We start from the raw sequence: 129,851 nt of genomic DNA, 5'->3' as shown, positions 1-129,851 counted from the left end.
GAGAATTTGTAACAAGCAATAAAAATTTTCCCACATTGCATTTTTTTTTAAAGATTTATTTATTTATTTATTTATTTATACAAGCACTGGGTACAGTCAGAAGCGCGGGAGGGTGAGAGAATTCACCAGAGCCAGAGCGGGGAGCAGAGCAGGCAGAAGGACCGAAGCACACTGCTGAGGGGAGCAGCGGGCCACAGAAGAGGTCTGCACGCCATGTGGGACCCTCCTCTGGTTGCTGGGGAGCAGCCAGGGATCGAACCTGCGCTGCAGAGGCTGCGGGCAGCTTCGCAACCCAGCGCTCAAAGGCTGCGCCACCGGGGATGCCCCCACATTGCATTCTTTTTTTTTTTTTTTTTTTTTAAAGATTTATTTATTTATTTATACATACAAGCACTGGGTACAGTCAGAAGCGCGGGAGGGTGAGCGAATTCACCAGAGCCAGAGCGGGGAGCAGAGCAGGCAGAAGGACGGAAGGACACTGCTGAGGGGAGCAGCGGGCGGCAGGAGAGGTCTGCGCGCCATGCAGGACCCTCCTCCGGTGGCCGGGGAGCAGCCGGGGATCGAACCGGTGCTGCAGAGGGTGCAGGCAGCTTCGCAACCCAGTGCTCAACCGCTGCGCCACTGGGGAGTCCCCACATTGCATTCTTAATGCCTTTTCCTTATGTGAACTCTGGTGGTAAAGGCAGGCAGAAGGACCAGTAGACTAGTTTGCACACTCACTGCATTCCTAAGATTTTTCTCTATTATGTATTCTCTGGTGTTTCAAGAGGTAAGAATTTTGCATAAAGCCTTTCCCACATTCACTGCACTCATAAGACCTTTCTCCAGTGAACTCCCTGATAACATCGAAGTTGGGTACCAAAGCAAAAAGACTTCCCACAACATTGCACTCATGAGGCCTATCTCCTTTGTGAGTTCTCTGATGATAATAGACACTGGAACTACCAGATAAAGATTTGCCACATTCTCTGCATTCATAAGAATTATCCTTATGAAATCTCTGGTGGGTTGAAAGATTTGATTTTTGTGTAAAAGATTTCCCACAATCCCTGCACTGGCATGGTCTTTCTCCAGTGTGAACTTTCTGGTGTTTAATTACGTGGCATCTCTTCTTAAAGGATTTCGCACATTCACTGCAATCGTAAGGTCTATCTCCTTTATGAACTGGCTGATGTAAACAGAAGCTAGAACTGGAAGAAAAAGGTATCCCACACTCACTGCACTCATAAGACCTTTTCCCTGTGTGAACTCTATGATGGTACCGGAGGCTGGAACTAGAAGTAAAGGATTTCCCACACACAGGGCACCCGTAAGGCCTTTCGCCAGTGGGCAACCTCTGATGATAACGGAGGCTGGACTTACAGATAAAATATTTCCCACACTGACTGCACATGGAAGGCTGCTCTCCTGTGTGAACTCGCTGATGTACAATTAGTTTATGTCCTCAGATAAAGGATTTCCCACATTCACTGCACTTAAAAGGCCATTCACTGGAGTGAACACTCTGATGTAATATGAGAGTATTTCTTTGGATATAAGACTTCCCACATTCACACACTCCAAGGGCCTTTCTCCAGAATGAACTTTCTTTTTTTTTTTTTTTATGTTTTATTTATTTATTTATTTATTTGTTTGTTTGTTTTGTTTATACAAGCACTGGGTACAGTCAGAAGCACGGGAGGGTGAGAGAATTTACCAGAGCCAGAGCGGGGAGCAGCGCAGGCAGAAGGACCGAAGGACACTGCTGAAGGGAGCAGCGGGCGGCAGGAGAGGTCTGTGCGCCATGTGGGCTCCTCCGGTGGCCGGGGAGCAGCAGGGGATCGAACCGGCGCTGCAGAGGCTGCGGGCAGCTTCGCAACCCAGCGCTCAACCGCTGCGCCACCAGGGAGGCCCCAGAATGAACTTTCTTATGGTAATTGAGGGCCACCCAGAGAGGAAGGACTTCCCACAGTCACAGCGCTCATAAGGCTTCTCTCCGGAGTGGGTGCTCTGATGGTAGTGACGACTGGACCTGGAGGCAACGCTTTCCTACACTCACAGCACACATAGGGCCTTTCTCCCGTGTGAACTATTTGGTGTCGAATGAGGGTCCCGTTATTATTAAAAGATTTCCCACAGGGCCTCCCCAGTGGCACAGTGGGTTGAGTGCCACGCTGTGAAGCTGTCTGCAGCCTCTGCACTGTGGGTTAGATTCCAGGCCAGCGAGGGAGCAACCCACATGGCGCGGCAGACCTCTCCTGTCTCACCTGCTGCTCCCTTCAACAGTGTCTTTGTCCGTCTGCCTGTTCTGTTCCCTGCTGTTGCTGGTGGATCCTCTCACCTTCCTGCACATCTGGCTTATACCCCAGTTCTTGTATAAATAAAAAAAATCTTAAAAGATTTCCCACATACAGTGCACTCGTAAGGCTTTTCTCCTGTGTGGCACTTCTGATGATAACGTAGTGCTGACCTAGAATTAAAAGATTTTCCACACTGGGCCTCCCTGGTGGCGCAAGGGGTTAAGACGCAACCTATGAAGCTGTTCTGCAGCCTCTGCAGCACGAGTTCGATCCCCGGCCAGGGAGCTACCCACATGGCTCAGTAGACCTCTCCTGTCTCCCCACTGCTCCCCTCAGCAGTGTATTTCAGTAGATCTGCCTGTTCTGCTCCCCACTCTGTCTCTGGTGAATCCTCTCACACACACACCTCCCCCCACCTCTGGCCTATACCCCAGCTCTTGTGTGCATAAATAAATAAATCTCTAAAAATAAAAAAAGATTTTCCATAGTCGCTACATTTACAGGGCCTTTTTTGAGTTTGAGCTCTTCTAGCCTGAGTGCTTTTTGAGCTAAGGGTTAAAGATTTTGCACACTCATTGCACACACAGTTGTTTTCTCCACTGTGACTCGTGACTAAGGGATTTCCCACGTTTGCTACACTCGTGCTGTCTTTCTTTTTTTTTTTTTTTTTTAAAAGATTTATTTATTTATTTATTTATACAAGCACTGGGTACAGTCAGAAGTGCGGGAGGGTGAGAGAATTCACCAGAGCCGGAGCAGGGAGCAGAATAGGCAGAAAGACCGAAGTACACTGCTGAGGGGAGCAGCGGGCGGCAGGAGAGGTCTGCGCGCCATGTGGGACCCTCGCACTGCAGCCGGGGATCGAACCGGCGCCGCAGAGGCCGCGGGCAGCTTCGCAACCCAGCGCTCAACTGCTGCGCCACCGGGGAGGCCCTCGTGCTGTCTTTCTTGACTGTGAATTTTTTTATGTTTCCTGAGGGTAGAGTTTTGCCTGAAGGATTTTCCACTTTCGTGAGAGTCACGAAGGTTTTTTCCAGCGTGGACTCTCTGGTGCAAAACAAAGGAGGATTTGTACCTGAACGTTTTCCCACATTCACTGCACACAAAAGTCTGTCTTCCAACGTGGACACCCTGGTCCTGAACAAGAGTGTTGTTTGGGTTGAAGGCTTTTGTGTGCGCTCTCCTGGTGCTGGAACTTTTACGGCTTTCTAACGTAGCATACTGGATGGTCTTCCTTGGCTTCTGTCCCAGGTGGGTGGCCTGTTGCTGGAGGTGTAACTTGCCAGCTGGAAAGTCTTTCTCAACCACCCTACTGGTAATGGCGTTTTCTGACTTACAGAATCTGTAGCTCTTCACAAACGAGGACCAGTCCACGCTGCTCCTGCAGGCTTTCTCCTCCGTGTGCTGCTCCTGGTCATGATTCACGTTCATGCCGAAAGAAAACTGCTTGGCACATGCCCCCCACCTCAACAGGAGCTGCCCATGCTGTGTTCCCAGGAGCTCAGTCACGAGGAAAATGTCTCTCAAGTCCAGAGCACACAGTTCACAGGGGTGAGTCTTCTGAGAGGAGCTGCCTTGGGAGCGCTGGGCTGGGACTCGCCTACAGACACGCTCTGCTCAAAGGGAGTCTCCACAGCAGCAACCTGAGCACAAGAAAGTCTGGTAAAGTAAACCTTGACAAAAGCTGTCATCTCCACCATAAATGCGCATCTGTCACACCGAGGAGCAAGTCTGGGATTGAACAATATCTGATATGATGTGAGCCATACCCCTCTGACCACACCCAGCCAGAGCTGCAGTCACCGGTTTCCTCTGCTGCACAAACAAGTCTTCCTTCTAAGACTCTAACTGCGCAACTACATGAGACATGGGGGTGAGGAGCTAACATTTTCTCAGAGTAACTCAGTACACAGCAGACCATGGGGGAGAACTAGGAGAATGAATTCTGCAGGAGAGTAGTCCAGGCATTACCACTCTTCATGCTTCAGAGAGCACACAATCCATGAATGAAACTAGCACTGGGGGGCTCAGAAGTCCCCACCCCTCACCTAGGCTTCTTTCCCTTCTGGCTGTTGGCCTGTGACTTCCTCATCCGCGACCTTACTGACCTAGTGAGGGAAGGGACTGCCTGAGTTCTGTGAGCTGCTCCAGGAGATTAACTGAACCTGAGGTGGGCGTCCTGGGAATTTTTGATAGTCAGGTGGTTGGAAGCACAAACAATCACCTGGGGTTTGGAGCCATCTGAAATCAAAGGAAAGGGTGTGGGGATGTTATAGGGCTGCCCTGATACAAAACAGGGTGCCTGACTGTGGGTCCTCACCCGCGCACTTAAAAGGACTTATCAATGCTCTACTGCAGGCACACGGGAAAGGTTCATAAAAGGTTTATTTACAAGGGATGGGGAAATGAGGAAATGTGCAGCTCAGGGAGAAAAGTGGGAGACAAAGTTTTAAATGACTCCTACCCGATCCGCCGATCAGGAATCCCAAAATGGCACTCTGAGAGCTGGCCGCGAGCCAGGAGCAGTGAAGCCAGGAGGCGAGTGACAGCCAGCCCCCCAAGGCCCACGTGTTTGGTTTTTATACCCAACCTGGCTGCTTAACTCCACCCTCAGGTCCCAGCCACCTTCCCTTTGGTGGTAACGGGATTTGTCTTTCCCAATGTCTTGATGGCTTTGGTCTGGAGTGGGGGTGGGGTCCACAAAGCCTGTATGGGATTAGCGCAGGACATCCTTTCCCCCTAACAGGGACGTCTGATCTGTAGTCACTTGGTCAGAGGGACTGGCTGTGACCAGTGTGTCACACACTGCAGCACAAGTTCGATTCCCGGCCGGCCGGGCATCAAACCACATGGCACAGCAGACCTCTCCTGACTGACTCGCTGCTCCCCTTGTTAGGGGGAAATGATGTCCTGAGTTAATCTACAACACCCTCAGCAGCGTACTTCAGTCAATCTGCCTGTTCTGTTCCCCACTCTGTCTGTGGTGAGTCCTCTCACACGGCACGCCCCCCCCATCCCAGCTCTTGTATGCATAAATAAATAAATCTTAAAAAAAATAAATAAAGCACTACTCAGAGGTGTGATAAGGTCACGAATATGCTACTAGTGAGAGTGTAAGTTGGACTCACATTAGCAGAGGACAACTGGTCAGTATTAAGGTCCTTACTTATATGTATGATTTAAGGTTTGGGCATGTGCACGCGCACCAGGGGGCCTCGGTGCAGAGACCTTGCAGGTAAGCACGAGCCCTTCAGCGCAGGAGTCACAGTTTCAGAAACATGCAATGTCCTCGAAATGCAGCCACGTCACCCGGACAGAGCGTTCAGCACAGACTCCGGGGTCCGACCTGAAGACTGAGGATGTGCCTGGCCCCGAGCCCCGGGTGACACCCACGTAAGGCCCAAGGAAGAACCAAACTATGAAAACGAGAGGCCTGTGACCTGGCCGCCCCATGGCCGTCGAGGCCCCGAGCGGGGAGTGGGGGGCGCCTTCTCTCAGCAGCTGGGCCCCTGGACCTGCTGGGGCGCCCCCCCCTGCGCGCACCGGCCTCCCCTCCGGCAGTCTTTGCACCTGTGACAAGAGATTATCAGAATTGGTCTTGGCCCCGCCGTTTCCAGCTTAGCGCCCCTGAACCTTCGGCATCTCCGAGGCACAGGCGCAGCTACGGCGTCTCTACTCCCCCAACAGCGCCTTCCCGCTCCCCTTGGCGCACCTCAACGCGGAGGCTTCTCCCGCTTCCGCGTCCCGTGCAGCGCAGGAAACTACACTACCCAGAAGCCCGTGCGCGGAGCGACGCGGCCAGCAGCCAGTGACAGGCCAGCAGGGGGCGTCGCCCCGCGAAATCGGGGCGTGGGGGCGGGACTTCTGCCCACCGCCTGGCGGCCATTTTTCCGCTCCGGGTCTTTTCCGCCGCCCGCCGTGGGTCCCGCCGCGGAGAAACGGGCCCGGCAGGCGTAGGGGCGGCGCCCGCAAGGAGGCGGCCGACGGTTCGCGAGGCCGTCGGGGCCGCGCCAGCCCGGGCCCCCGCCCGCCCCCACCCCGGCCGCCGGCCCGCGCCCCACACGGCCCGATGGCGGCGGCCGCGCCGAGGGCCCCGGCTGAGGTACAGGCGCGCCCGCTCCCGCCGCGGCGTCGGGGCCGTTGCACGGGCGCCCGCGGGGTCCCCGAGCCGGGGTGGGCGCGCGAGTCGCCGTCCCGTCCCAGCGGCGAGAGCGGAGGGCAGGGCTCGCGGCGGCCGTCGGCGAGGAGAGACCGGCGCTCGCCGGGGAGCGGCCCGCCCCGGCTGTGGGGTCCTGGCGGGGCCGGGGACCCCAGGACTCCGCTGCCAGAATCGTGGGGATCGGCGGCCGGGGCGGGGGGCGAGAGCGGGGCGTTTTCCTGGCAGCTGGGGGGCGGGGTCCCGAGGCTGGAAATCTGCAGCTCCAAGGTCGGACGGAGGCGCGTGCAGGTGGGCGCGGCGCTCACGGGCGAGCTCTGGGTGGCATTTGGGTCGCCCTGGTGTGGCGGGGCACGACCCGGGCCGTCTCCCCTTTCTCTGGGTTCTTCTCGGTTGGCAAATAATGAAGGGAACACCAGGCAGGTTGACGAGAGAAAAATTAAACAAACAAAAAAAAGGTTTAGTCACACGTGCCCCGCCTGTGTGCCAGGGAGGCGCCAGTGCAAGGCCAGCGTTATGTAAGTCACTTTTCTTCCACGGGGGCATCTTGCCCCCACCTTTCAGAGCCCCTCGTGCGGAATAATCGTTATCCCAGAGAGACGGTTTGGGGGTAACAAGTTGCGTTGTTTCCCTACACCAGCAGTTACTGGCAGGTCAGAAGGAAGCCGGTGCCGGAGGAGCAGTGGTTTCCTTGCCCTGCGTCTGTGGGCATCACAAACGGGTGCAGGTGAGGGGTGATCTTGGGAAGAGTGTGCCCTGGCAGATGACTAAGACTTCCCCTGCCGTCAGAGAAATTGAGGCAAGATGCCACTGAGAGCTCCTGGTATCACTAGTGTGTGCCTGACAGAATTCCATGCTGGGCTTTGGTGGGGCTTGGGGTGTTGGTGCTTCTGGGAAACGGATCTGAATCAATGGGGCATTTGTGAGAGTTGCTGTGTCTGGCAGAGTGACGGTCAAAGCCGAGCTGATATACACTGTTAAGTGGGGAGGGAATTACACCTGCCGAGGGATCAGGAAGCACAGAAGTGGAGCAGGGTGCCGGGAGTCTTCAGTGCACATGTTTCTGGTAGGGTAGTTCGGAGGTAAGAATCAGATGTTTGGGCCTTTCTGCACACGTGTAGCTGTGGAGTGCAGCTGTGAGGACGAAAGGTCTGAGATCTGAGGAATGTGTGCAGCAAGACTATGGGCCCCCATTTGGCCATCTGAGAGTCACCATCTAGGGAAACTGGCAGGATCCACTGGCCTCTGCAGGCCAACCAGACAGCAGATGGCTCTGCGTGCTCCCTTACGTTTGCAAGGCCTGTGTGTAGTGACCGGAGGCGTCCTGAGATGAGACTGGGCATCAGCAGCACCATGGATTGGTCATCCTCTGAGGTGGGGAGTTCTGGCAGAGGATGAGCCTGGGGTCGATTTGGGGAAAGATGGATTGTGGGCCCCGGGGCCTTGTTCATGGTTTCGTCTGTCCCTCCCGTAACAGGACAGGGTGACCTTTGAGGACATTGCTGTGTACTTCTCCTGGGAGGAGTGGCGGCTGCTTGATGACACTCAGAGGCGCTTGTATCTTGATGTGATGCTGGAGAACTTCGCACTCATCTCCTCCCTGGGTAAGACTCGCAGCCTCCCCGTGACCTGGGCTCTGTGTCTCACGATTTCTTCCTGTTATTCTAGTCTCACATGTGAATCATGGAGTCTGCTTGTTCCCCCGGTTTTGGGGGGAATTTTCTGTTGCTAGCGATGGTCTGCTTGTTCTGCCTTCTGTTCTCCCTGCAACCTCAACCCTGCTGAACTAAGCCTTTTTTTTAAGTTTTTTTTAAATATTTATTTATTTATACAAGAACTGGGGTACAAGTCAGAGGGTACAGGTGAGAGGCATGGGAGGGTGAGAAGATTCACCAGACACGGAATGGGGAGCAGAACAGGCAGACTGACCTAAACACACCACTGAGGGGAGCAGAGGGTGAGGCAGGAAAGGTCTGCTGCACCATGTGGGAATCTGGCCAGCCGGGGATCGAATCCGTGCTGCAGAGGCTCGAACCCATGCTGCAGAGGCTGCGGACAGCTTCACAGCGCGGTGCTCAACCTGCTGTGCCACCGGGGAGGCCCTAAACCTTTTTAGAAAAGGATTCAGAGTGAAGTGTTGGGATGAGCTTAATGCTCTCTACCATGCCCTCTCTCCCACTGTGTTGTGTATACACGTCCACATTGTCTCACTCCTGTATGGTAAGGTTTTTTTTTTAATGGACAGTAAGTTATTATTTAGGGGCTGTCAGGTGTTGTAATGCCCTCAGTGTTCTTGGTTCTTCTAAAGTTTGAACCTTAATCTTCAAAGTATTCCTTTCATAAGAGCTTTTGCACTTGTCTGTCCATAATACTCATTTCTGTTGGGATTCTTGATTCCACTTGAATTAACACATGCTGATGACACTTCACGAATTTCCCACCTACAATTGTTTGGGTCCAGTGTCTTCAAGCAGATTGCCTTAGGGTCACTCTCAGAGTCAGTAGAGGGATTTCCCTGCTTCTCAGGTTCATATGCCCTCAGAGCGTGAGTAAGAGTTTAGTCCCTCCTAAAGCATCCCAGCCTGTAGCAGCGCAGACCCTCGCTGTGTCAACCAACACCTTCCTGTCCAGACACCATTTGGGAGATGTAAGCGTAAAAATCAGCCATCTTTGTTTCATGTTTGCATCCAAGTTAAATGCAAATCAATACATCTGAGATTCCTGCACGCTTCTTCAGGGATCAGTTCTGCCGTGCTGCAGCCAGCCTTTACTGTTACCAGGTATCATGTTCCTTCTTACTGTATCAAAACTTATACTAGGAGAGTTTTGGTTTGCAGGAGAGAATTCATTCTTTGCACTTGTCTCAAAGTCTTTATCCACCACTGGTCCCTTCTTTTCCCTGACATTTCCTTCTGTCTGCCTGCGCCAGGAATTCTGGCGCTGTGCTTCTCAATGATGACCTTTTCAACATTCTCCTGCACAATTCCAAGTGTTTAGAGATTTTTTTTTTTTAAATCCCAGTATGGTTGATTTTTATGTTTTGTCTAATTATTTTTACATTTTATAAGGACTTTTCTATTAGGAAAAAGAAAAGAGATGATAATGCTTGCCCAGACACAAGCAGGTAGAAAGAGCTGCCCACGTTACATGGAAATGTATAATGTGATGACTATAAATATGTCTCCTTTGTGAAATAATTACAGTGATGTTAATTTTAACATCCATCACCTCAAAAGTTTCGCTAAGAATGTGTATGATCTATCTATTCTGAGTAAATTTCAAGTATGTAATACTTGAAATAGAATCACCAGGCTGTGTATTACATCATTTTTTTTTTTTTTTTATAGAGGCATGTTTATTTATTTATTTGTTTGTTTGTTTGTTTTTTGTTTATACATGCACTGGGTACAGTCAGAAGCGCGGGAGGGTGAGAGAATTCACCAGAGCCAGAGCGGGGAGCAGAGCAGGCAGAAGGACCGAAGTACACTGCTGAGGGGAGCAGCGGGCCGCAGGAGAGGTCTGCGCGCCATGTGGGACCCTCCTCCTGTGGCCGGGGAGCAGCCGGGGATTGAACCGGCGTCGCAGAGGCTGCGGGCAGCTTCGCAACCCAGCGCTCAACCGCTGCGCCACCAGGGAGGCCCTGTGTATTACATCTTAAGAACTTGTTCATCTTAGAACTGATTGATTGTACTGTTTCCTGTTTTTCATATTCCAGTCACAGTGTGCAAGGGCTCCCTTGTCTCCACACGCTCACCAATACTGTCTTCTCTGTACTTTGTGATGGTAGCCATCTTCCCAGGTGTGAGGTAGGGATCTCATTGTGGATTTTGATTTGCATTTTCCTGATGATTCGTGAGTTACAGCATATTTTTCATAACATTTCTTGGCCCTGTTTAGATGTCCTTGGGAAAAAGTCAAAATTCAGGTCTTTTGCCCATTTTTCAATCAGATTGTCCTTTTGTTGTTGAGCTATATGAAGACTTTGTACAGTTGCGATATTAACTCCGATGAGATATAGGTTAGCATTTTCCCCCCTTTCATTTTGTTGTTTGCTTCCTTTACTATGCAAAATCTCTTTAGTTTGACTGAGCCACTTGTGTTTATGTCTCTGTTTCTTGTGCTTTTGCTGTCTAATCCAGAATATTGCTAAAACCAATGTTAAAAAACTTTCTTCTTTTTTTCCTAAGGAGTTTTTATGCTTTCATGTCTTACATTTATGTCTTTAATTCAATTCTAGTTTATTTTTTAAGTGGTATTGGGTAGGTTAGCGTCCTTATTTCCTTTCTTTTTTTAGGCAAATGCATATCCAGTTTTCCCAACACCATTTGTCGAGGAAACTATCCCTTCTCCTTTATTAGTTCTTGGTGTCTGTGTCAAAGCATTTTTGACCATATATGCATGGGTTCAGTTGTGGACTCTAGTGTATTTCATGAACATGTTTGTGTGTGTGTATCCCATTACCATACTGTTCTAGTTACAATTGTTTTTGTAATGTGGTTTGAAATCAAGAAGTGTGATGCCTCTAACTTTGACTTTCCAGCTCAAGATTGCTGTGGCCATTGGAAGTCTTTGGTGGTTGAAATTTTAGGATTCTTCTATTTTTGATAAAAATGCTATTGGATTTTGCATTAAATCTGTAGGTTGCTGTGGGTAATAGAGATATGTTAATAGTAATGTTTCCATTCAAAGAACAAAGATTATCTTATTTTTGTGTGTCTTTACTTTCTTTCATCCGAGTCTTACAGTTTTCAGTGTACAGGTCTTTAACTTCCTGGTAGCAAGCATATGCCTAATTATTTTACTATTTTTTTTTTTATTTTTATTATTATTTATTTATTTATTTATTATTTGTTTGTTTGTTTTATACATGCACTGGGTACAGTCAGAAGCGTGGGAGGGTGAGAGAATTCAACAGAGCCAGAGCGGGGAGCAGAGCAGGCAGAAGGACCGAAGTACACTGCTGAGGGGAGCAGCGGGCGGCAGGAGAGGTCTGCTCACCATGTGGGACCCTCCTCCGGTGGCCGGGGAGCAGCCGGGGATCGAACCGGCTGCAGAGGCTGCAGGCAGCTTCGCAACCCAGCGCTCAACCGCTGCGCCACCGGGGAGGCCCCTATTTTACTATTTTTAATGCTGTTGCAGATGGGATTGAATTTAATTTCCTACTGAGATACTTCACTGTTATTATTTAGATACAGCTGATTAGCTGAACCTTGGTTTGTATCCTACGGCGTTACTGATTTCACTTGTTCATTCTGACAGATTTTTGGTAGAGTTCATAGGGATGTTTTACATGTTATTCCTAAACAATTCTACTTTATTCTAATTAAGTTTTTTTTTTTTTTCCTTATACTCTGGCTAGGGTTTAATGTATTGAATAGAAATGGGGAGAGAGGGCATTCTTGCTTTGTTCCTGATCTTAGAGGAAAAACTTTTACCTTTTCATTGTGGAATATGCTCGTAGTTTACGTGTGACCTTTTTGGTAATGAGGTATGTTTCTTCTATGTCTCCTTTTTTGAGAGTTTTTATCGGGAAAGTGTTTTGAATCTTGCCAAGTGCTTTTTCTATCTCTATTGAGATAATCAAGACTTATTGGTCACAAGTCTGAGAACATCGTGTATCCCATTTACAGTCATGTGTTACAGAGAGCAACAGTTTGTTCTGGGAATGTGTCGGGCAGGTTGCTTATGGAGTGAACACACCTTGTGCGGCTACACAAACCTAGCTCATTGCTCGTCCAGGCTGTGTGGGGTGAAGTGCAGTCCCAGATGGACCGGAAGGTCCTGCAGCCATTTGCCTTTGATGAACCTCCTTGCATCCCAGACCAGTCCCACTTGGCCCCAGTTGATGGTTTCTGACATGAGCTGCTGGATTTGATTGGCTAGTGCTTTGTTGGTTTCCTTTACGTCCGTGTTCATCAGGGATGTTGACCAGTCATTTTCTTGTTGTGTCTTTGTGTCGTTTTGGTACCAGGTTAATGCTGCTTCTGAAAATGTGTTTAAATGTTTCCTTCCTCTATAAGTTTTTCTAAGAGAATCAGTGTTGATCCTTCTTAAGTGTTGGTAGAATTCAGTGGTATAGCTGTCTGATCGTGGCGTTTTCTTTGTGGGATACTCGTTCATAAAGCATTAAAAACTAAGTTCTGGAAGTGGTCTGGCACCTCTTCAGGCACCTGTGGAACAGGTGTGGATCTGTGTTCTGCGAATCGATGCAGAGCACAGCAGTGCTGGGACACAGGACCCTAAATGACCTGCAGTGGCACTGATTTTGTGGAATGGATTTCACCATGATGCCCATGCTGAGTGGTGATGTAGCTGGTGTCCAAGCACAGGAAGAATGTGTCCCCGGGTCTGAGGAGTTGGCTGCTCCCATGACAGCTGTGGAGATAGGAGCAGCAGTGTGGCACACACATAGTTGCAGATCTGGGGCCCAGGTTGTGTGCCCTATTATGGGTGTGGCCACCCTGTTCTATAAACAGTAAAAGTTCCTTCTTTGGGGGAGGTGACTTAGTGTGTTACCCCAATGATTGATGGTTACCTAGTGTAGAAGTTGCCAGTGTCTTCTGCGGAGTACAAGGCTGGAGTCCACGCCTGTAAAAATTCTGTCTCCTCTGCTGGGCAGACTCTGGGTGTCTGCGCCTATCACGGGGCCTGATGAGGTTTCCCAGGCAACGGCAGTGGGGGTCCTCCGTTCAGCTGTCTGCCCTTGACTGATAAGTGTGGTGTCCTATCCATCCGTACTCTCTGCGTGTCTTCACTGAGCTGATGTCCCCTGTGATGCTTTTCTGAGTTATTTTGTTTTGTTTTTTTTTTTAAAGATTTATTTTTAGTTATTTATGCATACAAGAACTGGGGTGCAGGCCAGAGGTGCGGGGGAGGGGGTGAGAGGATTTACCAGAGACAGAGTAGAGAGCAGACCAGGCAGCTCCACTGAAATCCACTGCTGAGGGGAGCAGTGGGGAAACAGGAGAGGTCTGCTGCGCCCTGTGGGTCAGTTCCCTGGCTGGGGATCAAACTGAGGCCACAGTGGTTATAGCGCTGAGACTTAACCCCTTGCTCCACCAGGGAGACCTAAGCTTATTCTTATTTTGTCTTCCACTCTGTTCCTGTAGCATCTTTATTGGAGTCCTTTGCAAACCGTCCCCCCTCCCCCCAACATAGGCCAGATCTGTTGGTGGCCAGCTGTAATGCTCCTTGTCTCCATCACTGTGCTGACATCGCTCACCTAGATCTCTTCTCTTGTGTGCTGAGTTGCTCTGGGTCGCTACCAGCCGATCACTTTTCTGTTTTTCCCTTAGTGCTTATATCTCCCAGGACCAGTGTCGTTGCTGAATTAGGGCTGAGTTGGGAGAGTCCTCTGTGTATCAGAAGATGCGTGCCCCTCCAGCAGTGGCGAGGGGACAGAGGCCCTGGGCCTGGAGGGTGGCAGCGGGGTGGTGTGAAGGGCTGCGTCTTAGTCATGTCTGGAACCTGCCTTGGTTTAGCCGTTGTTTCGTTGCCATGAGCCACACTTAGTTTCTGCCTTTTCTCCCTACGGTTTTGTTTTGCAAACTTTTCAGTTCTGCTACTCATTTCTGCTGTGGCTACCAGCCCAGGGGTCATTCCCACCTGTCTGGACTGCACCCCTCACCCATTCTTCTCACTGCCCTGTCTGTCCTGCACACACTCGCACACATCACATGAGCTGTTACACGTGAATATTAATAGCCTTGGGCGCACACTTCTACACACCCTCACCGGAACAGTAAGAAAGATTTTGCAAAAAGCCATTGGCAGAAGTAAGTTGCAGACCTCATCTTGCTGTCCTTCCCCTGGTGAAGTTGGCACCATTCTGTGACCTTCAGAACCCGGTAATGGGCCTTCCTGGTGGCGCAGCGGTGGAGCGCTGGGTTGCGAAGCTGCCCGCAGCCTCTGCAGCGCCGGTTTGATCCCCGGCTCCTCCCCGGCCACCAAGCAAGGGTCCTACATGGCGCGCAGACCTCTCCTGCCGCCCGCTGCTCCCCTCAGCAGTGTCCTTCGGTCCTTCTGCCTGCTCTGCTCCCCGCTCTGGCTCTAGTGGATTCTCTCACCCTCCCGCGCTTTTGACTGTACCCAGTGCTTGTATAAATAAATAAATAAATCTTTAAATAAATAAATAAATAAATGGGGGGGGGAGCCGGTAATGCACAGCAGAGGGCCCCTCCTGCAGTTTCCCTACTCTTGAACATCATCCCAAGGACTCGTGTCTAGATGAGACGGATGCACCTTCATGACGCGTCTGTTCTCTTTTTAGTAAACTTGTACTTTACTGGTGTTTCTTTGTCCAGGTTGCTGCTGCGGAGCAGAGGCTGCAGAGGCACATTTGAAACCAGACATTTCTGTACGTGAGTCACGGGCCAGGACTCCCCAGCCAGCTCTGTCTCCCCAGAAGACCCACCCCTGTGAGATGTGTAGTCCAGTTTTGAAAGACGTTTTCCACTTGGCTGAGCACCAGGGAGCACAGCTCAGCCAGAGGCTGTTGAGGTGTGGGGCGTGTGCAACAAGCTTTTATTTCAGTGCAAACCTTCAGCAGCAGCAGAAGCCGCACATGGAAGAGAGACCTTTCAGAGGCAGCGAGGGCACAGCCTCGTTTGCCAGGAGCTTCACTCTCCATGTGTCAGGAAAGCCCGGCACTGGACCGGAAGCGGGGAGGGGCTTGCTGGTGCCCACAGGACACCTCCAGCAGAAGAGTGCTGTGACCGGGGACCTGCCCAGCAGGGCCTCCCTGTGCCGGACAGCATTACAGAGCAGGAAGGGTCACGACACCTGGGGGGCACACACCAAAGGCTCTCGTCCCAAACACACTCTTGTTCAGGCCCAGGACGTCCACGCAGGAAGGCAGAGTTTCGTGTGCAGTGAATGTGGGAAAACATTCAGGTACAAATCCTCCTTTGTCGCGCACCAGCGGCTCCACACTGGAAAAAGTCTCCAAGAGTGTCCTGAGTGCGGCAAGTCCTTTAAGCGGAGCTCCACCCTCAGTAAACATCAAAGAATGCACGCGGGGGAAAGGCAGCACACGTGCAGCCGCTGTGGGAGAGCCCTGAGCTGGCGGTCTGTGCTCTTTTGCTCCCCGCGATGGCACAGTGGGGTGAACAGCTTGGTGTGCGGGGACTGTGCAGAGTCTCTCCCCTGTAACTCAGTGTGCATTCGCTACAGGAGAGTACAAGCCAGAGAAAAACCTTACCAGTGCAGTGTCTGTGTAAAGTCTTTCACCTCTATTTCTGCCCTGGCGTATCATCAGAGATCTCACACGGGAGAGCGGCCTTACGAGTGCAGCGAGTGTGGGAAGGCGTTCATCTCCAAGCCTGACCTCCGTTACCATCAGAGAGTCCATGCTGGGGAGCGGCCTTTTGCGTGCAGCGAGTGTGGCAAGTCTTTCATCACTCGCACTGCTCTCCGCTACCATCACCGAGTGCACACCGGGGAGAGGCCGTACAAGTGTGCCGAGTGCGGGAAGTCCTTCACCCGGAGAAATAACCTCATCATCCACGTGAGAGTCCATTCAGGAGAACGGCCTTTTGAGTGCAGCGAATGTGGGAAGTCTTTCACTTTCAGTTCCAGCCTCCGTTATCATCAGAGAGTCCACACGGGGGAGAGGCCGTATGAGTGCAGTGAGTGCGGGAAGTCTTTCAACAACAGGTGGACCCTCATTCGACACCGGAGAATCCACACTGGAGAGAAGCCTTACGTGTGCAATAAATGTGGCAAGTCCTTCACCTGCAGCTCCACCCTCCAGTACCATCAGCGAGGGCACCTGGGGGAAAGGCCTTACGAGTGCGGTGAATGTGGCAGATCTTTTACGACGAGCTCTGCCCTCCGTTACCATCAGAGCGTCCACTCCGGAGAAAGGCCTCATGAGTGCAGCGAATGTGGGAAGTCCTTTATCTCGAGGTCTGACCTCCGCTACCATCAGAAAGTTCATTCTGGAGAAAGGCCTTACGAATGCAGCGAATGTGGGAAATCCTTTATCCGAAGAAATAACCTTATTCTACATCAGAGGGTTCACACAGGAGAAAGACCTTACAAGTGTAGTGAATGTGGGAAGTCTTTTAACAATAAGTGGACGCTCATTCAACACCAGAGGGTTCACACAGGAGAGAAGCCTTATGTGTGCGGCGAGTGCGGGAAATCTTTCACCTGCAGCTCTACCCTCTGCTACCATCAGAGAGTTCATGAAGGAAAGAGGCCGTACGAGTGCAGCGAATGTGGGAAATCATTCACTTCTAGTTCCACCCTTCGTTACCATCAGAGAGCTCACACAGGAGAAAGGCCTTACGAATGCGGTGTGTGCGGGAAGTCTTTCACCTTCAGTGCCAGCCTCCGATACCATCACAGAGTTCACACCGGAGAAAGGCCTTATGAATGCAGTGAGTGTGGGAAAACCTTTAAGGATAAATCCCAGTTCAATAAGCACCGGCGCGGTCACACTGGAGAAAGGCCTTACGAGTGTAGCGAATGCGGGAAGTCGTTTATTCACAAATCTTCCCTCTCGATACACCAGAAAATTCACAACAGAGACAGGTCTTACGAATGTAGGGCCTGTGGGAAATGCTTTACCTCTCTCTCCGGTCTTGGTTATCATCAGCGGGTTCACAAAGGAATAAAGCCTTATCAGTGCAGTGAGTGTGGGAAATCTTTTACCAATAGTTCAATACTGATCCGACACCAGAGAGTTCACACGGGAGAAAGGCCTTATGTGTGTAGTGAGTGTGGGAAGTCTTTCACCAGCAGTGCGACCCTGTCTTACCATCAGAGAGTTCATGCGGGAAAAAGGCCTTACGAGTGCAGTGAATGTGGGAAATCTTTTACCTCTAGTTCCACCCTCCGTTACCATCAAAGAGTTCACTCGGGAGACAGGCCTTTTGAGTGCAGTGAGTGTGGAAAATCTTTCATCACTAGCTCCAAACTCCGTTACCATCAGAGGGTTCACACAGGAGAAAGGCCTTACGCGTGCAGCGAATGTGGGAAGTCTTTTAGGGATAGTTCCCAATTCAGTCAGCACCGGAGAGGTCACACTGGAGTAAGGCCTTATGAGTGCAGTGACTGTGGAAAGTTTTTCATGCGAAAATCTACCCTCTCTCAACACCAGAGAGTTCACACTAGAGAAAAATCTTAGGCGTACGGTTTCATTGGTGCTGGCGCGAACTGAGGAGCCACCTGTCGGGATGCAGTCACGTACATCTGGATGTGCTCCGGGCATCAGTGCCCATGTTTGAGTGACATGGTAAGCACATGTGTGACTGCTGGAATTTTTAATGTGCCAGGGCTGTATGAGAATTTTGCCACTGATTCCGATGGTCAGAGCCACTGCAGCCCTGTCACCTGGGAGGGCCACACAGCCAGTCACTACCCAGGGCGCTCAGGGAAGCTGGCTTTTCCCCCATGTGTTGGCGGTGAGTAACCTGAGTGCTGGGAGGGCCAGCTGTCCCTCCTGCTGCTTCGGACATGGACCTGAGTCGACGTTGACCCACAGAATCCTGCATTCAGCTGGCAGCATGCAGCGCGTGACTCCCTCTTTTAGTGACGTGCTGTTCTCGTGGCGTACTTGCGACCAATTTTCCCAGCTTCCCAATCACCAAGTTGAGCACTGCCTGCACACATTGCTGTGGTGTGTACAATAATTGGGTTTCTGAATCAGCCTTGGGTTTCTGTTTATTCTGTAGTTTTTAAGCAGATTTGGGTCACAAAAGCATGAAAATATGACTTTTTAGGGGTCTCAGGTGTACCCGAGAAGGAACAGTATGATGGCAGAAAATGACCTGTGAGCTTTGACCACATTCACATTGTTGCCCACGGGCTCCTAGAAAACACAGCGGGGTTTTCTCATCCTTACGTGAAGCCTGGGTGCTTCCTATTTTAGGAGTCACAAATGACGCTCTGAAGGGGCAGGCGTGAGAACTTTAGGTGCTTTTTTTTTTTTTTTTTTTTAAAGATTTATTTATTTATTTATACAAGCACTAGGTACAGTCAGAAGTGCGGGAGGGAGACAGAATTCACCAGAGCCAGAGCGGGGAGCAGAGCAGGCAGAAGGACCGAAGTACACTGCTGAGGGGAGCAGCGGGCGGCAGGAGAGGTCTGCGGGCCATGCGGGACCCTCCTCCAGTGGCTGGGGAGCAGCCGGGGATCGAACCAGCACTGCAGAGGCTGTGGGCAGCTTCGCAACCCAGCGCTCAACCGCTGCACCACCGGGGAGGCCCTTAGGTGCTTTTGAAAGCTGCATGCTTCCTGCCCTATTCCCCCACCTATTCTTGAGGAGATGGCACATTACAACACGCTGCTGAGGTGGTGGGAGCACAGGATTCCATATACTTTGAACCCCCGTGGGCCCTGGTACCTAAGATGCCTAGTTTAGGAACACTGGTTTTAAGACTGAGTGGTTGGCAGAAAAGCATCTTGTCCGGAAACACTGGATTACAGGGAGTAGTGCGGCTCGTGGCCAACTTGATCGAATATGCATCTTCTAAAAAGTGCATCCAGAAATGTTCTGGGACTGTGCAGTATCTGTTTGTACCAAAAACTCAGGATCTCCAGGCCAGTTTTTCTTGTGTACTGAAGTCATTGCCAGAAAACAGTAAAAATAACCAAAAGATTTTGAAGGCAACCATTGCTTCTCAGTGTGGTTCACCTCAAGGCCGCCCCTGCGCAGGCAGGAGAGAATGGAGGCCACAGGTGAGGCTTTTGTGACTCAGGCCTGCTCACCTTACTGGTCCCCATCACAGAATACCCCCACCCCCAAAAAAAGTCTTAAAGGAGATGGAGTCCATGTAGATTGCCAGCCCAGTTTTCTGAAAAGTGGTACACAGATCTTTTTAAAATCTTGAGCCATTCTTTAAAGCTGTTAAGGTAAAATTGACATGTAATAAATCGCACAATTAAATATGTGCTAAGTTTTGACTTGGGTATAAACCTCTGAATCTATTCGTGATGAAGACTATCTTTTATGATCTATTTATGTCATGTCCTACTACTATCTGCTATTCTCACCTCTTCATGTAAGCACTGATTTGCTTAAATTAGCTGCATTCTCTTGGATGCATATGATTGGAATCATAAGCTGTGTACTGTCATTTTTTCCATGTACGTGTCATATTTTTAAGCTATGTCAATTATGAGTAGCTGCTTTTTTTTTTTTTTGGTGGGACCCTCACTGGCAGCGGTGTTGTAGAGGCTGCGGGCAGCCTCATAGCCCAGCGCTCAACCGCTGCACCACCAGGGGAGGCCCTTCAGCAGCTTCTTTGGGAAGGAGCACTGAGTAATTTTTTCGATAAATCACAATTCATCCATTTATCTGTTTATGGGTGTTTATTTCTTGGTTTTTAGTACTGAGATTAAAGCTGGTGTAACGTTAGTGTTATTTACATGAATCCTTTCTCAATAATAGAGTGTAATGTCTGAATCAGTGTAGGAGAGTGTTTATTTTGAAGAAAATTAACAAATTGTGGTCTAAAATTGTACTTTGTGCATCTTTACCAGCAGTGTATGAGAGTTCCATTTCCTCCACATTTAAGTACGTGGTTTAGTCAGTTGTTTACAATAAGTTTTAATGTTACCTCAGTTTAATTGCTTTCCTGTAAGAATTCATGGTGAGCATTTGTTTAGATGTTCATTTGCTTTCATTTCTTTGCTGAAATATCTACTCATCTTTTTCCTGTTTGTTGAACTTTGGCTGTTTTCCTTCAAGAAATGGAAAAACACAGGTTGGAATTTCATTCTTCGAAACATGACTGACTGCATTATGCTATTACTTTTTGTGCTGAAAGAATTTTCTATTTTTTGTGTAATATGCATGGTGGAATGAACACTTAATGCCATACCCTAACTTTATTATTTTTTAAAGATTTATTTTATTTATGCATGCAAGAGCTGGGGTACAGGCCAGAGATGCAGGGGGTGAGAGGAGTCACTAAAGACAGAGTGGGGAACAGAACAGGCAGACTGACTAAAACACTGCTGAGGGGAGCATCGGGGAGACAGGAGAGGTCTGCTGCGCCATGTGGGTTGCTCCCTTGCCGGAAGCCAGCTCCGGCAAAATGTCGTGTCAGGGTCCCTGCAGGACTAGACGTCGTAGACGAATCTGAGGGGGTGAGGGAATGAGGAGACACTTGATCAGGGTGCAAGTATCCTGCCAAGGGTCTCAGCAGCTCTTTCTTTTTTTTTTTTCTTTTTAATAGAGGCATGTTTTATTTATTTATTTGTTTGTTTTTGTTTATACATGCACTGGGTACAGTCAGAAGCGCAGGAGGGTGAGAGAATCCACCAGAGCCAGAGCGGGGAGCAGAGCAGGCAGAAGGACCGAAGCACACTGCTGAGGGGAGCAGCGGGCGGCAGGAGAGGTCTGCGCGCCTTGTGGGACCCTCCTCCGGTGGCCGGGGAGCAGCCGGGGATCGAACCGGCGCCACAGAGGCTGCGGGCAGCTTCGCAACCCAGCGCTCAACCGCTGCGCCACCGGGGAGGCCCTCAGCAGCTCTTTGTTTATACATCTGGAGCAAGCCGTGGGAGAACATAAGTGAGTGCTTTCAAGTATAAAAAAAACCTAACAATCATGACACCTTTTCAAAACCAGCCTGGGGACCTCTGACCCCTGCTGAGGTAATAACAGCTATTTCACTTGGTTCTCAAGGTAAATACAGTTACCACACGAAATGTCCCCTAACACTCATTTTTTTCACTGCCCAGTCATCATTCTGATAATGCTAAAAACAGCAAAACAACAAAAAACTTACATGACTAAAACTTAACTCCTTTATAACTGCTAAATTACTAATAAATCAAAATTTATAAAATGCCTAAATCTTAAACATTTAAAAACATAATTACCTTATATATTGGTAATCAAATCCAATTACTGCTAAAATCAGAAACTTTTTATTCCTATAACTAATCTAATTTAATAAAAGTAGTCAAGAATCAAAAAACCCAAGGAATCCCAGGGCCGCATAAGTTGCACTGACCTTTTTCTAACCCCAAGCTTCAAAAGAAAAAAGAAAACTCCTTTTGCTTTTTCTCAAGGCCATATTTTTACCTATTCTTTAATTATCTTTTGTCAACTAACTGCTATCTCTAACTTTACAGCTTCTCTCCAGATGGTCTCTGCTTTAAAATACGACAAATCTATAACAAAGGCTTGGCGGGGAATGTTCACAGCCTTTAGTTCCCAGAAGTTTTTAGGTGTGATATATCACTTGTTTTTGTAAAACCAAATGTTGAATCACTGCCTTTAAAGCAGAGAATTATTAATCCTTTCAAAATGTATTATTTGTATCTCGCAGTGCCATTGCTGTCAAATTAGTTATTTAGTAACTGATCACTCAACATTTGCAGTTTTGCTATTAAATGCGTATTTTAACAATTGCCATATATGGTAGAAGCCAGCCATAAACAAATGAGAAGAATCTAGTAGGAGTCCTGACTTTTCAGGAATCTGCCCCATGCCCAGGCCTTTGTCAGAAGACAAGAGTAGCATGGCTCCTCGTGTCACTGCTGCAGAGGTTGCTATTGCTTCATGGAGCGCTGCTTAACCCCTTGCGCCACCAGAGAGGCCCTGCCTTACCCTCACTTTAATCTGCATTATTAACATTCTGTATCACATTCTTCTGTACAGTGGTGCCTTGTTTTGTAGTAGCATCTTCCTGGTGTTTCACCGTGACAGTTGGTGGGTTAGAACAGATTGGGGACAAGACTGCATCAGAATGGGATGAGCCACCTGACTCCTGGCGGGCAGGGGGTAAAGAAGTCATTGGTCAGACATCCTAAGTCCTGATCTAGGTTCCTGAGTTTAAATCCCAAATCCCTGACAAATGCAAGAATCCACAAGCAAATTACCTTCCACCAACCCCTTCACCTTACTTTCCAGCATAAAATGGGGATAAAGAAGGGCCTTGTTCCTGGTTCGCTGGAAGATGTGAAGTGCTGAGGTGTCTCTACCTGTGAGCCACAATTTGCAGGGGACATCCAGGAGATGGGCACCTTTACTCCCCCTGATATTCTTAATTCCTGTGTCCCCCAGTGTGTGTCCCAAAATTGAGGCTTTTCAGAATCTTGTGATCTGCGTTGCTACCCACAGACCAAGTCCCCAAGGAGCAAAGGGCTGCAAGGTACTAAAGTTTATGTGTTAGTTACCCGCTGTGGAATATCTAGGCACCTTGGTCACATTTGCTGCCTCTGATGTGGAGATGATGGTGGTATGTACCACAGTCCCTGGGAAAACTGATGAACAGAACACTGAGCACCTACCCAAGTCAGGATTTTATTTTAGTTTGCATGTGAAATCAAAATTTTTATATGAAATACTTCCATAACTCCAGTTTTCATTTGTCTTCCCAGCTTAACTCAAATTTACTGCTATTTTTGTTACTATCTTATTTGCTATTGCAACATTATATTTTTAAGGATTTTATTTATTTATGCACACAAGAACTGGGGTGTAGACCAGAGATGTGGGGTGGTGAGAGGATTCACCAGAGTGGGGAGCAGAACAGGCAGGTGTACTGAAATTCACTGTTGAGGGGAGAGGCGGGGAGACAGGAGAGGTCTGCTGAGCCATGTGGGTAGCTCCCTGGCCAAGATCAAGCTAGTGCTGCAGTGGTTTGTTAACTGAGACTGACCCCCTGCGCCACCAGAGAGGCCCAAAGCAACATTCTAACATGAAATATTACTAAATTCATGTTTTTTGATGTTACAGCTTGTTTTCTCCTCTGAATGCCTATCACTGAAACTGAGAGCACACTCATCAATTGGTGGGTTATCTCAAAAGTATTAATGATTCCTTTTCAAATGTACTGAGATAACTTTTTACTTACACGTAACTACTGAATTAATTTTCTTCAAAACCACTGTAATGCATTTCTATTCATGATGCTGAAAGACAATGACCAAAACTGTTAGGGTATGGTATATTATGATACCAGATGCTCTTCATATAATATTTTGATTCAGTAAGACATTCCCACACTTCCCAAAATCCAATGTGATTTACTTATTTCAAAATTAACTTAAAATAAAGAAAAAAATTTAACTTATTTACTATGATGTATACAGCAGAAAAGTAATTGGAATAACAAGTAGCATGTGCATTTCAGTGAATGCAGTGGGGAGCTTTCTAACTTTAGGTTTGTTAAAAATTCCAGTTCAGTGAAACATGGTGGATCAATGTACAATTGATTAAGTAGTAAATATTATATAGTTATATGTGTTCTATACTATGTTTTTGAAATATTTCAAGAGGGACCTCCTTGGTGGTGCAAGGGGTTAAGACGCAACCTGTGAAGCTGTCCGCAGCCACGGCAGCACGAGTTCGCTCCCCGCCAGGGAGCTTCCCACATGGCGCAGCAGACCTCTCCTAATGTGCCCGCTGCTCCCCTCAGCAGTGGATTTCAGTCAATCTCTGTCTCAGGTGAATCCTCTCATTCCCCACACCTCTGGCCTGTACCCCAGTTCTTGGATGTATAAATAAATCTTTTTTAAAAAAGGTATTTAAAGATTCTCAGTACACTCACTGGTTAGAGGCGAAATTTTAAATAATGAAGTTATCACTGATATTTATATTGGAGTTAAAACTACTAAAAATTTCCCCAATATGTAATGGCTCATATGAATACAGAAAATAATATACATCATTCCTTTGTACATTATGCATTTTTATTTTTGTGCTTATTTAATTTAAAAAATTGTCATATTTTGCTGATATATTTAAAAAAAAGCCAAAAGAATATTTTGTGGCTTTAGGGTCTTGTAATGACTTGCACACCTAAGTTTATTAAATTTTTTTTTATAAACTGATATTTAGATGAGGTTGAGGAGGGGCTTGCTTGAATTTTCTATTGGACATGAAATATAAATTGAGATTTTTTTATCTAAATTGCAATTCATCTTAATATTTTATTGCAATAAGTATAAAATTTATTATCTGTACAAACTGGTACGTTTAGTACATAGTCATGTAGATGTCAGCTGTGTTCCCAGGCAGTCTACTGTGCACAATAAATCCAATATTGTTTTTTATCTTCCAGAATAAACTGCTGGATAAATGTTTAATAAACTTACATTTATTACCCTTTAAAGTACATTTCATATTAACGTTTTGTTTTAAATACATGAAGTGGATTGTTATGTATCTTATATTGAAAAAAAGTTTTGTTTTGAACTAATCTTTGCAATTTCTGAAGCTTTTAGATTTCATTCAAGTATGTCACTTGATTTCCAAGTTTCAAGACATTTTGTAGTGATTTTCAAAGAGGAGGTTTCTTACAAAATCATTATTTTTAACTTTCATTGCGAAACCGAAGGTTTCCAGCTCGATCTCCCCTCATCTCTGCTCTCCTCGGTACCGATTCCTGGAAGCTCCTCCGCGGGCGTGGAGTAGCCTCGGCGGGGGGTCTCCGGGGCTCCCCATGCCAGAGCTTGGGGACAGTCAGTGAGGGAGCGCGACGCCCGCCGCTTACTTGGGGGTGCGGCGTGCGCCTCTGCCCTCGGAAAGAGCGGCCGCGGCCTCGAGGCTCATGGCCGGGGCGCGCAGAGCCCTGGGCTCCGCCCCGCCAGGGCTAGCGCTCAGGAGTTAAAACCCCAGTGTGGGCTGAGTGGAGCCGGAGACCCGACGGGGTAAACGACAGCGTTGCCTTGGGAACGGGCACCGTCGGGAGGGGCAGCCCCGGGAATTCCAGGAGTGTCGCCCCACCCCCAAACCTGATACCCCAGCAGAGACTGACCCACCAAATAAAATAGGCCTTGAAAGGGAGCCCCAAGTCCTCTGGGCGGGGTCTCCTGAGGTCCCGGCCCAGGCCGCGCCCCCTGTCGCGGCTGCGCCCCCGGCCCCGGGGTGACCTGACGGGAGCAGCGGTGAGACAGGCGAGGTCTGCTGGGCCGTGCGGGTCGCTCCCGGCCGGGGCCTGTGTCAGTCAGGAAGGAGGCTGGGGCCGCAGGCTCAGGTTGGCAGGTTGCGGGGGCGCGGACACCCGGCTGGCTGGCCGGCCCAGATTTTCCATTTTAAAACCACAATTTCGATCCCCCTGCTGCTGTTCCTGCTTCTGACCCCCTCAGTTGCCAGACGAGTCGCTCCCAAATGGCCTACGCGAGAGCAGCCCCTCGAGCAGCTGTTTGTGAGGAGCCCCTCGCAGGCGTCACGCGGTGCCCCAGGCAGCCTGGGGTCTAAGGAAATGTGGGCGACCCCCGCGGCGGGGTGTCACTCAGCCTTGAAAGGAAAGAAAACGCTGCGCGGACGCGGAAGAGTCGTGAAAGCTCGTCAGGGGGCATGAATGCACAGGAGGCGCCAACTCGATCGCGCCGGTACCGGCGTTCGTGGCGCCGAGCGGCCCGTGGCAGCCGTGGGCTTCCGGGCTCGGCGCCCCGTCCCGCGGTCAGTTCGTGAGTGACCGACGCCCTCGGGCACGCGCGTCTTCTCAGCGCGCCCCACGGACGCCCCTGACTCGGAAGCTCGAGGTGAGGCCACCACGAAGCGGAGGCCTCGGGAACGCGCTTCTCCGCGGTGTCCCTGAAGCGAGACGCGCGCCAGGGTCGGGACCGCCTCGGAGGCCGCGCTGGCGGGCCGACCCCACGGGCGCCGCCGGGGCCTTCTCGGACGTTGCTCTCCCTCAGGCTTCCGCCCTCGCGCCGCCGGCCCAGATCCGCGTCCTGTCCCGGTGGAGGCGGACCGTTCCCGGCGGCGTCCTCCGGCGTCTCCACCGAGTCCCGCGCGTGGACGCGCGGCTCCGTCGGCTGGTGCCTTCCCTCCGGCACGCGCCAGCGAGCGCCTGCTTTCCTCCCTCGCCGCGGCTGACCGCCGAGCCCGAGGCGAGACCCTTTCCGCGGCGGGCGGAGCCGGGGAACTACATTACCCAGAGCGCACTGCGCCGGGGCGGCTCCGCCAATGAGCGGCAAGGGGGCGTGTTCACCGACGTGCGGGGCGGGACTTCCGGCGTCCTGCTCGTGGCGGTCATTTTGGCTTCTCCGGTGGGGGCTGGCCGCGGCTGGGCCGAGCGGGCCGAGAAGCGCGTCCCCCCGCCCGGGACCCCCGCCCGCCGCGCCCCGCACGGTCCGATGGCGGCGGCCGCGCCGATGGCCCCGGCTGAGGTACGGGCGCGGCGTCCGCCCCCCGTGCGGCGGCGTCAGGATCGGGGCGGGGGGCGGAGGGGCCCCCCGGGGGACGGGCGGGTCGGGACGGGGCCTCGGGGCGGCTCTCTGTCGGCCGGCGCCGGGCGGCCTGAGCCCGGAACGTGCGGGAAACGGGTCCGTCGTGGTCCTCGCGGCCTGGAGAGGCGCGGCGGGCCCGGGGGAGGCGGGGCGCGGGCCTGCGGGGCCGGGGAGCCGGGTGGGGGGAACGAAGACGACGCCGTCGGCGCGAGACCCCGCGCGGCCGGACGGCCTGAGAGCGCCCGACAGGGACGGCCGGGGAGGACGGTGCGCCCGAGTGGAGCCCCCGCCAGGTGGCAGCGCCCCCCGGGCTCTGCGGACGGAGGCGCGGACTCGGTCCCCAGGCCCAGGGCCGCGGCTCCCGCCCGGGCGTGCTCGCGGGCCTGGCTCTGCGGCCCTCCGCGTCCGCGGGCTCCGGCGCTGGAGGCGCAGGGACCCCGCACGCGGCGGCGAGGGGCGCCCGGGTTGCAGCGCCGCGCAGGGGGGCTCACCGCCGTGGCTCCCACGACTGCTGGTCTCCGCGGTTGTGGCGCAAGTTCGGATGCCGCTGCCTTGTTGTTCGCCCTTGAGAAGGCCCCGGAGACGGTTGCTTGTCGTGATAGCGGGGAGAAGGACGCCGGGGCTGATGCGTGGCTTGGCGGAGCCGAAGGGGCGGGTGCGCCCGCAGCGGTGCGGCTCGTGGGCGGGTTGAGTTTTCCTGTCACCCTCTGACGGCGTTTCTGCCTTGCTAAGCCCCTGGCGCTTTCAGAGCGCAGTGGGTCGGGCCGTCGAGTGGGTCGGGCCGTCGAGTGGGCCGCGGTGGCGCAACCTGGAAATCAGGGAGGGATGAGGCTGTAGGATTCAAAAGGCGCTAGCCCTTGTGTGGGCCGTGTGGCGCTGTGGGTCACATTTTGGGGTGGAAGGAAGGCTCTAGTGGGAAGGTTGACTGTTGGCCCCAGAGACTGGGCTTTAGGCCCAAGCGTGGCTGTCCGCTGGGGCACCTGGCTGAGAGACGCCTCTGTAGAGTGCTGGGGACAGGGTGATCTGGCAGGTGGCCACGGCTCCCCTGGGCAGAGCGCACGCAAGGTGGTCGGGAGAGACCGGTAAGGATGCAGGTTCCCTGAGGGAGAGGTGCTCCAGCTAACCAACCACCTGACCCATCAGACTGAGTGGGGAGAGTGGTGGGTGTTTCCATCTTGCTGGTGGGAAAAGATTTGGATACAATGTAGCCAATTACAAAAGTCTCTCATTTCTGGGAGTTACTCTGTCAACATGGGGTATGAACAAAGGTAGTGAGCATGGCAGGGCAGAAGGGGAGGAGAGTCATGGCCTGGGAAAGTCTCCTGTGCTTCAGGGAAGCTAATGATGAGGCAGACACGGAGCCTGGTGGGTGCCTTCCACGTGGCACTGGCAGTGGTGTCCCTCAGAGCACTGAGTTTGTACTGGATCTATTTGAATTTGTCCACGCTCTCTGGATCCTCTGAACAAGGCTGAGTCCAACTGTGCTACAGGGAAGGGAGATGGCAGAGCTGTGCGAGTCAGCTGTGGGGACTGAAGTCACTAGAGCCGTGGAGAGCTGATGGATGGGGAAAGTTAGAGTGAAAAAGGAGCCCGCTTGGGGCTGCATATTTGAGGTACAGGTGAGAGGTTCCAGCAAAATTGCTTGGTGGAAGGAATGGAACCCTCGGCCAGGCCCAGAGCTTGGATGGCATCTGCGTGTCCCCCTGGCCTGTTACTGCTGAGGTTTGAACCCAGCGATACCAATGAGACCCTGAGGACAGACTGAGACTTATGGCACCAGGACCTTGTACCTTCTCAGAGACGGAAGCTCTGGGAGAGCGTGTGTGAGGAGATGGATTGTGATTGCTCAGCAAGTTCATGTTTTCACCTGTCCCCACCTTGACAGGACAGTGTAACCTTGGAGGATGTAGCTGTGTACTTCTCCTCGGAGGAGTGGGGCCTCCTTGATGACACGCAGAGACGCCTGTACCATCGCGTGATGCTGGAGAACTTCGAACTCATATCATCATTGGGTAAGACTCATCCTCCCCAGTGACCTGGGTGCGTCTGTATCCCAGCTTACCAGCATTTCCTCAGCGGATCTCTGTCCTTCTCACATACGGACTGTGGTTGTTGCTTATTTCCTCAAGGGTCTGAGTAAGTGGTTTGTGGCCAGGGCAGTACTGCCCTCCGCTTTTCCCTGAAGTCCCAGTACTTGCCGTACTGAACTCCATAAGGACGGATCTGAGTTGCATAGTCCTGCTGGGAGTCTAGTCTATTGGACTGTTGCCCTCTCCCTGGTCATTCAGTGTGTCCAGATCCATGGCACATCTGTATCCCAGGGTTTGATCCCTTCCTGAAGCCATTTTCTTAGTGCCCTCCTGTTCCTTGTTACAGTCTTATCAGTCTGTGAACTTGTATTTAAAATGTACAGTGTGTTGGGCCTCCCCGGTGGCGCAGCGGTTGAGCGCTGGGTTGCGAAGCTGCCCGCGGCCTCTGCGGCACCGGTTCGATCCCCGGCTGCTCCCCGGCCACCAGAGGAGGGTCCCACATGGCGCGCAGACCTCCCCTGCCGCCCGCTGCTCCCCTCAGCAGTGTACTTCTGTCCTTCTGCCTGCTCTGCTCCCTGCTCTGGCTCTGGTGAATTCTCTCACCCTCCTGCGCCTCTGACTGTACCCAGTGCTTGTACAAACAAACAAACAAATAAATTAATAAATAAATAAATCATGCCTCTATTAAAAAAAAAAAAAAAAAAAAATAAAATGTACAGTGTGTTGATATGTGTATATACCTTGCCCCATAAAAATTAACAGTTCCATCACTTGTTACCTTTTGTTTTACTTGTATTTAAGTCTTCCTATGAAATACCATTAAATAATTAAGTACTGTTGAATACTTTTACCATTAAATGAATATATGCAGACTTCTGAAATGTAAAGGTAAATTAACGAGCTATTAGACATTATAGAGCATAATACATAATTAAAATCTATGTGGTAGTGGTAGTTAAATTGTCTGTTACTGATATACTGAGACGGGAAAGTGACTGCATAGTGACAGGAAATCCAAGAAAAATTGGAGGAAAGAAATACTTGGAGGCAAAACCTCTAGATTAAGGTTAGATTAAGGAACTTTGGATCATTCCAGTTTGGACGGTGGGGCCTAGGCTGGTTGGAGTTGACAAATCCAGTTGCATGTCAAATGTGGAATGTGAAACAGCAGGCTGGGAACTCAGAGAAACGACACTTAGTGTTTTCCTCACAGATCCCTGTTTTCCTAACTGATGTTTCTCAATAAGGTTGATGAGCTTTCTTTACCATTTCTGGTAAGGGGTGCGTTGAGTGATGATGAACTCCCTCAGCTTTTGTGTCCTTCATTGCATTTCTGAAGGACACTTGGCTGTAGAAAGCCTTATTGGTTGGCAGGTGTTTTTCCTCCAGCATTTTAACTTACTCTGTTTTTATGATATGGATGGTTTCTGCTGTGGCATTTTCTTATAGCCTTATGGTGCTTCCATTGTAGGCGGTGGATGCCTTTTGTTGCTTTCAAAGTTCTATTTTGGGAGCCTCCCTTTTGACAGGGGTTAAGTCTCAGTGCTATGAAACTATCACCTCAGAGGCCTAAGTTCAATCCTAGGCCAGAGAGCTGACCCACAGGGCGCAGCAGGCCTCTTCTGTCTCTCCCCTCAGCAGTGGATTTCAGTAGATCTGCCTGTTCTGCTCACCACTCTCTCTGGTGAGTCCTCTCACCCCCCACACCTCTGGCCTGCAGCTCAGTTTTTATATGCATAAATAAAGATAAGTCTTTACCAAAAAAAGCTCTATTTAGCTCCGTCTTTTGAAAGATATATTAAAATGTGTCTTAGTGAATATCTCGTTGGGTTGAATTGGTTTGGGCGCCTGTGAGCCTTGCAGTATGGATATCCTCTTACTTAAAAACTTTTGGGCCATAATTTCTTTAAATAAGCTTTCTCCCTCATTCTCTTTTGTCCCTATGACACACTCATAATGTGAATACTGTTTCCTGTGACTGTGTACCATTAATTCGCTTTACTCTTTCCTTGTCCTCTGACTGCATGACTTGAAGTGACCTGATTTCAAGGTTACAGAATTTTTACCAATCGTTATGGTGGTGGGGCCTCCCCTGGTGGCGCCGGCGGTTGAGCGTGGCATTGTGAAGCTGTCCGCAGCCTCTGCAGCGTGGGTTCGTTCCTGGCCTGCCAGCGAAAATCCCACATGGCGCGGCAGACCTCTCCTGTCACGCCTGCCGCTCCCCTCAGCAGTGTATTTCGTCAGTCTGCAGGTTCCCTGCTTTGTCTCTGGTGAATCCTCTCACCCTCCCGTAGCTCTGGCCTGTACCCCAGTTCTTATATAAAAGTAAATAAATAAATAATCTTTTTAAAAAAAAAGATTGTTATGGTGGACTATACATGGCACTTTTGGGTCTGGGGCGGGACCAAGCATGTAATTGCTCTGCTTCTCCGTGGACTGAGGCCAGGGTTAGCCGGCTTTCAGGGGTTCTCCTTAGCCAGAGCTCCAAGGTAAGCTCACAGGTTCCCCACAGGGTGAACTGGTGAGTGTGACGGCAGGATGGTATTCAGTCCATATTAGGAATGCTTCCTGCTGATCCCGTACTTTTTGTGTTCACTTCTGGTGCCACACAACCATATCTGCTTCTCCCTTCCCATGACCTGCCTTTTGCTCACTGGTTGGTTATCCTCTTTCACCGTTTCTGCTCTGTCTTTCAGCCCAAAGTTAATCTTTCCTCTCTGGACTTACTGTCCTAGCCATTTCTCTCCTAGTGCTTCTCTTACTCCACACCTGCCCTTAGGTGTGCACACGTCCCTAAATTGTCTTGAAAAGTACCTAGTGCTTTATCATTGGCTTTACCTGAGTTTCAACACTTGCTTCTACACGCTCAATGTCACCAGCAGTCAAGGTCCTGCGTGTTTACATCATGCCTCTTTTCCTGGCCTTACCCTTGGTGAGGACTCCAGATTCCGCTGGTGTGGGGGTTCATGAGTGCCCAGCAGCCGTTTCTCCAGCATGATGTCAGCTACTTTACCCGTTGAGAGGAAAGCATCCTGTAGACACATCCCTAGGTGGCCAAGGTGCCCGTTTGGAACTGCCTGTCTCTCCCTGTAAGTTCAGAACGTACTTCACGGTTTTCTCTGTGTCCAGGTTGCTGCTGTGGAGCAGAGCATGTGGAGGCACCCTTGGAACAGAGCGTCTCTGTGGCTGCATCCCAGGCCAGCTCTCCCAGGAAACCCTCAACTGCTAGGACGAACCACCCCTGTGACGTGTGTGGGCCAGTCTTGAGGGACATTTTCTGCTTGGCTGAGCACCAAGGAACACAGCACAGCCAGAATGTGTTCAGGTGTGGGGTATGTATGAAGCCATTTTATTTTGATGGGAACTTCCGGGAGCACCAGGAACAGCACTTGGCAGAGATGCCGTTCAAAGGCAGCATGGACAGCACCTCACTAGTGAAGAGCTTGGATTTCCATGTGTCAGGAAAGCCGTTTCCCCGTGGAGACGAGGGGAAGGACTTCCTGGTGGCCTTGGATCGTCTCCAAGGGGCCACTCACACCAGGGAGATGTCAGGTCAAGTCACCCCGGCCAGAGCAGCTTTACAGAGCCCAGAAAGTAATGAGACCAGGGGCGCATGCAGGAAAGCCTTCAGCCCCGAACACACACATGTTCAGGATCAGGGCGTGCACACCGGCAGACAGTGTTTTGTGTGCAGCGAATGTGGGAAAGCGTTTGGGAACAAATCTTCATTTGTTGCTCACCAGAGAGGTCATATTGGACAAAAGCTTTATGACTGCAGCGAATGTAGTAAATCCTTTAGGCGAAGCTCAAACCTACGCAAACATCAAAGAATTCATAGTGGGGAAAGGACTTACAGCTGCAGCGAATGTGGGAAATCTTTTAGGGACAGATCCCAGTTCAGTCAGCATCAGAGACTTCACACCGGAGAACGGCCTTTCGAGTGCTCCGAGTGTGTGAAGTCTTTTCCCTGCAGCTCCAGACTCCTTTCTCATCAGAGAGTGCACACAGGGGAGAGGCCTTATACCTGCAGCGAGTGCGGGAAGTCTTTTTCATACAGCTCGACGCTCAGACAACACCAGAGTGTTCACACAGGAGACAGGCCTTACGTGTGCAGGGAATGTGGGAAGTCCTTTAAACGGAGAGATCACCTTCTCATACATCAGCGAGTTCACACAGGAGAAAGGCCGTATGAGTGTAATGAATGTGGGAAATCCTTCACTTACAGCTCAACACTCAAAGAACACCAGAGAGTTCATACAGGAGAAAGGCCTTACGTGTGTGGTGAGTGCGGGAAGTCCTTTCAACAAAGAAATTACCTTCTCATGCACCGGAGTGTTCACACGGGGGAGAGACCTTACGAGTGCAGTGAATGTGGGAAATCTTTTACCTATAGCTCGGCTCTCAGGGAACACCGGAGAGTTCACACCGGGGAAAGGCCTTATGAGTGCACTGAGTGTGGGAAATCCTTCACCTCTAGCTCAACGCTCCGAGAACACTGGAGAGTTCACACTGGAGAAAGGCCGTATGAGTGCACTGAGTGTGGCAAATCCTTTAGCCGCAAATCTTTCCTTTCCCACCAGAGGCTTCACTCTGGGGAAAGGACATACGAGTGCAGCGAGTGTGGGAAATCTTTCACCTGTGGCTCCGCGCTGCTGACGCATCAGAGAATTCACACGGGAGAAAGGCCTTACGAGTGCAGTGAGTGTGGGAAATGTTTCACCCAGAGCTCATCCCTCACTGAACACTGGCGAGTTCACACGGGAGAAAGGCCTTATGAGTGCAGTGAGTGTGGGAAATCTTTCACCCACAGCTCAACCCTCAGTAAACACCGGCGAGTTCACACAGGAGAAAGGCCCTATGAATGCCACGAGTGTGGGAAATCCTTCAATCAAAGCTCTGCGCTCTATTTACATCAGAGGATTCACACTGGAGAAAGGCCTTATGAGTGCAGTGAGTGTGGGAAAACATTTACTCATATCTCTGCTCTCCGTCTGCATCACAGAGTTCACACTGGAGTGAAGCCTTATGAGTGCAGTCAGTGCGGGAAGTGTTTTAGCCAAAGCTCAAAACTTCATCAACACCAGAGACTTCACACTGTGTCTAGGCCTTTTGAGTGTAGTGAGTGGAAAATCCTCTGCCGATAACGCCACCTTCTTAAACTCAGAAGAGATGACGGTGTAAAGCGATCATGGGTACTACTGTATTCCTTGAGCAGCAAATACGCATACTGCATCGAACCATTATGGGGCCGTGAATGTGGGAAATCCTTTTTTCAAAACACTCTCCAGAGCTCAGTGTGAGGAAGGATTGTAGAAGTGCAGTGAATGTACAAAAGCCTTCAGTTTTATCGGATGCCACAGAATTCACATACAAAACACCTGTGTGCTGGTAACATGGTTTATGCTTGGGCACATCAGCACTGGGGAGACGCTTGTGGATGTCCCCTCGGCCTGTATCCAGCACACACGTACGCAGCCGCGGAAATGTCAGGTTTGGGACGTGTGTATTACGCTTTTTTAAGGACCTTTCCCACGTTGATGTCACTGCCGGTTTCATCGTGTAAGCCTCTCACTTGTGAGGGTGAGCAGGTGCTGAAGAGTTCATCATGGACCCAGCACAGCATGTGCGGGGGGGTCAGCCTGGACGTTCTCCCATTTGTGGGCACAATTTGTAAGAAACCTGAGCTCTCGTTCCTTTCTCCTTTCTCTGATTTGTTTCATCCCTAACCTGACCGATTTTTGGTGGGAGAATCCAACCCGTGACTAGAAAGCTTAGATTATGATTTTCTGGGTTGCTGGTCTCACATGGCTCCTGTGATGGAATTTCCCAGCGTTCAGGTCGCTGATCCACCAAAAGCCTATCGCCTCTTGCTCTCATTTGGATGACTTTTTATTTTGGCACTTTGCAATCTTGGGACTTCTAGTCACTATTTGTGAAATTTTGAAAATGAGTTCTGACTTGAAGGGGTAAACATTTCTTTTTAGTTTATGGCCTTTTTATGCTCCTCAGAGAGCTATATAATAGCAGATCTTGCTTTGTTCCTCAGTCTCCAAGACAAGACTGCAGGGCTTCCTGGTTCTCATTGGAGGCCTTTGTGCTATTTTAGGAGACTGCAGTAACTCTGAGGAGGTGACAGTTGTAACAGCTTCACCTTGTAGGAACAGCATGAATTTTTCCCCCTCGTTCACAGTGAATATCACAGAGATTTGGTGTATTGAGAGGACGCTCTTACCCAGTTCCGGCAAGCTCACGTGTGCTCAGCTATTTCCAGTTTCATGTGTGCCAGTCACTGCTTGTATGCTGATTGGGGTCAGTGGAAACCACAGCTGCTACTGACACAGTGGATTAATGTGAATTGCAGGCGCTATAGAGACCTAGACGGAGTGTGCCTCTCCTAAAACTACATCCAGACGTGTTTCTGTGACAGGGACTGTGCGAGATGAGTCTGTACACAGATCTCTGAACCGCTAAGCGTGTTCATCTTGTGTAGCTCATGTCATTCAGAGAAAATAATGAAAAGGTCTGTGGATTCCTGTAGCCCCTATTTCCCTCGAGCCCATTGCTGCACCCGCAGGTAGATAAAGAGAGTAAAGGGAGATCTCTTGTCCACAGATGGGCCTTTTGTGGGAAGGTAGCATTATGTTGACAGTTGGAAATGCACTTCCATGATCACCAGTGTCTGGTGTCACTGAGGCAAGCCTGACCCCCCGCGACCTGAGGAGAGTGAGGGAGACAGTATCAACTGCTGAGCCTATTTTCTCAATAGTGGGACGTATTTTTCTAAAGCTATGAGCCAGGTTTTAAAGCTTTATTAAGGTATAAATTACCTGTCATGAACTACACATACTGAATGCAGTGTTTCTTAAGTTTTTATTTAAGTGTGTACCTTTAACACCACTCCCTTGGTCAAGTGATGACAGTGCCTGTCATCGGAGAGTTCCCTCGTGCCTTTTATTCATCTGTAACTGCCCTTCACATGTCTTCAAAGTAGATGTCTTTACATTTTCTGGATTTCTGTGACTAGAAGTCATTGTATGTTTACCTTCCTTTCCTGCTTTTTTTATGTTGCAAAATTACTTTTATCATTTATCCTTTAAAAATGATATTGTATGAGTAGCTCCACATTTTCCTCTACCTTTGGATATACCATCTTATCATTTGGTCTGTTCATAGAACTTGGGTTATTTCTATTTTTCCAGCTATTGTAAATGAACCTTCTATAAAGGTATACAATTCTTTATGTGATTAAATGTTTCATTATCTTTGTGAATACGGTGGATGCAATATCTGAGTCACAGAGTAAGAGTGTTATATAAAAAATAGGTTGTGACCTAAATTGTACCATTTAAAAAAGTTTTTTTTAAAGATTTATTTATATAAGAACGGGGGTATAGGTCAGAGGCATGGGAGGGTGAGAGATTTCCCCAGAGACAGAACGGGGAGCAGAACAGGCAGATGGACTGAAGACACTGCTGAGGGGAGCAGCGGGCGAGGCAGGAGAGGTCTGCGCGCCATGTGGGTTTCTCCCCTGCCAGCCAGGAATCGACCCCGAGCTGCAGAGGTTGCAGACAGCTTCACAGCGCTGCACTCCACCTGCTGTGCCACCGAGGAGGCCCCCCATTTTACATTCTTAACAGCAATTTGTGATATTTCAGTATCTCTACATTGTAGCAAGTACTTTGTGTGATGACCAATTAATTAACTTCTTTCATTTGTCTATATGTATTTCCCTAAGGGTTCTCTGGTGCCCTTTTTTTTTTTTTTTCTCCCAAATATTTTGTAAAATATCTCCTCATATATTGCATTTTCTTTCATGAACTTAGGCTGTTTCCCTGTTCTTAGGATAGAACTGCAGCAAAATTGTATCTTGAAATTTTGTAGTTTCTTGAATACAGAAATGACTTATTTGCGGAATGGAATAATTGCTTCAGTACTGCAAGAATATATCCTATTTTTTTTCAAACTTGTGTACCATATATACAAACACCTTACACTTCTAGGTGTATTGCGTCTTTTCCTATGCAAAACTCCCTGCAATCCCCCACCAGTGAAACATGAGCAAGATGTTGACTATAACTACATACATAGTTGAAGATACATGGGCAGCCTTAAGGCACATGCTGAGATCAGCCTTCCCTTTATTTCATCCTAGGCTTGTTGACATTTAGGAGTCCCAAAGAATGATGTGGAGTTTGTACCTTAGGGGGATTCATAGAGGGGTTTTGCCGTTACCCCACAGTTGGACATCCAAATTCTGCAAAACTGGCAATTTCCAAAAACTCACGAAATTACCCTTGGTTGCCAGGACCATTGAGAACTGAAATTATATGTTTTCTCTCATTCATGGAACTTCCTTTTCCTTTCATAATTTCATATCTGGGTTTGTGGGTTTGGTTTTTTTTTTGTTTGTTTTTGTTTTTAAGATTTGTTTGTTTATGCGAACAAGAGCTGGGGTGCAGGCCAGAAGTGCAGGGGCGAGGGGGTGAGAGAGGACTCACCAGAGACAGAGTAGGGAGCAGAACAGGCAGACTGACTGAAACACCCTGCTGAGGAGAGCAGCGGGAGACAGGAGGGTTGTCTCCCTGGCCAGGGTTTATACTCGTGCTGCAGTGGAGCCAATAGCTTCATAGTGCTGAGACTTAAACCCTGCTCCACCAGGGAGACCCTACCTGTGTTTTCTTTAGTTTACCTGTCTGAGCCTCCTGAGTGTCTTCACTCCGCCAAGTGCTTCTAGACCAAAATGGTGATTCTCCGGGCTAGATTCATAGGGCTGGAAATGAGGAAATGAGCCACGTAATGTAATAATACGCCCCGTTTTAGTGGCATCTTTCTGAGATCCCTGGCAGGACTTAAAAATGGAGAACAGTTCCGTGTTCCTGGAGGTCTCTGTCGGTCTCGGGGTGCAGCTCTTTCGCTTTGGGCGGCTGAGTGTGAGCCCCGGATTCGCAGCGCGCGTTCTGGGCCACTTGCCGGTGCGGCCTGCGGGCTGGGGTGAGACAGTGACGTGTGCTTGCGGGCGTGAGAGGCGATGGCTGGGGCGGGGGCCGTGGTTGCGGGGAGTGGACACTGCCAAGTGGTGACTCAGGCCCGACAGCGTGGGGGGACGTCTAACCACACGCATGTCTGCGGCAGGGAAGCGTCTCCGGGACGTGCGCTTTGGTCCCAATGAGCAGATTTGGGTCTGCAGCCCTTGGGAATGGTCGGTTAGTCTCAGTCTCGGGCACATCCGCGCCTCTCCGGAGCCTAAGATGCTGTCTCTAAGGACGCGAGTGAGCAGTTGCCAACGCTGAGAGGTGGGAACCCCGCCGTGTCCCGGGACGGCGGGTCAGCTGTGCCCTGGCTGCGCCTCCAGGTCCCCAAGTCGCGGGTGTCCAGACGCGGCACCTGCTCCTGGGCGGCTGCCGGGGAAACTACAGTACCCAGGGGGCACTGCGCGCCACCCGGCGGGCGTGAGCCAATCAGAGCCGGAGGCGGCCTGAGCGCGCGTGCGTGCCGGCGCGTCGGGGCGGGACTTCCGGCGGTGGCTCGCGGAGGCCGTCGTGGCTTCCGAGGCGGCCGCTCGCTGCGTCTGGGGCTCAGCGCGCCCGGCGGAGGCGCCGGGGGGTGGCGATGCCGCCGGAACGCGCCCGGCCCGGGCCCCCGCCCTCCCGCGCCCCGCGCAGTCCGGTGGCGGCGGCCGCGCCGCGGGCCCCGGCTGAGGTACCGGCCCGTCGGTCGCCGGGTGGGCGGTGCCGGCCGGGACGGGGGCGCGGGGCGTCGGGCTCGGCTGGGCTCTCATCGGGGGCGGCCGCGGGGCTCGGCCGGGGCCTGGGCGGGGACGCTGCCTCGCCTGGGGCGACTCTGAGTTTCCCGCCGAGCGCCCGGCGCGGCCGAGAGTGGGGCGGGGAGGCGTCGAGGGCCGGGCGCGGGCAGGGGCGGGGTCCGGGCGGCGGCGGGGGCGCCGCGGGCCGGGCCGGCTCGGAGCGGCGCTCTGTCGCTCCGTAGTGACCGCGCGGGACATCGGGCGGGGGTGATGTGGGTGGGGGCCGGGGGCTCCCAGCGCTCAGGATGGCCCCCAAGAGGCCGTGCCGCCTGCGCTTCCACCTGGACGCCGTGGGGCTAGGAGTGGCCGTCGGTGGGTGGACCTGCCTGGCCGCACTGCCCGCATGGGGCCGTCACCAGGTTGGACAGGAGGTCGGTGCCCGCGAGGCGCCGGCGGGTCCGAGGAGGAGAAGAAGACCGCGGCTCCGGAGAGCGTCTGTGAGAGCCGGAGACACCGGAGGGCTGGAGTGCGGGGTGGTGTCCACTAGAGAGTGGACGAGGAGTCCAGGCCCCGCGTGGGCCGCTGCAGGGTCCTGGCAGTAAGTCTGGTCCCTCCCAGAGCCACGCTGGCTCCCTGGCCTCCGCCATGCTGAGGACTGAGGGTTGTGTTGGACTCGGGTCTTTGGCTCTCCCTGAGGCGAGCGCTGGCGGCCGGCTAGCTGACACAGACCTGCCAGGCCGGTGTGGTCTCTTCCAGAGGGTTCATGGTCTCTTCTGTCTCGGCCTTCACAGGTCAGGGTGACCTTTGAGGACGTGGCCGTGTACTTCTCCTGGGATGAGTGGCACCTTCTCGACCAGGGCCAGAAGGAGCTGTACCACGATGTGATGCTGGACAACTTGGCACTTTTGTCCTCGCTGGGTAAGACTCTCCCCCTCCAGGCTCGGCATTCTCCTAGGCCCCCTACTCCGTGCTCATCTGTTCTCACCTGTGCACTGAGGCACTGCACACTTCCCAGCTCTCTGGGAGGCTGCTGACCTGGTTGGGCTGGGTTGCTTGCACTGCCCTTTCCTCCTTTAACGCCCCAATACTTGTCATCCTGAACTTGTATAGATAATTCAAGGCTGTAGCTCTACATCCTAACCGAGTTTGTTGACTTGCTTCTTACTTTCCCTTGTCCCCCCACTATTGTGTTCAGATCTGTCTCCCACTCTCTCCCAGGGCTGGCTCACTCCTTTACCTGCCACTTCCTCAGTGGCGACTGCCAGGAATTACAGGCCTGTCACTGTCTTGTTGATCTCTAATGCATGTATTTAACGTGTATGGTGGCATGATAATTCCCATATGTAGGTTGTTCACTACCTCATATACTTAGATTTTTTGTCCTGTGTGAAGTCATTATAGGTTTATTCTAGTAAGTCTTATGTGGAAATATCAGTATTGCTATCTGTAGTCACTACGTTGTAGATGAGGTCCACAGAGCTTATGCATCTCAACACTGGCACGTTTTACCAAAAAGATGAGCTGACAAACAGCTGATCTTCTCCAGACAGTCCCAACCCCTGGCATTCTAGTTTCTGTTGTTGTTTGTTTCAGTCTGATAGAGTACGTCTGCAGTATTTCCTTCTACAGCTTTTTCTCACCGCTATCCCTCATGCCCTTTAATCCTTTCTCCCTCTCTCTTCCCCCTGGACCTCAGAAGCTTCACTTGTATAGTAGTGTCTGCTACTTCATTTTCTATAAGCATTTTGCTTTGTTGAATGCTGCCCTGAGTAAATGTGCAACATTTATTCTTGTCCTGCTGATTTGCTTTACTTACTACATAGATATTCCAGAACTCCTTTCTGTAAATGGCAATGTTTAGTCTTAGTGACCTTATGACTGAACACTCCCATTCTGTATGTAAAGCACGTCTTCCTAATCCATACTCTCTTTCAGTGGGCACGTAAGTTGTTCCCACCTTCTTCTTCTTTTTTTTTTTTTAAGATTTATTTATTTATTTATACAAGCACTGGCTACAGTCAGAAGCGCGGGAGGGTGAGAGAATTCACCATAGCGGGGAGCAGAACAGGCAGACTGACGAAATACACTGCTGAGGGGAGCAGCGGGCGGCAGGAGAGGTCTGTGCACCATGTGGGCCCCTTGCCTGGGGGTCGGGGATCAAACCGGCGCTGCAGAGGCTGCGGACAGCTTCGCAGCCCAGCATTCAACCGCTGCGCCACTGGGGAGGCCCTGTTCCCACCTTCTAACTGTTGTGAACAAAGCTACAATAAACATTGTGGAGCACACAGCTTTTTGATCAGATGGTGTGGTGTTAGGTGTTTAGGTTACTGCCAGTAGTGTGTCTGACGGGTTATATGTTTTTTCCACTTTTATTTTTTTTTAAGAGTTATTTATTTGTGCATACAAGAACTGGGGTATCAGCCAGAGGTGTGGGGGGTGAGAGGATTCACCAGAGAGAGAGTGGGGAGCAGAACAGGTGGATGGACTGAAATACACTGCTGAGGGGAGCAGCTGGCGAGTCAGGAGAGGTCTACTGCGCCATGTGGGTATCTCCCTGGCTGGGGATCGAACTCGTGCTGCAGAGGCTATGGGTTGCTTCATAGGTTGCGTATTAACACCTTGCGCCACCAGGGAGGCCCCTATTTTTAATACTTTCTGTTTCACACCATAGTAAATGATTCATAAACCCCCACATTATAATATTAATATTCTGTATTCCCCCTGTATTGTCTAGTATATTTTCATGTTTTTCTGTTATTAATTAGCGTCTCTTCATTTCAACTTGAAGAACTTCCATTACCATTTCTGATAAAAAATGTAAGTGATTGATGACCTCCCTCTGTTTTTCATTGACTTGGTAATATTTTATGTCTCTTTGATTTTTGAGATAGTTTCCTGGATAAAGAATTCTTGCTTGGGCCTCCTCGGTGGCGCAGCGGTTGAGCGCTGGGTTGCGAAGCTGCCTGCGGCCTCGGCGGCGCAGGTTCGATCCCCGGCTGCTCCCCGGCCACCGGAGGAGGGTCCCACATGGCGCGCAGACCTCTCCTGCTGCCTGCTGCTCCCCTCAGCAGTGTCCTTCGGTCCTTCTGCCTGCTCTGCTCCCCGCTCTGGCTCTGGTGAATTCTCTCACCCTCCCGCGCTTCTGACTGTACCCAGTGCTTGTATAAACAAAACAAACAAACAAACAAATAAATAAATAAAAACATGCCTCTATTAAAAAAAAAAAAAAAAAAGAATTCTTGCTTGGGCCTCCCCTGGTGGTGTAGTGGTTGAGCGCTGGGCTGCGAAGCTGCCCGCAGCCTCTGCAACACTGGTTCGATCCCCGGCCACTGGCGAGGGTCCCACATGGCGTGACAGACCTCTCCTGCCACGCCCACTGCTCCCCTCAGCAGTGTATTTCATCAGTCTGCCTGTTCTGTTCCCCGCTCTAGCTCTGGTCAATTCTCTCACCCTCCTGCGCTTCTGACTGTACCCAGTGCTTGTACAAATAAATAAATAAATCTTTAAAAAAAAAGAAAAGAAAAAATTCTTGCTTGGATTTTTCTCCTTTAGAGTTAGAATTTATCAAACTTTCTGCTTTAATCAAACTTTTCTGCACTTTCTGCTTTCAAAGTTTAGTTTTTGATCATTGGAAGTTTTGTTATACTGTGTCTTGGTGAAGATCTCATTGTGGGTAAGTATGAGCATTGTCCACCTTCGTATTGACACCCTCTCCCAGTTTCAGAAGTGCTTAGCCGTCAGTTCTTAAGTGAGCTCTTTGTTCCTTTTCTCTCTTTTCCCATTGCACTCCAAGAACATGTTTCTCATGATGACATTCATGATCCAGAGTTACATTAGTCTTTAACTCTGGCTTGACTTGAAATAACATTGTTTTGAGGTCAGATTTTTTTACTGCTGCATGATGGTGATAATTGATATTCTCTGTTGTATTTTTCATTTTATTATTTATTGCATTCTAGTCTAGAAATCATTTTTTCTCTCTGATCTTGGCAAGGTATTTGGGTATGTTTTTTTCTTTTGTCCTCTGAACCACCTGTCTTCCCTTGTAGTTTACGTTAAGATAATTATTTTGAATCATTGTCAGCAATCCTTTGATCTGACATTGTATGGGTATACTTCTGGGGAACTTAATTTACTCTGTTAAGGTATAATACTTTATTTTCCTTTTTTTATAGGGGAACACCCATTTCTTTTCTCAAGTCTTTCTCTCCTGGCTCTCCTCTTCCCTTCTACGTTTCTGTGCCTTCATAAGTAATGCACTTCAGTTCTCACACTGACTACTTTTGGCTCTTAAGAAGGGTTATTACACCCTCTAATTCTCCCTGGTAACAGATGAGTGATGTACACTTAAACTCACTGTAATATTATCCAGATGTAGAATTATTCCAGGAGGCAAGTACTCATTCCCATGAGGCCCCTCCACTACACACACCTACACACAACAGTGTAGCAGAATTCTGAGAGCTAAGCCTGTGATATTACCTCTGCTTCCTGCCAACGCCTGTGAGAACAGAGCTCCAGTCATCTCCACTTGGGTTTCAGTTGACCTCCTAGAGTACATTACAGAACTCTCATTTTCCTTCAGAATTACCAAGGACATGATAAAGGATACAGGTGAATACCTTGACGAAGAAAACAAGGGCGTGATCTAGGAAGTTCTCAGCACAGGAGCGTCTATCCTGATGGAGTTGGGTTCATCAGTCTCCTTGTGTGGTTGTGGTCGCTGACGTGCAGGTTCTCTAATTCCTGAGACTGTAATCTCTGGAGGATGGGAGGATGTGGCAGAAAATTCCAAACTTCTGATCATAACTTGATGTTTTAGTTACTAATTCCTTTCCCGACAGCCAAATGGAGCCACCTCATTAGATCAGTCAGTGCTCTGAGTCCTGTCTCACATAGGACTTTACAAGGGAAGGGTGTGGGAGCCCTTTCTGAGGAACAGCGTCATAGACCAGAGATTAGAACAAGAGATTCCCCTACAGTTCTTACCAGCAGGAATTTATTTTTTATATTTTATTTTTTTTATTTTTATACAAGAACTGGGGTACAGGTCAGAGGCACGGGAGGGTGAGAGGATTCACCAGAGACAGAGCGGGGAGCAGAACAGGCAGACAGACCGAAATACATTGCTGAGGGGAGCAGCGGGCGAGACAGGAGAGGTCTGCCGCGCCATGTAGGAATCTCCCTGGCCGGCGGGGATTGAACCAGCACTGCAGAGGCGGCATACAGCTTCACAGCGCTTTGCTCAACCCGCTGCGTCACCAGGGAGGCCCTGCGAGCAGTATTTTATAAGGGTTTTGGGACTCCTATGTGGCAACCTATGGGAGAGCCTATGTCTATGCAAATGCACATATATGTAATAGTATAATACATGATCCTTCAGTATTATCTTTCCTTGTATTTCATATTTCTGTCTATATGTTATAGTTTAGTCACCTTTTTCATCATTATGCTCTGTATTTGGTAGGGAAGATACCCTGGGCTCAGTTTTCAAATGTATGACTGGGTGGGTTGTGGCAATTTTGACTCTGGGGAGGAGATGAGCCGTGTAAACAACCATTTATCTCTGTCATTTGACATCAGGGTTGACAGAGTTATGGAGCCAGTACTGCTGTGCTTCACAAGCACTTGGCCCTGAACAGTTGGTAGACCGTTGTAAGGTCTTTTCAGGATTCCTCTCCATTTAGTTAAGTTTTTTCGTTGGTTGTTTCCAATGCTACACTAACATTTCTGCTTTTCATTCCTCCTTGTTGCTAATTTGCTAACTAGTCAATCTCTTTGTCATTTCTGTTCTGGCTTCCAGTCCAGTTACAATGTCTCCTCTCTGTACTTCATTGCTCTCATAGCTACTCCTCAATTGTTCTGACACTTGGTCCTGACATGTTTTGAAGTACATATACAACACAAATAGTCTTATAAGTATCTATTCTCCTTCAGTTTTTTTATTAATTACGGAAGCTTCTGCAGAGCCTCAGGTCATCAACTGAATCTCCCAAATGCTTTGGCAGAGGAAGAAATTGCAGAACATGCCATTCTTCCTGTATTACACAATATATTGTGTCCTTCCCATGGGACTTCTCCAGACACTTTTACTGAGGGCCCCAGAGGCCCCAGAAGCCCCTTTGGCAACTAGACTCCATCTACCCCTTCTAACAAGCATCCCACATACTCATTTGCACGTGACAGATGCACACATGATGGTTTGTTCCCTCCTTTTGAAGTCAACATGTATTTCACCAGTGTTTCTCTGTACTTAGGCTGTAGCTGTGGAGTTCACGATGGAGTGATACCCTTTGAACAGTATGTTTCTGCAAACATGTCACCGCCCAGGTCTCCTGAGCCTGCCTCCTTTTCTGAGAAGAACCACTCTGTTGAGATGTATATTCCTGTCTTGAGAGACATTTTCCATATTAACATGCCTCTGGGAACACAGAACAGTCAGAAGTTGTTCGGGTGTGGGGTGTGTATTAAGCGATTTAGTTTTGTTGCAAATCTCCAGCAGCATCAAAAGCATGACTTGGGAGACAGAATCTTAAAGAGCTGTGAGGATGTGGCCACTGGAGAAAAGTCTGGGTCATGCAGTGAATATGGGAAATCTTTAGACAGTTGCGCTCAACTCTGTTCTCAGAAAGTTCACACAGGAGAAAGACCTTACGTGTGTCATGAATGCGGGAAATCTTTTACTCGAAAGGCAGTATTCCAACAACATGAGAGAGTTCACACAGGAGAGAGGCCTTTTGTTTGCAGTGAATGCGGGAAATCTTTTACGTATCGGGCAGGACTCCAACAACACCAGAGACTTCACACAGGAGAAAGGCCTTATGTGTGCAGTGAATGTGGGAAATCGTTTACCCAGAAGTCAGTGCTCCAGCAACACCAGAGACTTCACACTGGAGAAAGACCTTTTGAATGCACTGAATGTGGAAAGTCATTTATAGGAAGATACCACTACATTGTGCACCAGCGGGTTCACACAGGAGAAAGGCCTTATGAGTGTGGGGAATGCGGAAGAACTTTCACCTATAAGATAGGACTCCAGCGACACCAGAGGCATCACACGGGAGAAAGGCCTTATGTGTGCAGTGAATGTGGGAAATCTTTTGCCCAGAAAGCAGGACTCCAACAGCACCAGAGACTTCACACTGGAGAGAGACCTTTTGAGTGCAGTGAGTGTGGGAAGTCGTTTATAGGAAGATACCACTACATTGTTCACCAGCGGGTTCACACTGGAGAAAGTCCTTACGAGTGTGGGGAATGTGGGAAATCTTTTACTTGTAGTTCTTCCCTCCGTGGGCACAAGAGGGTTCACACAGGAGAAAGGCCTTACCAGTGCAGTGAGTGTGGGAAATCTTTTGCCTGTAGCTCTACTCTCCGTGGTCATAAGAGAGTTCACACAGGAGAAAGGCCTTATGAATGTACTGAATGTGGAAAATTTTTTACCCATATCTCATCACGCAATCAGCACAAGAGAATTCACACAGGGGAAAGACCTCATCAGTGCAGTGAATGTGGGAAGTCTTTTAAGAAAGGAAGTCATCTCAAACTGCACCAGAATTCACACAGGAGAAAGACCTTACGAGTGCAGTGATTGTGGTCAACTATTCACCTAGTGCTCTGCCTCAGTTAACACCAGCTCACATGTAGCAAGAGCTTTGATTAAAATGAATATGGAAAGCGCTTTGTTAACAACTCTAGTCTCTTCAAATGTAGGCGCTTCCCTTTGGACAAAGCGTGATTATGAATCGAATGTGGAAAACCCTTTCTCACAACTTCACTGTCATAAAATGCCATACTTTTCACACCAGATGTCTTTATAAATGTGGTTTATCCAATTTAGCTAATGCTATCTTCATTACACACTGTGGAGTTAACTGCAGGGAAAGTCCTCTAGGTGCTTGACTGTTAACAAAGCCATCATTCAGTATGACAGAGTTCACATGAGGAAAATGAATGTTCAGGGAATGAGCTATTTCTTGTTCAATGTAGCAGCTCTGGGGAGATTTCTGTGAGGGTGCCATCTGCCTCTATGGAACACACTCCTGATAGATTATGGAAATTCCGGGTCTGCGGACACTGCATTACGCTCATTTATATACCCAGGACCCTGCCCAGATGCATGCCTCTGCCAGTGTCCTGGCAAAAGCCATCCTTTCAGTAACCGTGGGCGGTGGTCACCAGCCGGTCAGGGAACTCTGCATCCATGCTCTCCTATTTGTTGGAGGAATTTGTGTGAAGCCAGAGCTCTCATTTCTTTTTCTTTCTTTTTTTTTTTTTTAAAAAGATTTATTTATTTATACAAGCACTGGGTACAGTCAGAATCGCGGGAGGGTGAGAGGATTCACCAGGGCCAGAGCGGGGAACAGAACTGACAGACTGACTGACGAAATACACTGCTGAGGAGAGCAGCGGGCACGGCAGGAGAGGTCTGCCCACCATGTGGGACCCTCGCCGGTGGCCGGGGATCGAACTGGTGCTCCAAAGGCAGCAGGCAGCTCCGCAGCCCAGTGTTCAACTGCTGTGCCACCAGGGGAGGCCCTTTTCCCTTTCATTTTTAGCTTTGATTTTGTTTATTCTCCCTCCCTTAGTGTCAGTGTTGAAAGTCACTTTCGCCTTTCTCTCGCTAGTGTTCCCAACGGTATGAACGATTTTCAGTCTGTAAGACACTGCCTATAATCAAAATACACGGACTGGCTTTTTCAGGGGAGGCATTGGTCTCAGGACAGGACTGCTGAGCCTGTGTTTCCAATACAATGGGGTATATAGTGCTTGTTTGCCTTGAACGTTTTTTTTTTTTTCCTCTCATGTCAGAAGGGTAATGTGCCAACATTATAACCAAGTTTAAGGGAGGCACATCTCACACCATGGTGTTAACACCCAATTATCATGCTTATGACCCGGAAAAAGAGCACCTTGAGCCATTTATTCAGGCTTTACTAAGTTAAGATTTATGTGCAATAAACCATGTTTTGGAAATGCAATATTTTATAAGTTGTCCCATATGTTTATCTGTAACCCCATCATCCTAGTTGTGGTAATGACCATACCTGCAACTATAAGAACTGGGGCACAGGCCAGAGGTGGGGGGGTAAAAGGATTCACCAGAGACAGAGCGGGGAGCAGAACAGGCAGACTGACTGAAATACACTGCTGAGGGGAACACTGGGGAGACGAGAGGTCTGCTGCACTATGTGGGTAGCTCCCTGGCCATGGATCATTCTTGCTGCAGTAGCTGAGGACAGCTTCATTGTGCTGATGCTTGCACCACCAGGGATGTGAAAGTAGAGGCATGTTTTTCTTTATTTATGCTTATACATGCACTGGGTACAGTCAGAAGCGCGGGAGGGTGAGAGAATTCACCAGAGCCAGAGCGGGGAGCAGAGCAGGCAGAAGGACCGAAGTACACTGCTGAGGGGAGCAGCGGGTGGCAGGAGAGGTCTGCGCACCATGTGGGACCCTCCACTGGTGGCCGGGGAGCAGCCGGGGATTGAACCGGCGCTGCAGAGGCCGCGGGCAGCTTCGCAACCCAGCGCTCAACCACTGCGCCACCGGGGAGGCCTTCCCTGTTCTTAAGATGACAGATTGATTTCAGTGTTTCATCAGCGATACAGTATCAGTACCTCAGCTCTCAATGTATCTTTAGTTAAGCAGTATTTTCTGGATTTGCTTCTAAACATGTTTTTTTCCCCTTGAAATATTTAAAAGTTTGTGGTAACATATACAGTTGCTCTATATGGTGATATATTTCATTTATATTTTCTAAATAACCAAGAGTGCAATGTCATAGCGTGCTGAGTGTTAACGGTTGAAGAATCTAAGTGTTGTCAGTTGTTCCCTTTTGTATTCTTACCACTCTTACAGGCATTTTGTTTCTGCACATTCTAGCAAATATTTGGTGGGTTAATTTCTTGTAATTTAGCCCTTTAATAAATTTGTCATCCTGTCTAACTGTTGCTTTCATTGCATTTTTCTAAGACTTACAATATCCTCTTTAAAGATTTATTTATTTACGCATACAAGAACTGGGCCACAGACCAGTGGTGTGGGGGGTGAGAGGATTCACCAGAGACAGTGTGGAATAGAGCAGGCGATCCACTGAAATATGCTGCTGAGGGGAGGAGCGGGGAGACAGGAGAGGTCTGCTGTGCCCTTTGGGTCAGCTCCCTGGCTAGGGATGGAACTCATTCTGCAGTGGCTGCGGATAGCTTCATAGCGCTGCTTCTTAACCCCTTGCATCACCAAGAGGCCCCAGGTCATTATATTGTTAAGACCTCTGGCTCTGGGTGGGTTTTGCCTTCCGTTTTCTGAAGAGTCATCTTACAAAGATGCAGGATCCACGAATATGAATTTGCCATCCTGACCATATGGAGGAGTCCCTCTTCAGATGGACCACTGCAGTCCCCCTCCCACCACTATCTCAACATTACTGAAGCTGAAATTAGACTATTTAGGGCGCCTCTTTGTTTAAGGAGCCTCCCTTTCTTGGTCTATCATATTTAAATAAGTCTTTCCTTTAATCGCATTCTAGTCTTGGATTCCAGACATTCAGGGTTTGTTTTTTTTGTTTGGGGGGGGGCGGGGGGGGGCAATCAGGGCTCATTTGTCCAAGCACCCCTAAATATTCAGCCTGGAACAGGAGTTTTCAGCTCCCAGTAAGTGCAAAAGTGGGCCAAGGCGGCGATCTCCAGTGTCAGGGAGTTGGGAGAGAAACTGTTTTTCAAGTGTCACGACGACCCAACTGTGTTCAGGGGAAGCCAGAGCACAAGTGAACAGAGCACCTAACATTCACCTTCAGGTCTCAACCCCGACATAGAGTTACAAAAGGGACGCCGGATATTCACGAAATGCACTTGAAAAGAAAGAGTTTGTCACCTTCCAGTAGACGCATTTTGTGGAATGACAAGATGCCCTTTGAATTTGCAGCCTTTGGAAAAAACTCAAAGTATTTTCAGGCTCTGGGAGCGTTTAGAGCTTCAGCACCGACAATACTGTCTCTGGAGACGCTCGTGAACGTCCAGAGACAACTAAAAAACCCGCCCATCTCTCCCTTAAGAGAGAGTCAGCACCACCGTGTCCGGGCAGACCAGAGACCGTCGCCCACTCGCAGCGCGGCCAGAACCTCTGTTAGTGGATGAGCTTTAGGGACTCCCGGGCCACCACGGCAGCTGAGGCAACTACATTACCCAGAGGGTACTGCGCCCGACGCACGTCCTGGAGCCAATCACAGCCTGGAGCCGCGCCGCGGCGTCCGTGCGAGCAAGCGCGAGGGGCGGGACTTCCGGCATCGCCTTCCTGCCGGAACTTGAGGCTTCTGAGGAGGCCGATCGCTGGGTGTGGGCTCCGCGCGCCGGGCGGGGCGTGGGCCCCGACGGGAGGCGCGTCCTGCGCGGAAGCGGCATCGCGGGAGCGTAGTCCGCGGAGCCCCCACGCCCGGCGCCCGCCAGCGCCTCACGCGGTCCGATGGCGGCGGCCGCGCCGGGGGCCCCGGCTGAGGTACAGGCGCGCCGGCTCCCGCCGCGGCGTCGGGGGTCCGGTGTGGGGCGCCGCGCGGGGTCCGGGAGGCGCGGGGCCGGGACCCGATCTCTTCGTTCGCTCCTGTTCGCGGCTCTGCGCCCGGACGACGCGGCGCGAGGGCGGCGGCCGCGGCCCGGGGAGGGAGACCGTTCGCTCTGGCCGGCGCCGCGGCTGCCCGGGTCGGGGCGCGAGGCGGGGCCGACGCGCGGGAGCGGGCGACGCCCGTTGCCACGGAGACGGGGACGCCGCTGACGGCCAGCCGCGGGTGGACTCGGCGGGCCGGCTGACCAGGCGGCCGGGGCTGCTGGGGCACAGCGAGTGAGTGGCGAAGGGAGCGTCCCGCGCTGTCAGGTGGCTCCTCTGGGGAGCTCCGGAGGCCGGTGGGAGGCCCCGACGCGCCCTCTGGGGCTTCCTGGCGTCGCCGACCCTGAGAAGACGGGTGTGCTGGATCCTGTCTGCGTGGCGGGCCAAGGAGCCCCCGTGCCACGTCCACCACTGAGGCCAGGGAGGAGCCTCCGTGACATGCGGGGAGAGGGCAGAGCTGTGGGACTGAGGACGCGAGAGAGGGGAGTCTGTAGGATGGTGGGCTCAGAGAGAGGGCAGGAGCCCGTGGCCAGAGCGCCCCGGAAGTGGGAAGTTCCCCTTGAAGAGAGAACCCTCTTAGGCTGTATTTCGAGCTCGAATCTGGTAGGTTCCAGGGACTGTCTTGACAGAAAGGATGGGCCAGGCCTCTTGCATGATGGCGCCCCTGGGCCTTCCCCCCAACCCCCACTTGTTACTACTGAGGGCTGAAGACAGCGAGAAATGGGATCCTGAGGGTTGGTGGTTTCATGGCCATCAGGGCCTGGTCGCTTCTGCACTGGGCTGCTCCGGACCATGGATCCATCTGTCAGCACATGGGTTGTGGTTTCCCAGAGAGAAAAGCTCATGTTTTCGTCTGTCGCTGCCTTGACAGGACAGTGTGACCTTTGAGGACATTTGTCTGTACTTCTCCTTGGAAGAATGGAATCTTCTAGACCAGGCCCAGAAGGACCTGTACCACGACGTGATGCTGGACAACTCTGCCCTTATTTCCTCGCTGGGTAAGACTCATCCTCCCCACTGACCTGGGCTAGACTCCTGAGCCTCTTTACTCAGGGGTCTTCTGTTCTTCAACAAGTGAACTGACAGCACTTGCTCCCCAGTGCTCTGGGTACGTGCTGCCCTTGATTGAGCTCGCTTGGGGTTTTTTTTCCATTGCTGCCTTCTCTCCATTGAAGCGCCCCAGTGCCTGTTGCACCAAATCTGCATAAAGACAGAGTGGAGGCCTTAGTCTACTTGGATAGCACCGTGCTTGCCTTTCCCACCCGGTGATTGTGTCCAGATCTGTCTCATGCTCTAATCCAAGGCTGGATCCATCTCTACCTGTCACATCCTCAAGACCTGCCTGTGGCAGAAATTCCAATCTTGTCATGGCCTTGTCGGTGTTGAAAGAGTATGTATAGGGCCTCCCTGGTGGCGCAAGGTGTTAAGCACTGCACCATGAAGCAATCCGCAGCCTCTGCAGCACAAGGGCACTCTCCGGCCTGCCAGGTAGCAACCCACATGGCGCAGCAGACCTCTCCTCTCTCGCCCGCTGCTCCCCTCAGCAGTGTATTTCAGTCGCTCTGCCTGTTCTGTTCCCCGCTCTGTCTCTGGTGAATCCTGTCACCCCCGCATCTCTGGCCTGTACCCCACCTCTTGTATGTATAAATTAATAAATATTTTTTAAAAATAAAGATTTATTTTTATTTATTTATGCATACAAGAGCTGGGGTGTAGGCCAGGGGTGTTGGAGGTGGGGGTGAGAGGATTCACCAGAGACAGTGGGGAGCAGAGTAGGCAGATGTACTGAAATACACTGCTGAGGGGAGCACTGGGGAGACAAGAGAGCTCTGTTGCGCCAAGTGGGTCAGTTCCCTGGCTGGGGATCAAACTCAAGCTGCAGTGGCTGCTGATTCCTTCATAGTGCTGACACAACCACTTGTGCTCCAAGGGAGAGCCCTCACTTGTTTCTTTCTTTTTTTTTTTTTTTTTTTTGAAGATTTATTTATGCATACAAGAGCTGGGGTACAGGCCAGAGGCGTGTGTGTGGAGGGGAGGGAGGTGAGAAGATTCACCAGAGACAGAGTGGTGAGCAGAACAGGCAGACTGACTGAAACACACTGCTGAGAGGAGCAATGTGGAGACAAGAGAGGTCTGCTTCGCCATGTGGGTTGCTCTCTGGCCGGGTATCGAACTTGTGCTTCAGTGGCTGGCAATAGCTTGATAGCCCTGAGACTTAATCCCTTACCCACCAGGGAGGTCCCTCACAGGTTCATTCTTTAATTTTACAGATGAACATGTGTTTGAGGTTTCTGCTCCCTGTAAAGTCATCATGTACTTCACAGTGTTTCTCTGTATTCAGGTTGTTGCTGTGGAGAAGAGAATATGGAGACACGGTTTGGACAGAGCACGTCTGTAAGAATGTCACAGGCCAGGACCTCTAAGCCTACTCCCTCTTCCCAGAGTACCCACTCCCATGAGATGTGTAATGCAGTCTGGAGAGACATTTTTCACATGACAGAACCCCTGGAAACACAAAGCAACTGGAAGTTGTTCGGGTGTAGGGTATGTATGAAACAGTTTACATATGAAGCAAGCCTCAAGAAACCCCAAAAGGATGACTTGGGAAATACATGTTTCAGAAGTCACAGGGATGTGGCCAATTGTGAAAAGTCATATGCATGTAGTGAATGTGGGAAATCTTTTAGCCAAAGCTCTGCACTTCTTCAACACCAGAGAATTCACACAGGAGAAAGACATTATGTGTGCAGTGAATGTGGGAGATTATTTACCCAAAAATCTTACCTTCTTATACACATGAGGATACACACAGGAGATAGGCCTTATAATTGCAGTGACTGTGGAAAGTCGTTTATCAGTTGTTCTAACCTCCGTTACCATCAGATACTTCACACTGGAGAAAGACCCCATGTTTGCAGTGAATGTGGGAAATCTTTCACATATAAGGCTGGACTCCATCGACACCAGCGGCTTCACACAGGAGAAAGGCCTTATGTGTGCAGTGAGTGCGGGAAATCTTTTACTCAGAAGTCAGTACTCCAGCAGCACCAGAGACTTCACACTGGAGAAAGACCTTTTGAATGCACTGAATGTGGAAAGTCATTTATAGGGAGATTTCAGGTCATTGTACACCAGCGGGTTCACACAGGAGAAAGGCCTTATGAGTGTGGGGAATGCGGAAGAACTTTCACCTATAAGACAGGACTCCAGCGACACCAGAGGCATCACACAGGAGAAAGGCCTTATGTGTGCAGTGAGTGTGGGAAATCTTTTACCCAGAAACCAGGTCTTCAACAGCACCAGAGACTTCACACTGGAGAGAGACCTTTTGAGTGCAGTGAGTGTGGGAAGTCGTTTATTAGAAGATACCACTACATTGTACACCAGCGGGTTCACACTGGAGAAAGTCCTTACGAGTGTGGGGAATGTGGGAAATCTTTTACTTGTAGTTCTTCCCTCCGTGGGCACAAGAGGGTTCACACAGGAGAAAGGCCTTACCAGTGCAGTGAGTGTGGGAAGTCTTTTGCCTGTAGCTCTACTCTCCGTGGTCATAGCAGGGTTCACACAGGAGAAAGGCCTTATGAATGTACTGAATGTGGAAAATTTTTTACCCATGTCTCATCACTCAATCAACACAAGAAAATTCACACAAGAGAAAGACCTCACGAGTGCAGTGAATGTGGGAAGTTCTTTAAAGAAAAAATTCATCTCAAATTACACCAGCGTACACACTGGAGAAAGGCCTTGGGAATGTAGTGAATGTGGGGAAACTTCCATACAATGCTCTGCCTCTGTCAGCGCCAATCAGTTCACACTGGACCAGGGTCTTTGGGCTACAGGATATGTGGAAAATGCTTGGCTAACAACTACAGTCTCATTAAGTGCAAGAGCCTACACTTTAGCAGGTATGATTATGTAACAAATACTCTAAGTTCTTCGGTTTTCTGTAACACCAGACTGTTCACATTGTCTTATGAGTTGATGAATGTGGGGACTCCTTTATCAAACACTATCCTCATTACTCTCTGTGGGGAAGGCCTTCCTTGTGTAGTGAGCGTGAGAAAGTCATCAGTCTTACCTCATTTAAAACCACAAAGTTCACATCAAAAAAAAAAATGTAGTGGGGATGATTAATTTCATTTTCCTTATAATATAAGGATTCAGAATTTTTTTTTTGTTTTCTCTATTTGGTAAATGTCTACTCATAGCTATTGCTAATTTCACTATGAACTTTCATTTTTTATTAGAATTGCATGTCAATTTCACTTCCTGCAATACATGAGCAATATATTTGTTGAGTACATAATTGTTTTCAATACTGAAGAACATACCCTTTTAAAAGGAAATGTTTTATGCTCTACATGATATAATGTACACATATACCATACATTTTTAATATTAAACTGTTTTTTAATATAGTCTGTTTCTTTTATTTTTCCTTTTTTTTTTTAGATTTATATATCATATATATAAAAGAACTGGGTTACAGGCCAAATGCGCGGGAGGGTGAAAGGATTCACCAGAGACAGAGTGGGGAACAGAACAGGCAGAATATAGTCTCTCTCTTAATTTTTTTTTTCCCTAAAGATTTATTTATTTATTTATACAAGCACTGGGTACAGTCAGAAGGGCGGGAGGGTGAGAGAATTCACCAGAGCCAGAGTGGAGAGCAGAGCAGGCAGACTGATGGAAGTACACTGCTGTGGGGAGTAGCGGGCGGCAGGAGAGGTCTGCGCACCCTGTGGGACCCTCACCTGGTAGCCGGAGATCGAACTGGTGCTGCAGGGGCTGTGGGCAGCTTTGCAACCCAGCGTTCAACCACTGAGCCACCAGGGAGGCCCTCTGTTTCTTAATTCTAAACTTTTAATAATGTGATATAATCTTGCTGTATACTGTTTGCTTACTCTCTTTGTTTACCATAGGAAAGTGGTAGTGGATGAGGGACAAGAGGACATCAGGATGGACTGAACATTGAAAGCTGAGACAGGAGTCAGAGAAGAGGGCAGTGATCAGACTCCTGTTGCTGTGGACCAAGTGACCTATAGTTGAATCCCCATTCCCCATAATGGGATTTCCCAAAGAATATCTACACTGGACCTCAGGTTGTCCTCCATAAACAGGGATAGGGAGTGACCCTGCCCCTAGGCCATTGTAACAGGTAAAGAAGTGACACACCCATTTGTTTTGTAGCTTCTTCAGCCGAAGGTTCCACCTACACTTGTCATCTGGGAATTTTTATAAGACGGTGGAAACTACAAAATCCTTAGTTGTCAGGTATGTTTCCCCACCATGAAATCTTGGGTGACTTACCATTTTTTTTTTAAGATTATTTATTTATGCATACAAGAGCTGGGGTGCAGGCCAGAGATGCGGAGAGTGAGAGAGTTCACCATTGACAGAGTGGGGAGCAGAACAGGTGGATCCACTAAATCCACTGCTGAGGGGATCAATGGGGAGATAGGGGAGGTTGGCTGCACCATGTGGGTCACCTCCCTGGCCAGGGATTGAACTCATGCTGCAGTGACTGCTGATAGCTTCATAGTGCTGTGTCTTAAACCCTTGCGCCACCAGGGAGGTCCCCTTGACCATATTTTGGCATATCAGTTTGCTGTGATAGACAGGTAATGATGGCACTTACCTAGTATTTTGAGAATCAATATCAATATCAAAGGCGAGACAGGAGTGGTCTGACATGCCATGTGGGTCAGCTCCCTGGCCAGGGATTTAACTCATGCTGCAGTGACTTTGGATAGCATGATAGTGCTGAGACTTAACCCTTGCAGTATCAGGGAGTGCTGCACCTCCCCCTGCAGTGACCTTTAGGGTTAACATTCCCTAGGTCCGGCTGGGCAACCAGCACGCAGGGGGAGAACAGCAAAACCCTACATACCTGCTGCACCTCCCCCCGCAGTGATCTTTAGGAATGGCTTTCGCCACGGTCCCTAGGTCCAGCTGGGCAACCAGCCCGCAGGGGGAGAACAGCATAACACCCTGAAGCAGAGGAAGTGCAGCGGAAGTTCCCTGAAAAGGCAGAAGCTTATCAAAAGATAATGACCACCAAGAACCACTACAAGAATGCTAAAAATCTTATCCTGTCTTTCTAGAACTACAAACTTTAATCCCTTATTTGTCTTTCTAAACTTCTTTCTTCTATAATGGTCATTGTTTGTTATGTAGATCACCTCCCTGATGGTGATAGACTGAGCCCATGAGCAAGCTAATTTCATTGATATTCATTCCTGTGCTTTTGGAAAACATATATATACTGGTCACAAACTCAAAGAAAATTACACTCAGATTTTCACTCTTGAAGTGTGTCTGTTTGTCATTTCTTTCGCCGACGCCCTGACCACCCTGCACACTTCTCTCAACCCTGAGGTGGCCTCATCATCTACTGCTGTGCTGGTCCGCGGCAAGGGAGGCCCAGTTTATGGGTATTTTTCAAGATTAATCAAGGTCTAGAAAGTTGATGTAGGAGCAGCATGGGGGATTCAGTGCATGGTCCTCTCCACCCTCGTTCCCACAGCAGTGTTAAAAATCATACAACTTTTGACATACCAAATATGAAACTACTACTTTGCTATTGAGTGCAAACTTTACTGATAACAAACAGTTGATTTTACATGTATTTTGTATGCCATGCAAGTTACATGCTGTATTTTTATATTAAAATAGGTAGGTCAGGAACTTTCTTTTTTAATTATAAAAGGACAGGTTTATTAGGAACAGTAAAAAGAAAAAAAGAGGCACTTGCATAGTTTTAGGCAGGCAGGAGAGCTGCCACAAATATTTTCTTATAAAAATCATAAGTGTATGATCATAAATTTTTCTTTGTGGTTATGTTATAGAGCAACCCCAATATTAAACGGGTTCCTGGCTGTGGGTCCTCACCCGCGCACTTTAAAGGGACTTATGAATACTCTACTACAGACACATGCAAAAGGGTTAATAAAAGGTTTATTTACAAGAGAAAAGGAAATAAGGAAAATGTACAACTCAGGGAGAAAATAGGGAAATAAAGTCTTTAATGCGTCCTACCCGATCCGACGACCTAGAAACCCCAAAGTCACTCTCAGAGCTGACCGGACGCTGCTGCTGGCCAAGAGCCCAAAAAATGGAGAGCGCCCCAAAGCCCACATGTCTGCCTTTTGTATCCACCTGGCTGCTTAACCCCACCCTCAGGTCCCAGCCACCTTCCCTTGGGTGGTGAAGGGATTTGGAGTTCCCAGTGTCTTTGGCTTTGACCTGGGGTGGGGGTGGAGTCCACAAAGCCTGTATGGAATTTGCTTTGGGACAGCCTTTTCCCCCTAACAATTCCCCCCTTTGACTTGTTGCCACCATTTCCATGGTGATGAAGATGGAATATATGGAGGTTGGGATGCAGTCTCAGATGAACATTTTGTCAGGTTCCAGTGTGAAAGAAAACCAGTCTCTCCAGGTATTTGTCCATTGTGGAAAGCAAAAGTCCTCCACTCCAGGAAAAATAGTTCATCAGTTTAAGCCAAAAAAAAAAAATCTGGAGACGTTAGCCAAAACAAGACAGCAGATATGTAAAAATTACAGGAAAAAAAATCTTAAAATGGTTCAACTGATGTAAAAAAAAACCACAAATTTTCTCAACCTTGATCCCAAACTTTTAACAGCAAAGCAAATGTTTGCAAACTAAATCTACTTTTAAACCATTTTTCCTATTTTTGCATAAAATCACAGGGCAGAAAATAACTAACAGCAATTTTTTAGCTGGCTTTGTTGAAATACTCCATACAGGATCAGAGCGAACCGGTGGCATCCAGTCGATGTAGGCTTCAGGTATAAAGTTGGTCTCAGACTCCACCTGGGCTTTCCTCTTCTCGAGGGCACCAGGGCTTTTTCGTTGGCCGGGTTGTCCAGTCCTGCCCATGGAGGCGGCTTCCTCACCTTCCTTGGAGGTCTCTGGAACCCTACAAACAAGGCAAACAGGTTCTCCTCTTCTTGGTTCAGCTCTTTTTCAACTTTCTGGAAGAACTCCACACAAAGCCACACAATCAAACTCATGTCCAATTTTTTGTTAAAACAGACAAAATCCCTATGGAAGTTATGCAAAAACAGACTCTAAGATAAGTAGCAAAAATTACTACCACTATTTGTATGCTGTGTTGGTATCAAGGGGAGAGAAAATGTGACAAGTTAGTTTTGCTGGAAAAAAAATTACAACCTTTCTGCAGATCCTGGTTACTCAAAACAAAACAAGACAAAAACTTCGTGGATTCAGGACAGAATGCATAAAAAAATTTCCAGTATGTCAAAGAAACCTTAGTAAATGTCAGGTGTATTTCCAGGTCTATTCAGTCCTTTGTAGGAAAGTTTTTTTACTCTCAACTGTTCCATCAATAGGAATCTGTTGAGACCTTTTCTCCCTATATTTCCGGAAACAATTTCTGTAGGTGTGAAACAATTGAATTATACAATATTACAAGGTGACAATCACCATTGACAATTTACATACATACCAGATACTACTGTTAACATTTCTGTACATACCAAAGTTTTACCATTTTCCCAAGTGACAATGCTTCCCTTCCAGTTTTACTTCATTAGGTAAAAGCCAAATAAAACAAATTCATGTAATGCCTTCCCAGGGGGAAAAGGAGAAACTTCGTGGAGTGTCCCAGGAGCTCTACTGAGGTTCCACAAAATTTCCTTGCATCAGCCAAATGACAGGCCACCAAATTTGTACTTGAATTTAGATTTCTGGGAAGCTTTGCCATAGATATCAGAAAATTAACAGAAACAACAATATTCAATCTCTATGAAGGCACCGGCTTAGTTCAGTAGCACAATGTTGACAATCAAACCATAACTTTTTTTTTTTTCTCATGACTGGAGACTCTTTTTTTTCAATGTCTGTGGGCACCATGTATACCAATTTGTCAATCACTGGAGGTCAAGACGATTAGACACAAGGACATACTGACAGACAACATATAGACACAAAGAGCTCTTTAGTTACCATTCATCACGCGTGGGATATCCCATACAACTGCAGTTTGTCTGATAGGCCAAAGTAACAATAAAAAAACAAGCAGGAAAAAAGAACTTCAAAGTAAAAAAAAACAAAAGTTGATAGGAAATAACAAAATCAAGATTAAAAACCTTTCTGTGTAAAAAAAAAATACTGTCAGCATATGCATGATCCTAGATGTTATTTCACATCTCCTAAACTTTGAAAGGAAGAGATTGGTTAGAGCATGGTAGTTTTTTCTTCTCAGGGTTTCTTCAAAAAAAAAAACGAGTTCTTGGGCCTCCCCGGTGGCGCAGCGGTGGAGCGCTGCGTTGCGAAGCTACCTGCAGCCTCTGCAGCCGGTTCGATCCCCGGCTGCTCCCCGACCACCGGAGGAGGGTCCCACATGGCGCGCAGACCTCTCCTGCCGCCCGCTGCTCCCCTCAGCAGTGTCCTTCGGTCCTTCTGCCTGCTCTGCTCCCCGCTCTGGCTCTGGTGAATTCTCTCACCCTCCCGCGCTTCTGACTGTACCCAGTGCATGTATAAACAAACAAACAAATAAATAAATAAAAACATGCCTCTATAAAAGAAAAAAAAAAAATTTTTAAAAAAAAAAAAAAACGAGTTCTTGGGTATCCTGCAACAATAACTGGAAAAGGAGTCAGTAACATTCAAGTTTCTTTCTGTTTCTTAAATAAATATCTCAAGTCCTCAATGGGTTCACAAGACCAATGGGACTTCGTCTCTGGGTCGGTTCCTTCTGGCGCTTTCTTAACTCTGGAATGATGTACCCAGGGTTTTATACCTGCAAGTTTTAGAGAAGTATGTGTGCTCAGAAGAACGTCCTAGGGACCAGTCCATTTTTCTGACAACTGGTTTTGGGCATCCCCGCTCTGCCAGGTCTTCAGTAAGACCTGATCTCCAGGTTTGAAGGGATGCAATGGTTGATCAGGAGGCATAGAGATTCTCGAGGTTGCAAAGTTATGAATCACTGCCAGAACCTCCTGGATGTGTTTCACATATTGTGTGATCCGGCAATCTTGAGCTATTTCCGGACTGGCTTTTAGAACTGATGCCTGGAAGGGTCTTCCGAACACAATCTCAAAGGGGCTTCATTGTAGCCCACTTCTAGGTGCCACTCTTATGCGGAGGAGGGCAAGGGATAGTACCTGGTCCCAACGAAGCTGTGTTTCTTGGCACAGTTTCGCCAAGGTTTTCTTTGAGGTGTGATTCATTTTCTCCGTTTGTCCAGAAGACTGCGGTCTCCACGCAGCATGCAATTTCCAGTTGATCTGTAACGCCCTGCTCACTGCGTGAGTGACGTCAGAGACACATGCCGGCCCATTATCACTCTGGATGGAGTCCGGCAGCCCAAAGCGAGGGATTATCTCCTTCAGCAGCTGTTTTGCAACCTCGGGAGCTTTTTCCGTCTTTGTGGGAAATGCTTCCACCCATCCCGAGAAAGTATCCACAAAAACCAAGAGGTATTTGAAGTTGCCTGTTGTTCTAGGCATTTGTGTAAAGTCCACCTGCCAGTCCTCAAAAGGGCACTTGCCTCGATATTGAACCCCAACGGCTTTTGGGTGGGAGTCAGTCTTGGGGTTATTCCTGGCACATAGTTGACAACCTCGGGTGATCCGTTGTGCTATTCTATGCAAATATGGTCCCTTCAAATATGGGCGCACAGTTTCTAACAAGGCATCTCTCCCATAGTGGGATCCTTCGTGAAGATGTTTTAGCACCGGATATACCAGGGCCTCCGGGAAGAGGATCACCCCATGGGAGTTTACTCTCCAGGTAGAGCTGGGGTCCAACTCAGTAAATCCCCATGCACGAGCTCTCTCATCCCGCTCGGTGTACTCAGGGCATACTGGGTCAGGTCCCCAAGAGGGATGAGTGCCCCCTGGAGGGCAGAACGGGCAGCGGCCTTAGCTGCCCGATCAGCTGCCCTGTTGCCCTTTGCCAAGTCAGACCCACCCTTTTGGTGGCCGGGACAGTGCATCACAGCAACAGCTGATGGTAAAGCTACTGCCTTTAACAAGGCCAGGATTTCTAATGGGTGTTTGACATCCTTGTTGCTAGCCGTAAGAAGTCCCCGCTCCTTCCAGATGGCCCCAGGCATGTGGAGAATCATAAAAGAGTATTTTGGGTCAGTAAATATATTGACTCTTTTACCTTTCGAGAGTTCCAATGCACGGGTCAGGGCTATTAATTCGGCTTTCTGTGCTGATGTACCTGCCGGAAGAGCCTTGGCTTCTACGGTGTTCTGGAGCGTCACCACTGCATATCCAGCACATCGACGGCCTTGGTCCATGAAGCTGCTGCATCTGTAAATAGCTCCCACTCTGGGTCTGGCAGAGGCTGGTCAGTCAGATCTGGTCGGCTGGCATACACTGTGCCTATGGTTTCTAAACAGTTGTGGATTAAAGTGTCATCCTCAGGTCCGTCTGCATTGCTTGGAAGCAGTGTGGCAGGATTCAGGGAATTAGAAACCTGCAGTTTCACATGAGGATTGTCCAACAGAGCTGCTTGATATTTTCCCATTCGCCCAGCGGTTAACCAAAGTCCACCCTTCTGCTCCAGCAACGTCAAGACCTGATGTGGCAGCCACAGCACGCAAGCATGGAGGCCATCCCTTGGTGGTGTGGTCCAACTGTTTGGACAGATATGCAACGGGCTGCATTTCTGGTCCCAACAATTGGATCAGCACTCCTAGGGCAACCCCCTGTCTCTCATGTACATAAAGTCTGAATGGCTTCCTAAGATCCGGAAGTCCTAATGCTGGTGCTGAAATCAACTTTACTTTTATTTCATCAAAAGCCTTTTGACATTCCGGAGTCCAAGACAAAGGTTCAGAGTCCAGGCCTTTGAGAGCATCATATAAAGGTTTTGCTATTAGTCCAAAATTAGGAATCCAAATCCTACAGAACCCAGCCATACCCAAAAATCCGCGCAACTGTCGCCGGTTACTGGGGATTCTAAGGGCTGAAATTACCTGTTTTCTTTCCGTCATCAGGCTCCTTCTGCCTTTCTTGATTTCAAACCCCAAATACGTCACAGTTTGTTTGCATATCTGTGCCTTGTTAGGTGACACCTTGTAGCCACATTTTGCCAGGTGGTTCAGTACCACTACGGTATTTTCCAGACAAGATTCGTAGTCTGGACTTGCAATCAATAAATCATCGACATATTGCAATAAGACACCCCGGTTTAGTTGAACCTTCCTGAGATCCCTGGCCAGTATTTCCCCAAAAATAGTTGGGGAGTTCTTACACCCCTGTGGAAGCACAGTCCAGCAACACTGGAGAGTGCTCTGGACTTAGGGTCCTGCCACTCAAAGGCAAAAAGCCGTTGATCCTGGACATCTATTGGGATACAGAAAAAGGCATCCTTCAGGTCTAATACTGAAAACCACCCATAGTCACCAGGTATGGCAGTTAATAGGGTGTAGGGATTAGGCACAGTGGGATGTAAATCCTGAACAATGTCATTAATAGCCCTTAAATCTTGGACAAAACGGTACTCGCCTGTATGGGGTTTCTTCACTGGCAGAATCGGAGTGTTGTACGGTGAGCGGCAGGGCCGAATGAGTCCAGATTGAAGGAACCTTTTCAATACTGGCTCAATTCCCCTCAAGGCCTCCTCCCTTAAGGGGTATTGTTTCCTTCTCGGGGTTCTGCTCCCCTCTATCACTACTATCTTTACAGGCTCCGCATTTTTCGCACGTCCTGGGGTTCCATCAGCCCATACCCCTTTACTTACTCTTTCAACAATTTCTGGAGGTAAAATTTCACTTTTTGGTGGAGCATCTTGAGTAAGCAACATCTGGAACCGCAGAGCATGCTCTGGAGGCACCTGTAGGTGAAGCCTCTGATGTTTTGGTGAGAATATAATTTGTGCGTTGAGCTTACTTAAAAGGTCACGACCAAGGAGAGGGTTTGGACACTCTTCCATGTACAGGAAGCTGTGCTGGAGCTGTGTGGTGCCCGGCCGGCACTCCAAAGGTTGCAGGAAGGGTGTCTGTTGTGACTTCCCTGTAACCCCAATGACTGCTGCAGTCTTTTTGCTCATTTTAGTTAATTTCGAATTCAAAACTGAGTATGTTGCTCCAGTGTCCACCAAGAAATCAATCAGGCGATCCCCCACAGCGAGGGTTACCCGGGGCTCCGAGGGGGTTATTTTGATGGGTTTAAGATCTAGTGGAACCCCTGGGCACCCCTATTCTTCATCTGAACCTTCTCCATGAACTATCATTTGTCTCCTTTCCTCCACACTTGGCTCCCGATTCCTTCTACTCTGTCTATATTCCCTCCTATCTTCACCTGAGGCTCTACCCTGTGCTATCACTGGTCTCCTGTCCTCTGTGCTGGGCTCTCGATTCCTTCCCCGTCCGTATTCCCTGTCATCATCTGAGCCTCTAGTCTGTGCTGACATCTGTCTTCTTTCCTCTCTCCTTGGTTCCTGGTTCTGTGTACTCCTCCTATATTCCCTCCTGTAACCCCTGCGTGAATCATCCTGTCGTGGTGTCCTCGGTCTTCTATCCTGCCCTCTGGAATTACTGCGTCTGCCTCTGCCCTGTAACCTGGGACAACTGTCCTTCCAATGTCCCTCTTCCCTACAGAAAGCACACTGGTCTCTTCCTAGGGGTTCACGTCTCTGTCCATTACTGTTTTCCCGATACCCTGGCCTGTGCTCTCTTTGTACAAAAACAGTCGCAGGTTTCAGTCTCCTGTCCTCTCTCCTGTCCTCTCTATTATTATAAACCTTAAATGCTAAGTCCACTACCTGGGACGGACTCATCTCTGTGACGCCGTCTATCTTTGCTAACTTTCTCCTTCTGTCTGGAGCACTATTTGTGATGAACGCCACAGTGAGCACATGAGCATTTTCTGGGGCATCTGGATTTAAATCCGTGTGGTCTGTATACGTCTGAATAATCCTCTCAAGGAATTCTGATGGATCCTCATTAGCCCCTTGTGTAAGTTCCAATATTTTGTTAAAATTTTTTTGTTTGGGGATTCCCTGCTCCAGTCCTGCCAATAAACATTTTTTGTAGAGATCCAACTTCGCCAGTCCTCCATTGTTGGGGTCCCATTGAGGATCTAACTCTGGGACAGCCATCTCTGGCTCTGGGTTTTGGCTATCCTGTTGGTGGAGACGTGCAGCCTCTTCCCTGGCTTTCCTCACTACTATCCTCTGCTCATCTAGACCTAGTAAAACATGTAGCATCATCTGTATATCTGCCCAGTTAGGGCGGTGGGAGAGAAAAACGGAGGCAAACAAGTTTGCCATCCTCTTAGGAGCCTGCCGGTACGGGGGAACAGAGTTCCTCCAAGTTAGGAGGTCCCCGGTGCTAAAAGGATGGTGCGACCAAAAGTACCCAGCAGGTTTCCCCTCTTCATTCACGCCACCTATCGGCAGCTGGCGAAGAGGAAACTGTCCTGCCACAGAGCGGTCGTTACTGCCAAAATGGGTGCCGCTCCTAGTGTGGGGAGGAGACACCACGATAACTACCTCCCTGGAGGGCAATGGAGGCTGTGAAGCCTCAGGAATCTGTGCGGGAGGGGCCTCGGGAGGGGCCTGGTCACGTGGTGAAGGCCCTTGTCCTGAAGCCTCAGGAGTCTGTGCGGGAGGGGCCACTTCACGTGGAGAAGGCCTTAGTCCCGAGGAGTTCAAGGTATTTAGCATATGAATCTCTTTCTGTTCTTCTAAGTCTGCCCTACTGCAGTCCTCATGGGAAGGAGAACATTTATCTCTTCTCTGCACCATTATTCTAGCCTTTTTCTGCGTCATATCCCATTCATGGAGGGCGGCCTGTATCTGGTCCTGCACACTTTTAAAGGCGGACTCAAAAACGTTACGATTTTCGTCCCTCACACTGCCAATAGCTGAATCAAAAGCCTGATTTTGTCGTTGCACTTGATCCTGCATGCTTTGAAAAGCTGACTCAAAAGGCTGATTTTGTCGTTGCACTTGATGCTGCACGCTTTGAAAAGCTGACTCAAAAGTCTGATTTTGTCGTTGCACTTGATGCTGCACGCTTCGAAAAGCTGACTCAAAAGCCTGATTTTGTTGTTTCATCGCTAAGTTAAGAGCTTGGATTTGTTGCAGCACATTCTCAGTATGTGAATTACAACCACTACTTCTCATAGAAACAAAAATGTAGCACATGGCGCCTATGCACATTACCAAAAAAACACCTAGAAGCACAGACTGCAAAGGGATGGCTTGGAAACCATTCACATATGTATACAGAATTAAAATCACGTGCCATAAGCTAGGTCTAATCCAATTATTTACACTTATCAAACTGGTGGTAATATTTAATGGAAAAAGGCTACTTAAATTCAAGGCCGGAAAAAAACTGAAAGAACTCAAGTTAGGGATTAAACTGCTGAAGTTCATGGTTGAGGCCGCGTTTGGGTCAAAACCACACCCACAACGGCCGTATGCGCGGGGGGAAAAAAAAAACTTTTCAAGACGTGAAACAAAGAGTTTCACTGCGAGTCCTGCAGACCTAATGCGCTTTTATGGTGACCAACGCAAGAAAAATTACTTTGGGCTGGTCAACCACGGGTGAAACGCAAACCACGTTTGGGCGCCAAGCTGTTATAGAGCAACCCCGATATTAAACGGGTTCCTGGCTGTGGGTCCTCACCCGCGCGCTTTAAAGGGACTTATGAATACTCTACTACAGACACACACAAAAGGGTTAATAAAAGGTTTATTTACAAGAGAAAAGGAAATAAGGAAAATGTACAACTCAGGGAGAAAATAGGGAAATAAAGTCTTTCATGCGTCCTACCCGATCCGCCGACCTGGAAACCCCAAAGTCACTCTCAGAGCTGACCGGACGCTGCTGCTGGCCAAGAGCCCAAAAAATGGAGAGCGCCCCAAAGCCCACATGTCTGCCTTTTGTATCCACCTGGCTGCTGAACCCCACCCTCAGGTCCCAGCCACCTTCCCTTGGGTGGTGATGGGATTTGGAGTTCCCAGTGTCTTTGGCTTTGACCTGGGGTGGGGGTGGAGTCCACAAAGCCTATATGGAATTTGCTTTGGGACAGCCTTTTCCCCCTAACAGTTATGTTGAGTAAGCTTAGGAAGGACTCAAAAAAATCAGATTATAAGTGTACCCAGCCAGTTTAACCTCATGTTTTCAACAGGTAACTGTACGTGGAATGAAGGCATTTTATTTGTAGGTTTGTGTTCAAATATTACCTATAAAGAAAATTTATATTCTATTACATATTTTCTCCAGTGCATTTTATATCTATGTCGTGTTCATTGAATGCTAGACAATAATGTAAAGGTCTTATATGCAGTGGAGGAGAATAAGACAAAAATGTAATAGGCAACATATTTGAACACAGTCTTCTTTTTTTTTTTTTTTTAATTTATTTATTTATACAAGCACTGGGTACAGTCAGAAGTGTGGGAGGATGAGAGAATTCACCAGAGCCAGAGCGGGGAGCAGAACAGGCAGAAGGAGCAAGGTACACTGCTGAGGGGAGCAGCGGGCGGCAGGAGAGGTCTGCACGCCATGTGGGACCCTCCTCCGGTGGCCGGGGAGCAGCCGGGGATCGAACCGGCGCTGCAGAGGCTGTGGGCAGCTTCGCAACCCAGCGCTCAACCGCTGCGCCACTGGGAAGGCCCTGAACACAGTTTTCTAAGAACATATATCAATAGTCATTTGGCTTAGAATACTTTTATACATGATTAACCTTAAAATTGTAGATTAAGCTACAATGAGAAACAACCATACACCACTCTGATGAAAATTATTAGAATGAGAAAATACTAAATATGGACTCAGTTTCGTCAACTCGGTGTTCAGTGTCTCCTGTGATCTATCTTACATTTTTTCATCCTCCAGGGATACTTCCCCAGAATTATTGAGCACTGCAAATCACTAGTATGCACTCTAAAATTTGAAACTTTGTTTCAGTAATAACATCTTTTCCTACTGTTGCACATTCCTGACCATCATGGGACAAAGACCCCTTCCCAGCTAGGGGATGAGATGGTGGTGGTCAGATAGCTCCTTTGCACAAAAGTCACTGGCTGAGATTCCCGTTGCCATCTCATGTCCAAAGAGAGTTTCATCATTTCTGCATTTGTGATAGATTCCTAAAGGGATTGAATGTAATTGTTACTGAGTGAGAAATCTTATGTGGCTAAACAGCATTGGTTCATGAGTATACTCACAATCAGTGAGAGCAGGACTGGCAGAAATTCCCCTGCTTGGGAGTGTTCTAAACATCCCCCCTTATGTTTTAAGGGAAAATTGACGAAGAACGCTCACTGCATGGATTTGTGCAACAAGAAAACGTCTATTCCTGCAGGTGCAATTTGTCTGACTGAGATGCACATTTGATTTGTAGCCTTGAAAAAAATTGAAATAGTTGTAATCTTGGAAGTATCCTAGGCTGCTGTGGAGCCTAAAATAATGTGTCTAATACTAAATGATCACCTGCTGACAATATGGGAAGTGACAACTTTCCCGTTAGGAGAAGGCCGGTGCCCTCCAGCGAAGATTAGAGCCGATCCTCAGTTCGCAGTGTGGACAGATGCTTCATTCACGAGGGTCAGCGACAGGGCCCCCCCCGCGGCATTGTGGCAGCCGCTGAGGAAACTACACTACCCAGAGGGCGCTGCGCCAGCCTGGGCGGACGTGAGTCCTTCGCGCGCCGGGGCGGGACTTCCGGTGCGTCCCCGTGGTGTGCGTCGTGACTCGCCCGGACGCCTGTCTCGTCGGCGGCTCCGGGCGCCGGGCGGGAGTGAGGCCCGACCGGAGGCGCTTCCCGCGGGAAGGCGCCGAGGGGTGGCGACGCCGCGGGACGCGCCAGGCCCGGGCGCCGGCCCCCCGGGGCCCGCGACCCGCAAGATCCGATGGCGGCGGCCGCGCCCAGGGCCCCGGCGCAGGTACGGGCCGGGGGCGGGGCGGACGGAGCCCGGGATCGGGCCCGTCGTGGGTCTGCGGGCCTGAGAGGGCGGGGGCTGCCGGCGCGGCGGCCGGGGACGCGGTCGGTCTGGCGGGAGTCGGGACGGTTCTGACGCCGCCCGCGGGGCGCGGGGAGCCCTACCGGCCGGGGTGCTGGGGAGAGCGCGCCGGCGCGAGGCGCGGGGCCCCGAGGGTGTCCCGCCGGTTTCCTGCCCCGGGCGCGCGGCCGTCGCTGCGGCGGGCGTGGGCTCTGGGGTGAAGAGCGGGTCGGGGATGTCGTGCGCGGCTGAACGGGGCCGCGGCGTTCTCGCTGCGTCTGTGTAACTTGGGAGTGTGAGAAACTCTGTTCGGCCGGCCTGGGTCTGGGATGTGTCAGCGCAGTGAGAGGCACGTCGACGGACAGTGGTCAGGAGTGTGGAAAGCGGGGCTGGGGCGTGGGGACGGCCCTGATGGCGCAAGGGGGTAAGTGTCCACATCTCCTGTGGCGCGGGTTCCATCCCGGGCAGGGAGTGACCCACAGGGCGCAGCAGACCCCTCTGCTGTCTCCCCGCTGCTCCCCTCAGCAATGGATTTCATTGGATCCACCTGTTCTGCTCCCCACTCTGTCTCTGGGGAGTTCTCTCTCCAGAGAGGACCCCTGCACGTCTGGCCTGCACCCCAGCTCTTGTATGCATCAATAAAATAATCTTTAAAAACAATTTAAAAAGGAGTCTGGGAGGGCACAGGGGTTCAGGGTGAGACTTGGGAAGAAGCTTCTCTGTGCACCAGCTGTGGGCCACCTTTAGGAGGCACAGGCAGGCAATGCTGTTCTGGGTGCCAGAGACTGGGATGCGGACCAAGAGGTAACTCTGGCATCGTTGCTGGCTACGGTCACAGGTAATCACAGCTGAGCAAGAGACATGAAGTGGCCATAGAAGAACGTAGTGGTTTGTGGTCCTACTTTGTGAAAGGTTCGGCGCGGTAAAGGAGAGGAGAGCCAGGCTACATTTCTCAAAGGGAGGGAAAGTTTATGGCGCCCTGGGCGGACCTCACAGACCCAAGGTGGGGGTCAGTGAAGCCGCGCACGTTGTCAGGGGGAAGCAGGGTTTTATAGGGTGAGGAGAGGTCAGGAGGGCTCGTTCAGCGGGAAAAGTTTGTAGGGCGCGAAAAGGTTCGTGGGGCAGGTAGGAGTTCTTTGTCTGAGAAGAGACTCGTGGGGGAAGGGGGAAGGCGCACCGCCCGGAAACCTCCAACCTCCAGGCAGGTATCCGCATTCCTGCCCCCCAGGTGGGCTTCCTGGTTGGCTCCTGCATTCCGGCCTCCTGCATGGACCTTTCACTTTGCATGAAGGGGATGTTACTAGGGCTGTGGATTTACCAAATGTCCATTAGGGAGAAGGTGGGCAGTGACTGCTGCAAGGACAACAGGTATTCACATGCATCTGGGAGCTTATGTTGAACCAGGACTAGGGGCAAGTCAGAGGCCTTCAAGCCATTATTTGGTGGCTTCTTCTGGCATTGGGGTCATGGGAGGTTTGGATTTGTATTGCTTCATGTTGAACTTGCTGGTACTCTGCGTCGCATGCTGTGTACATGGCTGAGTCCAGGCAGGTGCCTGCACTCCAGGAGGGGAATATGGCAGCTGTGGGGACTGAAGATGGTATAGAGGAGGAGTCTGTAGAAAGATGTGCACATGCAGAGGACGTGGGAGCCAATGGCCCAGGGCCCTAGAAGTGGAAACTTGGGTTGAAAAACAAGCCCACTGTTGACTGTGTTTGGGAGGTCTGGTATGGGAGGGTCCAGGGAATTGCTTGGCAGGATGGATGGACCAACCCCAGAGCTTTTGATGGTGGCTTTGCCTGCTCTGTCTCTCCCCCACACACACCCTTCTTATTACAGAGTAGTGAACACGGTGATGACTGAGCACCTCAGCACTGATGGTTTTGTTGGCATCAGAGCCTGGACTCTTCTCTGCTGTGGGGAGCTCTGGAGGAAGAGCAACGTGGAGCAGAGGGTTGTCTCAGAGGGGCAAAGTCATGTTTTCTATTTCATTTTTAATTTATTTATTTTTTTTTTTAAGAGGCATGCTTTATTTGTTTGCTGGTTTGTTTGTTTGTTTTGTTTATACATGCACTGGGTACAGTCAGAAGCGCCGGAGGGTGAGAGAATCCACCAGAGCCAGAGGGGGGAGCAGAGCAGGCAGAAGGACCGAGGTACACTGCTGAGGGGAGCAGCGGGCGGCAGGAGAGGTCTGTGCGCCATGTGGGACCCTCCTCCGGTGGCCGGGGAGCAGCCGGGGATCGAACCGGCGCCGCAGAGGCCGCGGGCAGCTTCGCAACCCAGCACTCAACCGCTGCGCCACCGGGGAGGCCCGCAAAGTCATGTTTTCTTCTGTCACCTTCTTGACAGGTCAGTGTGACCTTTGAGGACGTGGCCGTGTACTTCTCCTGGGATGAGTGGCGCCTCCTCAGTCAGGCCCAGAAGGACCTGTACCATGATGTGATGCTGGAGAACTCTGCACTTTTATCCTCCTTGGGTAAGACTCTCCCCCGCCCCAGTGACCTAGACTAGGCTCTGCATTCTCCTTAGACGTCAGACTCTTGTGTCACCCCTTGCCTGCCCTTGTCACCCACTCATTTTGTCCAGATCCATCCTGTCTCTCCCAAGTTTTACTTCTTCCTTTAGTTGACATTTCCTCATTGCTAGGAATTATAGGCCTTGATAATATTTAATGTATATTTCATAGTGAACAGTGTGGTGGTGGGGGGTCGGGTGAAGGATTCAGCAGAGAGAGTGGGGAGCAGAACAGGCAGATCCACTGAAATACACTGCTGAGGGGAGACAGGAGCAGTCTGCCATGCCATGTGGGAAGAGCTCCTTGGCCAGTGATCGAACTCGTTCTGCCAACAGGTTCATAGTGCGGCTATATAATGCCTTATGCCACCAGGGAGGTCCCTCAGTTGTTAATTTTTATTCATTTATTTTTTTAAAGATTTATTTATTTATGCATACAAGAACAGGGGTATAGACCAGAAGTGCAGGGTTTGGGAGGATTCACCAGAGACAGAGTGGGGAACAGAGCAGGCAGTGCAACTGAAATACTTTGCTGAGGGGAGCAGCGGGCAAGTCAGGAGAGGTCTGCTCTGCCATGTGGGTATCTCCCTGGTTGGCAGGGGGATCGAACTCGTGCTGCAGAGGCTGCAGACAGCTTCATGGGTTGCATCTTAACCCCTTGCCCCACCAGGGAGGCTTTTTTTTTTTTTTTTTTTAAAGATTTATTTATTTATACATGCACTGGGTACAGTCAGAAGCGCGGGAGGGTGAGTGAATTCACCAGAGCCAGAGCGGGGAGCAGAGCAGGCAGAAGGACCGAAGGACACTTCTGAGGGGAGCAGCGGGCGGCAGGAGAGGTCTGCTCGCCTTGTGGGACCCTCGCCCTGCAGCCGGGGATCGAACTGGCGCTGCAGAGGCTGCGGGCAGCTTCGCAACCCAGTGCTCAACAGTGTTTACACAATATTCACATCTGAGGTCACTAGATAAAAATGTCCTGCAGGTATCCCTTGGCAGAGGAAGAATTGTGGAATTTGCCTCTCTTCCTGCACTGCACAGTGTCTTGTATCCTTGCCCTGCGATGTCTTCTCCACATTTGTCTGTGGGCGTAGTGAGGCGTGGTTGCTATTTTCCCAACCAGACTCAACTCCTTCATCTGGAAAAGCATCCCACAGACTCATTCTTTTTTTCTTTTTTTTTTTTTTTAAGATTTATTTTTATTTATTTATGCATACAGGAATTGGGGTATAGGCCAGAGGTATATGCAAGACTTACAGAAGACAAAATGGGGAGCAGAACAGGCAGATCTACTGATATACACTGCTGAGGGGAGCAGCGGGCAAGACTGGAGAGGTCTGCTGTGCCATGTGGATTGCTCCTGGTGGGCAGGGGATCGAACTCGTGCTGCAGTGGCTGGCGATAGCTTGATGGCGCTGTCTTTAACCCCTGCGCCACCAGGGAGATCCCCACAGCTTCATTCTTATATGTGACAGGTGAACATGTGATTGAGGTGTCCACTCTCTGTAAAGTCAGCATGTACTTCACAGTGTTCCTCTTTATTCAGGTTGCTGCTGTGGAGAAGAAAACGTGGAGACACCCCATGAAGAAAATGTGTCTGTAGGAATGTCACAGTCCAGGATTTCTAAGCCTGCGTCCCCTGTCCGGAAGACCCACTCTGTTGAGGTGTTTGCTCTGAACTTGAGAGATATTTTCCATAAGAGTGAGTCCCTGGAAATACAGAACAACCAGAAATTGTTCGGGTGTACGGTATGTACAAAGCGATTTTGTTTTGGTACAGACCTCCGGAAGCATCAAAGCCATGCCACAGGAGACACAGTCTTCAGTAGAAATGTGGATATAGCCTCATTTGTGAAGACCTGCAACTTTCGTTTGGCAGGGTCAACCTTCACCTGTGGGGATGCTGGGAAGGACGTCCTGGTGACCTCAGGACATCAACAACAGACCACTCATTCAAGGGAACTTAAAAAAATGACACACTGTGGGCCCACCTTACAGAGCAGAAAAAATCACCTAACCAGAGTAGAATGCAAGAAAATCTTCAGCTCCAAATTCACTGTTGTGCAGGACCAAGGCTTCCACAGTAGAAGAAAATGTTTCGTGTGCAGTCAGTGTGGGAAAACGTTCAGGTACAAATCCTCATTCATCATGCACCAGAGAATCCACACTGGAGAAAGACCTTATGAATGCAGTAAATGTGGCAAGTCTTTCAAGCAAAGAATTCACCTCATTAGGCATTGGAGAGTTCACAGAGGGAAAGGTTCTTATGATTGCATTGAATGTGGGAAATCCTTTAGGAAAAGCTCAGCCCTCAATGCGCATCAAAGAATTCATACTGGGGTGAGACAGTACACGTGTATGAAATGTGGGAAATTCTTTAGCCGAAAATGTATACTCATTTATCGCCAGAAAAGTCATCCTGGAGAAAACTGTTATGTGTGCAGTGAATGTGAAAAAACCTTCAGCCACAGCTCCATGCTCATTCCACGCCGGAAAGTCCACACTGGAGACAAGTCTTATAAATGTAATGAATGTGGGAAATCTTTCACTTCTAGCTATACCCTCCGATACCATCAGAGAGCTAATTCTGGAGAAAGGCCTTATGTGTGCAATGAATGTGGGAAATCTTTTCCCTGTAGTTCTACTTTCCTTGATCATAAAAAGGTTCATAGAATAGGAAGGCCTTATAAGTGCAGTGAATGTGGGAAATCTTTTACCCACAGCTCAAGACTCATTCAACACCAGCGAGTTCACACAGGAGAAAAACCTTATTTGTGTGGTGAATGTGGGAAATCTTTTAGCCAGAGCTCTGCACTTCTTCAACATCAGATAATTCACACAGAAGAAAGGCCTTACGTGTGCAGTGAATGTGGGAAATTATTTACACAAAAATCTTACCTTATTGTACACTTTAGACGACACACAGGAGAACGGCCTTACAGTTGCAGCGAATGTGGGAAATCTTTTATCAGTAGCTCTAGCCTCCGTTATCATCAGATACTTCACACAGGAGAAAGGCCTTATGTATGCAGTGAATGTGGGAAGTCTTTCACTCACAAGGCAGGACTCCAAAGACACCAGCGACTTCACACCAGAGAAACATCTCATGACTGCATGGACTATGGGAAATCCTTGAGGGATAGTTCCCGATTGAATAAAAACCAAAGAGCTCATGGTGAAGAAAGGCCTTATGAGTGTAAGGAGTGTGGCAAATCTTTTACCAGTACCTCCCGACTCCTGTGTCATCATAGAGTTCACACAGGGGAAAGGCCTTATGAGTGCAGTGAATGTGGAAAATGTTTCGCATATTATTCTGTCCTCCGTAATCATCAGAGTGTTCACACAAGAGAAAGACCTTACGAGTGCAGTGAATGTGGGAAATCTTTTAGTCGTAACTCCACATTAATTCGCCATAGAAGAATTCACACCGGAGAACGACCTTTTGATTGCAGTGAATGTGGGAAAACCTTTAAAGAAAGGATTCACCTCATTGTACACCAGAGAGTTCACACAGGAGAAAGGCCTTATGCGTGCAGTGAGTGTGGGAAATCTTTTGCCTGTCGCTCTAGCCTCCGTAGTCACAAGAGCGTTCACACAGGAGAAAGGCCTTATGAATGTAGTGATTGTGGGAAATTTTTTACCCGTATCTCATCATTGAATAAACATAAGAGAATTCACACAAGAGAAAGACCTCATGAGTGCTGTGAATGTGGGAAATTCTTTAAAGAAAAAATTCATCTCAAGCTACACCAGAGGGTTCACAAAGGAGAAAGATCTTAGCGGTGTCGTGAATGTGGGAGAACTTAAAATGTACACATCCAGTGCAAGGTCACGGTCTTAGCATTGGATTAGGGTCGTAGCTTGATGGCAGCAATTGTAGAAAATGCTTTAACGACTCCATTCTAAGAATGCCATACTGTTCACTGTCGGTGATGCCCTTATGAGTATGATGAATGTGGGAAGTCCCTTAGCTAACACTGTCCACACGGTGGAATTCACTGTGGGGGAAATTCTTATACTCACAGTGAATGTTAGAAAGAGGTTAGTCTTATTTCATTTAATATTTCATATAAGGAAAATAAGCCTTGCAGGAATTGAGTTATTTCTATTCCGTGTAGCAACTGTGGTTGGAGATCCTTTGTGAAGGAGCCAACTGCACTTACACCTGATATACCAGGGAAATTCCAGGTATGTGGGAGCTAAGTTCTATTTTTTTTTTTTTTTTTTTTTTTTTTATAGAGGCATGCTTTATTTATTTGTTTGCTGGTTTGTTTGTTTTTTTTTGTTTATACATGCACTGGGTACAGTCAGAAGCGCGGGAGGGTGAGAGAATTCACCAGAGCCAGAGCGGGGAGCAGAGCAGGCAGAAGGACCGAAGGACACTGCTGAGGGGAGCAGCGGGCGGCAGGAGAAGTCTGCACGCCATGTGGGACCCTCCTCCGGTGGCCGGGGAGCAGCCGGGGATCGAACCGGCGCCGCAGAGGCCGCGGGCAGCTTCGCAACCCAGCGCTCAACCGCTGCGCCACCGGGGAGGCCCCTAAGTTCTATTTTTTAATTTCTCCAGGGCCCTTCCCAGATTTGTCTCACTTGCCAATACCATAACAAATGCCATCTAACTTGTAAAAGTGAGCAGGTGAGTCAACCTTGATATTCTCCCATTTGCAGGAGGGATTTGTATAAAGACTGAGCTCCTACATGTTTCTCCTTCTTTGGTGAGTTACACCAATAATTTGACAAATTTTAGGTCTTTAGACACTGCCTGTGATTAAATTTTGTGGAATGCATTTTTTTTTTTTTCAGGGATATTGTCCTTCTCATGACTCCTGATGGCATTTTCCAGCCTTCAAGGCAGTAACTATTGAACAGCCTATTTTTTTAATAAAGTCCTATTGTGAAAGCCTGTATAACTTTGAATTTTAAATTGCTGTATGGTGTTTTGAAAACAACTGGATTCTGTTGACTTGAATGGTGGACAGCTTCCTCTTTGGTTGGTGGACTTTGTGTACCTCTGAGAGAGGTCTGTGGTTGGAGAACACAGGTCTTCATTTTCACCTTGTCCACATTGTTGCCTATGGTCTCCAAGAAAACACTGCAGGACTTTCTGATCCTTGCTTCAGGCTGGATGCTTTTCAATTTTAGACAAGTCTGGTCACCCTGAAAAGTCCCTTGTGGCAGCATGGCTTTTTCCCCTTGTTCACAGGGAATATCCCAGCAATATCAACACTGATGATTAGAATCTGCCCCCATTCCAGTGACAGTGAACCTGCAGGATTTGCTTATTCTCAATCTCAGGACCTCCAGGCATTTTCGGTAGCTGACGTCACTGTCCGGAAAAGTCAAAAATTGTTGTGGCCTCCAGTTACGTCTCTGCCCATTGCTTCCCAGGTAGGTAGACAGGAGTAGAGCAATGGGGGGCCCACAGTGCACAGACGTGGCATCTGTGACCAGCCAGCTCTCCAGTCTACTTGGATGGAAATGTCCCGCATCACTTACAGGTCTTTGGTGCTTGTGAGAGAAGACTGACCCCAGAGAACATGGGGGACATGTGTAGAGGAGTCAGAATCTGATTGCCAAACATAATTTGTCAGAGGGAACACAATTTGTCAAAGCTTTATCGAGATATGATTTACATGCAATAAGCTGCACATGTTGAATGTGTGCAGTGTTTTGTAAGTTATGACAAGTATGAACCTTTCATACCATCATCATATCTGCCACTATATATTTACCTCATGTTTTTAAATATATCTCCGTGCCCTTCACTATCCTTGAAATAACCACTAATTTCCTTTAATATATAACATTGCATTTTTCAACCTATCATCAGTGTTTAGTCTTTTTTGTGATTTCCTTTGTATTTCATATATTTTTGTGATTACTCCTAAGTGGACCTGTCTTTGGACATACAGCATTTGTCCATTGTTTTGTTTCTACACGTGTCTTTTTTTTGGTCTTGCAAAGTTGGTGCAAATGTGCAATTCCTTATATGAATATATGTTTCATTTATCTTTGTCAGTAATTTAGTGTGCTGGTCAGTGTTAACTTTTGAAGAATCTAACTTATGTGAGTTAAAGTGTCCTTATTAGTTCATTACTAGCAGTTTATAGCAATTCCATATCTCTACATCATATCGTACACTTGATCAGTTTATAATTTATGGTTTTCTTTTATTAAGTGTTTCTTTTGCTTTAATTGCCTTTCCTTGAGGATTCTGATGATCAATTTTTTTTGGTAAAAAAGTTCTAATCGTATCTGTTGGTAATTGTTTTATGAACTTAACCAGAATCGTATGTTGGAATTCCACTTGCAATACATGAGCAATATCTTTGTTTGATAATTGCTTCACTACTGAAGAATATATTCTAAGTTTTTGCAGATTTCTTGAGCTTGCACTGTATAATATATGCAATACATTTTAAAGATTAAACTGCTTTGTTATTGTAATGTTTCTTAACTCTAAACATATAATCACACAGTAAAATCTTGCTGTGTAGTGCGTGCTCACCTTCCAAGCCCTGTCGTGCCCACGGGGGACCAGATGGCATTGGGATGGGATATTGTTCAAAGCCCCAGGGAAGGTAAAGGAATGGGCGGTGAACAGACTCCCAGCCCTGGGCCAGGAGAGCCGCTTGGGAAGCCTGGATTCCCATCACTGCAGAGTTAGGGGTGTCCTCGCTGTTGGACAGGTGCGGACTGAGGCCTCCAGGGGAGGTGGGGACAGCAGAGTCGGGCGGCGCCCCGTGGGGTCGTGGGGGTGCTGGGGCTCCTGGGTTGGCTGCGAAGCGCGGGCGATGGCGCACTTTGTCCATGAAAATGCGAGAGACAGTCCCGTCCTTCAGGGACCAACCCCAGCGACGACGGGGCGGCGGAGGAAACGACTCTGTCCGGAGGGCGCTGCGTCCGGCCCTCGCGCGGGAGCCAATCGGCGGGCGCGCTCGTGCTCGCGGGCGCGTCGGGGCGGGACTTCCGGCGCCGTCCTGGGGGCGGGGTTTCGCTTCTGAGGCGGCCGCCGGTTCCGTCGGAGGCTCCGAGCGCCGGGCGGGGCGTGGCCCCGACGGGAGGCGCGTGTCGCGCGGAGACGACCTTGCGGTGGCGACGCCGCCGGGGCCACGCCAGGCCCGGGACCCCCGGCCGCCCCCGCCCGCCTCCCGCGCGCGCCCCGCAAGGCCGATGGCGGCGGCCGCGCCGGGGCCCCGGCTGAGGTACAGGCGCGCCGGCTCCCGCCGCGGCGTCGGGGGTCCGGTGTGGGGCGCCGCGCGGGGTCCGGGAGGCGCGGGGCCGGGACCCGATCTCTTCGTTCGCTCCTGTTCGCGGCTCTGCGCCCGGACGACGCGGCGCGAGGGCGGCGGCCGCGGCCGGGGAGGGAGACCGTTCGCTCTGGCCGGCGCCGCGGCTGCCCGGGTCGGGGCGCGAGGCGGGGCCGACGCGCGGGAGCGGGCGACGCCCGTTGCCACGGAGACGGGGACGCCGCCAGGGTCCAGCGGTGGCGCGGCGGCGGCTCCGCGTGACCCTTGCCCTCCGGGGACGCTCTGCCCCGCGGGCCCGAGCGGTGGGACCCGGCGAGGCTTCTTTGGGTCTCGCGCCTGAGGGAGCCGCCTCGGTGGGGCCTTCCGCGGAGATGCTGAGGAGCCGGGCCGGGAGCCGGGCCAGGAGCGCGTCCCCCGCCCGCGCGGCCGCGAGCCGGGGTGCAGAGGCCGGTCCAGCCAGCTGCCCGGGCGTTCTCGGCCCTCAGGAATCCGCGCGGTGATCCTCAGTCGCACTTGGCGTTGCTGTCCGTGGTGGCGCCCCGTCCGCGGTGGGCCAGACCGTGTGGCCTGGGCCCCGTCCGTGCCTTTGTCCGCCGCGCCGAGCGGGACCTGGAGCAGCTTCCCCGGTAGCTCGCGCTTTCCTTCCCCTGCGCCTGTTCGGTTTGCCCGGTTGTGCGGTCCGGGGTGTTCTGTGTATCTGGGGGGGAGATGCAAAGACAGCACCTTGTGCGATGCTCCGGTTTAGCAGAGGATGACGGAGAGGAGGTCTGTGGCCGCACAGCGACAGCTGCCACACCGCGGGGGGATCAGCTGCGTCCCTGGGTGGCCAGTGTAGCATGGACCGGAGGCCGGGAGGGGCCTGCAAAGCCGCGTCTGGGACTTTGTCTGAGACTGGCATTCAGTAGAGTAAAAGGGCTTGTATTAAAGCTGTTGGAATTTGTCACAAGGCCCAGTCCGCAGCTAGTGAGGGGCCGCATTCCTGGGCGTGGAGATGCCACGCGGGGGTGGGGGGGGTGGGCAAGCTGTGGAGGCAGCTGGCAGCAGAGCGGTGGAGTCTACAGAATAATGAGCTCATAACCAAGACTGTGAGCCCGTGCAGGGCCCTGGAAGTGGGAGCTTTAGGTGAATAGAAAGCCCCCTTGTGATTGTGCCCTGGAGGCGATACTGCAGGTTCCAGTGGAATTGCGTGGCAGGAAGGCTGACACAGTGACCAAGCCTCAGCTGCCCCACATGATAGTGGCGAGGACTGAACATTGTGATGAATGAGAGCCTGAATCCCAGCTGGTTTCATTGACATCACACCCTGGGGCCATCTCTGAACCAGGGAGCTCTAGAGAAAGACAGTTGTTTGCTAGACATCTGACCAGATGGATGGAGTTTTCCATGGTGAGAGAGGTCATCGTTTCTTCTGTCTCCACCTTGATAGGTCTTTGTGACCTTTGAGGACGTGGCCGTGTACTTCTGCTGGGATGAGTGGCGCCTCCTTGATCAGGCCCAGAAGGAGCTGTACCACGATGTGATGCTGGACAACTTGGCACTTTTGTCCTCGCTGGGTAAGACTCTCCCCCTCCTCAGTGACCTGCTAGGCCCTGCATTCACTCGCCCTTTCTACTCAGCAGGTAGCCTGTTCTCAGGTGTAACTGTTGGCACTGTTGGCTCCCCAGCTCTCTGGGTAGGTGCTGTCCTTGGAAAGCTGGGGTTGTAGTTTTTACACTGCCCTGTTCTCTCCATTGAAGCGCCAATACCTGTTTTACTGGTATAAAAACATAAAGAAGTTGGGCCTCCCCTGATGGTGCAGTGGTTGAGCGCCGGGCTGCGAAGCTGCCCGCAGCCTCTGCAGTGCCGGTTCCATCCCAGCCGCTGGCGAGGGTCCCACATGGCACGCAGACCTCTCCTGCTGCGCCCACTTCTCCCCTCAGCAGTGTATTTCATCGGTCTGCCTGTTCTGTTCCCCACTCTGGCTCTGGTGAATTCTCTCACCCTCCCACGCTTCTGACTATACCCAGTGCTTGTATAAATAAATAAATAAATCTTTAAAAAAAAATAAAGAAGTTTATTTTGGTTTTCCTTTTTTTAAAGGTTTGTTTTATTCATGCATGTAAGAACTAGGGTGGGGGACAGAGGTGCAGGAGGTGAGAGGCTTTACCAGAGACAGAGTGGGGAGCAGAACAGGCAGACTGACTGAAATACACTGCTGAGGGGAGCAGCAGGGAGGCAGGAGAGGTCTGCCGCACCATGTGGGTAGCTCCCTGGGCAGGGATTGAATTCGTGCTGCAGTGGCTGCCAACAGCTTCATAGTGCTGATATTTAACGCTTTATGCCACCAGGGAGGCCCCTCAGTAGTTAATTTTTATTGATTTATTTAAAAAAAAAAAGATATATTGGGCCTCCCTGGTGGCACAGCAGATTGAACACAGCGCTGTGAAGCTGTCCGCAGCCTCTGCAGTGCAGGTTTAGTTCCTGGCTGGCCAGGGAGATTCCCACATGGTGCGGCAGACCTCTCCCGTCGTGCCCGCTGCTCCCCTCAGCAGTGTATTTCGGTCCTTCTGCCTGTTTTGCTCTCATCTCTGTCTCTGGTGAATTCTCTCGCCCTCCCGCGCCTCCGGCCTGTACCCTTAAAAAGAGAAAGATTATTTATTTATGCATACAAGAGCTGGGGTACAGGCCAGAGGTATGGAGGGGGGAGGGTGAGAGGATTCACCAGAGACAGAGTGGGGAACAGAACAGGCAGATTGACCAAAGTACACTGCTGAGGGGAGCAGCAAGGAGACAGGAGAGGTCTGCTGCGCCATGTGGGTAGCTCCCTGGTCGGCCGGGCATCTAACTCCTGCTGCAGTGGCTGTGGACATCTTCATAGGTTGCATCTTAACCCCTGCACCACCAGAAGGCCCTGGTTTTGGTTTTATTTTGGTAGTTCTTTGTGATGTAAAGTTAGGTTGGATTTGAGAGTTTTCCTTTTCCTTACTTTAGGCCCTTATTCCTATCAGCTTTAGTCTTTGAACGCCTCTAACTTATTTCATATCTGTTGGCATTTTGTTTGTCTCAAGGTGATTTTGTTTTCCTTTTAATATATTCTTCATCTCACTGGCCATTGAGGAATTTGTTGTTTAAATGTCCATTTTGCCTGCCTTTTGCAGCTTTCTTTTTGTTACTGATGTGTAGTTAAAATGTTTCGTTTGCTAAAGATACTTGCCATGATTTCAGTCTTCTAACTTGTTAAGACATTTTTGTGACCAAAGATATCATCTATCCTGGAGAATATTCTTGTTTACTTTATTTTTTTTTAATAGAGGCATGCTTTATTTATTTATTTATTTAGTTAGTTAGTTAGTTAGTTAGTTAGTTTATATAAGCACTGGGTACAGTCAGAAGCGCGGGAGGGTGAGAGAATTCACCAGAGCCAGAGCGGGGAGCAGAGCAGGCAGAAGGACCGAGGTACACTGCTGAGGGGAGCAGCGGGCGGCAGGAGAGGTCCGCGTGCCATGTGGGACCCTCCTCCGGTGGCCGGGGAGCAGAGATATGGAGGGGGGAGGGTGATTAAACCGGCGTTGCAGAGGCTGCGGGCAGCTTCGCAACCTATTGCTCAACCGCTGGGCCACCGGGGAGGCCCTATTCTTGTTTACTTTAGATGAATGTGCATTGTGATGTAGTGATGGAAAGTTGTGTATATGTTCGTTGGGTGCATTTGGTCTAAAGTATTGCTCAAGTCTAATGTTTCCTTAATGATTTTATTTTCTGGAATATTTCCCCATTGTTGGAAGATAAGGGATATCTATACCATGTGATTTAATTTTGTTGGTGCCTTTTCCAACTTTGAATCTGTTGATTTAGGCACTTGTATACTCACTATTTTATTGTTTTGAGGAATCAAATATTTTTCAATGTCTGTGCTGCCCCCTGTTTATTGTAACAGTCTTTGAGCTAAATAGAAGTCTTTTGTCTGGTATTGGTATAAACTGATCTCTTTTGGTTTTCCTATCCCTGGATTATCTTTTCTGATCCCAAACCTTTTCAGCATATTGTTTCCTTGGAGCTGATGTGAGTGAGCCTCATGTAGGCGACGTTTGATTGCGTCTCTTTTTGCCTCCAAGCCAATCAGCTACTGTAGCTCTTGCATTTGAAAATTTGGTGAATATTTTGAACACTGTCCTCTTGCTAAATATTACATGCCAGATAAATAGTTCCTTTGTTATTTTACTCTTTTCTGGATAAATCTTTATGATTTCTCTGTATTTATAGGCTTACATTTCCTTATCTACTTTAATTTTTTTCCCTTGTGTACCATGAGATTTATATAAACATCTGTAGACCAAAGCAGTGTCTTTTAAGGTGATAACAATGTAAAGTCAATCGTATACAAACACTTTTTTTTTTTAAAGATTTATTTATTTATTTATTCATTTATTTAATTATACAAGCACTGGGTACAGTCAGAAGCGTGGGAGGGTGAGCGAATTCACCAGAGCCAGAGCGGGGAACAGAACAGGCAGACTGACAAAATACACTGCTGAGGGGAGGAGTGGGCAGCAGGAGAGGTCTGCACACCATGTGGGACCCTCACCAGTGGCCGGGGATCGAACAGGCGCTGGAGAGGCTGCAGGCAGGTTTGCAGCCCAGTGCTCAACTGCTGCGCCACCAGGGGAGGTGCATTTTCAGTGTTCTTAATAATCTTTTGTGCTAGAGTAAGTGATTAGCACACTCCCATATGACAGTATTAGCATTTTCTGAATTTGTCTAATAATGTCTCAGCACTGTACTCTATATTTACATTGTTAATAAGAAGTGTCTGTTCATTTGAATAAAAACCTCAGCATTTCTCATAAATAAGTGAGGTGTTTGATGAACTCCCTCTGCTTTTCTTTCATTGGGACAGTATTTACCTCTTAAATTCCAGAGGGACAATGGACTGGATAAGACATTTTTGATCGGCAGTTTTTCTCTTTCTGAGCTTTCAATTTATCGTCTGCTCTCTCTAGGTATGCATGGTTTCTCCTTAGAAATCAGCTTACAGCCTTATGGGATTTCCCTTGTTGGCAATGAGGGTTTTTTTTTTTTTTTTTTTTTTCTATTTCTGATTTTAGAGTTCTCTGTTTTTGAAGGCTTTCTTTTATTTGGTCTTAATGAAGATTTCTTTTAACTGAATCTCAATGGAGGGCCTCCACTGGTGGCGCAAGGGGTTAAGCACAGCACTGTGAAGCTGTCTGCAGCCTCTCCAAGACGAGTTCGATTCCTGGCCCTGGAGCTGACCCACATGGAGTAGTAGATCGCTCCTGTCTCGTCCCCGCTGCTCCCCTCAGCAGTTTATTTCAGTCAGTCTGCCTGTTCTGTTCCTCGATCTGTCTCTGGTGAATTCTCTCACTCCCCACACCTCTGGCCTCTACCCCCTCTTGTGTGCATAAATAAGTCTTTAAAAAAAATAATCTCAATGAAAACTTTGAGAATCTTCTGCCTGGATATTGGCACCTGTCTCCTGACCTCTGAATTTTTGGGCTCTTACTTGTTAGAGCATGCTTTTTGCCATTTTCCTCTCTTTTCCTGTGGCACCCCCATAATGTGATTACTGATTCCCTTGATGGCATTCCATGATTTAGTGTGTCTTTAGTTTTCTACTCTAATTGACCTATAATACCCCAGTTTCAAGGTCACAGATTTTGTACCTGTTTGATCAACTTGACTGTTGATGCTTTCTAGGGCATTTCCATCTTATTATTTTTTGCCTTTTGCTGCAGAAATCATTTTTATTTTTATCTCTGAACTTGGATTTTTTGGTTGTGTTTCCTCTTTTCACTAAATCATCTCTCTTCTCTTCTAGCTTGCTTTCAAGTGCTTGTCTTGAAATCTGTGTCCAACATTCCTTAACTCTCCCTTACTTTAGGTTCACTTGCAAGAAACTTGCTGTGCCCCGAAAAAGTATAATCCCTTGTTTTGTGTGTGTTTTCAGTTTCTATAGGGAAAACCCAGTGCTTCGCTCCTGTCTCTCTTCCTGTCCTAGTTTTATTACCTTCACAGATGAAACAGTTCACTTTTGAATACTCTTTCTCTACATATCACCAAACCATGCAGTGTTCCCCAGGAGCAATGAAGTCATTGTAGCAATGACCCATTGATTGCATCGGGTCCTATAACTAAGGCCTTGTGCCCACAGGAGCATACATTCTCTCTCTCTCTCTCTCTCTCTCTCTCTCACTCACACACACACACACACACACACACACACACAAACTGACACTATAACTGAGCTCTAAACTGTGGGGTCTGCTGTGCTTTTGACCACCTATCCACAGGTTCAGTCATTTCAAATGAACTCTTTCTCGGGTCCAATTAACTTGCTAGAGTGGCTTACAGAACTCCGGGAAACATTGATTTTACATTTACCAGATATTAAAGATGTGACAAAGGTTCGATAGGAACTGTCCAGTGAAGAACACAAGTCAGTGGTCTTGGGAGGTTCTCAACATTGGTGCTTCTGTCATTATGGTGTTGGGTTTTACCGTTCTCACTGTGTGGATGTGTCTCCCTACCTGGGAGCTCCCCCTGCCCCTGTATTGCAATTCTGTGAGTGCCTCTCACTCATCACTATGGTACTCCAGTCCAGCCTCTCCAGTCCTCTGATCATGACGTGGCATTTTTCTTACCAGTTCCCTTTCAGAAGACTATGCAGAGTCACCTCATCAACAATGCTCTGAGTTCTCTCATCTAGGACGTTACAAGGGTCTAGGAGCCCTATCTCAGGAATAGTATCTAAGAGCAAATACTACATAAAGAGATTTTTTTTTAAGATTTATTCATGTATGCATACAAAAGCTGGGGTTCAGGCCAGAGGTGTGGGGGGTGAGAGGATTCACCAGAGACAGAGCAGGGAACAGAAGAGGCAGACGGACAGACGGACCGAAGTACACTGCTGAGGGGAGCAGCGGGTGAGACAGGAGAGGTCTGTCCCGCCATGTGGGTAACTCCCTTGCCAGCCGGGGATGGAACTCGTGCTGCAGAGGCTGTGGATTGCTTCATAGTGTGGTGCTTAACCTCTTGCGCCACCAGGGAGGCCCACTACATAAAGAGATCTTCGTGCTGTCACTATCACTCAGATATTCATAAAGAGCTCTTTGCTGGGAAAAGGCAGCAAAGACTTACATGTTTATGTATGACTTCATGAACATACACATCAATATGTGTAGATATAAATAAATGTATACATGCAAGATTAAATACATACACGTGCATACATTTATATGTCCTAACTGTTCCCCATGGATCCTTGGTGGTTTATTGTTTTTTTTTTTTTTAATTGACAGGTATGTTAGGGCAGGGAGAAGGAAAGAGACAGCCACATGAAGACTGTCTTGGTACAAGAACTGCTTTCTGGTGTTTTTTATTTTTCATGTTTCTGTCCATACATTTCAGTGTTCAGTCTCCTTTTCCATCATTAATTTGCTGGACTTGTAAAGACCCCTTTGAGTTGTTTTTGAGCTTATGAGTGGGTGGTGTTTGCAGCTTTGAATCTGGGGAATCAGCCATGTAACCACCATGTTGCTCTGTCAGTTGAGATCAGGGTTGACAAAATTGTGGAGCCAGCGGTGCAAGGTCAATCCGCAGGTGCTTTTACCCTGAATGTTGGTGACATCCAGATGGTTCCCAGATCAGACCAGAAATGTTGCCCTTTTGATCTTGTGTCCTTCCTCTGGGGAGGATTCCACATCCCTACCTGAAAATCAGCCCCTAGACTCATTCCTACAGTGACATTGCACACGTGATTGTTTTGTTGCCTCCCTATGAAGTCAGGATATACTCTACTAGTGTTTATTTATCATCAGGTTGTTGCTGTCAAGCAGAAGATGCAGAGACACCGTTTGACCAGAGCGTTTCTATAGGATTGTCACGGACTAGGACTCCTATGCCAGCCTCCTGTTCTGCGAAGACCCACTATGTTGACTTGTATAGTCCAGTCTGGAGAGAGAGATTCCACATGCCAGAGCCCCTGGCAACTCAAAAATACCAGGACTTGTTCAGGACTGGGGTATGTATGAAGAGATTTTGTTTCGGTGCAAATCACCAGCAGCATCAAAAACATGAGACGGGAAACACAGACTTCAGATCCAATGTGGATGTGGCCTCACATGTGAAAACCTGCCACTTCCCTGTAGCCGGTCCCCCCTTCTGTGCTGAGGTTGGGGTGGCTGTCTTGGAAAACCTGCAACATCTCAAACAACAGGTCACTTATACAAGGGAAAAAGGAAAAGAAATCACACAGTGTGGGGCAATATTGCAAAACAGAAGAACTCAGCTACCCATGGTAGAATGCAAGGATTCCTTCAACTCCAAAAACATAGTTACGCAGGACCAAGGCTTCCGCAGTGGTAACAAACGTTTCGTGTGCAGTCAGTGCGGGAAAACATTCAGGTACAAATCCTCCTTTATTATGCACCACAGAATCCACACTGGAGAAAGACCTTATGAATGCAGTAAATGTGGCAAGTCTTTCAAACAAAGAATTCACCTCAATACGCATTTGAGAGTTCACAGAGGGAAAGGTTCTTATGACTGCATTGAATGTGGGAAATCCTTTAGGAAAATCTCAGCCCTCAGTGTGCATCAAAGAACTCACAGTGATGTGATACAATATACCTGCATGCAATGTGGGAAATCCTTTAGTCCAAGGTCTATACTCACTCAGTGTCATAAGAGTTCTATTGGAGAAAAATGTTACATGTGCAGCAAATGTGCAGAAACATGTAGCCATAGTACTATGGTCATTCCACACCAGAAAGTTCACACTACAGAGAAATCTTACATGTGTAGGGATTGCGGGAAATCCTTTACTTCTAACTATGCGCTTCGTTATCATCAGAGAACTAATGCTGGAGAAAGACCGTATGAGTGTAGTGAATGTGGGACATGTTTTCCCTGTGGCTCCACTTTCCGTGCCCATAAAAAATTTCATAGAGAAGAGAGGCCTCATAAGTGTAGTGAATGTGGGAAATTTTTTCCCCATACTTTTAGACTCATCCAACACCAGAGAGTTCACACAGGAGAAAGGCCTTACTTGTGCAGTGACTGTGGGAAGTCTTTTACCCAGCGCCATGCACTTCTGCAACATCAGCGCATTCACACCGGAGAAAGACCTTATGTGTGCAGTGAATGTGGGAAGTCTTTTAGCCACAACTGTGTCCTTCTTCAACATCGAAGAGTTCACACAGGAGAAAGGCCTTATGTGTGCAGTGAATGTGGGAAATTGTTTACCTTAAAATCTTGTCTTCTTAAACATAAGAGACTACACACAGGAGAAAGACCGTACAATTGTAGCGAATGTGGAAAATGTTTTATCAGTAACTCTAGCCTCCGTTATCATCAGATTCTTCACACAGGAGAAAGGCCTTACAATTGCAATGAATGTGGAAAATCTTTCATCCACAAATCTGCACTTCATCAACATCTGAGAATTCACACAGGAGAAAGGCCTTATGTGTGCAGTGAGTGTGGGAAATCCTTTACATATAAGGCTGGACTCCAGAGACACCAAAGACGTCACACAAGAGAAATGTCTTACAACTGCAGTGACTCTGGGAAACCCCTTGGGGACAATCCCCCACTGAATAAAGCAGGACGAAGTCACAGTGAAGAAAAGCCTTCAGAGTGTAAGGAATGTGGCAAATCTTTTGACAGTTGTGCCAGACTCTTGTGTCATCAGAGAGTTCACTTAGGGGAAAGGCCTTATGAGTGCAGTGAATGTGGAAAATCTTTTACCTTTTGGTCTCGCCTCTGTGATCATCAGAGTGTTCACACAAGAGAAAAGCCTTACGGGTGTAGTGAATGTGGGAAGTCTTTCAGCAGAAAATCGACACTCAATCGCCATGGGAGAGTTCACACTATATAAACATCTTATCAGTGCAACAAATGTGGCAAATCATTTGCCTGCAGCTCTACCCTTGGATCATAAATGCACGCACACAAGTGGAAGGCCCTGCGAATGTATGGCATGTGGGAAATGTTTTACCCACATCACCTCACTCAGCACAGGAGAGTTCCCACAGAGGAAGATCTCATAAGTGCACTAAATGTGAGGAGCCTCAAAGAAGCGAATTCATGTAAAATTGCACCAGAATTCACTGGAGGGAAAAAGGCCCTGGTTGTGATGCGAATGTGGACATCTTTTAGCAGTGCTCTCTACTCTGTGAGCATGGGGCACTGCACACTCGATCCAGGTTTTAGGGGCGTAGTGAATATGGAAATTGCTGTAATAATTACTCCAGTCTCTTCACATTCAGGAGCCTCCTGGTAGAGAAAGCCCTGATTGTGTAGCAGAAATCATGGAAAGTCCCTTCACTGAAACTTCAGCCTCATGAAACACCATATTGTTCACTCTGGATAATGGTTGGTTTGTTTCAATTTTTTTTTTTCCCTAGAGATTTATTTATTTATGCATAAAAGAACTGGGGTACAGGCCAGTGGTACAGGGGCTGAGAGGGTTCACCAGACACAGAGTGGGGAGGCAGAACAGGCAGATCCACTGAAATCCACTGCTGAAGGGAGCAGTGGGGAGACAGAAGAGTCTGCTGTGCCCTGTGGGTCAGCTCCCTGGCTGGGGATCACACTCATGCTGCAGTGGCTGCGGACAGCTTCATAGTGCTATGACTTAACCCCTTGCGCCTCCAGGGAGGCCCCACTCTGGATAATGGTTTTATGAGTGTGATGAATGTGGGAAATTCTTTAGCCAACACTGTCCTCATTGCACACTGGAGTTTCCATTAAGTGAAAACCTACCACTTGCTATGTATGCGAATACCACAGTTCAGGTCATGTAGGTAATGACTTAATTTTGGTTCAGTATAACACTGGGGAGAGATTTACTGAGCACCTCTTTCATCTACTGAGCATGCAGCTCAGACACCAGGAAGTTCCCAGGCATGTGGTGCCTCCATCATGCTTTCCATTTTGTCCAGGGCCCTACCCAGACTGCAAGTTCCATAACCAGTGCCGCCTGACTGTGACGGGGGCAGGTGATCACCGAGTCTGTCATTGACCAGGTCTAACGTACGGGGCGTCAGCCTTGATGGTCTGTTTTGCTGGAGGGACTTGATGACGCCCAACTCTCATTCCTTTCTCCTTTTCTGTAGTTATGGCACCAGTTTTTGTGGTGTATATACTACTGTGATTAAAATACATGCAGTGTTGTTTTGTTTTTTTTTTTTTTTCCCATGAATAAAGTTCTTCTCTTATCGTTCCTGTGGTGAAATAGTCCATCTTTCTGCCCACCAACCCAGGAGTAGCCTTTGCCTGTTGCTCTGTGATTAAGGCCTTTTGTTTAAACTGCCTTTAATCTTGTGGTTTCAATTTAGTGTAGGGTGTTCCGAAAACATCAGATTTTTCTAACCTAAAGAGGTAAACAGCTTTCTTTTAGATTTCAGGACCTTGTGTACCTCTCAGAACTGCATGGTGGCAGAATATAGTTCTACATTTAGATTTGTTTACATCACTGCCCAAGGTCACCAAGAAATCAGTGCTCGGCTTTTTGGTCCTCCCTGAGGCTGAATGATATTTTATCAGAGTCACAGCACTCTGAGAGTCAGATGTGCCACCTTCAGGTTCCTGAAAGAACAGCATGGATTTTCTCCCCCATGTTCAGTGGGTAACACATAGCAATGTCACCTTGTTGAGGGGACTCCCACAATTCAGGGAAAGATCCATATGCCCAGATATTTTTCATTCCAAGAGGTAGGGTCATTATTGGTAAGACCATGAGGCTCAGTGGAAACTACTGAAATTTTAATTGGGTTTGCCAGGCTGATGGCCCCCTACATAGAATGTGCCCCCTATAAACATGCATCCAGAAGTAATCTCTGAAAGTGACTATGCAAAACCCATTTACACTCAAATCTCAGGACCTTCAGGCGTTGTCAGAGAAAATAACCAAAAGGTATTGTGAATTTCAGTAGCCCACCAGCCATTGCATCTCAGGCAGGTCGACTATGATAAAGGGAGACCTGTCTTCCATAAATGTGGCTTTTGTGACCAACCAGCATTTCTTTCTACTTGGGTGGAAATGTCCCTCATTTTTTAGAGATATTTAGTGCCAGTGAGGGGAGATTTCATGACCCCAGAGGACTTAAGTATACCTTCTGTGGAGGCAGGATAGGGTTGTTAAGCTTACTTTTGAAAGAGTGGAACATGTTGATTTTTTTGAGCCATTTTTAGAAACTTTTGAAGTGTGATAAGTGCCATAAACTGTACCTATGGCAGTGTAGTATTTGATAATAGTTACTATGATCACCATCATTGCAGGATAATGACCATATCAGAAATGATGTATTCGCACCATGTTTTTATTTTTTTTTTAAGATTTATTTATATATACAAGAAGTGGGGTACAGTCCAGAGATGTGGGAGGTGAGAGGATTCACCAGAACAGAGTGGAGAACTGAGCAGGCAGACTGACCGAAATACACTGCTGGAGGAGCAGTGTGTGAGTCAGGAGAGGTCTGCCGCACCCTGTGGGTAGCTCCCTGGCCGGGGATGGAACTCGTGCTGCAGAGACTGCGGACAGCTTCATAGCTTGTGTCTTAACCCCTTGTGCCACCAGGGAGGCCCCTCTCACCATGTTTTTAAATATATCTTCCTTCCCTGACTGCCTACTAGTAACCTTAATATAATTTACCCTTGCCAAACTTAAACGATTGCTATATCAATCTCTGTTTATTCTGATTTCTTTTAGGTTGCATAATTATTTTAAGGTTCATCAAGAATACTCCATGAGAACCTCAGTTTTCTATTTGTCTTTAAATATTCTGTAGTAGTTCATTGCTTTGTTTGTGGACTTAGGGGCTTCCCCCCCCCCACACACAGACAATTTGAACTGTTACCAAGTTTCTTCAAAGCATGTAGATTTCTTTGTATGACAATGTTTATCTTATCTCATCAATTTAGAGTGCAATGTGTTGATCGCAGGCTCAGAATGTTACTTTTGAAGAATCTAACATTGTGATCTCAATGTCCTTTATTGCAGTTTTTACCCATAAGTAAGTTTGTCATGTTGTTTCATTGTTGCTTTATTGCATTGGGCTGTTTTCTCATGTGCATATTTTCAGAATTTTATATGCATAGCTGTATTTTGTTAAATGTGTGATAATGTGTCATGCTTTTATGAATTTAACTATACAAGAACAGAATTTTATGTTGGAATTTCACTCATTTTGGAATACCTGAGCCACATCTTTGTTTGGTGGATTATTCTTTTCAATACTGAGGAATATATTCTTTATTTTCAAACTGTGTGTACCATACCATATAATGCATACATATACCATACATTATTTAGACTAATCTCCTATATAACATACTCTCCATCAGTGTTTTAAATCCAAACATTTAAGAAAACAAAATCTTGCTGTGCAGTATTTGCTCCTTTTCCATGTTTATGGTAGGTGTGTTGGAACAGATGGTGGGATCAGGGCATGTCAAGATTGACTGATACCTACCACAGTCTTTGATACTTAGAAGAAGTTAATGGCTTTCTAGAAATTTTTACTTCTAGACATAATTTGTGTGATAATACGAATTTCTGATACACAAGTTTTGACGATAACTGGAGAGTAATAATCCCCTCCCATTTAGGAAATGAGATGGGTGGGTTCAGATAGCTCCTTTGTACACACTCACACACACTCACACACCCCACTGTAGCCGCCGCGCACACCCCTTGAGAGTTCAGATTTCTAAAGTGATTGACCATAATTGAGGACGTTGAGTAAGAAATCTTAGCCGGGTGCTAATACTGCTTTAGGAGCTGGACACAATCAGAGTATATGCGCTGGAAGGTAAGTTTTCTGCAGAAAGCCAGAGGTAGACATCACTCGTCCTACTTCAGAGCACCTTACTCATCCCTCCTTATCGTCCACGTCTTGATCAGGAGTCACGACGCGCCCGGGCTCCTACCGCAAACACTGAGGCACAAAGACGCTCCAAAGGATGCAGTTTTTCTCTGAGCGTGGGGATGCCGTTTTGATTTGTAGTCTTTGGGAGTAACTGACAGAATCTAATTGGTCCCTGGAGCATTTTCAGTTTCTACAGATACAACATAACGGATCTAATGTCTTAACTGACAGTTTGCAGACAATGGCCTTAGAAGCAAACGTTTCCACGCGGGACGGCGTCCCATGCAGACTGGGAAACTACACTACCCAGAGGGCACTGCGCCCGGCGTGCGGACGGGAGCCAATCAAGCCCCGCCGTCGGGCGCGCTTGCGTGCTCTTGCGCGCGGGGGGCGGGACTTCCGGCGCCATCCCGGTGGCGGCCGTTTTGTTTTTGAGGCGGCTGCACGCTCCGTCGGAGGCGCCGGGCGCGGCGTGAAACCCGACGGGAGGCGCGTCCTCGTGGAGGGGACGGAGAGTCGCGACGCCGCCGAGGCCACGCCAGGGCGGGGCCCCACCCGCCGCAGGCCCGCCCGCGCCCGCACGGCCCGATGGCGGCGGCCGCGCCGAGGGCCCCCGCTGAGGTACAGGCGCGCCCGCTCCCGCCGCGGCGTCCGGGCTGGGGGCGCGGAGGGGGTCGCCCGCGGCGGGGGGCCTTGTCCGAAACGGGCGCCTGCGCTGTTCCACAGGCGACTCCGGACGGCCCGCCCGAGGGCAGGTGACGGCTGCTCAGCCCGGGGCGCTCGCCCTGTGGGGTTCGCGTCGCGGCGGCTCCGCCCCGGCTGGTGGCGTCGGCTGGTGGCGTCCAGGCCGCGCGGTCCCCGAGGTTGCCCGGCTCCGGCGGGGCCAGCGCTGGGCGCCTGCGCCGCGAGCGCCTGTCCGCCTTCGTGGGCCCAGTCCGCGGCCGTGCTGGGCCTCGGGTCATCCGGGAGGCGTTTGGAAGCGGCGCCTCTCCCCGCCTTTGCTGCTGGGGCCCAGGAACAGACCCCCCGCCCCGGGGCCCCACGCGCGGGCATCCGCAGCCGCGGCGCAGGGCGGGAAGCAGGTGCTGGGAAAGCGCGAGGGCCGCTCGTGTCTCCCGGTGAGAACGGGGGTCAGTGAGCGGGAGTCGTGTCTGCATCGGCTTCGCGAGAAGTTGGGTGTCTCTTCTGGAAGCGCCGGGGATTCTGGCAGTGCAGCAACCCGGCGAATTTTCTGGCCCAAGTCCCATCGGGATTCCCGGGGGGCTCGGGTCAGCAGCAGTGTGGATGGGAGGGGTGTGGCGTGAAGCCTGGAGGGGAGGTTCTGCGTCCCCTGAGCGCGGTAGTAACTGGACCCGGGGGTTGGTCCAGCAGAGGGGACAGGACCTCCCAGGGAGAACGTAGGAGGCCGCAGAAGCCTCAGAGCCGTTCAGACAGGATGAGGCTGAGGATGCTGCTTAGTCACTGGTCTGCAGAGTCAACGGGTTTCTCTGTGATCTTGGGAGGGGTCTGGGATGTCCACTCAGGCTGGCAGATTAACCTGGGGAAGCATGGGTCATTTGTGAGACTCACTGGGCACCATGTAAAGGACCTCTGGGACTTGGCCTGTGATGGGCATTAACTGGGGAGAGCAGCGCTAGGACTGATGTCGGCAGCAAGGGCAGTTCCAGCAGAGGGGGTGTTTGAAATCTGACGGGGTTTTGGTGGTGAGATTGAAGCAAGGAGCAGTCAGAGAGGGCTTGATTGCCGGACTCAGGACTGACCTGTTAGTGGATACCAGGGGGTGATCTTGTTGACTTTGCCAAACGTTCTCTTTACCACGTAAGCTGAGTGACGCATGACAAGGCCGAGGACATGGCACTAAGGTAGGAGGGGGAGGAGGGGCCTGTGGGGTTGCGGTGTGAGGGGGGATAGTAAAAAGGGTGTGTGTACACAGTGGTGTGTGAACTCATGGCCCCATGGCCCTGTAGTTAGGATCATAAGGGTGAAGGATGATCCGTGTTGTTTGTGTTTTAGAGGCACAGTCTGGGTATGGCCTGGACAGCACTCACGGTTCCTGTGGCCAGTGTTTCTAGCCTGTTTGCGACACCACACTGACAGAGACGGTGTGACCCTCACACAGACCAGCGCTTAGGTAGCTGTCTGTCTGTCGTTGCTATAGGAGGATACGCCCTCAGGGATAGAGGAGGAGAGGACCTCCTGGCCCATATCATGAGGCAGACAGTAGAGTGAGCAGAGGGTGGGTATGGGATGGGGAATGTGATGTGTCGCCTGTCCTAGGAGAGGATCTGATCAAGAAATGCACCGTCCTTATCCTTATGACAGGATGTGAATTTTGAAGATGTGTCCATTGCCTTCTCCCCGGAGGAGTGGGCACTCCTTAACGAAGCCCAGAGACTTCTGTACTGTGAGGTGATGCTGGACAACTTCGCGCTTACAGCGTCTCTGGGTAAGATCTTCACAGCCCTCCTAGTGTCCTGATCGTCTGCCTCCCCCCGCCACCTTCCCATAGCTGGACCGTGTAACCCCCAGTTCCTTGTCACGTGTGTTAGGTGCTTTGTGTAGTTCCCCGGACAGCGACTATCCAGGCATCTCTAGCATCTGTTGTCTCGGAAAGTGCAGAGAAGGTGTGAAAATCAGAGATCTTGCAGGCAGCGTGATGGATCCCCCATCCTTGCCCACTCTCTAGCCGAGTGATTGTGTACGGCTCCGTGGCCTTGAACTCTGCCCCCTTTCTCTAGCTAGCAGCTCTTTGTGCCTGCCAGGTTGTGGTCATTACTCGGCCCTCGTTCACTGGTTTTCTGAAGGTTTTCTTTTCCGAGCACTATGTATTGTGTGCCAGCTTGCTCTAGGTCAGTGCTGGCCCTTCACCTGTGCTGTCTTTCCTTAAGACCAGCATGAGTCCGGTTCCAAGTAGTTGCACAAAGGAGGGACACTGGTGGTTTCACAGGGTGGACTTGGCAGCGTGGTCTCACAAAAGGTCTATCTCTGGCGAGTCGCATCTAGGGGAGGAATATGACATCAGGACTGTGTTGCAGTCATACCGGAAACCTGCCCTATGTCCACTAATGTTTGGTGCAAGCAGCATGAAATCCACATCTCTCTTACCTTTCCGTTCTTGTACTTGACACTTTGCTGTCTTGTTATTTCGTCTGTGGGCTTCAGCCTCCTGGCCGCCTCCACCTTTGCTGTCTCTTGTCATGTGGCCCTCTACCCTGCCCCCTGCAACGTTCTGCAGCGTTAATGTGCGTAAGTGTTAGGATGTGTGCGCATATCTTTAAATAACTACTCGGTTCCATTGGAATTTTACTGGTATTGCACACACCCAGCCTTCCATATAGCATCTCAGCATCACCAGCAGACAAGGGCTTGCTGAAGACTCTTGGCAGAGGATTGAATTGGAAACCGTCCTCTGTATGCAGTTCTCTCCACCCCTGGGTCCTTTGTCTGGTGAGGTTTTTCCCATTCTGTGATCCTCAGAGGGTCAGTACTCCAAAGAAGCTCCCCATGTATTTATGCACACAAGAGCTGGGGTACAGGCCGAGGTGCGGCAGTGAGAAGATTCACCAGAGACAGAGTGGGGAGCAGAACAGGTGGATCCACTGAAATCTACTGCTGAGGGGAGCAGGGGGGAGACAGGAGAGTTCTGCTGCATCTTGTGGGTCAGCTCCCTAGCTGGGGATCAAACTCAGGTTGGAGATGGCTTGATAGTGCTGCGCCTTCACCTCTGCGCCACCAGAAAGGCCCCAGTAGCCCTTTCTTAGCCTGTCCCTGTTCTCAGAATAATTCTATGAACCCTTTTTAATGTGTCTGATGCGCCTTTGCAGTGGGGCTTTCCTGTCCCGCCAGAGTCAGCATGTATTTCCTCAGCAATTTTTTTTGCTTTCAGGTTGTTTGCACAGAATGGAAGATAAGGTGTCTTCTGAGCAGAGTGTATCTGTAGTGGAGTCACAGGTCGGGGCTTCTAAGGCAATTCCATCCACCCAGATTGCCCACCACTGTGAGTTACGTGTTCCAGTCTTGAAAAGTGTTTTGCATCAAGTTGGACTCCAAACAGTGTCCCCTGTGCAGGAGCCATGCCTGGGTGGCACATGTGTGAGATGCTTCTGTTTCGGGGTAAACCTGCACCAGAAACAGAGGCCTGACAGTGGAGTGAAGTCCTGGAAGAGAAGGGTAGATGGGGCCTTGTTTGTGACAAACTGCAGCTTCTCTTTGTCAGGGCAACCTTTTACCTGTAGGGAGGTGAGGGAGGACTTCCCAGCCGCCCCGGGCCTTCTCCAGCCACTGGCTTTTCCCGACAGCGAGGAAACACATGGTGGTGATGACAATGCGCAGAACTTGCACAATGGACAAAACTCTTACAGGTTCGGTGCACGTGAAAAAGCTGACATCCACAGCCACCCACTTACTGGACCACAAAATGTTTGCTCTGGAGAAGGGCTTCATGAATGTAGCAAATGTGAAAAAACCCTCAGGTGCAAGTATAAATGCATTCAGTGCCAGCAAATTCACCCTGGGCAAAGGCCACATGAACATGGGAAACACTTTAGCCAAATCTCTGACCTTATTAAACACCAGAAAATTCACAGTGGTATGAAGCTTTATGGATGCAGAGAATGTGGAAAATTTTTTACCCACAACCTCAGTCTTATAAATAACCAGAGAGTTCATATTGGAAGTCTGGAAAGGAATTATAATTGCAGTGAATGTGCAGCAGTCTTTGCCCACGAATCCAAACTGCTACGCCCCCAGAGACAATGCACTGGAGTAGCTTATTATGAATGTAGTGAATGTGGAAAATCCTTTGGCTGCGAATCCAACCTCATTGAGCACCAGAGAGCTCACTCTAGAGAAAGGCTTTATGAATGCGGTGAGTGTGCAAAGTCCTTTAGCCAAAACTTCAACCTCATTCAACATTGCAGGGTACACACCGGAGAAATGCCTTATGAGTGTGGTGATTGTGGGAAATCTTTGAGCATATCTGAACTCATCCAACAGGCAAGAATTCACACTGAAGAAAGGCCTTATGAGTGCAGTGAGTGTGGAAAATGGTTTAGGCAGTTCTCTAACCTTATTAGACACTGGAATGTTCATGCTAGAGAAAGGCCATGTGAGTGTGGTGCTTGTGGAAAATCATTTAGCCGCAAATCTGACCTCATCCAACACCAGAGAATTCATACTGGCACACGGCCTTATGAATGTTGTGAATGTGGCACATCGTTTAGACAACGGTCTGCCCTTGCTCAGCACCAGAGAGTTCACTCTGGAGAAAAGCCTTATGAGTGCGGTGAGTGTGGGAAAGCCTTTAGCCAAATGTTTAACTTCATTCAACATTGCAGGGTACACACTGGAGAAATGCCTTATGAGTGTGGTGATTGTGGGAAATCTTTTAGTTATAAATCTGAACTTGCCCAACACCAAAGAATTCACACTGGAGAAAGGCCTTATGAGTGCGGTGAGTGTGGGAAATCATTTAGACTTAAATTTGGCCTCATTCAGCATCAGAGAATTCACACTGGAGAAAGGCCTTTTGAGTGTGGTGAGTGTGAAAAATCCTTTACCTGCAAATCTGACCTCATCAAACACCAGAGAATTCATACTGGCACAAGACCTTATGAGTGTCGTGAATGTGGGACATCGTTTAAACAACGGTCTGCCCTTACTCGACACTGGAGAGTTCACTCTGGAGAAAAGCCTTACGAGTGTGGGGAATGTGGGAAGTCCTTTAGCCAAAGTGCCGGCCTTATTCAACATCAGAGAGTTCATACTGGAGAAAGACCTTATGAGTGCAGAGAATGTGGGAAAGCCTTTAGCCAAAGTTCTAGCCTTTTGCGACACCAGAGAGCTCACACTGTGAAAAGACCCTATGAGTGTGCCGAGTGTGGGAAGTCCTTTAGACAACTCTTTAATCTCATTCGACATTGCAGGGTACACACTGGAGAAATGCCTTATGTGTGTGGTGATTGTGGGAAATCTTTTAGTTATAAATCTGAATTCATCCAGCACCAAAGAATTCACACTGGAGAAAGGCCATATGAGTGCAGCAAGTGTGGAAAATCATTTAGGCGCAAATTTGGCCTCATTCAGCATCAGAGAGTTCACACTGGAGAAAGACCTTTTGAGTGTGGTGAGTGTGAAAAATCCTTTACCTGCAAATCTGACCTCATCCAACACCAGAGAATTCATACTGGCACAAGACCTTATGAGTGTCGTGAATGTGGGACATCGTTTAGACAACGGTCTGCCCTTATTCAACACCGGAGAGTTCACACGGGAGAAAAGCCTTATGAGTGTGGGCAATGTGGGAAACCCTTTGCTCACAAATCTGACCTCAATCAACACCAGAGAGTTCACACTGGAGAAAGACCTTATGAGTGCAGTGCATGTGGGAAATCTTTTAGCCAAAAGTCTAACCTACTTAGGCACCAGAGAGTTCACACTGGAGAAAAGCCTTAAATATGCCAGGAATGTTTTATTTCCTTGCTCAGTATAACAGCACTGGAGTACATTCTTCGGAGCCATTGACCTGTATTCATACCCCTGTATCTCAACATGCACCGTATGGAATGCCTCACATTTCAGCTATGTCCAGGATTTTAAGGAGCAGCATTGCACTTTCTGACCTTCCCAGGGCTATTGCCAAATTTATGTCACAGCCAGTTTCTGCAGCCAAAACTGTTTCACCTCAATGATACAACTTGGGGTAGAGCATTTGACTGCAAAACCATTTTACCTCTGCTTGGCACATCTATTCTGGTCACCACCCCAGTGTCCTCAGGGGAGCTGACCTCTGTTGGCTTACCTGTTTGAGGACATTATGAAAAGCCCAAGCCCTTAGTTGCATCTTCATTGCTTTCTCTGACTTTAGAGAATGGCCCTGACCGAGTTTTGATCCAGAGAACCCATTCTTGGCTTCGGAAGCAAGAATTCCTTTTTCAGGGACATTGTGCTCATATCAAGCTTGTGATAGTTTTTTCCAGATTCCAGTTTACCACTCTGGAAATTGCTCGCTACACTTGATCTGGTTTATAATGTTTTTGTTTGCACACCTTTAGTTTTGGTATTTATAATCACTGTGCAGGGGGGTGAGCACAGTGTGCAAGCAGGATTGTGGTTTCTCAGCAGTAAGGAATGAACAGATTGTGTGGATATATCAAACTTTCTAGCTTCACAGGGACTTTATGATGACAGAAAATAACTCATTGTCCAATTTTGGTCTAATTTGCATTGCTGCCCAAGGTATCAAAAGGACTGCAGAACTTTGTGGTCCTGATTGGTGGCCTGGGGCCAGGATTTCTTGGTGATACCAGGTTACTTTGAAGACCTTTGTTGTGCTAACCCCCAGTGCCTCTGAACAAGAGGAATTTTACTCCTTGTTCAGAGTGTAAATGACATCATTCACAGCACTGTTGAGGGGACTTCTTCCCCAGAATTGCAAAGAAACCAAAGACCACGATACACAAAATTTTCTGTGTAGGTCAGGCGGAACCATAATTGTGACAGAAACACTGGATGAATAAGGAGTAACGGAGACTGGGATAAATTAGATTAGATTAGGAGTGTGCTTCTTCTAAACTGATCCACCAGTGTTACAGTGACTGTGCTGTGTGGGATCAGTATGTACATACATTCTCAGGACTTCCCCAGTTGTGCTTACAGCAGCTGACATCTTTGGTAGAGGAAATAATGTAAAGATTTTGTGGATAACCATAGCCTCTTTGGGCTGTTTACTGGCGTTCATTGTTGTCCAGGCAGGAGAGCAGGGTAGAGAGAAGGATGAGCCTCTAATAAAGTAGAAGAATCTATCTTTCGTGATCTAGCATTCTTGTTGATTCAGGTAGCAACAGCCTTCACTGCTCTCTAATATTTGCTGCCACTGCCCATCTAGTGTATGAAGAGAGAAAATTTGAAGGTGATAACGAGTTACCAGCCTAATACTCTTTTTTTTTTTTTTATATAGAGGCATGTTTTATTTATTTATTTATTTGTTCATTTGTTTTTGTTTATACATGCACTGGGTACAGTCAGAAGCGCGGGAGGGTGAGAGAATTCACCAGAGCCAGAGCGGGGAGCAGAGCAGGCAGAGGACCGAAGTACACTGCTGAGGGGAGCAGCGGGTGGCAGGAGAGGTCTGCGCACCCAGCCTAATACTCTTAAGAAATGTAGAACATCTTGGCTTTTGTTTGAAAACCACTTTTTAAAAAAAGATTTATTTATTTATGCATACAGGCTAGAGGGGTGGGGAGGAGGTTATGTGAGCGGACTCCCCAGAGACAGAGTGGGGAGCAGAACAGGCAGATCCACTGAAATCCACTGCTGAGGGGAGCAGCGAGGAGACAGGAGAGGTCTCCTGCGCCCTGTGGGTCGCAACTGTGGGTCAGCTCCCTGGCCGGGGACCAAAATTCAGGCCTCAGTGGCTGCCAGTAGCTTGATAGTGCTGAGACTTAAACCCTGCGCCACCAGGAGTGCTCCTGGTATCACATTAACACAGTCATGCTGCATGATTTAGTTTAAAGAATGATGCTAGTTAATTCACTCAGCAGTGCTCTGCTCTGTAGATAACTGCTTTGTTTATCCATTCATGTGTTCATAGACACGTATTTCTGGGTTTGGGGTATTACAAGTGAAACTGCTATATTTTCAGTTTATTTATGTGGATGTGTTTTATTTCTCTTGAATTAAAAGTCAGAGTGTACACGGTACAGTGTAGACAAATATTTAACCTTTTAAAAAGTGCTGAACTGATCTAAAACAGTTGTTCCCTTTTGCCTACCAACACCTGATGTGGTCAGTCTTCTTAAATCTTCACCCTTGAACAAAGTGTACTAAGGGTCCTTGAAATTGATTGTTTGGGTTTTTTTAAATTTTTTGGGGGGTAAAATGTGCTCATAATCTTTCACCTATTTTCTTTATTAATTTATTATTTTAACAAATAAGACACTGCAACACAAAGCCATGTTGAACTTGTTCTTCAATGATGTGACTTTTTTTTAAAAGATTTATTTATTTATGCATACAAGAACTGGGGTACAGACCACAGGTGTGGGGCGTGAGAGCATTCACCAGAGACAGAGCGAGGAACAGAACAGGGAGACTGACTGAAACACAGTGCAGAGAGGAGCAGCGGGGAGACCAGAGAGGTCTGCTGCACCCTGTGGGTAGCTCCCTGGCCAAGGATGGAACTCGTGCTGCAGAGGCTGCGGACAGCTTCCTAGGTTGTGTCTTACCCCCTTGTACCACCAGGGAGGCCCTAATGTGACTTCTTTGCCATTTGGGACAATTGCTTTTGAATATTGGAAGGAATTTTTTTTTCCCCTTAATATTTTCTCCTGTGCAGTTTGAGGTTCACATGTGCCATATGCCTTTAAGCATAATCTGCATCTTTAACATCGTTACCACTTTTTTTTTTTAAGTCTTCAATGTTCATTAGTACACTCAATCAAGCCTAGGCTTATAGTCTTTGCCAATTTCCTTCCTTGTCAATACTACTGTCGTGTTAATTTCAAGGTGTCAAAATGATGCCACAGAACATGGAGTTGGTCGGCTGTTCTAGCAGCGCCTCATTGTATTCTCTTTCCACGTGGCCACAAACAATCTCAAGAACACAGATGAGGGCCTCCCCGGTGGCGCAGCGGTTGAGCGCTGGGTTGCGAAGCTGCCAGCAGCCTCTGCAGCGCCGGTTCGATCCCCGGCTGCTCCCCAGCCACCGGAGGAGGGTCCCACATGGCGCGCAGACCTCTCCTGCCGCCCGCTGCTCCCCTCAGCAGTGTACTTCGGTCCTTCTGCCTGCTCTGCTCCCCGCTCTGGCTCTGGTGAATTCTCTCACCCTCCCGCGCTTCTGACTGTACCCAGTGCATGTATAAACAAAACAAACAAATGAATAAATAAATAAATAAATAAATAAATAAATAAATAAAACATGCCTCTATTAAAAAAAAAAAAAAAAAAAAAACACAGATGAGGGCCTCCCCGGTGGCGCAGCGGTTGAGCGCTGGGTTGCGAAGCTGCCCGCAGCCTCTGAAGCGCCGATTCGATCCCTGGCCACTGGGCGAGGGTCCCACATGGTGCGCAGACCTCTCCTGCCACCCACTGCTCCCCTCAGCAGTGTACTTTGGTCCTTCTGCCTGCTCTGCTCTCCCCTCTGGCTGTGGTGAATTCTCTCACCCTCCAGCGCTTCTGACTGTAACAGTACTTGTATAAATAAATAAATAAATCTTAAAAAAAAAAAGGAACACAGACGGGGCCTCCTTGGTGTCCCAGGGGTTGAGTCTCAGCGCCTTCACCTCTATGGCCTGCTGCTCCCCTCAGCAGTGGATTTCAGTAGATACACCTGTTCTGCTCCCCACTCTTATCTCTGGGGAATCCTCTCACACTCCCCACCCCGGCACCTCTGGCCTGTACCCCACTTCTGCACAAAAATAAAATAAAAATCTTAAAAAATAGAAAAAACAAAGAGTAATAGAACAGTAAAATGATTATTAGTGGCAAGTTTTAAATATTTTGGTGTTTAAAAACAATTTGTACGTGACTTAAACTGGACATATTTAAAATGTACATTTTGATGTTTACATATTATGCTTACATTCCTGAAACCAACTTTCTTCCTGATCTTTTCAGTTTATTGTATCAGCATCTAAAATTAGTGAGACAAGGACATATTATACCTTTTGTGAAGACTTTTAAAATAAATTCATAAATGGAAAAGACTGTTATAAACCCCCATAGAGCCTCCCTGGTGGTGCAAGGGGTTAAGACACAACCTAGGAAGCTGTCCACAGCCTCTGCAGCACAAGTTCAATGCCCCGGCCAGGGAGCTACCCACATGGCTCAGCAGACCTCCCCTGACTTGCCTGCCGCTCCCTTCAGCAGTGTACTTGGGTCAAACTGCCTGTTCTGTTCCCCACTCTTGTCTCTGGTGAATCCGCGCACCCCCACACCTCTGGCCTGTACCTTAGCACTTGTATGCATAAATAAATAAATCTTAAAGAAAAACAACAACCCCATAAACTATCGTATCATTATCGGTCATTTTATGTATCCTCATGCACAATAATGGTTATTTTTACTTAGAATTCCAGATATGTCAGAGTCCATTTGTAATATCTAAGTATTTTTCATACTTAAGATAACATGAATATACAAAATAAAATTTTAAATAAAAATGTTAGTGTTGAGTTTTATTAATTGAATTAGCTATTGAAAGTAGATTAAGTGCAATTGTATTCGTATGCCCTTTACTCAGTTTGTCTTACTTTTTTTTTTTTTTGTGGGACCCTCACAGGCGGCCGGGGATCAAGCTGCGGGCAGCCTCGCAGCCCAGCGCTCAACCGCTGCGCCACCAGGCGAGGCCCTCAGCGTGTCTTACATTAACCTATATCTGCCACTTCTTTTTTTTACACTGAATATGTTTCCCATGTTAATGTTTTATATAATTGATTTACTCGTGTGCATGTTAAAGTTCAGTGTTGCCTCCAGTAAATCCAGGTGTCTGTAGTAGAGACATGTATGTCGCACTTCATGATGCTTAACACAGATTTGTCAGGAAAGCCTGAGGTGGCGACACGCCCCTGAGTGCCTTGGTGGTGGGGTCCGTGCGCCCAGATGCAGCGCCGCGCCCCTGTGCTGGGTGTTTGGGACTGTCGAGGTCGTCCTGGGCAGAGCCTGTGGCTCAGCAGGAAAAGCTACGAGGGGGCCACTCGCCCCTAGGGCGGCCACAGAGCCTTCGGAAGATGAAGGGGCAGCCAGGGCTCCCCACTACTACGCAGACGTTCAGGCGGCCCCACTCGGTGTGTGTTTATTCCCGTGCCCCGAGCGGTGCCCTGCGCTTCATCTTATTTGCTGCGGGGCGGTTGGGCCGGGACCCGTCACCCCTTTGCACGCACCTGAGGAGGAGCTGGGGGCGCTGCCCGCCTCCCGCCACCCGGATGTTCATGGGGCTGCTGGAATAGGCTGGCGACCCCCCATGCCTGCCGGGTGGGAGCTGAGGGGTGCCCCGCGCCGGGAGGGTTCACGTGGAGCCCAGCCGGGAGCATGACGGGGGCTCACTGCAGGGAGAGGGCGCCCTGGAGAGAAGCGCAGGTTCGGGGTTTGTGGCGACCCCCGCTCAGAGGCGGCTGCCGCCGAACACACCCGGGTGCGAGAGGGGCGGGGCCCGCCGCGGGGCCCGGGGTGGGGCTGGCTCTGGTGTCACGGAAGGGGCCGGAGTTTGCCGAGGGGGAAAGAGACGTGGCCGCTTTCCTTGGCCCTGACCTGCAGGGTTGGAAGGGTCACAGTGGCGGTGCCGGGGGCAGCTCCGCTGCCCGGGCTTGTCCTGCGACTCCCGGGGCCTGCGACACCCGCAGTGTCCCCTCGGCCCTGCAGCCCCGCGCGGCCCGGGCCTCCCTTCCCAGCGCCTCGGTGGCGCCGGCGCGACGCGCTTCCGTGGACAGCTCCGCGGGAGTCGGGGCCCCTGGGGCCCGCGGCCGGGGGCGTCGGCCCGGCACTGCGGCTCCGCGCCCAGAGCTGCGGGCTCGGCGGCCGGGGCAGCGCGGGGCGACGCCCGAGATGCCGCTTCCGGGTCTGGCCCGCGCCCCCGGCCCGGCGGACTACATCCCCCGGCGTGCGCGGCGGCGAGCGGCGCGGCGCCGCCCAATGAGAGCCTAGAAGAGCGGCGCGGCGCCGCCCAATGAGAGCCTAGAAGAGCGGCGGTTCCGGCGCGGCCCGCGGTGTCAAGGCGGGACTTCCGGTTTCTTCCTGGGGCGGCCATATTTGCTGCTCTGGGTTTTGTTCGCCGGCTGCGGAGCTGCGAGCGACGCCGCCGGGGCCGCGCCAGGGCTCGCCGAGGCCCCCGCCCGCCGGCGCCCCGCACGGCCCGATGGCGGCGGCCGCGCCGAGGACCCCGGCTGAGGTACGGGCCGGAGGAGGGGCGGGCGGGGTCCCCGAGCTGGAGGCGGTCGGGGCGAGGCTGCGGGGCGCCCGCTGGAAGGAAACCGGGGCGCGGAGCTGGGCGGCCCTGCCCGTCGCATCCGCCGGGCGCGGGGAGCCCCGAGCGCGGGGCCCTCGCGGGCGCCCACGCCGCCCTTGGCCCGTGTCCCGCGGTGGAGACGCGCGGTGTCCCCGCTCCTCGCCCGCCCTGCGCCCCGCGCGCGGCTGGTGGGCGTCTTTCCCCGCTGGGGGCGGGAGCGGTCCAGGGCCGGGTCCCGCGGCAGCAGCGTGGAGGGGGCCCCGGACGCCGAAGTCCGCCGACGCCCCCTGCGGCATCGCGCCGTCCCGCCTCTGGGCGCCGTCGCGCGGTGCCCTGCAGCTCTTGGGGCGCAGCCCCGGCGTCCCGCGCGGGTGTGCAGGCGGGAGTGTGTGATGAGTAAACTGCTGTCCGTCTCCTCTGTGCAGGGTCGGGTGTCGCGTTTGTCCAGCCCCATAACTAAGATGGGAATCCTGCCCTCAGCAGTGAGGTGACGATGAGGTGATTAAAACCCAAGTCTCTGGGGCCGGAGAGTCCGTGGCAGGGGCCAGTGAAGTGTAGCGTGACCGTAGGCACCGCCGTGGGGCCGGCGCAGGAATCACACCCTCGTGGCGAGGGAGTATGTCTGGTGACCCCAGGGCCCTAGTACTGAGGCTTTACTGGTCCTTGGCCGCACCAGCGTGATTCTCTGTCACGTCCACAACTTAAATACCTTATTTGCCATCTGCGCCTTCATGATGCTGGCTCCACCCTGGGAGCCGCAGGCCTGTGAGGAGACAGGCGCCATTGGCACCCCTGGCAGTAGAGCCTGGTTTCTCCTCTGAGGTGGGGGCCTGGGAGTGATGGACACAGGGTGGATGTGGGGGGGAGGGGCTTGGGGTACTAGAAGAGTGGCTTTTTTGTGGCTCACCTGTTCCCATCATGGCAGGGCAGGGTGACCTTTGAAGATGTGACCGTGTACTTCTCCTGGGAGGAGTGGGAGCTCCTTGATGAGGCCCAGAGATGCCTCTACCACGATGTGATGCTGGAGAACTTGCGACTTATAAGCTCCTTGGGTAAGGCCCTCAAGCCCACCTCCGTGCCCTGCGCTCCTGTCTCCTTCCCCTTGTCCCCAGAAGCAGGTCTTTCCTCAAATCAGGACAGTGGACTGTGCTTTTCCCTTCATTTGCTTGGGCTGAGGTTTGTGCACGGCCCTCTGATACCTTGAGCAGGCCCCACACCGCTTCCCTGAAAACTTGTAGGAGTCGTGCAGGAAACCTAATGGGTGCTCCCTTCTTGCCTTCACCTAGAGGACGATTTCTCATACTTGACTGACGGGAATCGTTATCACTGACATGGTTATGCTCGCATGGACCATGGGCTGTTCTGAGACCCTCTTCCAGAGTTCTCTGTGGAATGCTTTGTTTGCTTTTCCGGGGCACCTCATGTGCTGAGTCCTCCCGGCTAGTGCGGCCACTCCTCTGTGCTGTCTTTCCCTTAATATTTGTATCCTTAGGGCGCTTTATCTTTCCTCTCTGAGGGAGTGGGGTTCACAGAATATGCATGAATGCAGCCACAGTGAGACTGGCACTGAGAGAGCCCGGCCTGGAGGAAGGTGTCATGTCAGAGCCGTGTTCAAATTACTCCAGAGGCCTGTTCTGTTTGAGAAACATTGTGATGTCAGTGCCAGCGGCCACACCTCATTTCTGTCTTTGCTTCTCCTTTTTTGATCTCTGGGTTCAGTGTTTCTAACTTGTCACTCCTCTTATGTCCAGTCTGTGTCAAGACCCCCCATCTCTGAGCTCCACGTTTTACCAATTCTTCTCATCAGTCCATCTGTTGTGCTGTTCACATTGGCCCCGGTGTGTCGTGTCTTTGAGGTGCACGAGCCCTGAAACGGTTCAGCTCCCCTGCTGTAGTCATATTTTCTTGGGTCTCCACACACCCTTCTACACAGCGTTTGTGTGTCACTAGCAAACAGGTTCCTTTGGAAAATTGTTTTCAGAGTTGTGAGTTGAAGACCTTGTCTCTCTTTACTTCACACCTCATGGTTGTGTTCTTTACTGCACGAACACCCCTCTCTTTCTGTGCTCTTCATGGGTCACTACCGCTAAGCTTCCCCACCCTCAACCCAAGGATGACTTCCCTACCCTGTAAACAATCTCCGGGACTTGTTCCTGGCATGTGTTAGACACACACCTGTGTAGTAGCCGCCTCACCCACCAAAGTCAGCACACACTTTACTAGCATTTCTTGCTTTCAGGTTGTTCACATGAAGCAGAAGATGAGCAGACCATTTCTGTGCCCCAACTGTCCCAGGTCAGGACCCCAAAGGCACGTGTATCTTCACAGAAGACTCTGTGCTCTGAGATGCGTGGCCCAGAGCTAAAGGACATTTTGCACTGGAGTGACTGTAAGGGGACACATTGTGGGCAGAAACCGTACAGGATTGGGGCGTGTGAAAAGCAGCTGTGTTTTAGTGCGGAACCTCACCCGAAGCATCACATTGGAGGGAAATACTTTCAAAATAATGTGGACAGTGCCCCATTTGTGAGCAACTGCAAAATCATCGTGCCAGGGAAGCCTTTATCCTGTGGGGGGCGCGTGAGGGATTTCCTGGCCAGCTCCAGATTTCATCAGCAACAGGCCCCACACACCAGGGAGAAGTCGAACAGAACTCAGTGTGGACCGGCTATTTCTGGGGGGAAATCTCAATACAACTCTGGAAAATACTCAAAAGACTTCAATTACAAACACACACTTGTTCATCACCAGGGAGCCCTCACCAAGGAAAAATGCTACGTGTGCAGTGAGTGTGGGAAATCCTTTAGCAAGAGCTACAGCCTCAGTGACCACTGGAGAGTTCACACTGGAGAAAAGCCTTATGAGTGTGGGGAGTGTGGGAAGTCCTTTAGGCAAAGCTCAAGCCTCATTCAGCATCGGAGAGTCCACACTGGAGCAAGGCCTCATGGATGCGACCAGTGCGGAAAATTGTTTAGCAACAAGTCCAACCTCATTAAACATCGGAGAATTCACACTGGAGAAAGACCGTATGAGTGTAGCGAGTGTGGGAAGTCCTTTAGCGAAAGCTCTGCGCTGCTTCAGCATCGGAGTGTTCACACTGGAGAAAGGCCCTATGAATGCAGCGAATGTGGGAAATTCTTTACCTACCACTCCAGCCTCATAAAACACCAGAGAGTTCACTCGGGATCGAGGCCCTATGAGTGCAGTGAATGTGGGAAATCCTTTACTCAGAACTCCAGCCTCATTGAGCACCGTAGAGTTCATAGTGGAGAAAGGCCTTATAAATGCAGTGAATGTGGAAAATCTTTCAGTCAAAGCTCTGCACTTCTTCAGCATCGGCGAGTTCACACCGGGGAAAGGCCTTATGAGTGCAGCGAATGTGGGAAATTCTTTACTTACAGCTCCAGCCTCTTAAAACACCAGAGAGTACACACTGGGTCAAGGCCCTACGAGTGCAGTGAGTGTGGGAAGTCCTTTACTCAGAACTCCAGCCTCATCAAACACAGGAGGATTCACACTGGAGAAAGGCCCTACGAGTGCAGTGAATGTAGGAAATCTTTTAGCCACAGCTCTAGTCTCATTAAACACCGAAGAGTTCACACTGGATAAAGGTATTGGCGAGTGCAGTGAATTGAGGAAGTTGTTTACCTGCAGCTCAAACTTCAGTAACCACTATAGAGTTTACACTGGAGAAAGACTTTGTGAGTCTTTGAATGTGGGACATGATTTATCTACAACTCCAGATTCCTAAAACACCGTAATGTTCACATTAATGATGGCCTTCTGAGTGCAACAAATGTGGGAATCATCTAACCAAAGTCCAGCTCTATTACACTCCAGAGATTTCACGGAGGAAGGCCTCGTAAGGTCATTGAATGTGAGAAAGCCTTAGCCAAAGTACTTACCTCATTGGATGCCACAAATGTCAGATGGGAGAAACCTTACAGGTGCACGTATATGGTTTTTCTTTGCTAAGTAACCACACTAGAGCTCCCATGTGAAGGTGCCATTTGCTTGTGTTGAATCTCAGACATCTGAACATCTACATGAATTCCAGGTACGTGGGAGCTGCAGTGCACTTTTTTTTTCTTTTAAAGATTTATTTATTTATACAAGCACTGGGGTACAGGCCAGAGATGCGGGAGGGTGAGAGGATTCACCGGAGACAGAACAGGCAGATGGACCGAAATACGCTGCTGAGGGGAGCAGCGGGGAGACAGGAGAGGTCTGCCACGCCATGTGGGTAGCTCCCTGGCTGGCAGTGATCGAACCCGCACTGCAGAGGCTGCCAACAGCTGCACAGCGCTGCGCTCAACCAGCTGTGCCACCAGGGAGCCCCCTGCAGTGTACTTTTCTATTCTACCCAGGACTGTAGCCACATTTACATCACTGACAGTTCTGTGACCGAAGCCATTTCACCTCTGCAGTCCAGCAGGTACCCTCAGCCCTGTCATCCCAGCGTGCCCGGAAGCTCACCCAGCGCGGTCCTGTTGCAGGATGATCCGGGAGGAGCCTGAGCACACCCTCCCCGTTCTTCCCCTTTCTGGGGAGTTACCCGTTTCGTCGTGGAGGACGCTGTTGGTGTGTGGGGAAAAAAAGGACGACGTCTTTCAGGATATCATCAGCCTCATGAGATTGTAGCGATGGAATTTTCCAGCCTCGACGGCATCTACCACGTAACAGTCTGCCTCCCATTACTCTTGTGTGTACGATAACGTGTGTCTTACTTCGGCCAGCAGTAATCCTGGGGGGTTCTCGCTGTATCGGGTGGTTTGAGATTAACTGAGTTTGTTACCTGAACGGGGTAAATGGGAATTTTCATAGTTCAGACTGAGGAGACAGTGGTGATAACCTTCGCGCTTCGGAGAGAAACTGGAACTCATTCTCTTCCTCACGGGAGACATGAGCTCACGCTCAGTGTTAGTAAAGGCAAGTCTGTTCTCCAGGTCCTACAGCGGAGCCAGGGGCCTGTTGTCATGAATTCCGAAGCATCACCAGTGTGATGGGTAGGAAGGAGTAATAACTGTTACAGGTGAGCAGAGTGGAGGCGGCCGCAGCAGCTTGTTTGGAACGTGCCTCTTTTATCGGGCGCCTGTGACGTTGATACACTATTCACCATGAAGGATGCACAGGTACAGGGACACTCAGGACCTCCAGGAGTCTGTATCTTACATAACTGAGGGTGTTGAAAGAGAAAATAAAGGCTTTGTGGATTCGTCTGCTGTCTCTGGGATGTTTACTCTGGCAGGGAAACAAAACAGCCGGAAGCGGCCCCATGCAGTGATGGCCTTTGTGGCCCGCAGTTCTCCTGTTGAGTGAAACAGCCTTTATCGCTCCCCACTTGTTGCAGCTACGGAGGCGGCACCCCTCTCGTCAGGAACAGATGGCGGAATCAATGGTTTCCCAGCTTGATTTTCTAAAGAGTGGGAAATTCAGAGTTTTAACTTCAATCCTATTTTTCAAGTTATAATGACATGCAGTACACTCTTCCTGCTTCAGTGTACAATTTGATAAATGTGACGTTCATAAAAACCCGTGATTCCACCAAACTATCATGATAATAAACTTTCGCGTTACCCTTACATGTATCTGTGTCCTTTCATGATTCCTGTGCTGCAGGCCATTGATTTAGTTTGCTTTATTATTGGTTTGTATTTTCTGGAACACTCTGATTGAAGTCATAGTCTGTTTCTTGGGTACCCTCATGTGATGTGTATTTTGAAATTCATCAGTCGTGCTTACATGAGTAGAATATTCTTATTGAATCCCGGAGAAGTACGTTCTTGGGATATACCACTATTTATTACATCATCCCTATTTTAATTGGTTCCAGTTCTGGCTATTGCAAATGAAACCTTCAGAAGCTGGATAGTCTTCCGATGGGGAGGTTTCATTTCTCTCATGTTGCTTGCTTGTAAGTGCACCACCTGAGGCCATGTAGGTGACAGTGTGAGTTTTTATGGAGCCAGGTCTGTTAGACGTGATTATTTCCTTTCGTTTTCCCTCAGCGTGTGAGTCCCTTTCGCTCATATCCTACATAATAGTGAGTGGTTAGTCCTTTTCCATTTTGATCTTTGTAGAAATGTGGCTCTCACTCAAAAAGTATCTGCCTTTGGCTTTCAGCACATTTCCCTGAGGTTTCCTGGTGGTTAGCGTAGCTAGTGTACAAGAGACGGGGGAAGGTGTGCCGCTTAAGTGTATACGAAGTGCCTGTGTTGAGATCCTCATCCACAGAGGTGATGGTATTGGGAGATGGGGCTTTTGGAGGTGCTTAAGTTATGACAGTGGAGCCCCCATAAATGAAATGGAGGCCCTCAAAACCCCTCACTCCTGTCATGTGAGGACACACAAGAAGTCAGCAACTGAGCCTGTGGAGGGGGCTGACGTCTGTACTGTCCCTTTAGCCTCCAGTGCCACGAGAAATAGGCCTCTGTTGATAAGCCAGTCTGTGGTCTTGTACAGTACCCCAAAAGGCCTAAGACACATCCTGGTTTTTTTGGGTTTTGGTTTTTGGTTTTTTTGCGGTACCCTCGCCAGTGGCCAGGGAACGAACCGGTGCTGCAGAGGCTGCGGGCAGCCTCACAGCCCAGCGCTCAACCGCTGAGCCACCAGGGGAGGCCCCACATCCTGTTTCTTATTAGGGCTATTTTCAAAATTCATGTACAAAAGTGGCAAAGACATAAAACCCAATGAGTGCCTCCCCAGGCTTCACGGTTCTTACTTCATGCCCGTTGTTATCTGTCCTCTTACCAGTCTCGGCATCACATTTTATTTTACTTTAAGGAAGTACCATTTTTCTTCATTCCTGTTAATATTTTGACAGGAGGGCCTCCCTGGTCGCGCAAGGGGTTGTCTCAGCACTGTGAAGCTATCCCCAGCTGTTGCAGCAAGAGTTCTGTCCCTGACCAGGGAGCTGCCCCACACGGCACAGCTGACCTCTCCTTTTTTTCTTTTAGATTTATTTTATTTATTTATGCATACAAAAGCTGGGGAGCAGCCCAGAAGTTCGGGGGTGGAGGGTGAGAGGCCTATCCAGAGACAGAGTGGGGACCAGAACAGGTGGATGTACTGAAATCCACTGCTGAGGGGAGCAGGGTGAGAAAGGAGAGGTCTGCTGTGCCCTGTGGGTCAGCTCCCTGGCCGGCCGGGGATCAAACTTAGGCTGCAGTGGCTGCCAATAACCTGATAGCACTGTTTTGAACGCCTGGGCCACCAGGGGGGCCCCCATAATTCTTACACAGGAGATACCTCAAAGAAACGGGGTTCCCGGACCTCCCCTGGTGGCGCAGGTGGTTGAGCGCAGCGCTGGGAAGCTGTCCGCAGCCTCTGCAGCGCGGGTTCGATGCCGGCCGTCCGGCGAGGGTCCCACATGGGACCCACAAATGACGCGCGGCTGGTGCCACGTGGGCGCCGTCGCTTCCGGTCTCTATCTTTCCCCATGGGCCCCCCGGGGCCGCGTTTTCCCGGCCTCATCGACTCCTGTCGCCCGACGAGGGCCCACGCGCTCGGAGCAGCGGTTCGGGCCCCCCCCCCCGCCCCACCCCCCACCCCGCGTTGGCAAGGGCGGCCTCGCAGCTGGGTTTCCCGTCGCAGCCCCGGGCCGTGGCCGTGGGAAACAGAGGCAGCGAGACTGGGCTGCGGACGCGTTTCCCTGGGTCCCGGTGGACTCCGGGAAAGAAGCCTTGGGGCGGCCTCCAGGAGCGCTGGCGAGGGCGTGGGCCTCGGCCTCCAGCTGCGGGTGGGGCGGCCCCTGCAGACCCCTGGAGCGCTCTGCTGGACGCAGCCCGGCTTGGCGACCACAGCATCGCTCGTCGGTCTAGGCTGGGACCTACGTTTCATTTATTTATTATTATGTTTTTTTAAAGATTGATTTATGCAAGAACTGGGGTGCAGGCCAGAGGTGCGGGGGGTGAGAGGATTCAGCAGAGGCAGAGTGGGGAGCAGAACAGGCCGATCTACTAAAATCCACTGCTGAGGGAGCAGTGGGGAGACAGGACAGGTCTGCTGAGCCATGTAGGTTTCGCCCCCGGCCGGTCAGGAATCGAACCTGCGGACAGCTTCACAGCGCTGCGCTCAACCGCCTGTGCCATCAGGGGAGGCCCCCGTTTCATTTTTTTAAAATCAAATTTTATGTGTTTGGCAGTCGCGTGGGAGACTTGCTGCTGGGGGCGCAGCTTCACACCTCAGCATGTGCACATGCACCTCACCCTGGTCCTCGCTCTGGAGCCATCACCGTCCCACCCTGAGCGCCGTCGGCGATTGCATCATCGTTCCGAGTCTCCATGTCTGGGGACTGGCCTGGTGCGGCCCGGAGTCTGAGCACCACCTGCTCATAGGAGCACTCCTTGCATTTTGTTGTGAGCCTGCGATACCGGTGATGTCCAGAATCGCAGGTCGAGGTGCGCTAAGGCTCATCTCCTGTTGAGGGCGCTGACGGGTTCATTTAATTCCCTTCGAAGTGCTTCTATAATGAAAGAACTAATCATTTGCATTTCCCGAAAGAATCAGACTGCGCCAACGTCGTGACAGTGACACTACCCTGACATTTCACCATTTAATAAAGTGCCTTCTCACGTTGCTATGGTTTTTGGTTTCTCTCGTGACCTTGTCACCTGCAGGGAGCACAGACAGACAAAGATGGAGACTGAGGAACTGGGACTGTGTCTTTATTACCAAGGTGCAGGGAGGAATGACGTGGGCGCCCCTTATTGGGCAGGAATAAAACAGTCTGTATTTTTGTGGGTTTTTTAAAAGATTTATTTTTTCCCGCATATGAGAATAGGGGTCCAGGTCAGAGGTGAGGGGGTGAGAGGATTCCCCAGGGACAGAGTGGGGCACAGGAGGATTGACTGAAACACAGGGCTGAGGGGAGCAGGGGAAACAGGAGCGGTGTGCTGCGCGCTGTGAATGATTGGGTTCCACTGTGTTTTTGTTTTGTTTTTTTTTAATTCAGTTTGTTACCTGAACTATAAATATTTTTTTAACCCCGTTTTCAGGCAGATGCAAACTTACCTTAATGGAACCCCTTGCTGGGAAAGCATGTATGACCCCTGGGGAACAGAAGCTTTGGGGTATCCATCGCGGCGGGAGGACGAGCAGGAGCGTGGTTTTGACGGGCTGCTCTGAAGGGAAGCACTGGAAACTGCGTCCTGGGAACCGGAGGGCTCTGCGGGGGTTCAGCCAGGGGCGCCGGCTGGCGTTCCAGGCCGCTGCCGCACGGTAAGGGCGGCCGCCGGAGCCGGCGACGGCGCCGGGACGGAGGACGGCAGAAGCGGCCCGGGCCGGCTCGGCCCAGGAATGCGTCTCTCCGAGTTCCTGCGCGGTCGCGTGTTATGCCGCCTCCGACACCAGCGGCTGCCGCGGCCCCGCCCTCGTGGGCTCGGACCCGCACGCGGGGCGTTTGCGGCCGCGCGGCTCTCGGCCTCGGGAGGCCTCCCGGGCGTCCTGCCGGCTCCCCGGTGCCGGCCGCAGCGCCGCTCGGGGGCCGCCGGGACTGTCTGGGCGCCGCGGCCCCGGGGCGGCCAGTCGGCCCAGCTGGGAGTGGCGTCGAGCGTCCTCAGTCGCGGCTCCGCGAGGCCTTTCCCGCCCGCGTTGCTGGGGACGCTCCGGCGTTGCCATGGTGACGCGGGCGGGCTCCGCGGTCTCGTAGACTCGCGCGTCGCGGCCGCAGGCGCAGGCCCGGCGCCTGAAGCCCGGGCACGGCGGGCGGGCGCCCCGCCCCCGCCTCCCGTCGCAGTCGGGGCCCGGGCGCCCTCCCGGGAGACGGCGGTCCCGGCGCGTCAGGGCGGTTCCCCCGCTCGGGCCCGGCGTCAGCGACGTTGTGCGCCCGCGCCGTCGCCGGGAGACGCCGCGCTTCGGGCCGGGCCGGGAACTACGTTACCCAGCAGGCCCCGCGCCGAGCCGCCGCGGGTCGTCCAATGAGATTCGCCCCCGGGCCGGGACTTCCGGCCCCTCACGGCGACCCCCCTCGGCCGCTCGAGTGCGGTCGCGGTGTCGGCCCCGGAGGCGGAGGCGGCGCGGGCGCGGGCGCGGGCGCGGGCGCGGGCGCGGGCGCGGGCGCGGGCGCGGGCGGGCCCGGGGTCTGGGCGACGCCGCCCGCCAGGCCGGTCTCGGCCGAGCTCCCCGCTCCCTCCCTGCCCGCCCCGCGCAGTCCGATGGCGGCGCCGGAGGCCCCCGCTGAGGTACAGGCCGGGGGCGCCCCCTGGGGTCCGGGCGGGGATGGGGGGCGGGCGGGGGTCCCGGATCCCGAGCCCTGTGGGGGCGGGTCGAGCCCGGAGCGGTCGGGAAGCGGGTCCGTCGGGCGTCTGCGGGGTCCAGAGTCGGGGCGGCCCCCGGGTGGCCCTGGCCGCGGGGCTCTGGGGGGCCCGGACGGGCGGCGGCGGCCCCCCTCGCCGGCCCCGTCGGGGCGCTCGGCTCGTGCGTCCAGAGACTCCTCGGCGTCCAGGCCCTTGGGGACCCTGAAGGCGCCCCGCGCCCGGGGCCCGCGTCGAAGCCGGCTCGTCGGGCGGGACCCCTGCCGGGCCGTCGGGGGTCGGCTGTGGAAATGTACCACCGAGCGCTGCCGCCGGGGTCCCGCTGGGAGCGAGGCGACGCTGGTTCTGGGGTGCCGGCCCCGGGCGCCGGCGGGGCGGCAGGAGTCGGCCGGGAGCGTCCGTGGTGAGGCCGGGCCCGCGGGGTCCCTCGGCTGCCCTCGGCGGGGCGGACGGCGCGGTCGTCGGGGAGCGCGAGGAGCGAGCAGGCGCGTGCCCGTGCCGGCCTCCGCGCCAGCGCGCGCCGCGGGAGGGGCCTGGGCGGCGCGGGCAGGCGGCGGGGCCGGGCGGGCGGGAGTCCTGCGGCTCAGGCGCTCTGCCGGCAGGGAAGCGTGACCTTTGAGGACGTCGCCCTGCACTTCTCCTGGGAGGAGTGGGACCTTCTTGACGAGACCCAGCGACGTCTGTACCGCGACGTGATGCTGGAGAACTTCGCCCTCGCATCCTCGCTGTGTAAGACTCTCCCCCTCCCCGGGGAGGCCCTGCCTTTCCCTGGTCCCGGACCGCTGCGTCCCCCGAGGGTGCTGTGGGAGCTGTGGGAGCGGCGAACTTCCCTGCTCTGTGAGTAGGTGCAGCGTGGACCGAGGCTGGCCGCACCGCTCGCGGCCTTCACCCCAGCACCTGCTGCCCAGGTCCGCGGGGACTTCGGGGCCGAGGTGAGGTGATGTCAGTCCAGCGGATCCACTGGTCTTGCCCTTCCCTGGCTGAGCGATGGGTCTCTGGCATCACGCCACGCCTCTCCTGTCCCCATGGGCTTTTTTTTTTTTTTTCCAAAGATTTGTTTTATTGATTTAAGCATCCAAGAACTGGGGTACAGGCCAAAGGTGTGGGGGGGGGAGTGAGTGGATCCCCCAGAGACAGAGTGGGGAGCAGAACAGGCAGATCCACTGAAACACACTGCTGAGGGGAGCAGCGGGGAGCAGCTGCGCCCTGTGAGTAGCTCCCTGGCCAGGATGGAACTCAGGCCGCAGTGGCTGGACATAGCTTGATAGTGCTGAGACTTAACCCCTGCGCCACCAGGGAGCCCACCTGTCACTGATCCTCTTTCATGCCTGGCTGTGTCAGAAATTGCCGTCACTGACATAGTTACTAGTTAGAGGAATTCTTTTTGCAAGATTCACCTTCAAGTTTCTTTTTTCTTAATTATGGTAAAGTTGGAACAATTCCCAAGTGGCATTTTATTTTTTATTTTTATTTTTTAAGATTTATTTATTTATGCATACAAGAGCTGGGGTACAGGCCAGAGATGAGGGGGGTGAGAGGATTCACCAGAGACAAAGCTGGGAGCAGAACAGGCAGATTGAAATACACACACTGCTGAGGGGAGCAGCGGGCGAGACAGGAGAGGTCTGCCAGGCCATGTGGGTTGCTCCCTGGCCGGCCGGGTGTTGAACTCGTGCTGCAGAGGCTGCGGGTCTGCTTCATAGTGTGGTGCTTAACCTTTTGCGCCACCAGGGAGGCCCCCAAGTGGCATTTTAGTACATTTCTCACTGCTGTCTCTGTAATCACTCCTGGGTAGATTTCATTTGCAAATTGAAACTGTATCCCTTGAACCATCCACTGGCAACACCCTTGTTCTTTATTTGAATTTGATACTTTGAGTATCTCATGTGACTGAAGTCAGACAGTAACATATCAGGCTTATTTCACATAGCACAAAACTTTTAAGGTTCATCTTTGTCATGGAATGGGGCTACTGTCCCTCCTTTTAAAAACAGAATTATGGGGCCTTCCTGGTGGCTCAGGCGTCAGGTCTCAGCACTACCACTGCTGCTGCCTGAGTTCGATCCCCAGCCAGGGAGCTGGCCCACAGGGCGCAGCAGACCTCTCCTGTCTCCCGGCTGCTCCCCTCAGCACTGGATTTCAGTGGCTCAACCTGTTCCGCTCCCCACTCGGTCTGGTGAATCCTCTAAACCCCGCACCTCTGAGCTATACCCCAGTTCTTCTATGCAAGCCTAAATAAATAAACTCTTTAAAAGAAAAAAAAATGAATCACATCCTTCTGTATGTCGGTGCCATGTTTTGTTCATCCATGGATGGACACTTGCGTGGCTTCCACCCTGGGTTCTGTGTGTGTGACGCAGCCGTGGTCGCGGGTGTGCAGATAACTTTTGGTGTGCCAGCCTCAGTCCTTTTGGGTGTATGCCCAGGTCCAGAACTGCTGCATCATATCATTCTGTTTTTAATATTCTGAGAAATCACATTTTCCATATCGGTTGTGCCATTTCGTACCCCCAGCACAGAGGCTTCCGGCTCTCCCATCCGTGCCCGCGCTTGTCTCTGGGTGCGCGATGCGAGCCCTGCTCACTAGCGCGAAGCAGTTTCTCGCTGTGACTGTGATTCGCAGTTCTGTACCAGTCAGTGATGTGGGGCGTTTTGTGTGTGTGCTTATTTGCCATTTGTATGTTTCCTTTGTGTAAGTATCCAAGTCTTTTGTCCAGTTTTGAATCAGGTTTGGGCTTTTTGTTTTTAAGCTTGAGGAGGTCACTGTATATTCTGCATATTCATCCCTTACATCATTTGCAAATGTCATCTCTCATTCTGAGAACTTGTCTTCTTCCTGTCTCCCCAGTGTCCTGGGAATACACACGTTATTTTTTTTTTTTTTTTTTTAAGATTTATTTATTATTTTTTTTAATTTATTTATACAAGCACTGGGTACAGTCAGAAGCACGGGAGGGTGATAGAATTCACCAGAGCGGGGAGCAGAGCAGGCAGAAGGACCGAAGTACACTGCTGAGGGGAGCAGCGGGTGGCAGGAGAGGTCCGCGCGCCATGTGGGGCCCTCCTCCGGTGGCCGGGGAGCAGCTGGGGATCGAACTGGCGCTGCAGAAGCTGCAGGCAGCTTCGCAACCCAGCGCTCAACCGCTGCGCCACTGGGGAGGCCCTATTTGTTTTTTGTTTTTTTTTTAAGATTTATTTATTTCTGCATCCAAGAGCTGGGGTGCAGGCCAGTGGTGTGGAGGTGAGAGGACTCACCAGAGACACACTGGGGAACAGAACAGGCAGGCTGACTGAAATCACTGCTGAGGGGCTCGAACTTGTGCTGCAGAGGCTGCGATAGCTTCATAGGTTGTGTCTTAACCCCTTGTGCCATCAGGGAGGCCCTGAGGACACAAGTTTTTCACTTTGATCAAGTTTATTTTGTCATGCTTTTGTTGTTTGTGCCTCTGATGTCATTTTCTTGACTTTGTCAATATTTTCTTTTATCTCTTTGGTATTCAGACTCTTGTTTAAAGTCTTTGTCCAAACAATACACCATCTGGTCATTCTCAAGGGTAGTTTTTCTTGATTTATTTTTTTTCCTACACAGGTGATGCTTTCCTGGTGCTGTATACGTCCTGTGATTTTGTTGTTGAAAAATGAATGTTTCCGTCTTATGATGTGGAAACTAAGAGCCAATCTTCCCCTCCCCAGGGTTTTCTGGGGGTTTTTGTTGTTATTTTTTGTTGACTGGATGTAGGGGGACTCTGGGCTGGAGTTGTCCAGGTAGGAAGGCAGATTCCGGGTGCTGACTACTCCACCAGCTTCCTTCTGCCTGGGCCTGAACATGCTTTTGGTAATAAAATATTTTTACTGTGCTGTATCGTGTGGCGAGTTGTTCTGCTGTGTTGTGTGGCCAGTATTAGCCACTGATTGTCCTTTCTTTGCCGTAGGATTTGTATCATCCAGGTCTCAAGCAGTTTCTCAGCCGGGGGTAGGGGAAGGTCCTCTGTGCCTAAGAGAGAGACATGACTCCAGTCTTTTCACGATGGGGTCACGGGGACCTGGGCCCGGCGAATGGCAGTAGAGGGGGGCCTGATGCCAGCTTTGTTCACGTCATACCGGGAACTGCTCTGTCCTGTTTCTCTGGTGTTTTGGTGCCATGACCAGTAGCCAGTTCCCTTTTATCTTCAAGTCTCCATTCTTGACACTTTGCTGCCTTGTCATTTCTGCTACTCATTTTCCTTCTGACTCTGTGCCAGTCCCCACCTCTCTGGACCACTTGTCTGACTCCTTCCTCACATTGTCCTTCCACAGTGCCTTCCCACGTCCTCGTGTCCAAAAGCTGCCCATAGCATCTGTGATCCTTGAACAGCTATTACTTTGTTCCCACCAGACCTTTCTGTGCCTGGAAATAGACTTCTGCACAACGCCACTGTCACCAGCAGACAGACGCCTTTTAGAAGCTGTTGAGAAGAGGCCTCCCTGGTGGCGCAAGGGGTTAAGTCTCAGCACTATCAAGCTCTCTGCAGCACGAGTTCCATCCCCAGCCAGGGAGCTACCCACATGGCACAGCAGACCTCTTCTGTCTCCCTGCTGCTCCCCTCAGCAGTGGACTTCAGTAGATCCGCCTCTTCTTCTCCCCACTCTGGTGAATCTTCTCACCCCCCCGCACCTCTGGCCTATACCCCAGCTCTTGAATGCATAAATAAATAAAACTTAAAAAAAAAGCTGTTGAGAAGAACGAGTTGTAGAGTTTCCCTTCCCTCTAGTCATACCCTTTTCTGTGTCCTATAGCCATTGAGACTGCACCATTCCGTGAACTTGGACCCCTAGCAGTACAGAACAACTGCTTCCGCTATCTGACCCCGACTGCATTTTCCTGAAAACAGTCCTGTGGATTGAGCCTTTGGTGTATGAGGTTACCTTTGTGATGGGCTCACCCCCTCCCAAGAAAGTTAACGTGTACTTCATGGTCCCTGTTTTCAGATTGCTGGCATGGAGTGGCAGATGAGGAGGCATCTTGTGAACAGACGACTTCTGTAGAAGGAATGCCACAGTTCAGGACTCACAAGGCAGGTCCATCTCCCCAGAAGGCCCAGCCCTTTGAGAGGTGTGGCCCAATCATGAGAGACATTTTGCACTTGGATGAGCACCAGCGAACACGTCTTGTTCAGAAGCCATACGCGTGTGGAAGAAGATCGTGTTTCGTTGCCAACCGTCAACAGTTCCAGCGGCCGTACATCACAGAGAGGCCCTTCAGAAGTTCTGTGGACGAAGCCTCCTTTATAAAGGCCTGCACAGTCCACGTGTCAGGAAAACCCTTCATCTGTGGGGACATTAGCAAGGACTTCATGGCCAGCATGGGCTTTTACCGTCAACAGGTCATTCTCACTGGGGAGAAGCCAAACATTAGTGATGGTGGGTATGAGAATATCTTCCATGGTGGAAAAAGTCGCCACCGCTGGGAAGACTGTGAGAAAGCCTTCAAGTACACAGATAATGTGGCTCAGGACCAGAGCATCCTCCCCAGAGAAGGACTTTATGAGTGCAGCATATGTGGGAAAACCTGCACCCGAAGGTGTAACCTCATTCAGCACCAGAAAGTCCATACTGGAGAAAGGCCTTATGAGTGCAGCGAATGTGGGAAACTGTTTACCTATTACTCCAGCTTCATTGTACATCAGAGAGTGCACACTGGAGAACGGCCTTATGAGTGCAGCGAATGTGGGAAATCGTTTAGCCAAAGCTACAGCCTCAATAGCCATAGGAAAGTTCACACTGGAGAAAGGCCTTACGAGTGCAGGGAATGTGGCAAATCTTTTAGTCAAAGGTCCAACCTCGTTCAACATCAGAGAGTTCACACTGGGGAAAGGCCTTACGAGTGCAGTGAATGTGGGAAGTCCTTTAGCCAAAACTTCAGCCTCATTTACCACCGCAGGGTCCACACGGGAGAAAGGCCTCATCACTGTGGCGAATGTGGGAAGTCATTTAGCCGAAGCTCCAGCCTCATTCACCACCGGAGGCTGCACAGTGGAGAAAGGCCTTATGAATGCAGTAAATGTGGTAAATCCTTTAAGCAGAGCTCCAGCTTCAGTTCACATAGGAAAATCCACACGGGAGAAAGGCCTTATGAATGTCGGGAATGCGGAAAATCTTTTAGCCATAGCTCTAACCTCAAGAACCACTGGAGAGTTCACACAGGAGAAAGGCCTATTGAGTGCAGTGAGTGTGGGAAATCCTTTAGCTGCAAATCTAACCTGGTGAAACACCTCAGAGTTCACACAGGAGAGAGACCTTATAAGTGCAGTGAGTGTGGAAAATCCTTTAGCCAAAGCTCCAGCCTCATTCAACACCAGAGAGTTCACACTAGAAAAAGGCCGTAAGAGTGCAGTGAGTGTGGGAAATCCTTTTGCTGTCAACCTGACCTCATTCGACACCAGAGACCTCACACTAGTGAAAGGCCTCAGATGCACATAGGCTATGCGGTTTCCTTCTAGTAGTTACACTGGACCAAGAAGTTTTGAGGGGTCCGTCTCCTAGAATCAAAGCCCATGCACCCGAAATTATCATTCTGGGCAGATTCCACTTGAATGCCAGCCGTGCAGGGATCTTTCAGGAGCTGTGTTACACTTTCTAACCTGTCAGGGCCCTTGTTACATATACACCACCTCAGTTTATGTGACAGTTCATTTCACCTCCTCCACCTGGCAGGCCCACCTGTGCATCACCCTCATGTGTTCAGGGAGGATGACTTCTACTTTTGCCCATGTGCTGAAGGAAAGATCCTAGGTGGTCTTAGGCCTTGCGGGGTCCTCATTCCCTGCGTGTTCACAAATCAGGTTGTGGGTCTCCCCAGTTTGATCCCAGGGGACTCAATCTTCATTCTCCTGGTGTCTTGCCCAGAAGAGCTGTGCCAAAGACACATTTATTTTATGTGCTGCAGGTTTGAATCTTCCCTGACTCCAAGGCACTGTCCTGGAGATGCTTCCTCATGTTGCTTTGGATTTTTGCAATAATAAAGACGTGATTATGTAAGACACCTGTGATCTTGGGGTTTTATTCACTGTATGAAATGACCTGACAACAAGTGGGTTCTGTCAGCATGACGGAGGCCACAGCTTTCATGCAAGTCCCGTGTGTTGCGCAAAACAGTGATGGAGAATACAGCTTTCTGGTTTGGCTTAATTTGCACTGTTGCCTAAGTTATCCGAGGAAAGGCTGAAACACTCGTGGTCTCAATTTGTGAACCGGGTTGCAGGATTTTGTGTGGGCTCAGACCACCCTGAGGAACCATGAAGTTGTGACAACCTCAAGCACTTTGGGGAACAACATAGATTCCTTTTTGTCACAGTGAATAGCACATAACATACAGCATGTTGAGGGGAATCTACCCCACATCCTGCAAAGAAGCCACGTCCCCTGTACCCAAAATCCACTAAGCTAGCGTCACTAAGACTCCAGGGCCCCGACAGAACCCTAGTTGGTATAGTGACATCAGGCAAAATAGCTGGAATGTGCCTTATAAAATCGCTTCAGCAAAAGAGGCGGTGACTGATGGCAGTGTCGCCGGGCACAGAAGTTGTCAGCATGGGCGTGTGTTTCTTTCGTAGCTGAGGTCATCGTCAGAGCAGTAACCTACTGCTGTCCTTGGTTCCTGGGCCCTTTATGGGCTGTAAACCCGAGGTCATGCCCTGGCAGAAGCAGCAGCTTCCAGAGTGGCCCTCCCGCCAGGGGCGCTTTTGTGCGTCAATGTTCGCTCTACTTAGCTAGGCCCCTCCTCCCAGGTCACTGGAAAAGAGATTCAATACAGGATCGCCAACCCGATTTTGTGAAGAACGGGGCATCTAGATGTTTCTTTTGAACCCTAATTAAAGGTATAATTGGGTTAGGTGTAGCTGACACGACACACCAGACCCGTTGGAAGTTTTGATATGTAAACCCCGGAGAGCTCCATCATGAAACACACACTTATTTGCGTAACACCAGCTCTTGTTTGCATAAATAAACCTTTAAAAAAAAAACTGGGGTGCAGGCCAGAGGTGCAGAGGTGAGAGGACTCACCAGAGACAGAGCGGGGAGCAGAAGAGGCGGATCTACCGAGATCCACTGCTGAGGGGAGCAGCGGGGAGACAGGAGAGGTCTGCTGCGCCCTGTGGGTCAGCTCCCTGGCCAGGGATAGAACTCAGGCTGCAGTGGCTGCCGATAGCTTGCACCACCAGGGAGGCCCTGCACCCCAGTTCTTGTCCGCATACATAAATATCCTGCTCCTGGCAAAGGTGGACGTGACCCTATAGCGGGCTGAGCGGCCTCAGGCGCCTTTCACGCTCCAGCAGCCAGGGACTGACGTGTCCGTCGCTGCCCACCACGTTTCCCGCGCGTCAGGCCCCGCAGGCGCCCCCGCGGACACTTCAGCGCCTTTGCTCGGGCTTCTTCCCGGACGCCCCGTCGCCCCAGCTGGGGTTCAGGCCCAGGCCCCGGCGGGCTCGGCGGCCACGGGCCGGGACTACATTACCCAGCACGCCCTGCGCCGACGGACGCGGCGCCCCTGCGCGCCTGAGGGGCGTGTCCGCGCGCGGGGGCGGGACTTCCGGGCGGGCGCTGCTCGGGTTTCCGTGGTGACGGGTAGCGGCCGCCGGGGGCCCGCGCGGAGGGCCGAGGGGTGGCGACGCCGCGGGACGCTCCAGTCCCGGGCCCCCCGCCCGCCCGGGCCCCCCAGTCCGCGGCCCGCACGGCCCGATGGCGGCGGCCGCGCCGAGGGCCCCGGCGGAGGTACAGGCGCGCCCGCTCCCGCCGCGGCGTCGGGGCCGGCTCGGGGGGCGCCCGCGGGGTCCGGACGGGGATCGGGGGGCGGGGCGGGAGCGGGCGGGGACCCCGGGGCCGGCCTGGCGGGGGGCGGGGGCCGAGCCCGCAAAGTCGGGAAACGCGTCGGTCGTGGGTCTGCGGGGCCCTGCGGGCGGCGGGGGGTCCGGGCCGCGCGGGGTTGGACGCCGTCGGGGCGACTTCGGCGGATGAGGACAGGGGCGGCCGCTCTCCTCGGGGCGCGCGTGCGGCCCGGCCGGGTCCCAGGAGGCCGCAGCCCGGGCCCGTCGCCTTCCTCTGCCCGCTGGTGCTGGAGGCGGTGGCGCGCCGGGAGCCCGGCGGGGGGCGCGGGTGTCGGCTCTGCCGGGCGGGACGCGCCCCTGGGGTGCCTGGACTGTGGCCGAGTCTCCTTCTTTGCGGATTTTCTCCAGAGTCGGGACCCTGGAGACACACCAGCCCCTTGCCGAGCGCAGCCCGGGCTTGTCGGCCCAAGCGCTCCCGTCTGGGCCCGCCCTTGTGAGCGGATGTGGAGGGCGCCCGGGATCGCTGGGCACGAGGCGGGGCCCGGAGGTGTGACTGACCTGCTACAGGTCCCCACACTCCTGTGGCCACTTGCACTGGGCGTCCCTTGTGCGGGGAGGAGGTGTCCGCGGAAGTGCAACAGCTGATCTTGCCCGCGGCGGTGGGCCCAGGGGCCGGCTCAGGGGGGCTGCTGCTGCCAGTCAGATGGTCCCCGATGGTCGTGAAGGTAGGAGATGAGTTTGATTTTAGTTCGTCTTTTATAAGGGTCAGTAATCATTCAGATGTTGTAATAAGGAGTGGAAGCCTCTGCTTTAGGTAAGACTCCAGAGTTTTTGGTTCTGGCAGCTGAAGGCATGGATGCGCCTTCATCCCTCTGCTGGGGTGTGGGATTTGCTGGTAGCTTAATTTTCCCTGGAGATATCACAACTTTTGTTCTGACCCTGGTCAGAGTTGAAGGAACGGTGGGTGGTGGCCACAAGAGGGCACCAGGTCTGGTGATTTGTGTGCAAGGGTTCAAGGTTGGGGTCACAAAGATGGAGGCTGTTCTGTGGGCACGAGTGAATCACATTTCCGAAGGGGATGCAGGTTGCAGGGGCCTGCTACTAGCCTGTCAGAGAGACTAGGGTGCATGGGGCGGGGGTTTTCACTTGTTGAGCATCTGGTTGGAATTGCTGAGCCTTAAAAAGGCAGATGGGGACAAGGACCACTGGAGACCGAATGAGCTGGCAGGTGGCCACGGCGTCCATGGGGTTTGTGTGCCCACGGTGACTTCAGAGGCGCGGGAGTGATTGAGGCAGTTGAAACTGAGGCTGGGATGCTGGGACTCTGGTGAGTTCACAAGTGTTTGGAGTCACCGGATTGTATAGTGAGCTTGGGTGGGACCCGGGGTGTTTCATTCTTGGTGGATGAGATTTAGGGTAAAGGTAGTTACTTGTGAGAGAGGCTGTACCTCGCAGGATACTGTCACGACTTGGGTTCAGAGGAAGAATGAGTGGAGGCAAAAGTGTTGAGACAACAGCACACAAGTGCCAGAGGGTCTCGGGCACCTGCAAGTCACCTGTCTTCCCGGGTGGCCGTCATGATGCAGGACTAGAGACCCGCAGGAGGCCATCACTGCAGCATCTGGGGCTCCCCTGGCCTCGGTGTCCATGAGAGGGTTGGTTTTCTACTGGATCCTGCCTGAATTTGTCCGCATACCAAGGAGCCCACATGCCGCGTGCATGACTGAGGCCAGGAGGTGTCTGCCACTGTCACAGGCCGGGAGATGGCAGAGCTGTGGGCGTGCCGCTGCGGGGACTGAGGCTGTAGAGGCGTGGCGTCTACAGGATGACGTGCACAGACGGCGGGCCCTGGGATACGCGAGACACTTTGGGTTGTGCCGTAGAAGTGCAAGTGGGAGGTTCCAGGGAAATTGGAACCTGCAGGCCAGGCCCAGAGCTTCGATGGCATCTGCTTGGGCCGCAGCACCTGCCTGTCCCTGCTGCGGTCTGAACACAGTGGTGTCTGAGACCCTGAGGACAGACTGGGACAGCGGCCAGGGCCTGCTATCTTCTGGGGTGGGAGCTGTGGAGGAGGGTAAGTTGGGATACTTGTAGGAGGAGATGTGGTTTCTCGGGAAGACAGAGCTCACGGTTTCCTCTGTCCCCTTCCTGATAGATTGACGTGACCTTTGAGGACGTGGCCGTGTACTTCTCCTGGGAGGAGTGGGGGCTCCTGGATGAGCCTGAGAGACGCCTGTACCACCTTGTGATGCTGGAGAACTTGGCGCTCATCTCCTCGCTGGGTAAGATTCCTCACAACCTGCCTAGCGACAGGCACAGACTTGGTCTCTGTCTGCGCATGGGGACTGTGTGTAGTTGCCGTCCTTGCTGGGGTGGATTTGGTCACCCTGTGCCCTTGGCTTCCCCAGCACCAGTACCTGCTGCCCTGAGTTCTAATACGGGAGGATTTCACAGCCATCGTCTTGCAGTGAGTCCAGTGGATTGCACTGTGATCGCCGTCTTCACTGGTTCATGATGTCCCGATCCACAGCACATATGTGTCCCGGGGTCTGGTTGCTTAGCTTAGCCGACATCGCCTTACTCCCTGCTTGTGCCAGGAAACGCAGGCTCTGCTTGGCTCCTTGGCTACATACCTGGACCATGGGCTATCTTACAAGACCCCTCCTATATGGTTGGGTTGTTTTTAAAGATTTATTTATGCATACAAGAGCTAGGGTACAGGCCAGAGGTGCGGGGGGTGAGAGGACTCACCAGAGACAGAGTGGGGAGCAGAACAGGTGGATCCACTAAAACATACTGTTGAGGGGAGCAGCGGGGAGACAGGAGAGGTCTGCTGTGCCATGCGGGTAGCTCCCTGGCTGGAGATCGAACTCGTGCTGCAGTGGCTGCAGACAGCTTCATAGGTTGCGTCTTAATTCCTTGTGCCACCAGGGAGGCCCTCATGAATGAAGGTTTATACCTTTTGACCAACACCCCCCATTTCTTCCACCCCCAGCGTTCTACTCTGTCTCATTTTTTGTTTTGTTTAGAAGGCACATTTAATGATATTATTCAGTATTTGTCTTTGTCTGACTTACTTGTTACTTCTCCTAGCATAGTGTTGTCCAGGTTCATCCTTGTTTTGCATATGGCAGGTTTTCCCTCTTTTTATAAGACTGAAAAATAGTCCATCGATGTATGTATGTGTCATTCATTCCACACTTTTGCTCCCCATTCATTCGTTGCTGAACATACCTGGCATATTGCGAATAATTCTGCGGCGAACGTGAGGGTGCAGGTGATCTCTGCAGCTTGGATGCACTTCCTCCTCTTTGATGTTTGGGAAGAGTTGAGGAGGGATTGACATTCAGTTGGTCTTGAACGATCGGTGCCTACTGTAATTGCTTCTTCCTGAGTTTGTGCACATACTTCTACACACCTGATGTGACCAGCAAAAGAAGTCCTGTAGGAATCCTTGTAGGAGGAACACATTTCAGAAGATGCCGCGCTTCCTCATGTGTGTGACCACTGTCCCGGGCTTGTGAGAACGCCACTAATCTTTTGACTTAGCTACTAAATAATGCCCGCACCCGCTTCCCCAGTGAGTTTCTACTCCTTTGTCTTGAAAAACATCCTATGAACTCATTCCTAGGTGAGACGGATGCGTTTGTAAGGGTCTTGTCCGGGTCTTGTCCCTTGCCCATGGGCAACACGTTTCTGACCAGGCACCTCCCTGGTGGCCGAGGGGTTAAGTCTCAGGTTGTTGCCACTGCGGCCTGAGTTCAGTTCTGGCCAGGGAGCTACCCACAGGGTGCAGCAGACCCCTCCCGTCTCCCCGCTGCTCCCCTCAGCAGTGGATCTCGGTGGATTTGCCTGTTCCGCTCCCCACTCTGTCTCCGGTGAGTCCTCTCACCCCCTGCGCCTCTGGCCTACACCCCAGTTCTACGCAAAAAACAAGCAAACAAAAAGAGGTGTCTGACCAGCCTTTCTTTCAGGTTGTTGCTGTGGAGCAGAGAATGCAGAGACACCCTTTCAACCGAATGTTTCCATAAAAGTATCACAGTCCAGGACTCCCAGGGCAGCTCCATCTTCCCGGAAGCCCCACCCTCGTGAGACATGCGTTCCGGTCCTCATGGACATCTTCTCCCTGCCCGAGCTCCCAGGAGCGCATCCCAGCCAGGACGTGTTTGGTTGTGGGGCGTGTATGGAACAATTGTTTTTAAGTGCAAACCTCCAGAAGCAGCACATGGGCGAGAAGTCCTTTACAAGCAGTGAGGACAAAGCCTCCTCTGTGAAGCGTTTCAGTTTCCATGTGTCGGGGACGCCCGTTACCTGGGAGGGAGCTGGGAAGGGCTTTCTGGCCACCTCTGAGCACGTCCAGCAGCAGACGCCTCGTGCCGGGCAGGGGCCCAGCGCAGTCACCCAGTGCGGGGCAGCTTCACGACGCAGAGAAAGTCATGTCAGCGGGAGCGAATGCAGGATAGCCTTCCGCTCCAGACACGCGCTAGATCGGCGCCGGGCCGTCCGCGCCGGCGGGCAGTGTTCTGTGTGTGGCGAAGGTGGGAAAACATTCAGGAGCCGATCCTCCCTTGCTGCGCCCCGGCGGGGTCACGCTGAGGAAAGCCTGCGTGGGTGTGGGGACAGCGGCCGGTCCTCTGGGCGCAGCTGCGCCCCCGGGAAGCCTGGCAGCGTGCCCGGGGGGGAGGGCGGCGCAGCAAGCGCGGGGTTTCCTTTCGCCAAAACACCGCCTGCCTTCCCTGCCTTCGCCCCGGAGACGGCGCCGGGGGAAGCCGTCCCCGGTGCGCCCAGCGCGCAGGGTCCCTGGGCCGTGGCCCCATCCTTGCTTCTCGGCAAGGGAGGGTGTCCCCCGGGAAGGGAAATGTGGAGTGTGCCGAGTGTGGGAAATCCTTTCGGTCACGTTCCAGTCTCCTTGCACACGGGAGAGCTCACACTGGAGAAAAGCCTTACAAGTGTGAAGAATGTGGGAAATTTTTCTCGGCCGAGTCCGGCCTGCGTTCTCCTCAGAGCGTTCACGCTGCGCCCAGGCCCCGCGCGTGCGCCGAGTGCGGGAGGCCTTCACATCTAGCTGCTGCCTGCGCTACCACCAGCGGGCGCACACCGGAGAGCGGCCTTTCGAGCGTAAGGCGTGTGGGAAGTCTGTTCCCTACAGCTCCAGCCTTCGTTGTCCCCAGCGGGCGCGCACGGGGACAGGCCGCGCGCGAGCGGCGAGTGCGGCCAGGCCTTCAGCCGCTGCTCGGCTCCGCCAGCACCGGCGGCTCCCCCCGGGGGAAAGGCCGCACGCGGGCCGCGAGTGCGGCCGATCGTTCATCAGCAAATCGTCCCTGTCGCGACACCGGAAACTCCACGGCGGGGGGAGTTCTCAGGAGGGCGGCGCGCGCGGGGCGGCTTCCACCTGCGGCTCTGCCCGCCGTTCGCCTCGGCGGCTTCGCACCGGAGAAAGGCCCTGTGCGTGCACCGAACGGGGGACATCATGGCGCCGGCAGACTTCCCTTTCCCGGCACCCGGGACTTCGCTCGGGAGGAACCCCCTCCGGGCGCCGGCAGCGTGGGGGGCTCCTGCCTCTGCCTCCGCCCTTCGTCCTCGTCAGGCCACGCGCGCGGGAGAAAAGCCTCACGCGTGCGGGCGGTGTGGGAGATCTTTCACACAGAGCCGTGGCCTCCGCTTACAGCAGGGACGACACTGGAGAGAGGCCGTCTGAGTGCAGCGAGTGCGGGGAGCCCTTTTCCCAGCGAAATCACCTCACTGTGCACCTGAGAATTCACACTAGAGAAAGACCTTAGCGATCCCGGAACGGTGCAATTTTCCTTTCCAGCGTGAAGGCACTGAGGGAAGCCACACGGAACCCGCCGTCTGAAACGAGAACCTCGCATCCAGGCGTTCGCAGCAGGCAGCCTCCCTGTTATTTTCAGGGATCTGGGAAGCGTGTTTGGCCGCGGTCCATTTTCTGACCTGCCCGTGACCAAAACCATTCACCTCGCCCCCTGGCAGGCCCAGCCAGCACGTGTCGGTCACCACGGCGGTCTGCTCAGGCATGCTGACCTCTGTTCTCCCAGGTCTTGGCTGCTAAAGGTTAGCACAAGCCCGTGGGGCTCTGACTAGCTCGGGCAGGGGCCTGACCCGCTGTCGGGCGAGAGAATGTGCGCGTTCAGCCGGAAACTGCGGAGCAGGACGATTTTTTTCAGTGATACGTTCCCGTGTGGTGAGTTTTGCTGCTTCCAAGATACTGGTCTGTTCTTTGCTTTGGGTTCTGCAGTGGGGAGGCCTGGCTGTAAGGGCTGCTTCATGTGGGCTCTTATATTTATTCTGTGGGGTGTTTCATGGGCAGATTCGGGCT

At 50.6% G+C, this 129,851-nt stretch overlaps 9 protein-coding genes and 1 non-coding gene across 15 annotated transcripts; 9 read left to right on the top strand and 1 right to left on the bottom strand.

The window, feature by feature from the left end:
* Nucleotides 1–6,342: 6,342 nt before the first annotated feature.
* On the top strand, nucleotides 6,343–18,481 carry LOC119249791 (zinc finger protein 585A-like). Of its 3 annotated transcripts, none has more exons than XM_037517272.2 (3): nucleotides 6,343–6,381; nucleotides 7,913–8,039; nucleotides 14,739–18,481. In XM_037517272.2, the coding sequence occupies exons 1-3, from the start codon at nucleotides 6,349–6,351 to the stop codon at nucleotides 17,564–17,566; spliced, it is 2,988 nt and encodes a 995-aa protein (XP_037373169.1). In that variant the 5' UTR covers nucleotides 6,343–6,348; the 3' UTR covers nucleotides 17,567–18,481. The 3 variants fall into 3 exon arrangements, with proteins under 3 accessions (XP_037373169.1, XP_037373170.1, XP_037373168.1); XM_037517273.2 differs by lacking the exon at nucleotides 6,343–6,381 and adding an exon at nucleotides 6,653–6,726; XM_037517271.2 differs by lacking the exon at nucleotides 6,343–6,381 and adding an exon at nucleotides 6,750–7,809.
* A 7,990-nt stretch (nucleotides 18,482–26,471) lies between these two features.
* Nucleotides 26,472–37,512, top strand: LOC119249793 (zinc finger protein 883-like). 2 transcript variants are annotated; one of them, XM_054697403.1, is made up of 4 exons: nucleotides 26,472–26,514; nucleotides 28,460–28,586; nucleotides 31,734–31,936; nucleotides 32,830–32,938. In XM_054697403.1, the coding sequence occupies exons 1-4, from the start codon at nucleotides 26,482–26,484 to the stop codon at nucleotides 32,887–32,889; spliced, it is 423 nt and encodes a 140-aa protein (XP_054553378.1). In that variant the 5' UTR covers nucleotides 26,472–26,481; the 3' UTR covers nucleotides 32,890–32,938. The 2 variants fall into 2 exon arrangements, with proteins under 2 accessions (XP_054553378.1, XP_037373171.1); XM_037517274.2 differs by having other exon boundaries at nucleotides 31,734–37,512.
* A 701-nt stretch (nucleotides 37,513–38,213) lies between these two features.
* Nucleotides 38,214–46,614, top strand: LOC119248762 (zinc finger protein OZF-like). The gene is given in 4 exon segments (XM_037515635.2): nucleotides 38,214–38,303; nucleotides 39,138–39,264; nucleotides 44,604–45,894; nucleotides 45,896–46,614. Coding segments are annotated over 4 exon segments (1,569 nt in total). The 3' UTR covers nucleotides 45,957–46,614.
* Nucleotides 46,615–47,148: 534 nt separating this feature from the next.
* Nucleotides 47,149–47,252, bottom strand: LOC119250570 (small nucleolar RNA U13). The gene has a single exon (XR_005126317.1). It is a non-coding gene; the product is annotated as a small nucleolar RNA U13 (small nucleolar RNA).
* Nucleotides 47,253–49,792: 2,540 nt separating this feature from the next.
* On the top strand, nucleotides 49,793–91,051 carry LOC119249794 (zinc finger protein 547-like). The gene is made up of 4 exons (XM_054697404.1): nucleotides 49,793–49,836; nucleotides 79,082–79,208; nucleotides 85,467–85,669; nucleotides 87,918–91,051. Exons 1-4 carry the CDS (start codon nucleotides 49,804–49,806, stop codon nucleotides 87,993–87,995), a joined length of 441 nt encoding a protein of 146 aa, XP_054553379.1. The 5' UTR covers nucleotides 49,793–49,803; the 3' UTR covers nucleotides 87,996–91,051.
* Nucleotides 67,805–77,143, top strand: LOC119249790 (zinc finger protein 814-like). Of its 2 annotated transcripts, XM_054697402.1 has the most exons (4): nucleotides 67,805–67,843; nucleotides 70,250–70,376; nucleotides 71,955–72,157; nucleotides 75,609–77,143. In XM_054697402.1, exons 1-4 carry the CDS (start codon nucleotides 67,811–67,813, stop codon nucleotides 75,633–75,635), a joined length of 390 nt encoding a protein of 129 aa, XP_054553377.1. In that variant the 5' UTR covers nucleotides 67,805–67,810; the 3' UTR covers nucleotides 75,636–77,143. The 2 variants fall into 2 exon arrangements, with proteins under 2 accessions (XP_054553377.1, XP_037373165.1); XM_037517268.1 differs by lacking the exon at nucleotides 75,609–77,143 and having other exon boundaries at nucleotides 71,955–74,230.
* A 1,052-nt stretch (nucleotides 91,052–92,103) lies between the features above and the next one.
* Nucleotides 92,104–98,009, top strand: LOC119249786 (zinc finger protein 551-like). Its single transcript, XM_037517262.2, has 3 exons — nucleotides 92,104–92,141; nucleotides 93,843–93,966; nucleotides 95,407–98,009. The coding sequence occupies exons 1-3, from the start codon at nucleotides 92,109–92,111 to the stop codon at nucleotides 97,971–97,973; spliced, it is 2,724 nt and encodes a 907-aa protein (XP_037373159.2). The 5' UTR covers nucleotides 92,104–92,108; the 3' UTR covers nucleotides 97,974–98,009.
* A 6,354-nt stretch (nucleotides 98,010–104,363) lies between these two features.
* LOC119249788 (zinc finger protein 154-like) lies at nucleotides 104,364–111,724 on the top strand. The gene is made up of 3 exons (XM_054697401.1): nucleotides 104,364–104,403; nucleotides 105,386–105,512; nucleotides 106,700–111,724. The coding sequence occupies exons 1-3, from the start codon at nucleotides 104,371–104,373 to the stop codon at nucleotides 108,067–108,069; spliced, it is 1,530 nt and encodes a 509-aa protein (XP_054553376.1). The 5' UTR covers nucleotides 104,364–104,370; the 3' UTR covers nucleotides 108,070–111,724.
* A 2,865-nt stretch (nucleotides 111,725–114,589) lies between these two features.
* Nucleotides 114,590–122,175, top strand: LOC119249787 (zinc finger protein 211-like). Its single transcript, XM_037517263.2, has 3 exons — nucleotides 114,590–114,641; nucleotides 115,316–115,442; nucleotides 119,682–122,175. Exons 1-3 carry the CDS (start codon nucleotides 114,615–114,617, stop codon nucleotides 121,076–121,078), a joined length of 1,551 nt encoding a protein of 516 aa, XP_037373160.1. The 5' UTR covers nucleotides 114,590–114,614; the 3' UTR covers nucleotides 121,079–122,175.
* Nucleotides 122,176–123,411: 1,236 nt separating this feature from the next.
* On the top strand, nucleotides 123,412–128,734 carry LOC119249789 (zinc finger protein 256-like). Of its 2 annotated transcripts, none has more exons than XM_037517266.2 (3): nucleotides 123,412–123,464; nucleotides 125,673–125,799; nucleotides 127,492–128,734. In XM_037517266.2, the coding sequence occupies exons 1-3, from the start codon at nucleotides 123,432–123,434 to the stop codon at nucleotides 128,580–128,582; spliced, it is 1,251 nt and encodes a 416-aa protein (XP_037373163.1). In that variant the 5' UTR covers nucleotides 123,412–123,431; the 3' UTR covers nucleotides 128,583–128,734. The 2 variants fall into 2 exon arrangements, with proteins under 2 accessions (XP_037373163.1, XP_037373164.1); XM_037517267.2 differs by lacking the exon at nucleotides 123,412–123,464 and adding an exon at nucleotides 124,216–124,242.
* Nucleotides 128,735–129,851: the final 1,117 nt, after the last annotated feature.

The sequence above is a fragment of the Talpa occidentalis genome, unplaced genomic scaffold (assembly GCF_014898055.3).
Source record: "Talpa occidentalis isolate TD23 unplaced genomic scaffold, MPIMG_talOcc4v2.1 talOcc4.17, whole genome shotgun sequence".
Classification (NCBI taxonomy): domain Eukaryota; kingdom Metazoa; phylum Chordata; class Mammalia; order Eulipotyphla; family Talpidae; genus Talpa; species Talpa occidentalis.
This window is presented reverse-complemented; position numbering and strand designations above follow the sequence as displayed.

Excerpts from the sequence above, each read along its gene's own strand:
- LOC119249791 (XM_037517271.2), top strand. The coding sequence starts at position 7,765 with ATGAGACTGGGCATCAGCAGCACCATGGATTGGTCATCCTCTGAG. Across the intron at positions 7,810-7,912 it reads TGGATTGGTCATCCTCTGAG|GACAGGGTGACCTTTGAGGA; the intron begins GTGGGGAGTTCT and ends CTCCCGTAACAG. Across the intron at positions 8,040-14,738 it reads CGCACTCATCTCCTCCCTGG|GTTGCTGCTGCGGAGCAGAG; the intron begins GTAAGACTCGCA and ends TTCTTTGTCCAG.
- LOC119249793 (XM_037517274.2), top strand. The coding sequence starts at position 26,482 with ATGGCGGCGGCCGCGCCGATGGCCCCGGCTGAG. Across the intron at positions 26,515-28,459 it reads CGCCGATGGCCCCGGCTGAG|GACAGTGTAACCTTGGAGGA; the intron begins GTACGGGCGCGG and ends CCACCTTGACAG. Across the intron at positions 28,587-31,733 it reads CGAACTCATATCATCATTGG|GTTGCTGCTGTGGAGCAGAG; the intron begins GTAAGACTCATC and ends CTCTGTGTCCAG.
- LOC119249794 (XM_054697404.1), top strand. The coding sequence starts at position 49,804 with ATGGCGGCGGCCGCGCCGGGGGCCCCGGCTGAG. Across the intron at positions 49,837-79,081 it reads CGCCGGGGGCCCCGGCTGAG|GTCTTTGTGACCTTTGAGGA; the intron begins GTACAGGCGCGC and ends CCACCTTGATAG. Across the intron at positions 85,670-87,917 it reads AGGACTTGTTCAGGACTGGG|GAGCCTCCTGGTAGAGAAAG; the intron begins GTATGTATGAAG and ends CTTCACATTCAG.
- LOC119249790 (XM_037517268.1), top strand. The coding sequence starts at position 67,811 with ATGGCGGCGGCCGCGCCCAGGGCCCCGGCGCAG. Across the intron at positions 67,844-70,249 it reads CGCCCAGGGCCCCGGCGCAG|GTCAGTGTGACCTTTGAGGA; the intron begins GTACGGGCCGGG and ends CCTTCTTGACAG. Across the intron at positions 70,377-71,954 it reads TGCACTTTTATCCTCCTTGG|GTTGCTGCTGTGGAGAAGAA; the intron begins GTAAGACTCTCC and ends CTCTTTATTCAG.
- LOC119249786 (XM_037517262.2), top strand. The coding sequence starts at position 92,109 with ATGGCGGCGGCCGCGCCGAGGGCCCCCGCTGAG. Across the intron at positions 92,142-93,842 it reads CGCCGAGGGCCCCCGCTGAG|GATGTGAATTTTGAAGATGT; the intron begins GTACAGGCGCGC and ends TCCTTATGACAG. Across the intron at positions 93,967-95,406 it reads CGCGCTTACAGCGTCTCTGG|GTTGTTTGCACAGAATGGAA; the intron begins GTAAGATCTTCA and ends TTTTGCTTTCAG.
- LOC119249788 (XM_054697401.1), top strand. The coding sequence starts at position 104,371 with ATGGCGGCGGCCGCGCCGAGGACCCCGGCTGAG. Across the intron at positions 104,404-105,385 it reads CGCCGAGGACCCCGGCTGAG|GGCAGGGTGACCTTTGAAGA; the intron begins GTACGGGCCGGA and ends CCATCATGGCAG. Across the intron at positions 105,513-106,699 it reads GCGACTTATAAGCTCCTTGG|GTTGTTCACATGAAGCAGAA; the intron begins GTAAGGCCCTCA and ends TCTTGCTTTCAG.
- LOC119249787 (XM_037517263.2), top strand. The coding sequence starts at position 114,615 with ATGGCGGCGCCGGAGGCCCCCGCTGAG. Across the intron at positions 114,642-115,315 it reads CGCCGGAGGCCCCCGCTGAG|GGAAGCGTGACCTTTGAGGA; the intron begins GTACAGGCCGGG and ends CTCTGCCGGCAG. Across the intron at positions 115,443-119,681 it reads CGCCCTCGCATCCTCGCTGT|ATTGCTGGCATGGAGTGGCA; the intron begins GTAAGACTCTCC and ends CCCTGTTTTCAG.
- LOC119249789 (XM_037517266.2), top strand. The coding sequence starts at position 123,432 with ATGGCGGCGGCCGCGCCGAGGGCCCCGGCGGAG. Across the intron at positions 123,465-125,672 it reads CGCCGAGGGCCCCGGCGGAG|ATTGACGTGACCTTTGAGGA; the intron begins GTACAGGCGCGC and ends CCTTCCTGATAG. Across the intron at positions 125,800-127,491 it reads GGCGCTCATCTCCTCGCTGG|GTTGTTGCTGTGGAGCAGAG; the intron begins GTAAGATTCCTC and ends CCTTTCTTTCAG.